This window comes from Sturnira hondurensis, unplaced genomic scaffold (genome assembly GCF_014824575.4).
Source record: "Sturnira hondurensis isolate 20B ecotype Veracruz unplaced genomic scaffold, ASM1482457v3 Scaffold0017436, whole genome shotgun sequence".
Taxonomy (NCBI): Eukaryota; Metazoa; Chordata; class Mammalia; order Chiroptera; family Phyllostomidae; genus Sturnira; species Sturnira hondurensis.
The window spans coordinates 10,218,693-10,340,153 of NW_028090067.1; the positions used below are offsets into that span (position 1 = coordinate 10,218,693).

At 41.4% G+C, this 121,461-nt stretch overlaps 2 protein-coding genes across 3 annotated transcripts; one reads left to right on the top strand and one right to left on the bottom strand.

Moving 5' to 3' along the window:
* Positions 1-11,732: 11,732 nt before the first annotated feature.
* On the top strand, positions 11,733-49,932 carry HCFC2 (host cell factor C2). The gene is made up of 15 exons (XM_037067835.1): positions 11,733-11,914; positions 13,385-13,533; positions 14,714-14,874; positions 20,512-20,720; positions 21,574-21,658; positions 23,751-23,857; positions 23,965-24,153; positions 31,476-31,643; positions 32,169-32,221; positions 37,685-37,862; positions 40,908-41,111; positions 41,709-41,782; positions 44,047-44,187; positions 45,611-45,796; positions 46,418-49,932. The coding sequence occupies exons 1-15, from the start codon at positions 11,752-11,754 to the stop codon at positions 46,730-46,732; spliced, it is 2,382 nt and encodes a 793-aa protein (XP_036923730.1). The 5' UTR covers positions 11,733-11,751; the 3' UTR covers positions 46,733-49,932.
* A 12,370-nt stretch (positions 49,933-62,302) lies between these two features.
* On the bottom strand, positions 62,303-76,278 carry NFYB (nuclear transcription factor Y subunit beta). 2 transcript variants are annotated; one of them, XM_037067981.1, is made up of 8 exons: positions 76,159-76,278; positions 73,557-73,649; positions 68,128-68,221; positions 66,582-66,712; positions 65,190-65,387; positions 63,885-63,966; positions 63,064-63,143; positions 62,303-62,508 (listed from the first exon to the last, which is right to left on the bottom strand). In XM_037067981.1, exons 2-8 carry the CDS (start codon positions 73,560-73,562, stop codon positions 62,476-62,478), a joined length of 624 nt encoding a protein of 207 aa, XP_036923876.1. In that variant the 5' UTR covers positions 73,563-73,649; positions 76,159-76,278; the 3' UTR covers positions 62,303-62,475. The 2 variants fall into 2 exon arrangements, with proteins under 2 accessions (XP_036923876.1, XP_036923877.1); XM_037067982.1 differs by lacking the exon at positions 76,159-76,278 and adding an exon at positions 73,738-75,035.
* Between the last annotated feature and the right edge of the window lie 45,183 nt (positions 76,279-121,461).

Genomic DNA, 121,461 nt, shown 5'->3' on the forward strand with positions numbered 1-121,461 from the left:
CACTAATCTCGTTTTAAGTGTGGCTAGTGGCTACTCGATGTGGCTAGTGGCTACTGTACTGAATGAACAGTAATTGTAAGGAAAAGGATTTGAGGGTTTGTTTTTTCAGACTTGACCTTGAAGAGTGGGAATATCCTGAGTCTCTTTCATCTGTACAGAACTTCGAACATGGACGAAGTGTTTCATATCCCCTGTTTTATTTTACTCTCACAACATTCCTGTTGAGTACGTTGGGCAGTTGGGGTCTGCCCTGATTTGCAGAGGAGCAAACCGAGGCCCTGAGCAAGTTAAAGTCCAAGTTTCCAAAGCAAATTAGTGATGAAGCCAGGACTGGAATGCCTACTCGGCACTTCTCAGCTGTTTCTTACTGGAGGCAAATTTCAGACAATAGGATTTCTGGCAGCAATTCGAGGGTTAAACTGCACCCACAGTTGTCATTCTTCACCTGGTCATTCTCCAGTGTCAAGTCACCATTTGTGTAGAATGACCGGCTGCCCTGGCGCTGTTCCGTTATACACTCCTATCCCCCAGTCCTCACACAGTCCTGTAAGTGTGTCTGTCATCTTTCTCTGGAACTGGCTTGACCTTGTCATTCCTATTCTTTCTTGACTCCCAGCAAGGTTTCAAACCACAGCTCCAGTGAATGTTTCAGCTAGCAGACATGGTTGTGTGGTATTTATCTCTCTCTCTGGCAAAAGCATTTTTATTCACTGATCCCTGTGGGAAGTCAGAAGGGTTAGTGGCAGCACTGAGTACTAGGCCCTGAGTAAGTACTCTCGTTCCGTCCTCAGTGCACCCACGTGAGCAAAACAGCACCAACATATCCTAGCCCAGGGCTTGCTGCTGCGCTTCCAGAATTACATGCTGTCAGGAGCAGCAGGACAGTCCCTCCCACACGTCCCAAGCCGTGGTGGTCGCAAACACTCCAAGCAAACTCCAGCCCACCCCAGCTTCCTCCAAAGGTCCTGTTTTGTGCTCCTTTGTTTCTCTTGTCCACCGAGCTGAGTGCCGGACCCAGTGTGAGAGCTGGTGAGTATGTAGGTTCAGAGAGTAGGACAACCAAGGCACTCAAGAGGGGCACTCAGAATTGAAATAATAATTACGTGGTTTTCATAGACCCTGCTTGCTATTCATAGCAACAGCTATGTGGACCCAAATCTCTCTGGTCATCGCTTTTTTGTACACTTTCTCTCTGACACCATGCTGTCTCCAATTCCACAATCTTCCTTCTTCATTTCTTCTGGACCACATCCCGAGGAAGCAAGATGCTTATTATCCATGACCTAGATCTTCACACTGTCTATAGATATTCTTCCCTGGGGAAGAAATGGGAAGAACAGAAAGAGGCACAGAATATAAGTGCAGTGGCTACCAGCACAGGCTCTGGAGACAGACAGACCTAGCTGTTAGCTCAACCCTTATGCTTACACATTACTAAAATCTCACTGCAGTTTCCTCATCTATAAAGTGGGGAAGTCTCCTAGGACCCTTGCCAGGGTTAAAGGGCATCATGGTTGTAAAACTCGATAAGGGCTCAATACATGGAGGTTATGACTATCGTTTCCTAGAGAAGCCCAAGGTATGAACTAGGAAAAGGCAGTGTAACAGTAGGGCATTTGTAACCACAACAAAAAAGGCCGTGTGAATTCTATGATGTTGGAAACACTACTGGCAGCCGACTTTATAACCTTCTCTGCTTCCTCTGTTCCAATAGAAACACTATCGTTTGGGGCAGCAAGGTGCCTGGTTAAAAATACTCACCTTCTCAGACATCCTACGGTAGAGTGTCATGTAAGCTGAGTCAGCTGTCTACGACTTCCTAGAAAGCTACATTTTCCTGGCAAAGAGCTGTCTGGTGCCATTTGCCCTTTCTTCCTGTCTGAAATCCAACTTTGATGCCCGGAGGCGGAGCAGCATTTTGCAGCTCTGAGGATAAAGGTCCATGCTGGGCTTCTGCATATGGTCACAGTGGCTGGGCAAGGAGACTACAGTGCTGAGTCAGTCAGGCTCCTGGCAGGGCACAGATGGCTTAATCCAGTAGGCTAACCGTGGAGACTTTGAAAAAAGCTATGTGAAAAGGCATAGGTCGCGTACAGAAGCATGGTTAAGAGATGGTACAGTAGCTTGGGGTTAGAAGTTCTAGGAAGCCACTACGCTGCCTCTGGCCCCAAAGGGCAAGGGCAGGAAGCAGTCAGCAGAACGGGGAGAAGGTGGCTGTATGAACAGGGCAGCCCAGCAGGAGCAGCCTGTGCTGACCCACATAAAAGGGACTAGAGGGCTCATTCCCCCAACCTTACTATCTCTTCTTGGCGAGGCCTCCCATTGAGCAAACCCAAATGGAAGTCAAAGGGCAAGAAAGCTTGAGTGATGTCATCCACTTAGGTCAACCTCTCGGGGCACTGAACAGGTTGAAGAGTGGAGGGTCGACCTGTACAAGCACATAGGAAGTATCCTTGCGCAGGGTGGCCAGGGTGCCCTGGCGCTGTGGTTGAGCAGCCTGGCACGTGCTAAGAGGGCGGAACAATTGCCCAGGGGGAGCCTCAGCCCCTGACGGCAATGGGAGTCACAGAGCAGCTCTGAACTAACAGCTTATGAGACACCTTGCTACGTGAGGAAAATAACCCCTCATGTGCTTAAGTCACTTTGGTCAGGTTTCAGTTCAAAGCCCGAGTGCACTCCTGTGTGATCTGTGTTTCACACACATTTTAAATCTGTGGTGTCATTCGTCAGCACAATCTGTATCTGAGTCATTATTATTCCATGTTAATTTCTTACCAGTTGAAAGCCAAATGTTCATCATTTCTTCTTACCCGATGGGCCTGCCTTGCTGATAGATAAAATCTTAGATCAACGTCGACTGAGGCTGATGAAGGGGACTGGAAGGAGAGGAAGAAGCATTCTGTAGTAGCAGTGAATCACTAACTGGGTCAGGCTGACAAGCCTCTACCATTGCCTCTGTCTCCCAGGGCTGGGCTCCAAGATCACCCACACCAGGCAAGAAGTACACCTACTGGAGCCTCAGTTCCTTCTCTCGCCTGGTGGCTTAGCAGCTCTGGGCTCTTCCCTGCTACCTGCTGAGCTGCAGCAATTGCTTCCGCACCCTACTCTTTGCACCCAGGTTCCTTCTCTCCTGCGTAAGATCGCGGTGTTTCGTCTTTGGCTCCTGCGCCAATTTCCTGTTCTGGTAACTGGTGGAGACCCTACCTGGCCTAGAATTGTGCCTTGCTCTTGTCAGCTGCCCTCCCCACACCTTGACCACAGCTCTAGCCAAGACCCATCAGCCAGAGCCCTGTGATCTGTGAACAGGCCTCTCAGACACCATCTGCCTCCTCCATCCCGGGAACAGCGCCTGCCCAGGCTCTCTGCTGGTTAGTTCAGTCTCCCTGCTGGCACTGCCCAAAACCCCTTCTCAGAAGTCTGCCAATAAACCCTTGGCCTGAGTCCTCAATTGAGATTAAGGTGTCCCTTGGGCACGGCAATTTACACTTTTGGCTGAAAACACAGCCCCGTCTGTGGCCTCCCCGTACCAGCCCCTCCCTCTGTGGCTGATACCTCAGTGGCCTGTAGCTCAGAGGGAGTAGAAATGGTAGTGACAAAACAAAGATGACGATGATGAAAGGAGTAAAACAGTTCACTACTCACTAAATGCCAACGACAGGCCAGGCAACGCACAAATGCAGCGCAGTGCTCACTTGGCAAATTTGGCGCCCGTGGTTGGTTTCATAACACCAGCCGTCTGACAACACGGTTCAAATCTGTCACCAGAGAAGAACCGTAATTTCACAAGCACAGATTTTGCTGCTAGCTTTTCAGTCCACAGGTGACTATGCAAGTGACAGATCTACATCACGATCAGGGACCACGCATGTTACTTCTCTGACAATGTGTCTGTTGGTGGCTGGTCACTGGTATCTGTTACCCAGTTTACATACAGGCAGGAAAGCATGTCGTTACACTTGATAAACCAAGTGATACATACAAAAATGGATAATAGAGGAACCTGGCCAACAAAAAATAAAAGTAGTCAAGAGTGAGAACAGCGGGAGTGAAGTTCAAGTCAAAGGTAAATGGAGGTAGAGAAGAAAGAGTTGTTGTAGCATGTAACTATTCAACTCTAGCTAGGCAGGCAGAAAAATTTAGCAAAAGTGAATTTATGAACATAAATGAGGAAAGTAGTCATGATAAAAATCAGATTACAGATGTTCTAGAGAAAGTAAGCGAGCAAAAATATTCACATGAGCCCTGGCTGGTATAGCTCAGTGATTAAGGGCAGGCTGTGAACCAAAGTGTCACAGGTTCAGTTCCCAGTCAGGGCACATGGCTGGGTTGCAGGCCAGGTCCCCATTTGGGGGCACACAAGAGGCAACCACACATTGATGTTTCTCTCCCTCCTTTCCTCTCTCTCTAAATAAAAATAAAAAATCTTAAAAAATATTCACATGACAGGAACTCTCAAAGATGTTTTGTGTCATTGAGAGTGCAAAGGATAAAATATGGGAAGCTGGTCCCAAATTAGAAAGGAATACAATTTCACAAACTGCCAAGGCACAGACAAGATGCTCGCTCTGTACCTTAAGTTATATAGGAAGGTAGTATTGATAAGTTTTATACAAAAACTGAAAGATTTAATTCTCAATGTTTCTAATGTTTTAAATTATAGTATGACAAATAATATTGTCTACTTATTTTTCATTTCCCTGAACATTTAAAACAAACAATAAGAGTTTAAAATATTTTGACAAAAATTTTATTTTATTTTCTTTGACAAGAATTTTAAGTTCACACAACTGTAATTTTTACCACTGAGAATTAAGACAACTCTGCAGCATTTCAACTCATGGTCATTTTTACAGAACCACACTGCCATGCAAACCAAGGTTGCCCGTATTTTACAAATATTCTCTCATTTGACCTTTAAAAAACCCTAAGTAATAGATGCTCATACCATCTCCATTTTATTAACAAAGAATCTGAGGGTCAAAGACAATAATTTGATGCAAACCACAAAACTAGTACATGGCTGTACCTATTAGATTGTAAATTCCATGATCTTAACCCCTACGCTGCTATGTTGTGAGTCCAGGGGTACGACTGGGATTTGAGATGGGGAAGCCAGTGTGAAGGAGAGAAAGTGGTGAGAGATGAAGGTACTTTCTCTAATGTAACCTTAAAAAGACTAGGATGGCATTTTTCAAAGGAGCTTTCTGATTTTTGTTACATATTTAGAGAATATAAACATTTATAGAATTTACAATCTATAATATAGAAATATAGTCTACCTTAGTATACAGGTCTGTCTGGGAAAAGTCCAGCTGTTATTAATATAATGAGAACAGTTTGCACAACATCAATGTAACCTGGCAGCCAAGGAGAGTGGACTGGAGTGCACATGCGTGAACAAGGACAACTTCACTGTACTAATCAGTGTGGGGGGTGGATATCATTCGGTAAGCATGTGTACAGTGTGACCATCACATTCAAAATGACTGAGTAAGCAACAAATCTGCATCAAATTTTGCCTTAAGCTTGAACATTCCTCTGCTGAAACTATTCGGGTGATTCAGAAGGCTGCAGCCACGGGCAACTTGTGACTGGAAGCTTCATCATGACAACATGCCTGCTCATGTATCACATCTTCTGCAGAATTTTGCGAAACATCAAATCACCCAGGTGACTCAGCCCCGCTACAGCACAGATTTGGGACTGTGTGACTTCTGGCTTTTCCCCAAACTAAAATCATCTTTGAAAGGGAAGAGAGTCCAGACCATCAATGAGATTGAGGAAAATATGACGGGGAAGCTGAAGACCATTAGGAGAACTGTGTGAAGTCCCAAGTTACCTATTTTGAAGGGGACTGAGGCATCACTGTCCTATGTATAATGTTCCTTGTATCTTCTTTAATAAATGTTTCAGTTCTTCATATTACATGGCTGGATACCTTCTGGACAGATCTCATACATGTAAATCTACATTTAATCCTTAATCTATCTTTTCTTGATCTTACAGTGTCTTGCTCCATCAAGTTTCAACTCTTCCTGAGGCAGGCCTAGTTGGTTAGCTAAACCAACTCTCATTTCTAACCTTCTTCCTTGCTTGATTCTCATTATTAAGGTTTAAAACAAACAAACCACCTTCCCAGAGTCCGTGAGCCACCCTTTTGTAAGACAATTGCTGGTGTTTGTTCCCCTCTTCTTTCTCTCTAAGAGGACCTTGAATATTACCTGGGCACATGGCCATTCTGAATAAAAACTACATTTCCCAAATTTCCTTCAACTAGATGTGGCCTTATGACTAAACACTGGCTTATGAGATATAAACAGAATGTGATCTGAAGAGAAGAATGTTCCTTTCCCTTACTCTTTCCTCCTGGCTGGAATATGGGTGCAATGGCTAGAGCTGGAGCAGCTATTTTGGACCATGAGTTGGAAGGAGGAATTCCAATCCACAAAATCTGCAAATTCTTGAGGATATGGTAAAACAGAGCTGCCACACTGTTTTGGGACTGCCACCTCCAAAATTCATGTACATGGGAGAAACATCAACTTTTAAAGCCATTATTATCTTGGTATTTTTGTCATTATAGCTAATGTAATCTTAATATACCAACAAATGCTCCAGTTCTAAAACTAGGGGTTCTGGGTGGCTTATGGGCAAGATGCTTCTCCTCCCTGTAAAAGTGGAGAGTTATATTTCCGCATCCTGGCTATCCTCCTGCTTCATGTCTTTGGGAATCGTATGAGGATACAATACCCAGATCTGCAACAGCCTTCTTATACCCAGATCTGCAACAGCCTTCTTATGACCACAAAGGAAGTGTCAAGAGAAATTCAGAGCAACTACCCAGGACCGTAACACCATTGAACTCCTGAACTAACCCTGGACCTACCTAATCCATGTTTCTTGTGCAAGATAATTACAAGCCTTATCATTCAGCCACTGTGTGGAATATTCTGCTACTTGTGACAGAAAGCAATTCCAAATGACATTTCTCTTGCTATGTTATGAATATTTATGTCTCTGTACAAGTTCCTATGTTGAAATCCTCACCCCTAATGTAATGCTGATAGGATGTGGGGCCTTTGTATTTCTGTGCATAGGTCCTGAGAATGGAGGCCTCATGGTGAGATTAGTGCCCTTATAAAAGAGACCCTTGAGACTTCCAGTCAAGATGGAAGTGTAGCTCTAGCTGATATGGCTCAGTGGATTGAGCACTGGACTGTGAACCAAAAGGTCACTGGTTTGATTCCTAGTCAGGGCACATGGCTGGGTTGCAGGCCAGGTCCCCAGTTGGGGGCAGGCAAGAGGCAACCACATATCAGTGTTTCTCTCTCTCTCTCTTTCCCTCCCTTTACCTCTCTCTGTAAATAAAATCTTTAAAAAAAAGAATAGCAAAACAAAAAAAGAACCCCCCAAAACCGAGGATACACTAAGGAGCATCTGGGACATGTTCAAACATACCAACATCCAAATTACAGAGGTGCCAGAAGGATAAGAGCAAGACACTGAAAACTGATTTGGGGACATAATGAAAGAAAAATTCCTTAATTTAGTGAAGGAAATAGACATACAAGTCTGGGAAGCACAGAGAATCCCAAACAAGATGGACCCAAAGAGGACCACAACATGACACATCATAATTAAAATGCCAAAGGTTAAAGATAAAGAGAGAAAACCAGATAGTTACCTACAAAGGAGTTCCCAGAAGACTGTTGGCTGATTTTTTCAAAAGAAACTTTGCATGCAATAAGGCACTGGCAAGAAATATTAAAAGTGATGAAAAGCAAGGACCTACATCTATCCAGGACTCCTCTATCCAGCAAAGCTATCATTTAGAATGGAAGGGCAGATAAAGCGCTAAAGGGAAGGCAAGGTAAAGCTAAAGAAGTTCATCACACTAAGTCATTATTGCATGAAATGTTAAAGGGACTTACTGAAGGAAAAGATCGAAACTATGAACATTAAAAATGGCAACAAATTCACAACTATCAACAACCGAATCTAAAAAGAAAAAACACAACTAAGCAAACAACCTGAACAGGAACAGAAGCATAGATATGGAGATCACTTGGAGGGTTATCAGTTGGAAGGGGGAAGTGGGAGAATTGGAGAAAAGATGTAGGGATTAAGAAGTACAGATTGATAGGTACAAAATAGACAGGGAGATGTTAAGAACATAATAAGAAATCGAATAGCCAAAGAACTTATTATGCATGACCTATGGACATGAACTAGGGAAGGGATTGCTGGAGGGAATGGGGGTACTGGGTGGACGGGGACAAAAGGGGAAAATTGAGAAAACTGTAATAGCATAATCAATAAAATATACTTAAAAAAATGATTTAGCCCCAGCTGGTGTGTGTCAGTGGACTGAGTGTTGGCCTGCAAACCAAACGGTCACCGGATTGATTCCCAGTCAGGGCTCATGCCTGGGTTATGGGCCAAGTCCCCAGTAGGTGGTATGTGAGAGGCAACCACACACTGATGTTTCTCTCCCTCTCTTACTCCCTCCCTTCCCCTCTCTCTAAAAATAAATAAAATAAAACCTTTTAAAAATAAATTTAAAATGATTTAAAGAAAAGAGACCCTAGAGACTTTCCTAACCCCTTCCCCCACATAAGAATACAGAGAGAAGTCAGCAGTCTGCAACCCACAAAGGGGCCTTCACCAGACCCTGACCATGCTGGTACCCTGATCTTGAACTTCCAGCCTCCATAAATATGAGAAACAAATTTCTTTTATTTATAGCCACTCAGTCTGTAGTGTCTTGTTATAGCAGCCCAAACAGAATGAAACCCATTGATGGTTCCTTTGGTCTTTGTTTTTCAACTGATCCTTCTTTGGAGCCACAATCGTTTCATTGATGCAAAATACAGCTTTCCTTGTACCCATTTCTCCCCTCCAGCCTCTGTTCTTTCTTTTCTTTCACGGGCATGTCTCTGTAAAAAGTGGACTACGTATGTGATTGGCACCTCTTCACATGTTGCTTGTTCTTCGATCTCCTCTGCTCTCCCTCCTCCCACTCCACCGAGTATTTTAATCTAGGCCACCAACAGCCTTCTAATTTTCAAATTGAATAGACACTTCATCTTTTTCCTCTTTGAGCTTTCTATGCTTTTTGGCTTTGATAACCACTTCCGCCTCTGTGAAACCCCCTTCACTGGTGGCTTCTTTGACATCAATCGGTTCCCTTTTGACCTCCCTGGCTCCTCATTCTCTATTTCCTTCCTGAGAGTCTCCTTCTGTCTGTACCTCTTCAGTGTTGGCTTCTTCAGGGTGCTCTTCTGCCTCACTTTTCCCTTTTCTTTCCACACTCTCCTCCTAGGCGCTAACTTCCTGCAGTTTCCAAGACTGAAGGCAGCTTTCTTGAGACTTGGGGACCTAGTCCAAACTCCTCACCTAAGCAGAGTTGAATCAGGGCTGCTCTGGTAAAATATCTTTCCCACCGGATGAAGCACTTAGTCCTGGATTGAAGTGTGTGCCCCCCAAAGATGTGTTAAAGTCCTAACGTCCCATACATGTGAATGTGACCTTATTTGAACATAGGGTCTTTGCAGATGTAATCTAGTTAAGATGAAGTCACTCCTATGGGCCTTAATCCAATAGGACTGGTGAATTTATAAGAAAATGAGACACAGACACATGGACAATGCCCTGTGATGACGGAGGCAGAGACCGGAGTGATGCCACCACAAACCAAAGAATGCCTAAGACTGATGGCCACCACCAGAAGCTGGAGTCAAGGAAGGATACTCTCCTACAGGTTTCAGAAGGATCATGGCCCTGCTGACCCCTTAATGATGGATTTCTAGCCTCTTAAACTGTGAGACAGCAAATTTCTGTTGTTTTAAGCCACTTGGTTGGTGGTACTTTGTTACCGCAGTCCCGGGAAACGGATATATATCTCCTCTGTTGTCTGCAGCTCCTTAGCTAACTGACTATTTATACCTTGTAATCTCTTTCGTCTTAAAATTTTGCCTTCGACCTCCTCCTAGTTTAGGCATTTTTCGGACTTTCAAATATCATAGACCAGTTCTGTCTGTTTAATTTGAGTATCTACATTGGGTTTGCAACTTTTCAATTTTGCACTTCATCCTTGAAAACATTTTTTAAATAAAAAAAAATAACCTATCATCTACTTACAGCATCATTTGTAAAAGTTAGGACATTTTAACACTGAACTCTCAGAATAAAATACAGTTCTTCGTATGTTTTGTATTATGAAAAAATCATTGTTTTATCCCAACTTCTTCAGTTTGGTTTCAGATACATAAAACTTTGTAACAGAAACGTTTAAGAGCCCATGTTAAGTAGATGACAAAGAAATATATTAATATATAAATATTCATACCTTTCTTTCTTTGTTTCCAGCCATCTTCCCCCTTCCCTTCCCAAAATTTCTTTGCCTATATTTGCAACTGGGGTAATAGTGAGAGGAAGAACTTGAGAAACAGGAGCTGAAAAGAATAGTGAGATTAAAAAATAAAAAGAAGAATGTAGAGAATCACCCATCAAGAGAAAGTTTAAGTGGATGAAAAGGTGTAGAGGCATGCTCAGGTTTGAGGGAGGTGGGGAAGGGGATTGACCTAGGCATAGGACACAAATTAAAAATGATAGAATATGAAGAAAAAGGAATTTTGGAAAATTTGAAGTATGTGTGTATTCCTCCTTCTTGTGGATGTGATGTAGGATTTAAATTGCTTTTTTTTTTCATGCTGCCTTGTATCTCTGAGTGTGACTGTGTAGGACCAGATTACAAGGCAGCTGAGCCTTTTAAGGGTTACATATAGTTATGATCAGAGGTGGCACTGTGGTTAAGGGTAGGGGCTCTGGAACCAGAAGCCCTGAGTTTGAATCCTGCTCCCAGTCATTTTCTGCTCTGTGCCCATGGGATGAGTACTTTACTTCCCTGTGCTTCACTTCAGCACCCACAAAAAGGAGATAACAGTAACTACTTCACTAGATTGCTGGGAGGATCAAATGGATTAACACAGTTAAGGTGATTAGGACAGTGGTTGGCAACAGAAGATGCTTAACTGTAATAGAACACAAATCTGTATATAACGTCACCAGCTTACACAAAGTAAACAAAAAAACCGTTCGCCGCTTGCCATTCCTAAATTTCTTGGCATGTCATCCCGAAAACCTGATCGGCCTGATTCACCTTTGCAGGCTCAGCTCCGATCTTCCCTGGGGTGTTCTTAGTGTGGCGCTCCGGGGCGCGGTATCTTGGTTCAACCTCCCTCTCGCTCTCCCACATTCCCGGGCATCCTTCAAGCCCGGGCGCTCACGTCACCTCCTCCGCAAAGACACTTTCCTCTCCCCTCCCAGCTTCCCGGCACTTCGAACTACTTGAGCTTCTCTCTCTCCTGCACTTCATAGATGCTCCAAGTGGCCGTAAAGTAAAACGCCGTATCTTCTCTCGCAAATACCAAACGAGGGGCTCTGAGAGGGAAAGGGAGACTTGGAAGGTAGGAAATGTGCTTTCACCCCAAAGCCGTTGCTAAGGTCATCCAAAAACCCGTTGCCAAGGGTACCCAGACCAGCCACGTCGCCTGAGATTGGGGCAGGGATCCCCGGCCCGGACCCTTCGGCTCCCCGAAGGCCTCCAGCCCGGTCGCGGGTGACCGCGGTCACGTGACAGCACCCCCCCACCCCCGCGCACAGCTGGAGGCGGGTCCCCGCCCTCCCCCGGGAGCAGAGGCGCCGGAGAGGGCGCGCTGCATTGTGGGCAGAGGGGCGGGGGTTGGGAAGATGGCGGCTCCCAGCCTCCTCAACTGGAGGCGGGTTTCTTCCTTCACGGGGCCGGTCCCCCGTGCCCGGCACGGACACCGGGCCGTGGCCATCCGGGAGCTGATGATCATCTTCGGTGGGGGCAACGAGGGCATCGCGGACGAGCTTCACGTCTACAACACGGGTAGGCGCGGCGGCGGCTCTTCGGCCCCGCCTGTGGGAGCCGCGGCGGGGGGAGGGGAGGCGAGGCGGCGGCCCCGGCCCTGACAGCTGTCACCGCCGGGTCAGTGCCTCCTCCCGCGGGAGGCGAGGGGCGCGGCCCGGCCAGGCGGCCCCGGTCCCGCAGTGTCCAGAGTGACAACTCCGTTTCCCGGTGCCCACGGGGCGGAACCGGACCCCGAGCGGGGCGCGCCGGCCCTCTAGCGAGCGGTCCTGAACCAATCTTCACCCCCACCCCCCGCCTCCCGCCCCGGCCCTGGCGGACGTCGGCGCACGAGAGACTCCAACCGCCTGGGCCTCTGCCCGGTGTCTCGCCCACCCCGGGCCTCCGAGATCCCTCTCCTGTCAAAAACCCAAACCAACTCCAAACCAGAGCACCTCCGGACCTTTGCCGTCTTCGCCAGCTCTCCTTCCTTAGGAGAAAGAGAATCTAAGGGCCGGGGTGCGGAGGAAAAACGAGAGGCCTCTGGTACTTTCACCCCCAGTACAGCCGGGTCTCTGGCAGGTGGCAGTTCGGATTTTTTACCCCCCTTGGTAATCCTCTTAACTGTCGGGGAAGTGGCTGGAGAGGGAGACCGGCGCCTGCCTGCACAGTGGGTTGGGTGTGTGCGCCGCAGCGCAGCCCTGCGGCGCTCGGAAAGCGGGCTGTCAGCTTGAGCGCCTCTGCCCATCCTAAGTGCCCCTGGCCGGCCAGGCCCGTCTTTGCATACCTCCGTAGATTAGAAAGGAAGCTGGAATTTGGTTTTTCCATCTTGTAAATGCGCCAGCCATCGTGGGAGAGTTGTTTCCGTGGTGTAAGGGTAATTACTGAATGTTGGGTCTGTACCGTGATAAGTTTTCTTTGACCCAACAACTTGATCATGGTGGTCATTTAAAGGTTAATACAATAGTGGAGTAGGGGGAATTTTATTTTTTCACTCGCTTCTCCTCCTGGCACCCCACCATATAAAGTTTAAAAGTTATTTGACAGTTTAGTATCGTATAAAACCCTAGCTTAGGAATAAGTTAGGTCTGGCTTGAAGTTTGCTCTGCCAGTTGTCCAGGATCAGACTTTTTTTTTGGAAGGGTCAGACTTTTCACTCGTAAAATGGAGATGGTGATATCAAGCCGAGTTTTTGTAAGCACTGAACGATATAGGCAGGGTTTTTCAACCGCAGCGCTGTTGACCCTTGGACCGGAGGATTCTTTGTTGAAGGGGGCTGCACCGTACTTAATTGTAAGCTTCATAGGGTCTCTAGCCTCTAACCACTAGTAGCCAGCAGCACTATCCCTCCTCCCTCCAGTTGTAACAAACTGAAAACTTTTAGTTTGCCCCCAGAGGGCAAAATCACCCCCAATTAAGAACCACTGATATAGATGATACATACGAAGTGCATACTCATAGTTTGTGATAACTGTTTACTACAAATGCTTTCAATTTTATTTTGGCGACTAGTTACAAATCAGTGGTTCCTACCAGCTGTTAGAGGAGACATCCCTCCAGGCTGTGCTGCCCATGGATTTGTCTGTGATGGTACCAGAATATTGGTATTTGGGGGAATGGTTGAATATGGAAGATACAGCAATGAGTTATATGAGTTACAAGTAAGTGTGTTTCAGATTTATTAATTCAGTCTAAAGCTGTAATAATGATATTGCTTATGATTCTTTAAAAGATTGGAGAATATTCCATTAATATATTTTAACTCATATGAGCTTTACCTTTTGTAGTTTAAAAGAAGTTGTTTCCACTTCACTAAAAAACTGGTTCCTAAAATAAGTCCTTTTCTAATACCCAGTGGAACATTTGTATCATTAAGGTGTCTGTTACTTAGCATCGTTATACCTGTTAAATGTTTAGGCTTTTGTATTTTAGTGCGGTTCTTCAACTTCAGCCTGCAGCAGAAGTACCTGGAGGGCTTTTGAAAAGTGATATCTCACCCTTGCCCCTGCGTCCAGAGTTTCTGAATCAATATTGTCTGTGGTGGGGCCTCACCATTTGCATTCCTAGGAAGTTCCCACCTGCTGCTGCATGTCCCCAGACAATACTTTGAAAACCTCTGTCTTCATTATAGAAATTTTTACCCTAACACTAATAATCTTTTTTTTTGCAATACATACAAAAGAGGAATAGCAGTTTTACATATCTTGTCTAATTCTGACTCTCTGTGAGATCAGTCTCAGAGCCCTGCGTGACAGCCCTGATTGACTTGTGCATATGTTCTTGGGGCCGTGATCACGAGGGCAGCAGGTGATTCGCAGTTGCAGGTGGGTTATACCTATTACAAGCAACTCATTTTAAAAATGGTTTTAGATAAAGAGAGCATCTATAGCTAGAGAATACATTTTGGAGTTTGGTTTGTTAAATGATTTTTATGCTTATAAAGGTTAAAATATACAACATTAATGGTTACCTAATTTCAGAAAGTAAGACCATATAAATTATATTTAATCTTGAAGCTAAATAATAATAAAAGTAATAAAATAATAAAGTAGTAATATTTACTTTTTCATTTGGAAAATATTTTAGGGCTGTTAGTATTTATCATTATAAGCTTAGTTTACCATTGTAGAAAGTTGTGAATATGGAGACTAGACTGAATTTCTATTGGAACACTTACTTTAATTCCAGAAGTTATCTGCTTAATTGTCATTTGTCCCCAAAGTGCCTTTTTGGAGCCTTCCGACTAGACTCAGTTGCCAATGTATTAGTATAATGTTACATTATTAGCAATATAGGAATGCTTACCTGGTTTTGTCTGAGTGTATTTATGCTCTTTTTTAGGCAAGTCGTTGGTTATGGAAAAAAGTGAAGCCCCATCCCCCTTCTTCTGGTTCACCTCCTTGTCCTCGGCTTGGACATAGCTTTTCTTTGTACGGTAACAAATGCTATTTGTTTGGTGGCCTGGCAAATGAAAGTGAAGATTCAAACAACAATGTGCCCAGGTATATTGACCCCTTTTCAGACCAAATGCTTATTTTATGATTTAGATTAAGAACATTTAATTTCTTTCATCTAAAATGGGTGAAGCTAAAATTACTAAAATGGGTGAAGCTTAGCCTCTTTTGGTTTTAAATTTTACAGAGAACAGATTTGTATGCACTTGTGTTCTCCTTAATCCCTGGAGTAAATGTTTTCAAGATTATGCTTTTTCTAATCAAATATCTTTATTAAATTGATACTACTATAACTGCTTATAGCAAAATATGTGTATCTTTTGAGACTACTAATGTATTTTAATTGTCATAACTAAAATTGAAAAGTAGTAAACGGTTATTTTAAAATTTGGTGTCTCTGGGAATTTGATGACAAAAATCTGACTATAAAATGAAGGCCCTGCTGTGACCAGTGTGGCTCAGTTGGTTGGGCATCATCCCACAAAGTGAAAGGTCACCGGTTTGGTTCCCATCTGGGCACATGCCTGGGTTGTGGGTTCAGTGCCCTTAATGAGCACATACAAGAGGCAGCCAACATGGTGTTTTTCTCTCATGTTGGTGTTTCTCTCCCTTTCTTTCTCCCTCCCTCTCCCTCTCTCTAAAAGTAAGTAAGTAAACTCTTTTTAAAAAACGAAGGCCCTCATTTCCATTTTTCCAACAGAAAGCTATTAGAGTGGTTCATACCAGCAACTACTTTTTGAACCAACTCTTTCTTCCTTTTTCCAAACAATTAATTACTACCCTTTTTTCTTTTCACGTAATGTTTTGATCACATAGTCATGGCCCTCGAGATTTTGCGATTTAGAGTTCGAAGGCTGCATTCTGATTTGCCTACCACTTACTATGTATGTCCTTCAGTGGATGTAATCTAAACCCATTTTCCTTCACTGAAATCGGAGTGATTAAATACCTACCTTTTAGTGTCATTGTAATAACCAAATAAGATTGTTGGCATGATTTTCAAAGCACTTTGAGGTTGCCACCAGTATATAGTACTGTAGTTATTATGACCACAATATGGTGTCTTTTTACTACATTAAATTAATGTTTTAGTTTTTTTTTCAAACTTTTAAAAATAGCATTTACTAAGCCCTGGCTCTTGTGGCTCAGTGGATTGAGTGCTGGCCTGAGAACCGAAGGTTTGCTGGTTCGATTCCCAGACAGGGCACGTGCCTGGGTTGGGGGCATGTAAAGGCCACCACACATTGATGTTTTTCTCCCCCTCTTTCTCTCTCTCTCCCACATCTCTAAAAATAAATAAATACAAATTTAAAAAATGGTGTAGAATAATTATAACAACTTGTTTTTAAAAATAATACTTAAACGTGGGCAATTTGGACACTGAGAAAAAAAAATTTATCCTACCACACTAATACAGCTACTAATACTAAAGACATACTAACACTTTTGCATGTCTTATTTGTTTTTCCATTAACAGATTTTTTAGATAGAGACTCATAAAAATTAGAAAGTATATAAAGTTCTTTCTCACAGCATCACTATCCCCCACATAAGCAAACACATAATTCAATTTTATGTGTATCTTTTGGGACCTTTTTCATGTAACACATTTAGTCAGCTTTTCTTAGGTTATTTTTTGTAATTGGCAAGCTTCTCAAGTTTCTACCACTTGAGGGTGCAAATAGATACATGTGCTGCTTTTTAAAGCCCCTGATCAAAGCTAGTACATTTCTGTTCACATGCCATTGGTCTAAGCAAGCCACAAAGCCAAGCCCTCAGTAATGATCAAGGGACGTATGTTTTGCTTATTGAGAGAGGAGAGTTGGGAACATTAATCTGATCCTATACAGACATATATTTTCTTTTGTTGAAGTGGGGTCTGTTTTCCTTTGGTGACTTCAGGTGTTTACTTGTTTGTTTTTGTTCTTTTTCTTTAAGGATATATCTTGGAGCTCTTTTCATGGCATTAAGTATATATTGATCTTATTTTTTTAAGGCTGAAAAATAGTCTGAATTATGAAAATTATGTAACCATTCCCCTAGTGATGGACATTTAAATATTTTTATTTGTTTTGCTATTACAGTCTTTGCACAGTATAAATATTTTTATTTATTTATTTTTAAAGATTTTCATTTATTTTTAGAGGGAAGGGACGGGGGAGAGAAAGAGAGGGAGAGAAACATCAATGTGTGGTTGCCTCTCCTGTGCCCCCCACCAGGGACCTGGCCCACAACCCATATATGTGCCTTGACTGGAAATTGAACCAGTGACCCTTTGGTTTGGGGGCTGGCACTCAATCCAGTGAGCCACACCAGTCAGTGGGCAAATGTATAAAAATTTTTATGAGATTGATACTTAATAAGTGGAATTTGGGGAGATGTCAAAGGGTATTTACATTTAAGTTTGTTAGGTACTCGTGAATCAATGTCCAAAGACAGGGAACCAATTATATTTCTAATAACAGTGTATGGGAGTGCTTATACCCTTGGCAATCCTGAATTGTATCACTCTTAGTTTTTGCCAAGCTAATAGAAGAATATATTTCATGCACTTATTTTGATATGTTTTAAAGTATATTTTACTGGTTATGTTAGTACAGTTGTCCCCTTTTTTTCTCCACTTTATCCCCCTCTGCCAGGCACCCCCCTCCCTCCAGCACTCCCCACCCTTAGTTCATGTCCATGGGTCGTACATATCAGTTCTTTGGCTTCTCCGTTTCCTATGCTATTCTTAACCTCTATCTATCTATTTTGTAGCTACCAATTATGCTTCTTATTCCCTGTACCTTTTCCCCCATTCTCCCCACTTCCCCTCTTTGCTGATAACCTCCATGTGATCTCCATTTCTGTGATTCTGTTCCTGTTCTAGTTGTTTGCTTAGTTTTTTTTGTTTAAGTTTGATTGTTGGTAGTTTTGAGTTTATTACCATTTTGCTGTTCATACTTTTGATCATCTTCTTTTTCTTAGATAAGTTCTTTTGACATTTCATATAATAAGGGCTTAGTAACGATGAACTCCTTCAACTTTACCTTCTCTGGAAAGCACTTTGTCTGCCCTTCCATTCTAAATGGTAGCTTTGCTAGATAGAGTAATCCTGGGTGTAGGTCCTTGCTTTTCATGACTTTGAGTACTTCTTTCCAGCCCCTTCTAGCTTGTAAGGTGTAAGGTTTCTTTTGAGAAATCAGCTGATAGTCTTATAGGAACTCCTTTGTGGGTAAGTCTTTCCTTTTCTCTTGCTGCATTTAAGATTCTTTCCTTATCTTTAATCTTGGGTAATTTAATTATGATGTTTCTTGATGTGTTTCTCCTTGAGTTCAACTTCTTTGGGACTCTCTGAGCTTCCTAGACTTGCATGTCTATTTCTTTCTCCAGATTGGGGAAGTTTTTCTTCATTATTGTTTCAAATAAGTTTTAATTTTCATACTCAACCTCCTCTCTTTCTGACACCACGATGATTTGGATGTTGGAACGTTTGAAGATGTCCTGGAGGTTCCTAAGCCTCTCCTCATTTTTTTGAATTCTTGTTTCTTCAGTCTTTTCTGTTTGGTTGTTTCTTTCTTCCTTCTGGTCCACTCCCTTGATTTGAGTCCCAGTTTCCTTTCCATCACTATTGGTTTCCTGTGCATTTCCCTTCATTTCACTTAGCATAGCCTTCACTTTTTTTCATCTAATTTGTGACCAAATTCAACCAATTCTGTGAGCATCCTGATCACGAGTGCTTTGAACTGAGCATCTGATAGGTTGGCTATCTCTTCACTGCTTAGTTGTATTTGCTGTGGAGCTTTGATCTGTCCTTCCTTTTGGGCCATTTTTGTTTTTTGTCATGTCGCGCCTGTTACATATGAGGGGCAGAGTTTTAGGTGTTTACCAGGGTCGGGCAACCCATGTCGCTGGGTTGTGATGCTGTATGTGGGGACGGATTCGAGAGGGAACATTGGCTCTAGCTCTGCTCTCTGTCAGATTTCAGTCCCTTCCACGCTTCCCCCAAGCAAACTGGGCCTTTCTGGTGCTGATTCCCAGGTGGGTGGGTTTGTGTATATTCTAGGCCCCTGTGGGTCTCCCCAGCGAACTCTCCTGTGAGAGTAAGTATGATTAAAGAGAGTAAGATTAAAAAATCATATAAGTATGATTTTTTGCATTTATCTTCTTTCACTTAGTGTAATGTTTCTGAGGTTTAGTCATGTTGTAGCATGTATCAAATATTCCTTCCTTTTTATTGTTGAATAGGTACTTCATTGCATGGATGTACTGTATTTGTTTATCCGTTCATCAGTTGATGGACATTTGGATTGTTTCTAGTTGTTAGCTTTTATGAATAATGCTGCTGTAAACATTTGCATACAAGTCTTTGTATGGACGTGTATTCATTTCTCTTGATTAGAAACCTAGCAGTAGAATTGCTGGGTCATATGGTAAATTTATGTTTAACTCTTTAACAACTGCCAAACTGTTTTCTAAAGTGACCGTACCATTTTGCATGCCCACCAACAATGTATGAAGCTACTAATTTCTTCGCATCCTTGCTAACACTTGTTATTGCCTTTTTAAATTATTATTTTAGAGAGGAAGAGAGCAGGGAGAGACAGAGAGAGAAACATTGATTTGTTGTTCTACTTATTTATGCGTTCATTGGTTGATTCCTGTATGTGCCCTGACCAGGGATCGAACCTGCAACTTTGTCATATCAAGATGACACTCTGACCAACTGAGCTACCTTCATACATGCCTTCATACTTGGGTAGTCATTTCATAAGAAATAAATTTCTGTAAATACCATTTTGCTGAAAAAATTGAAAACATGTCACGGATGAGAAGTTTATGCCAGTTTCCAGAGTAAAAAAAATGTAGCACATTGTTATGATAGTATAGAGTGAAATTTTAAAAAGAAAGAGAATTTGCAAAACAGCATTTGTAGTATGCCTCATCTATACATATGTAGATATTCATAGTGATTTTTCTGATTAACTTGTACCACGTAATAAACCTCCCCATAAGTTAGTGATCCAAAAAACCATTTTATTATGCTCTCAGATTCTGTGTATTAGGAATTCAGACGGGCCGAGGCAGTGATGACCAGGCCCTCGGATGGGAACGCGTGAATGGTTGCACGGTGGCGTGTGTGGTTCCTCAGCTGAGATGGCTGAGGGGTGGACTCGGTTGGGACTGTCATTTTTTGTGCCTACTGATGACTTCTCTAGATGGTGGTTTGGGGATAGTTGGACTTACATTTTCACTCAGGATTCCAGAGCGAAGCTGCATGGGCCTTCTGTGACTCAGCCTCAGAAGTCGCATAGTGTCACTTCATCATACTCTCATTAATTGAGGCAGTCTCAAGCCTGTCCAGAATCAAGGGAGAGAACATATGCCCTAATTGCTGATGGGAAGAGTGTCAGAGAATTTATGGCTATCTTTTGAAACCGTCATGGTTGCTTTTATCAAAAAGAGTGTTGGCTAAATAATGGCAGAAACTTTTTAGATCTCTTCTGTTGTACTTACTCCCAGACGAGTGCCCGACACACAGTAGTATTTGATAAATGTGTTGAATGAATGAGATACAGGGTTTCTGCTCTTACAATGCCTTTCTGCACTATATGAATTTTTCATAGTAAGCATATATTAACTTCATAGATAGAAGCAAATAAAATGTATATATTATGCTAATGTTTTGTTTCTTTCATATCTTAGGTATTTAAATGACTTCTATGAGTTGGAGCTACAGCATGGTTCTGGTGTTGTGGGTTGGAGCATTCCAGTGACTAAAGGGACTGTGCCTTCTCCAAGAGAATCCCACACAGCTGTTATATATTGCAGAAAAGATTCTGGGAGCCCTAAAATGTATGTTTTTGGTGGAATGTGTGGTGCTCGCCTAGATGACCTATGGCAACTTGACTTAGGTAAGCTTAACTTGATTCAGGCTCAGGAATTGCTTAGGATTGATAAAGGCAAATATAAAAATTTTTCTGAAAAATATTTCTTATTATAGTATTTATTGAGTTGCACTTAGATTTATAGCTAGCACTTGAAACCATCACCAGGGGCAGTTGGGGTATGATAAGAGTGGTTGCTGGTCAACCAGGTCGAACAAATGAGTGTTTATGACAGTAACTCTTCTGTACTTCCTATAAGCAGGACCACCATATGTCTTGGTTTGCTTCTGAGGGTCCTGGCTCATGCTTATTGTCCCATGTAATTATCAATGGTACCCACTGTCACTCTGTAAAGTGTCCCAATTGGGGATGGTCAAATTTATATGATTACTCTATCTGCAGGAAATACAACATTAGTAGTGTTATTACTGGTCAATGGAAAACCCTTGGGTAGCTCTTTTTTAAAGAAATCCTAGGAATGAATAATTAGAGAGTAGGTGTACCTCTTACTTTTGACTGTCTTCTGCACAGTGTACTCTTACTTAAAATGTTAAAATCCTGAATCCAAATAAGTTCCCTTATTTGTGCACTGGGCCAGAAGTAGAAGTATTGTTTAAATACTCAATTTAAAATTGGTGGCACTCAAAGTACACCTCTCTATTACAAGTACTAACATTTAAGTGTAAATAGATTTCTGTGTGAATAGATTTTTGTGACTGGCAGTTTATGTCAATAGAAATGTTTATTTTAAACTAAGATTCAAGTAACAGTTTTGAAACGTTTAGTAAGTCCTTCTTGGTTTAAATTGTTTAAATTCTGCAAGTTGAGGTGGTTTGCTGTTATTAGATCAAGTTGCTAATATACTTATTTTTACTTTTAGAAACTATGTCATGGTCAAAACCAGAAACTAAAGGCACAGTGCCACTTCCACGAAGCCTTCATACAGCCAGTGTTATAGGAAACAAGTATGGTGTTTTTTTGCTTTTACTTTGTTTTTAAACCAACTTAAAAATACAAAGAAGAGTGATGTCAGTATTTTCTTGGAAATATATTACTGAATTTAATAATGTTTGATTGTGCTTACTGAAGCTGAAAAATATTCCTACAGGAGCTAAAATACTTACTGTGCCATTGTCTTATCATGCTGCCTCACAGTTTTTTACATTCCTTACAATCCCTTGCGTGAGTAGTAGGTATTATGTAAGTGTGAAACAGAGCGTCGTCAAGCTGATCTGTCCTCCATGGACAGGTTTGACATACCTCACTGTTTCTTTTTTTTTTTATCCTCACCTGAAGACATGCTTAGTGACTTTAGAGAGAAGAGAGGGAGGGAGAGAAACATGGATAGGCTGCCCCTCATTCCCTAACGAATCCATGACATTATGGTTTACAGGACAATGCTCTAACCTGCTGACCCACACTGGCCAGGGCCTCACTGTTTCTTTTTACGTGTTCTTGGTAGTGCTTCTTTAGTACTCAGGTATGTACTCAATATACTTGAGTACTCAATGGTTACTCAATGGTTAAACTTTTGATGGAGTTACCCCTGTAACCAGATTGCCTGAATTCAGGGTTCAGCTTTGCAATTTGTCCTATATGACCTGAGGCAAGAAACCTTAACTTGTTTGTATCTCAATTTCCTCAGTTATAAAATGCCGATAATAATCAAATCTACTTCACAAAGTGGTCATGAGGATTAAATGGATTAATACATATAAAATGCTTCAGACAGCACCTGGTACACATAGAGCACTGTTTACTGGTTAGCCATTACTATCATTAACAAGTTCCCTTATTTGTGCAACACTGGGCCAGAAGTAGAAGTATTGTTAAGTAGAACTTAATTAAGTATTTATTTGTGTAGGGGCTTTACCTTGAAAGTTATGTTTTAGGAAACAACTAACTGTAATTTAGAACCTCATCAGTTCTTTTTTTATTATAAATTTTATTAAATTTATTGGAGTGATAATGGTCAATAAAATTATATAGGTTTCAATTATATAAGTACATAATTTTTGTAATGCCTTATTTGTATATTGCATTGTGTGTTCACCACCCAAAGTCAAGTCTCCTTCTGTCACCATATTTCTTAGTTCATTTTATTTTATTTTTTAAAAAAGATTTTACTTATTTATCTTTAGAGGGGAAGGAAAGGAGAGAAGGAGGGAAATATCAATGTATGGTTGCTTCTCATGGGTCCCCTGCTGGGAACTGGCCTGCAACCCAGGCATGTGCCCTGACTGGGAATCGAACCATGCGCAATCATGTGGTTCACAGGCCCACGCTCAATCCACTGAGCTACACCAGCCAGGGCTATTAGTTCATTTTAAAACAATACACAAAATATAGTGTTTTAGGAAACAACTAATTGTAATTTAGAACCTCATTAGTTCCTTTTAAAAATAGAAATAAATAAAATAGACCTTTTTTAAAACAGCAGAACTCTTTTATAAAATGCAGGTTTTCATTGGAATTCTAATGTAGGAGCATAAAAATAGAGCTTCTCTTGTTGGCTTGAGGTCACATGGGCCCTAAACTCTGCGGGACGAGCTTTTCTCCTTTAGAAGCCATTAGACATATCTCAAAAACCCCTCAGGCCCTAAGAAAAAAGTTTAGTTTTTTATTTGAGTGATATCAGAGTTATATGAAACTCAACCCTCTTTGGTTACTATGTGCATACAATTCTAAATTTGACTTTGAATGTCTTGGATCATTTGAGTATCTTTCTGAGACTGAGATACCCTTAGTATATTACACGCAATATTAGTTTTCAAAAGTATAATGATTGAAATGTCTCTCACTTTGAAGAACTTGCCAGAGAAAAATAATTTTGATCTTTATTGCTTCATGAAATTGTAAACTCTTAAAAGAAGTTTACTTCTTGAACACTTCACTTGATTCATGATCTTGTTTCCATTACCTTGACATTGACAAGTGTAGGTTGATGTCAACAAAGAAGAAATTTAAGTCTATTATTGGCATTTTAAATCTAAAAAATAAAATTAAAGCTTTAGGAAAGAGATCGATTACTTTATATTCTTTTTGTTTGTTTTTTAGAATGTACATTTTTGGTGGATGGGTTCCACATAAGGGGGAAAGTATTGAGACTTCACCTCATGATAGTGAATGGAAATGTACCAGTTCGTTTTCTTGCCTAAATCTTGGTGAGTCTTTTAAGAGTTACTTATTGAAGTAGAATTTATTAACAAAATAATTATTGTTTTGTAGTTTAAGAATAGTAGGTTAATCATGGATGTTTCTATCTTTTCAGATACAGCAGAGTGGACCACCCTAGTATCAGATTCTCAGGAAGATAAAAAAAATTCAAGACCAAGACCAAGAGCTGGGCACTGCGCTGTTGCAATTGGCACTCGGTTGTATTTTTGGAGTGGAAGAGATGGCTACAGAAAAGCACTAAATAGTCAGGTGTGCTGCAAGGATCTTTGGTATCTTGATACTGGTAGGTAAGAGTATTTAACAGATACAGTTTTTCCTTTAGGTAAATAAATATTCAATTAATGTCCATCTTTTTAGATTGTCTGTAAATGCCATTGCCTGTCTTTTCCGTAGTTAAAAGTGCTTGGAAGAAATAATATATGTAGATACTTTCCACTCCAAGAGAGTTTCTTAATTTCCCTCTCCTTGAAGGCAGACTGGATTTAGTGACTCCCTTCTTCTTCTTTTTTTTTAAAGATTTTATTTATTTATTTGTAGAGGGAGGAGGGGAGAGAGAAAGAGAAGGAGAGAAACATCAATGTGTGGTTACCTCTCATGCTCCCCTAACTGGGGCCTGTCCCGAAACCCAGGCGTGTGCTTTGTCTGGGAATAGGACTGGCAGCCTTTTGGTTCCCAGGCTGGCACTCAATTCTCTGAGCCACACCAGCCAGGGCAGTCACTTCCTCCTAAAGAAGAGAGTATGGGAAGGGGGAAAAATAGAATCTTTACAGTGGAGGGACCTGGCAAATAGCACCTGGCAAATAGCACCCTAATCAAGTAATCAGGGTTAATGTCACTAATGTTGATATCATTTACCCCTGCCTTCCATACTATGTGATAAAAACAAATTTCTCTTTTGTGATACTTTTTCCAAAAATCCATTACCCCGCCCTAACTATGAGAACATGTCAGACAAACCCAAATTGACAGACATTCTAGACATTCTACAGATTATGTGAATGCTACTGTTCAAATTTTTAAAGTGCTAAAAAACAAGGAAAGACTGAGAAATAGTCACAGATTGGAGGAGACTAAGGAGACATGATGACTGAATGCAAGCTGGTACCTTCCTGGAACAAAAAAGACATTAATTGAAAATCTGGTGAAATCCCAATAGTCTATACTTAGTTAACTTCTTAGTTTTAACAAATGTGTTAGCATTAGGGGGAAATAGAGTAAAGGGTATTTGGGAATTCTTTGCAACTTTTCTATATCTAAAATTATTTCAAAATAAAAGATTTTTTCAAAAACTTACAACACCAAGAAAAATTTTAAATATGGAACTTACATCTACTTTTTCAATAACTATTTATCAATAGACAGCTGTGTGTCAGGAATTGTCCCAAATGTTAAAAATATAGCAGTGAATGAGACTGATAATGTCCCTGCCGTCAAAGAACTCTTATTCTAAAAGACTGTGAGGGCAGGGAGATGATGGACAATAATCAAATTAACAAAGTAAGCTCAGTTTCTGGTCAGCATGTGAAGGCAGTAAGAGAGAACAATGAGATAGTATTGGAGGGTAAATGAAGGGGGTGGCTACTTCAGAATGGGTAGCTGGGAAAGGATGAGATGGCATTTGGGATGCAATCCAGATGGTGCAAAGATGCTATTTACAGAAAAAGCTGGAGGAAAACTGCAAGAGGGGCGAGTAAACAGCAAGTACAAGGGCCCTGAGGTGGGAATACTTGGCATGTTTGGGAACAGATTAGAGCTGAGGAAAAGTGGGGAGGACAGCAATGGAGCTTGGAGAGGTGACCATAGGATGGACAGATCATGCAGGGCCTCCAACATCAGAGAAAAGTGTAAATTGTTTTTAAAGTGTAAAATCAGCTATTTATCAGTTTAAAGGAGAGACATAGCATGATTTATTGGACGTTTTGAAATAGTCACTGCAGTTGCATGGAAAACGTGTTAGAGGGGTCAAAAGTGCACATGTGGGAGACAAGTTAGGAGGCTTTTGCAGTAGTCAAGACGTCTTAGACTGTAGTGACAGTGGAATGAGAAATGGAGACATTCAGAATATATTTTGGAGTTGTGATTGCCAGAACTAGCTGATGAATTGGCTGTGACAGATGACAGAATGAGGAGTGGAGGATAGAGTTGGTTTTTTTTAAATACTCACTTGAGGATATCCTTCATTGGTTTTAGAGCAGAAGGGGGAGGGAGGGACAGAGAGAGAGAAATGCGAGAGAAATTGATGTGGAAAACATCAGTCATTTGCCTCTCATACAGGCTCTGGCCAGGGATTGAACCAGCAGTGTAGGTATATGCCCTGACTGGAAATTGAACCTGGAGCCTTCTGGTGTGGGGGACATCATACCAACCAACTGAACCACTCACCCAGGGCAGGGATGAAGTTTCTAGCATGAAAAACTTAGTGGTATTTTCATTTACTGAGATGGGAAAGACCGATGAGAAAACAGGCTTGTGGGGAAAATTGAGTTCCATTTAGACCATGCTAAGACCATGAAATAATATCAAGTAGGCAAAGACCATGAAAAACAAGATCTGCTTTCTCTACTGGCCTCCAGCAGAGGCCTCCAGTAGAGGCCAGTAGAGAAGTCAGATCTGGAGGTGTAATATGTGTTGTAATATGAGAAAAGCAGATGATAAAACACACCCATGATTCCAGGAGTTTTAAATGTATAAAGTGAAAAATCTTGAAGGATGCACTTAGATTCACAATTGAAAAAAATAATAAATGGAACAAAGTTAGAGACTATGAAAGAAGCACATACTAGAAAGCGGGGTGGGGGGAATCCAAATTACTGATTCATCTTTGAAAGTGGGCATTATTAACCGAAGCCTAAGAATAAACTTCATCCTCTGAGACTGGAAGGAAAATGTGTACATATACATTTTTCTCAGTAGCAAATATGTCAGTTTAAGCAGGTTCTGTAAGGGATATGCAACTTCTAAAAAGATAAAAGTCATTAGCTCTGAATGGCCAGTTTTTTCATAAATCTTTCTGTAAAAGGCATTAGACATGAATATATACCTAGAAGTAATCATTGCCCCTATCATAAGGACCATTTTGCTTTTCCTTTTGATAAGTTAGCATCAATTTTTGTGGGTGGGGAATGAGGCCTCTTTATCTACCCTTTTTTCACTTTTAAACTTTGTGCATTTGGCAATATTTAAAAGAGTAGTATAGCTCCATATTATGAATAGTGGTCTTTTTCCCCCACTCTTTTCCCATTTTCCTTCCTTCACAAGCATATGTTTTTAACTCCATTAAACAATTTTTTGGTGTTTACTTCCAAATCTACATATAGCATAAATAAATTGTTACTTCGATTTTTTTCAGTTTAGGCATAATAGGCTCACTTTCTACTATGAAAGTTAAGGATTTATCTTTTCCCACTATTCCCTATTCTCTCAATGTAACTACATCATAATTTTGTTAGGTGGACATTCAGGATTCCCATCGTGACCGTATGAACACTGTTGACAGGTTAGCCGTAGGGAGAACATTGTGCATACCTTCTTTGTACCATTTTTGATTTGTAATGGATTAATAATTGCCTCTTTTGTTTGTTTTAGATTCATGTGTATTTACCGCTAATTCAATCCATACTTTGTCATTTGCTTGAATTTTCTCTCATTATGGGTAGATGCCCCAGATGTTCTATCAGATTCCACCATCGTGAAGAGGTCTCTTCCGCTCCAGTGTAGGGCGATTGCCCTCCACAGACTGAGCGCAGTGACCGTCTTGGCGGCTCCCTCCTCCTCTTCTTGGGGATGGTTTGCCTCTCCCTCGTGCTAGGTTCCCTGTTTCCTGCATCCCATGTGTTTTCCCCTAGTTTACTTCCTCATTTTTATGAAATACATCCCAAAAAGGGGTACATAGGTGACAAACTTATTTTGAAATCTTGCATTATTTGAAAATATTTCATTTTAGTTGGTGGTTTGCATGGAAATAGAATTCTGCATTAGAAGCCATTACCCTTAAGAATTTTGAAAACATCATTATATTGTATTCAAGCTTCTAGTGTTTTTGTTAAAAAATCCAGACCACTTGTGATTTTGGGGTTCTTTTAAATGTGACCCTTCCTCTCACTCCTGATAGCTTTTAGGATTTTTTCTTTGTCCCCTTGTTCTTAACTTTCATGATGATGGGCCTGTTGTGTATCTATTGTGTTGAGTACTCGGTGGACCTTTCCAATTTTCTTGGTTTCATTGATTTGCACCCCACTGTTTTTCCGATTCTCTCATCATATAACTTCTGCTATGTGGGTGGTATACCTCCTGTACTTGGCTTCTTATTGTCTGCTTTTGTTCAGGTGTGGGTTGCCTCACTTTGAGAAACATAAGTAAACTGGATTGCAAATAGAGTCATGGAAGAATTTACATGGGGATAGTTGAAGGAACTAGGCTTAATTATCCTCTGAAATAGGCCCATCACATTTTTTTCTATAAAGGCACAGGTAGTAAATATTTTAGGCTTTTGAGGGCCATTTGGTCTCTGTTATAACTACTCAACTCTATTGTAGCATGAAAGCAGTCATACACAATACATAGTAAGCATACCTTTGTTCCGATAAAATTTTATTTACAAAAAAAGGCACATGAGCCGTAGTTCACTGACCCCCGACTCTAAGAGATAAAGAGATAGACATTAGAATAAAAGTTGTTACAAGACTTCCAGCCAATATGGAGGCATAGGTAGACACACTGTGCCCCCTCACATAGCCAAAAGAAGGACAACAACAAATTTAAGAACAAAATAACAACTAGAACTGACAGAAAATTGAACTGTATGGAAGTCCAACAACCAAGGAGTTAAAGAAGAAACATCCATCCAGACCGGTAGGAGGGGCGGAGGTGAGCAGCCAGGTGGAGAGGGCTCACCAAGAGGCAGAGGCTGACAGACCAGAGTGGGCAAGGCTGCAGCTGGTGGGCAAGGGGGTGGCTGGTGGACCCACCAAGGTGGCAGATTGTGGGCTGGGCAGTACCACATTCATGCAAAGATAAACCCAGAGGAACGACTGGGGAGTGACACAGGCCACTCAACCCAGGGCCCCAGCATGGAGAAATAAAGCCTCAAACCACTGATTGAAAACACCTGTGGGGTTGAGGCAGCAGTGCGAGAAACTCCCAGTTTCACAGGAGAGTTTGTTGGAGAGACCCACAGGGTCCTAGAATGTACACAAGCTCACCCACCAAGGAATCGGCACCAGAAGGGCTCAGTTTGCTTGTGGGAAGTTGGGGAAGGGACTGAAAACTGGCAGAGAGTGGAGTAGACGCCATTGTTCCCTCTCTAACCCCACCCCCACATACAGCATCACAACCCAGCGACATGGGTTGCCTGGCCCTGGTGAACACCTAAGGCTCCACTCCTTACTACATAATAGGTGTGTCAAGATTTTAAAAAATGGCCCAAACAAAAGAACAGATCAAAGCTCCAGAAAAAATACAATGAAGTCAGGAAGAGGTAACCATCCTATCAGATGCACAGTTCAAAACACTGGTAATCAGGATGCTCACAGAATTGGTTGAATGTGGTAGCAAATCAGATGAAAAAATGAAGGCTATGCTAAGTGAAATAAAGGAAAATGTACAGGGAACCAACAGTGATGGGAAGGAAACCAGGTCCCAAATCAATGCTGTGGACCAGAAGGAAGAAATGAACATCAGCCAGAACAGAATGAAGAAAGAAGAATTTGAAAAAGTGAGGAGAGGCTTAGGAACCTCCAGGACATCTTTAAACGTTCCAACACCCGAATCATAGGGGTGTCAGAGGAGAAGAGGAAGAGCAAGAAATTGAAAGTTATTTGAGCAAATAATGAAGGAGAACTTCCCCAGTCTGGCAAAGGAAATAGACTTCCAGGAAGTCCAGGAAGCTCAGAGAATCCCAAAGAAGTTGGACCCAAGGAGGAACACACCAACACACATCATAATTACATTAACCAAGATTAAAGATAAGGAGAGAATCCTAAAAGCAGCAAGAGAAAAGGAGACAGTCACCTACAAAGGAGTGCCCATGAGACTGTCAGCTGATTTCTCAAAAGAAACCTTGCAGGTAAGAAGGGACAGGAAAGAAGTACTGGAAGTCATGAAAGGCAAGGACCTACATCCAAGATTACTCTATCCAGCAAAGCTTTCATTTAGAATGGAAGGGCAGAGGAAGTGCTTCTCAGATAAGGTCAAGTTCAAGGAGTTTATCATCACCAAGTCCTTATTATAGAAATGTTAAAGGGGCTTGTTTAAGAAAGAAGATAAAAATATGAACAGTAAAGTGACAACAAACTCACAGTTATTAACAGCCACACCTAAAACAAAAACAAGAACAAATCGAACAGCCAGAACAGGAACAGAACCACAGAAATGGGAGATCACATGGAGGGTTATCAGCAAAAGAGGTGGGGAAAGGTACAGAGAATAAGTGGCGTAAATGGTAGGTAGAAAATAGGGGGAGGTTAAGATTAGTATAGGAAAACAGAAGGCAGGGAACTTACATGTGTGACCCATGGACATGAACTAAAGTTGGGGTATGTGGGTGGGAGTGAGTGAGCAGGGTAGAGGGGAATAAAGGGGGGGAAATGGGACAACTGTAATAGCATAATCAATAAAATATATTTTAAAAAAGAAAAGATATTAGATGTGCTCTATAAGGATTCAATTATTATTTATAGATTTCAGTTCACTAAGTTTTCTCTTTTTTTTTTTTTTGAAAAGATTTCCTTTATTTATCTTTGGAGGGGAAGGGAAAGAGAAAGGGAGAGAAATATCAATGTATGGTTGCCTCCCATGTGTCCCCTGCTGGAAACTGGCCTGCAACCCAGGCATGTGCCCTGACTGGGAATTGAACCATGATCCTTTGGTTCAAAGGCCCACACTCAATCCACTGAGCTACACCAGCCAGGGCCAATAAGTTTTCTTATCTAGCTATGCAAAGTTGTGATGTACTCCCTCTGAAATTGTGAGTTCTGTGGTTTGGTAGGTAAACTAAAAGGAAAAGGATGTAATAGAAATAATCTCAGATCCTTTTTTCTAGTTCTAAGGATCTGTGATTCTGATTTGTTTTAGAAATGTTGGTAATGTTTTATACCAAAGTAATTTACCTGTTTCAGATAGTACAAGTTTTGATAAGAGGGTATTAGCTTCAAAGAAGTTACATTTTTCCAAAATGTCATATCCAAATCACCTGGCATTAACAGTATTTCTAACACTTATAAGTGTTGGCTAAAATGTGGTTCATAAAATTAAAATCTTAGAGAATGTAAAATTACATAGCTATAACTATATAATACTTGGTTGTCATTCCCTCCCCCCGACCTTCTAGAATTAAACATTTTTTCTGAATTTGATGGCCCTAATAGCTTAGAACTAGATTATTTATAGATTTATTTGTATAAGGAATTAAATAAATAAATAGAATCAAAACCCCAAATTATTTTCATTTGACCTACCATAGCTGTGTTCATATGAGTAAATTTTCTCTCTCTTGGTGATCAGATGAAATAATTCATTGCTGACATTTTCAGAGCTTCAAGTTCACACAAACTTTATAGGCAAACTGTTAATACATTTGAAGCTTATAATATCAATATTGTTCTTTAGAGAAGCCACAGGCGCCATCACAAGTACAACTGATCAAAGCCACTACCAACTCTTTTCATGTCAAGTGGGATGAAGTGCCCACAGTCGAGGGCTATCTTTTGCAGTTGAATACTGACTTGCCATACCAAGCTGCACCATCAGATTCCTCAGCAGCACCGAATATGCAAGGTAACATAATTTTCACACTTAAAACATGTGAGCTTATGTGTGTTTAAAAAAAATATTGCAGGAAAGCCTGTGAATAGACCTGATTTGAGAAACGTTGTATGATGTTTCCAGCCTGGTAAAGCAAATGTGTCCTGTTTCAGCTCTAAAAGTTGGCTGTGTCACGGTTGTTCTGTAGGAGAACTCAGACGTATGTACGTAGACTGTTTCTTCTGCGATTGATTTGGATGGACTTTCCTAATTTGTCAAACTACTTCAGAGATAGTTTTAATTAACTTTTTATAAAGATTTTGCTTTTTTTCAAAAATATTTTTAATGAACTGCCACTTGAAAATAAAAGCAAATTTAATTTTACATGTTCTTCTAGAAAGGATTTCAGTCAATTATTAAGCATACTATTAAGAAAACAAAAAACCTTGATAAAAATACTACCTTTTACTGTTAATATGTAACTTAAAAAATTTTTTGATTGTATATAATATATTTTATTATATCAGCATATCAGTCTGAACTCTCTCCTTCTTACAGGAGTCAAGATGGACCCTCACAGACAAGACAGTAATAGCATCGTTCCTAACAGTGTAAGTTAAAAAATATTTAGGGTGGTAAATGAATGTTTAAGGTTATAGTCCCATTTTTTATTAATATTGTTAACATATTATCTTAGGACAAAAGTTCTCAACCCTGGCTGTACATTAGAATCACCTCAGAGGTTAAAAAACAAACACACAGATTCCTAAGCCTTTCCCCAGATCTAGTAATAACAGAATTTTTAGGATGATGCCCAGCTGGTTCTGTTCTTAAAGAAAGCGCCACAGATCATTGTGACAGTAGCCTGAGTTAAAACCCCTGGTCAGGAGATTGAAGTAGCCTCATTAACATAAGAGGCCAATCCATTATTTATACTTACAGGATCTTGAAATCTGTATTTTGACATTTCTAAATATCATGCACATTTTAAATTTCTGAAGGTGTACTTTCCAGATATACATGAAATATATTCCTTTACTATATATTTCGTTTACCAAAGAATATGCGTTGCTAAGTTGAACACCTGTGTTTATGAGGTTATTTCTTGATTATGAAGTCTTCACAGTAAGCATTTGTGGAGACTAATGAAGAAGCTTATTAGGATTGACACTGGTTCTTTTGTTTGTTTTTTTTAGATTTTATTCATTTTTTTTTAGAAAGAGGGGAAGGGAAGTAGAGAGGGAGAGAAACATTGATGTGAGAGAGAAGCATTGATTGGTTGGTTGCCTCTCATAGCACCCTTTCCAGGGACTGAACCTGCAACCCAGGCATGAGTCCTGACCAGGAATCAAAGTAGTGACCATTCACTCTGTGGGACAACTCCTAACCCACTGAGCCACACTGGTCAGGGCTACACTGTTTTTATCTGGTAATCTGTGGTCTACATTCACAGCAGACTCTTTTCAAGGGAAATGATGTAGCTATAGGTTCACATGTTCTGAACATGGCAGAGGACCTGCAATGAGCAGAAGAGGCTTATTATGTCCTGAAGGGTATGTAACAAGTAAAGCACATATAGTTATTTCTGAGGAGGCCATATTAATAGACTACACACACACCCAGAGTAGTCCCTCCTTATCTGGGGGAGATGCGTGTCAAGACCCCCAGTGGATGCCTAAAACTGTGGCTGGTACTAAACTGTATATATTCTATGTTTTTTCCTGTACATACATACCTATGATGGTTTAATTTATACAGTAGGCACAATAAAAGATTAACAACAATAGTTAACTAGAACAATTGTAACCATATCCTGTAATAAAAGTTACATGAATGTGGCCACTTGTTTCAGGAGATCCCTTGCTGAAGTCTTCATGTAGGCTAAGTGCTTTCTGACAGCATGTTGCTATCAGTTGGAACACTTTTCTGATTGTGTCTTTCTGTTACAAATTTAATGTCTTTTCCATCTTAATTAAACACTTATCACACACTGTGGCTGTAACTTTTTCAGTTTTAGGTGCATCAGCAGAACTAGCACGAATTTTTTTTTCCTTCACAATTTCACAGATAGAAGATTTTTTTCTTACCATAGATCTCAGCAACCTCAGCATATGGTTTTTAAAAATTTATTTGTTGAGAACTTTCACCTTCTTTGGCATATCCAAATTGCTAACATTACAACTTTTGCACCTTGGAGCCATTGTTAAGTACAAGGAGGGTTATTTGAACACAGGCACTGTGATACCACAACAGTCCATTTGGTAACCGAGACGCTACTAAGTGATCAGTGGGTAGGTGGTGTGTACAGCATGGATACGCCGGACATAGGGTGGCTGTCGTCCAGGCAGCAAGAGATGTCATCTTGCTACTCAGAACTGCATGCAATGTAGAAGTTAGGAGTTATTTATTAGTTTGTTTATGTCTGTTTATGGAATTTTCCATTTAATGTTTTTGGCCCAAGGTTACTGAAACTATGAAAAACAAAACCATGGCTAAGGGGGCATTTATATATTGTATATGTGTGTGTGTATAAATGTATTCTTACAAATTTAGGTGGTACTAGAAGGTTTGTCATGAAGAACAATAGGCCCCTACTCTGTCCCCCTCTTCTCTTGATCATGCCTCTCTAGAAACAACTACTTTCAGCTTTTTTGGCTATCTTCTGATACCTGTCTTTGTGCTTTTAAAGAAAATCCTTATGCTACCACTTCTTGACTTTCTAGTTTTAGACGCATTGCTTTCAGTAACAGAAGTTGAAGACTTGATGATCTATCAACATATTGCCGTTTCTTCCCCTTGCCCCTTCCATATCCTTCAAATGTTTTTAGATGAATTATTATTTGATATTTACATGTCAGCTGTGAACAATGATGTACTCACAGCTGTGCCATGTAGTATGCTATAAGCATTATTCCTTTTTCACATAACTTTTTGTTTTTCCTGGCATTGTTAATGGCCTCACTTTTCCATTTGCTTAGTTTTCTTCTTGCCTATCATTAATTTATACTCAAATTCTCCAACAGAATTATAAAACTCCTCTCAAAATATCAAACATATAAGGTAGTTTTTTCTTTCCTTCTTTTTTACCCCTTGAAGTCATCCCTCCTGAGCCCTGTATCTTGATGCTGAAGTCTTGCTGGTTCTCCCTAGGCCTGCTACCCAGCGGTCGGTTGCCTTGGAACTTGATTTGTTTCCTACGAGGCATTGCTTCTCTCCTTTCCTGGGTTAGAGCCTGTGTTTCTTGATCTCATTTTCCCTCTTTCTTGGTGGTTTCCCTTGGATTGTTGTAAAACTTCCTCTAGTCGTTTTCTGAGAAAGGGTTTATGAAAGGTAAACGTTTTGAGAATTTACATGCCTGAAAATGCTTTTGTCTTTTCACATTGCTTGGTAGTTTGGCTGGGCTATAGAATTCTATAGTAGAAACTTTTTCCTCAGAATTTTCAAAGCCATTTTCCTGCTGTCTTTTCGCATCCAGTGTTGCTGTTGAGAGGTCTGGTGCTGCTTGGATTCCTGATCATGTGTATGTGACCTAGTTTTTTTCCTTTTATTCCAGTATCAGGAATTTCAACAGTGATGTGCTATTACTTTGTTCATTGTGCTGGTCCATTCAGTGGACCCCATCATTCTGGAAACTCATGGCTTTTGTTACCGATTACTTCTTCCTTCCATTTTCTCTTTCATATTTTTTAGACTCCTGTTAATTACTGAATGGTACTCTTGAACTAATCCTCTGATTTTATGATTTATTTACTATTTTCTATATTTCTGTCTACTCTGCTTTATGAAAAATTTCTTCACTTGTAAATCTATTCAATTTTTAAATCTATTCAGCCACATGATTTCTTTTTTTTTAAGATTTTACGTATTTACTTTTAGAGAGAAGTGAAGAGAGGGAGAGAAACATCAGTGTGCGAGGGAGACATCTTTCAGCTGCCCCCCACCTTCCCTCAACTAGAGACCTGGCCCCCACCAGGCATGTGCTCTGACAGTGAAACCAGCCACCTTTTGTTTTGCAGGCTGGGGCCGAATCCACTGAGCCACACCAGCCAGGGCACACATACTTCATTTCTAAAAGCTTGATTTTATTCTCTACTTCTTCTGTAGCATCTCATTCCTTATAAATATAGTATCTTCCTTTATCTCTTTCAGAATTATGCTTTTAAAAAATTGGAGCTATATTCTACTCTCAGCAATATTTGTTTTCAAGCTCTTTTTTAAAAAATTTATTTTGTCCTAGACTTTCATGTTAGAGGCTGTCATCAAATGTGGTGTTTGGCCATCCTTTCATTTCTAAAGTGAGGCATCAAAAGGAGCTTGGAAGATGTCTTCATCCATTTAGACGGCTAGAATAAAATCCCATAGACTGTGTGGCTTATTAACAACACAAATTTATTTGGTATTTTGCTGTTCAGCATGCAGACTTTCACTGAACCTTTATTTTCTGCTTGGTGCCTCCTCTCCATCATCACCTGGGAAACGCTCTACCACAGTCCAGAGCCTCACATTTCCACCTTTCCACCGATTTCCCATCTACAGTTAGAATGAGGGAGAAGAATTTGTCCGACTTTCTGTGCTGGAAGGGCAGAGCTGGGGCTGCAGCGACTTTTTATAGTCTTCCCCATAAGCGTCTTCTGGGGTTCACTCGCACCCTACACCCCGTCTTCTGGGGTTCACTCGCACCCTACACCCCAGCCTCCGCACCTGATGCCTCCAGTTCCCAAGACCTTCTGGGCTATTTGGCATGAGTGGTTTGCCTCTTTAGTGACTTTTCACCTCCAGGCTTTTCACTGTCAGTTTTCTGTGTTTTATATCTTCTTACCTTCTGTTGCCTCTTCTCCTATTCTCTTTTTTCTTATAAGTATGTACCTTTAAATATATATTTTAAAAATTTCTTTATGATTATTTGAGTTGGGTTTGTGGAAGAACCTGTGTTTAATCTACTATGTTTAACCAAAAATTTCAGGGTTTTACATAATTCTAGTTACAATGGATATCTGATTTTTTAGCAAAAAGCACATTAGAGACACTGTAACATGGAGACTTCAGAGTGAAATAAACCTGGGTTCAGATTCTAGCTCTTCTGTTACTGGTACCTGGCTGTGGGTAGATTATTTAAGCCCTCTGAGTCTCCTTTTTTTCCTGTATAACAGGGGTCGCATTATCCAACTTACAGAGTTCCTGTGAAGGTTGATGGAAATACAGACTTTATAAATACGTATTACAGTCCTGCCACACGGTATAGTGCTCCCTAATGGTTGTGGCTGTCATCGCCCTTTATTGACAGTAGCACCATCTCTGTTGGTTAGAAGAAAACTAACTACAGGGCATGTTATGGACGAGCCTCCTTAGAGCCATGAGAAATTACAGGAGCAGCTATACTGGGGCATCTGAATGAAGTCAGATTATTTTTATGTTTCATTAGGCCTATAGATACTGCAGTATAATAACTGATATTCACACTGATGACTGGAAATAGCAAAAAAAAATTCAGTGTGTTCTTTGTAGTATAAGAAGACAAAGAAAATGTACTTAAGATGATTCCTATCTAAAATTTTAATGGCCAAGCATATTGTGTCTGTGAATTAAATCTTACTGTCTATATGGAAAACTTAGTTGTATGGAATAATTCATTTGCTTGAATGTTCCATGTAACTGAGATTTTACTTTTAGGGGCCATCAGATAAGTAGTATAAATGTCTGATCTTGCTGAGAAAATTTGACTAGAATGTTAAACTCAGTAGCTATGGTGTTATCTCCTTTGTTGCATACATATTTGCTTGAATACTAACTACAACTTATAAAAATGTAGATTTTTCCCCCTCAAAATACAGCCTCCCTTTCCCATTTAGAACTTGCCTTTTGAGACTGGAGATTACATGAGAAGAAATTGCTTTCTTAAACTATTATAAAATTTAAAAATAATCCTATACAAATTAAGAATGTAATTTAAACTGTTATATATTTTGCTTAATTTATTTTCAAAATAATTGAGATGTAAATTATTTTACTTGCTTTTTAACATATATTTCTATGTAATTGAATGTTGCTTACTACAATAAACTTTTTTTTTATAGATCAATAATACAATGAACAGTACAAAAACCGAACATACAGCTACAAAAGGAACTTCAGTGGAAAACAAACCAGATCTCAAAGCATCAACTGACTCTAATGCCATTTTACATCCATCTTTGGCAACTAATGCTTCTAATCATAATAGTTGTGTGGTGGATATGCTAAGGAAAAATGAAGGTATAAAGATAGTGTTTTAAGTAAAGCTAAATGAAGCTTTCTATAATAATGACAGGGAATTTTAGAGTCTTTGAAAAAGTCAATGTTACATGGTTTTGATCCATTTTCAAAATAATAATCTACCTACCATATTGACTCCAGTTAGAGTGATGTGTGATATCAAGGTACCAAGCAAGCACTTGCCTGAACTGTAGTGAGTAGTTGCGAGCTATGGAACTCCGATGAAGAAGCCCTTGCCTGGCATTTGCATTTGGCCATTGTGTTCAGTGTCACTATTCCAGTACTGTTTTTCTTAGCATCTCTTACTGTTTGATGTTATTTATTTTGGGCAGGGATTTTTGTCTGTCTCGTTCACCTTCTGTCTTTTTCAGCAGCCAGAGTCATGCCTGGTAAATAGTAGTCACTTAGTGAATATTTGTTTACCAAGTAACTGGAAGGAAGTTACTTGCCAACAGAAAAGAAGTTACTTACGAGAACTGTTGATTAGCCAGTCGTACTCATGGGAAAGCTTGTAATTTGGTGACCTTATGTTTAAAATAAGTTCATTTGAATATTCTGAAGCCATTGAAATATATTAAGTATTGCCTCTGATTTTACTATCTAAAATTATTTCATAAATCTCATTCTGATATATCCCTGACATAGAAGCATATGACTTTATTTTTAATTTGAAAAAATCATGACAGCTGATACAAATTTAATTACTCTTCAATGATTCAAACTTAGCAAGAGGAATATTCTTTTTATTTGCATTTTTCTTTTTAAGTTGATGGTATATAAAAATATTCAAGGAAAATAATTTTTGTCATTTCATTACTTGTGGAAGAGGAGAATGTTTTTGTTTTACTGATTTTCTTATGTAAGGGAATTGTTTGGTCAGAGTTATAGAAGCTTGGTCCTAGACTTCAACTTAAATTTCTTTCTGGTAGTGACTTTCTATGTCTATCTTATTAAAAAATTTTTTACTCTTGAAAAACAAATACAAACTTTGAGATTTCAAAGTCTTAATGTACTCTATATTTTATATTACAAGGCAGTTTTGATAAAATGAATACTAGGCAAATGGGGAAAACCAGATTAGTCACACAGTAATAGTACCTGGCATGTCATAGACACTCAGATGCATGAATGAGTGGCTACCCAGTCTCAGGTTAACAGGAAGAGACTGGGCTTTTTCTCTGTAGGTTGGAGTAGCTGGTATTTTTCAAGAGTGGAAAGTGATGTGATTAGGTTTCTTCTTCAGAAATGGCACTCCAGTCTCACCATCGGGAAGAATTATGATAGGAAATGTGGGGAGTAAAATAGGTAATCAGGGACTCTTGTGGGACTCTACAAAGAGAAGCTTAGAGACTAAACCAATAGGTGGGGTGGAAAGGAGAGAAGACATCATTTCAGAGACTTTAAGAAAGTAGTATCTATTAGACTTGGAAACTGGTTTTATATGAGAAATAGAAATGAGCTGAATGTGACTCCCAGTTTTTTGGGTTGGGCATTCAGTGGTTGATGATACTATTGATCAAGGTTAGAAATTCAGGAGCAAGAATAAATTTGGGGAAGAGAGAGGCTTGACTTTGAACTTACTGTTTTTGAAGCACTTGAGAAACGTACTTGGTAAAGATTTATGAAGGGCACTTGAGTACTTATGTCTGGAGTCTGGGAAGTAGTTCTTGTCTGGAAATGTAAGTTTAGAAGTTAAGGGAATCTAAAATGTAAGCTTCACAGAGCAGGGACTCTGTCTGATGTATTCAGTGCTAGATACCCAACAATGGGCACAGTGCCCATGACGGGTGTTTGAGAGAGGTCTGATCATGAATTGTGGTTAAAGCCTAGAGAGAATATGTAAAGGAAGAAAAGAAAAGGTTTCAGAATACCTGCAGTTAAAGAATCATTTAAAGAAGAGAAGCTAGCTAAAGAGATTGAAACTGGGTTCCTAGCAGGTTAGGAAAAGGACCAGGAAGATTAGTATCATTTTTCCCCCATCTGTAGTGGGCATCAGTTTGTGGCTAGTGTATGTATGCCTCTCTCTACCACATGACTGTACGTTCATGAACTATAGTCCATGCCTGCTTTGTTCGACCGTTGTAGAAACAAGCACAAAGTCTGGTAGATAGTAAATCTTCAGTATTGTGGAACGAATGGACGTTAGACATAGAAGGAAACAGCTTCCAAAAGGAATATGTGGCCAGCATAGTGTACACTGCAAAAAGGCGAAGTAAATGAAAATGGAAACGTATGCCTTGGAAATCACTGAAGTTTGCCAGAGCCATTTTATCAAAGTCTATAGTGTTGGTATGGAACACTATACCAACTATAGGAACACCTAACACCTCTATAGTGTTCCTATAGTTAGGAACCCCAATTAAAGATGTCCAGTCTCCAAAGGAAATAGAGACTGCTCTGAAGGGAATTAACAGGAGAGAAACTGGAGCAGACTTGGGGGTCAGGGAAAATGAGAGTTTGTTTGTAGGCTCAATAATATCATAGACTGGGGGCCAAAAACTACTGAAGAAAAATAATTGTAAATTCTGAAGAGAGAGGAATGATTGATGAGAAAGTTCCAAAATACGGGGGAAGGAATGGGACCAAGAGCACAGGAGGATAGATTAAAGTTCCTTAGGAGACAGGTCAGTTCATCCTCTGAAATGGAAAGAGAAGATGGAGAGGAGGGGCACAGTCATAAGCACCTTTCGAGTATAGGGCAGGAGAAGGCACAAAATTGATCGTATTTATGCCTGATGACCTCTATTTTTCCCCTAAACTCGGAGACAAGGCCATTTGATGTATAATTTAGAGTTATTTTCAGAACAACTATGTAATGTTTAGAATGGAAGAGAGGGCTGAGAAGTTGGACATCCATTGTGAATATCATGCACTTTGCCTAAATATTTTGGAAACTAATGGTTAATTCATATAACTGACATTTGCGGTGCTCATGTTTATGATTTCGAAATTGAAAAATACCAAGAATTGTGTGACAAGAACTATAACGACAACAGTTATCTGCAGGTATTATGTTAATAATTGATCTTTTCCCTTTAATTTCAGGTCCTCACACTTCAGCAAATACAGGTGTTCTAAGTAGTTGCCTGGATTTAAGAACAATAATTCCTGAAACGTCTGTATCCAGTACTGTGTGCAGCGCACAAACTATGGTAACCCAGCAGACCATTAAAACTGAATCATCCAGTACAAATGGGGCAGTTGTTAAAGATGAAACTTCACTAACAACATTCAGTACCAAATCTGAAGGTTTGAAATGTGTTTCACATACTGTATTTTGAGCCATTTTTGTATATAAATTCATCAAATTTATTTGTTTTAAACAGGAAATGAAATGTGTTTCACATACTGTATTTTGAACCTTTATTTGTATACAAATTCGTCAAACAGTTTTAGATGAGAGTTGCATTTCACCTTAGATTGAATCATCTATAAATATATAAAGCATTTCAATGAAAATAATTATGCAATATACTTTCTGCTGTTTTGCGTAAAATATTTAAATCAGTGCACACTGAAATACAATAATGTGAATATATTCAGCAAATTCTTATTTCTTAGAAAAGATTAGTTCTAGACTATGGAATAACAGTTCCCGCAGCTTGATGGATTTCTGATTTTGTAAATTCTCATTTTGTTTCATCTTTGGTAAATGTTCTCTGAAGTTCTAGCTGGTTATCAAACTGTGGAAAAACCAACTTTATGAATGAGTTAGAGGCTACATATTTCTAATTATTGTGATTTTTATCACTCTGGCTCTTTCTGTATATTTATAAGTTACATTTTAATGTGTCTGTTTGATAAGTGACTGTAGAAAACTTATCCGATGAACTGTTTAACTTTTAGTTGATGAAACATGTGCACTGCCTGCAACTAAGATCAGCCGTGTGGAGGCACATGCTCCAGCGATGCCGTTGTCTGTAAGTATATGAGCCAGAGACAGTGTGTGTTTACAGATGGCTAACTATGCTTTAAGTGCTAAACAGCTTGGGTGCAGATTTACAAAAATATTCCTGGGTGTCCTCTAGTAATGATTTGACATAGATTGAAAAATGAAGAGTTGAGTAGGAAAAATGTTCGCAGTAGTGTTAAAGAGAAACGAGCTGGATAAAAAGCTACACACACACACAGATCCATGCGTACCGTGGTCCCAATTTTATTAAAAACTAACATGCCCTGGCTGGTGTAGCTCAGTGGATTGAGCACAGGCTGCAAACCAAAGGGTTGCCAGTTCGATTCCCAGTCAGGGCACATGTCTGGGTTGTGGGCCAGGTCCCCAGTAGGGGGCATGTGAGAAGCAACCACGCATTGATGTTTCTGTTCTTCTCTTTCTCCTTCCCTTCCTCTCTCTCTAAATGAATAAAATCTTTAAAAAATAAAAATAAATAAATAAAAATATCACCGGCCCTGGCCAGGTTGCTTAGTAGATTAGAACATCCTCCTGATAAGCTAAGGTTGCAGGTCTGAACTCTAGTCAGGGCACGTTCAAGAAGCAGCCAATGAGTGCATACCTAAGTGGAACAACAAACAGGTATCTCCCTCTCCTTTTCTGTCCCCCTTTCCCCTCTCCCCCTTCCTCTCTCTCTCTCTCTCTCAAAACAATTTTTAAAAATACAGAACATTAAAAAAAATACACCCCATCCATATATTCATGTTTCACCTGAGTCTACACACATTTACACTACAGTGCTAGATAAATTTTTCCAGGTTGTGGGGCTACAGATAATTTTTACTTTTTTTATGCTTTTAATATTTTTCCCTAATGAAATGTGTTACTTTCATAATCAGAAATGTGTCTATGCACATATATGCATATTCGTAAATTACATAATGGTTTTAATGTAATGGTTCTGTAATGGTTCTTGAATGGTTCTGTCACCAGCTATCTAAGAGGAGAACAACAGAACATTGCAGTGTCGGGTTAGGCACACCTGCAGGGTAGCCCAGCAGTCCCTGACCGCGGGTGGTTTTATGGAGGCCAGAATTGATCCGCATGGCACCAGACTTAAAATGTCAAGAATGTGCCTCACCAATGTACTGAAATTACCTTAATTAGATAAATATGAGGACAGTATGTGTTTGTGTGCATGTGTATCTGTATACTTTTTAATTTATTTTAAAATTACCAATTATTTCAACTTTATTGCTATGAGCAAGAGTTTTTATTTGACCTAATATTTACTTTTTAGAGTCTTCAAGAATTGTCTATAGCTTTAGTTTTTTTTCAATCATGATTTTATGGATTTTGGTCATATATTTATCTTCACCAGCTTTTACCTTTACAGAATGTTAAGTCCTAGTGTTCTTAAACTCTTTTCAGAGAAGAATTATTAAAATACACTTTTTTCTAAGCCTTAAAGACTTAGTTAGCTCACTTTGTCATGTGTGATAGCCTAAATAACAAATAATGTGAATTATAAGCATGTACCTCTGCTGTTATATATTTAAGACAAATAAATAACTGAAGTGCACATTTGTTTTGAGCTTCTGGAAACAGTGTCTCATTTATAAAGAAGATGGCTTAAAAAGGTTAGTTCCAGGGATAAGTATAATTCACTTATCACTAAAAGTAGCTTAAGGTAGAGGAAGTTTATTTCTTTTAAGCAAGATAAATCATGTAAAATGTTCACTCTGCTCCTCCTTAGTATCTGTACTAAAAGATATTCAAATTGCATTTTAGTTTTGAACATTTTTTCTCCTTTTAGGTTTGGAGAATGACGGGTAGTTGAAGTGCAAAGATCGCTGAATTTCTGCTAGTTGTTTTTGAATCTAGAAATAAGCCAGCTTGGAATGATTTTTTTTTTCATATTAGCTCCTTTTGGAGCAAGTTGTAACGTCACACTAAAGGGATTACATTTTCCAAGAGGGTCCCTGATATGACAGTGTTCCACAGAGGAGCTGGCATTTAACACACCACTGGTTGGAAAGCATGCTAACTCCAGCCAGGTTGGTGGTGCGGAGCTACTGACTTGCAGAATGCCTGTCACGCCCTATGTTTGAATTGGCATCCCTGTTTCACTCTCAGTTGACCTGATCTGTTAAAAGTTTATTTACTTATGAACTATTAATGTTATGGTGTTTATCCATATACGTACTTGTAGATCACTGCATGGACTTATTAAATCTTGAAATTTATTATATGCTCAATAAGAGTCTTCATAAATTTTTCTTTCTCTGAAATTAGAAAGAGACTCCTTCGAATCCAGTGGCCACAATGAAAGCAGGAGGAGAACGACAATGGTGTGATGTAGGGATTTTTAAAAATAATACAGCTTTGGTGAGCCAGTTTTATTTGCTGCCAAAAGGGAAGCAAAGCATCTCAAAGGTACTTATTGATATATTTTTCTACACTGTGAGTTATAAGCCTCAAGAATGAGATTTTTTTTTCATTATTTTGATTGGAGTTACTTGAATGCATGAAATTGGAATCTCACAATCTGTAATTGAGAATTCTATAAAAATACCTAGTTACCTTATATTCTTTTTAAAAGATCTTTTTAACAATATATCACAAGCAGGTCATTTAAAAAATCTTATATAATCACTGGGCTGCATTTTGAACCATAAACAATATAGTCTGGCCAGTAAAACAAGGATTTTTTAAAATAGCTCTAATTTTGTTATGTGATGTGTTTACAAAATTGAATATTTTTTCTTACTCTGAACTTTATTTCCAATTTCACAGTTAAAAAATGTAAAACCCCGTGTAGGCTAATGAATACAATTTGATTTTCCCTTGATTCTGTAATCTCTTACAGTAGAATATGTATATATATACATATGACATTAAATAACCTTATAAGAATTATGAAATAGATAACTGCTTCAAAGTGTATGGAACTTTTTTTTTATCTGGAATGGGGAATTTCAGAGAGAGAATTTCCAAGGAAATAGATACTCAGTTTGAATCTTCCAAAGATCTGCATAAATGGAGAATATATAATTTATTATGACATTTTAGTTCTTTTAATGTTATAGGTGTCCCTCTTTTTCATATTGAATTCTTCCAATTCTTGGGAAAAAATAGAAATCTTGGTTAATAATTTGTTAGTATTATGCCTAATGAAATTTTTGGCTGCAGTTTAATTTCATACATAAGGAAATATCCATATAGGGTCCTAGCAGCTACCTATTTTTCCCAGAAGGTAAAAAGAGCTTAATATTTAGAACCAGTAAACTTGGATTTGAATGATTAGTTCCAGCACTCAACAGGGTAACCTTGGACAAGTTACTCATTTAACCTCTCTGAGACTCAGTTTCCTCATCCATGAAATGGAGATGACATAACTGTCTTAAAATGGGATGATATATTGGTGCTACATGTTTCACAGATGTGTAGTGAGAGTTAGGGAGAATATGTAAAAAATGTTTTAAAGTTGTAAATGTTACACTCTACCTACCCAGAGTATGAAATCCAATTATTTTATGTAATCATTTATTCAGCATGGAGAAGAGATAATCATTACTTTATTTATAGTGGTTGTTAATTTTTGCTACCTCTATACTATTCATGTACAGAATACCCTTATATTTCTTATAATCACTGATTCACAACTGGGAAGCACACTTTTCCTCTGAATAAGAAGCCCCAATTTATGGCTTAGTTGCTTTTGTATTGGAGGGCTCATCCATGTGTGATAAGAGGGAAATAAATGTGAACTAGAACTTTAAAACATAATTTGTCCTTTAAAAGTTTTGTTTAATTAAAAATAATTAACTGCACTTTTTCCTTCACTATTACATTTTAGATAGGAAATGCAGACGTACCTGACTACAGTTTACTTAAGAAACAAGATCTTGTTCCAGGAACAGGATACAGATTCAGGGTTGCTGCTATCAATGGTTGTGGAATAGGCCCTTTCAGCAAAATCAGTGAATTCAAAACTTGTATTCCCGGTTTTCCTGGAGCTCCTTCTGCAGTCAGAATTTCAAAGGTGAGATGTCAGGTCAAGACTTGGTGACGTAAATCATTGAAACTGTGTACATGAAGTAAAACCGTCAGTTTAGAGATTCTTGTTCATGTCGATATAAAGAGAGATATTTAAAAGGGGGTAGATTAGAAATTTTAAAAATATTTCTTTGCTAATCACTCACAATATTTTTAAAGACCAAATTTCAAGCAGAATTACAGCATCCAAATTACAGAAACTCAGGGAAATCTGGTGTGCTTCTTATTGTTAGTTTTGTTCTTGTTGTTTATGGAACCAAAAAGTTTGTGTTGGGAGATTTTAATAGAATACATGAAATTGGATTATATTTTATTCTAAGGTCCTGCCTTCCCTTAAAGAGGAAAAGGTCCGCTTTCAAGCAAGAAAATCCCTTTTTGGGGAAAGTACAGGCAGACATTTAAGCCTAGGTATGTGTTTGAAAAGTGGGCATAAATTAAACATTGCATATCCAATTAGGGTATGTTTTTTAAACTCAACAATAAAAGTTGTAACATCTAGTGCATTTACCTTAGCAAAAGCAGCGTTTTGTGTTCTAAAGATAGAATCAACGTGATAGTAGAGAAAACTTCAGAACCTTGACCTGTTATTTTCCTTCTTCTCTTCAAGAATATTGAGGGTATCCATCTTTCCTGGGAACCTCCGACTTCGCCTTCTGGAAATATTTTGGAATATTCAGCCTACTTGGCAATCCGCACAGCACAAATCCAAGATAACCCAAGTCAACTTGTGTTCATGAGGATTTACTGTGGTCTTAAGACATCGTGTGTAGTAACTACTGGGCAACTTGCAAATGCACATATTGATTACACCTCGAGACCCGCCGTGGTGTTCAGGATATCGGCCAAGAACGAAAAGGGGTACGGACCAGCCACACAAGTTCGGTGGCTTCAAGGTAACAGTAAAAAAGCACCTTTAAATTAAATTTCTTTTTTACTAAAGCTGTTGTGATTACGATTATTTATTAGTAACTGGTTATGAAGATTTGTCATTTAAAAGAGTATTCCTTGTATTTCTAGCAGTTATGAATTTGAATTTGTAAGTTCTTAAAATGTATCTGCTCAATTCTAGATCCAAATAAAAACAGAAAAGAAGTAAAGACTCTCTGGGAATTAGTATATGGATTCTTCGTTGTAGTTATAGCTCTTTCACAAGGAACATGGTTTTATTACCCAAGTATATTTTATAAAGGCCATGTAACTCAGAGTTCTTGAGGGGATTCTAGGAACTGGCTGTTGTACAGTGTGCTGTCTCTCTAGTAAATGTTCTCTGTATTGTAAAGGCCCTGTCCTTGAGGACGCCCTCTGACTTTCTTCTGTATGAGCAGTATTCCTCTAACAGCTCTCTTCTACTGGGTAATATAATATTTGTGATATTCGTTTTAGCAGCCATTTAATTTCTTTGTTTATTCACAGTTAGCACAGAGCTTAAGAAATTTTTTTTTAAAGAGGCAAGTTCAGAAACTCTGCTTTTGAATTTTTATTATTTTCCAAGAATCATGGCAAAATATGTTTTCTTGATTCATACCAGGGTGATATATAGGAATATATTTTTGGCCAAAGCACTTAACTTTGGCCCTTAATTTCCACATTAATAGAATATTTTACCTTTAAGCTCCCTTTTAGTACCTAAGTTCTGTATTTTCATCAAAAGTGAAGGATTTCCCTGAACAATTTAACATCTGTTTTCATGGCCCTAACTTTTTTCTTTTGCTGAAATTAAAACATTCATAATTTAAAATTAAAATTAAAGTATATGTCCCCCTTCTTGCAGAAAGAAATAAGCACCTTAAAAGGACACAAATTTTGAAATAGTGTTTTAAACATTTGTAAGGTTTTTCTAAGTGCTCTAAATGTTTTATTTTTGCATTGTTTTTACCTCAAAATTGTATAAACTTTTTTACAACTGAAATATAAGCGTTAGATAGCTTACTCTCAGGTTCCATTACAACCTTAAAGATGCAGATAGGCATTCTGGGTACTCTGCTACAGGTAACCTGTTTTAAACCTTTTAGGAATTTCATGGTTTCACTGCCTATTCAAATCGGGAATCAATATACAGAGCAATAATTAAAGAAAAGACATTTCCAACTAAGAACTGCAGTAACCACAGGGGCACAGGTCCGTCTTTTTCATGCTGTGTAACCTTATGCCAGTGTAGGTTGACTGAGTGGTGATGTCCTCCAACTTCATGTATAATACTCCCAGAAAAGGTAGATTTAATAAATGTGCAGAATTGATATATATGTATGTTCGTTACTAATTTAAAGTGTATAGAATATTTTAATATATAATTTTTGTAAAGAACCGAGATTTTTATACTACAGTATTTGTAATTAATGTGTTTCACTAATGAAGTTTCTCTTGAAGAAAATATGCAAATTGTTAGATGCGTAACGAGCGATTTCCAAACTCTAAAGGTAAAACAAATGCACTACTCTGGTGTTGTTAGAATACCCTTTTTTGGTGGCTGTATGAATCCTTCATCTTTAAATGTGTACTTTACAAACAATGTTTACAAGGAGCTTCTCTGGTTTGTTATCCCAGCACCTTCCTTGGTGAGAGCTTCATTCTGCCTTTGTTTAACTCATATGCTTTGCTTTTAGCATATACTTGCTTTTTGCACTAGTAGAATTTTAACTTACCTCATTGTTATGTTTGTAATTATTTGTATAGCTTCCATAATATGTCTGATATAGGCTAAACAAATACTTAACCAAAGTTAAAATAAATGGTAAGCAATTTTGCACATACTAAAGGCTAGGGTTTGTTGTGTATGTGTGTGCGTTTAGTTATAAAAAGAGTAAGGATGGAAAGTTATAGTAATGTTTCAAAGCCCAATTATTTTAAAGATTTGTTTGTCTCATTAGAAAAAGGCCTGGCTTTTAACCCCTTATTCTTTGCATTAACAGTTTGCACTTTGAAGCTTCTCTTAATGACGAGGAATAAGCTGGCTTTAAGCAAAGAATGGAGTATTTGTTTGAGTGTGCACATTTGTACCTGTTTAGTATTTGGTTTAATTTACTTTGCTGAAATGCCTCTATGTTATAAACCACAAGGTGACTATGAACCTTTGGTTCTAACATCTGTCTTATTTTCTATTGTGAAAGGCATTCTTTCTCTACCAGGGGATTTGTTAAAGTAACTCATGTTTTAACTCTGAGAATTAGCCCAGAATCTGTTATTATTTTTTTAGCATTTGTAAATTAAGTACTAGTCACATTTATCTGTCTGATAAGTGATTGGTGACTTAAACATGCTGCTGAGAAGTCTCTGTGGCTTTTTCATTAACAGTTAATAAGAGATCTTTGACCTGTGTGTTCATGACTAGAATGGATTGGAATAAGTGATAAGAGAAGTGCATTTAGCTTCTTGTGATTGCACGTTTCTAAGTGAAGATCCCTTTGAGTAGCAGTGGGCTATATTTTGCAGATATCATAAGAGGATTTACAGTGAGTTTGAGTTAAATTAGTTTCTTTACTTCTCCCAGCTGCATAAGCAATTCAGATGTACAAGTCTTTGTGCTACAGTCCTCTTTCTGGGCTCTGCAACCTTGGTTCACATATGTAGTAAAAAGATTTTGATGTTGCATGCTCTCAGAATTATGTTTTCTAAAATATTATATTGGTTTTGATTCAGTTTAGTAAATATTGGCAGTTTGACTAGAAATAGGGTATTATAAACTCACTTTCATCTGCATTTTTATAAAATGGAAATAATCTGATTGCATGTATAAGGCCCTCTTGTCCTATACCTGAATTACATAAACATAACCTTCTATAAGAAGGTGAAACTGTTGATCCATTATTTCAAAGACTTGTAGACTAGCAAAGATTTGTTCTGATTAGGGATATGGTCTACTATAACTGAAGATATTTTTATTTTTGAAAATTGCAGCACTTATAGCATAAAAATCATTTGTAACATTGGATACTAAGAGACTATTAGTATTTAAATTATTCTAGTCATCTGGTCACAAACCAACTGGGTTGCAAAATAGACTTGGTCTTTGACCATTTAACAGGTATAACTGACAGTTATGTTTTCCAAGAAATTATTTTAGGCAGTTTTATGTATTGTGTACCAATGATATGTAAAATAAAGCACCTTTTCTACTATAACCAATTATAGGTGTTATTTATTTTGAACTATATGAAAGAAAAATTAATGATGGCAGAGTAAATCTGTACAAATGTGGATTTTTATATTAGTCACTTAAAATAATATAGTCATAATCCATAAAGATTGGATTATGTCTAAAAATCTTGTTTTTAAGTCAGTGGATTGTGTTTGGGAGTCGTTTTCTTACAGAAATATAAAGCCCGACCCTAACTGTAGCTGAGCTAGTCTGCTTGGAAGTTAAAAAGCAAATAGCTCAAACAACAGTCTAAACTTGTTGTCACCTCTGTTTGGTCTTCTATTTACTCTTCAACTTTTTAATTATACTTGGCGTATAATATTATATTAGTTCCAGGTGCACAGCATAGTGACTCATTATTTATATACTTTCTAATATGACCATGGTAAGTCTAGTATCTATCTGTCACCATGCAAACTCTGGCATAATTGACTGTTCCCTGTGCTGTGCACTGTACATCCCCGTGGCTTATTAATTTATGGCTGGAACTATGTACCTCTCACCCCTGTTCACCTTCTTACCCGCCTCCCCAGCCCGCTCTGGCAACCAGCAGTTTGTCCTCTGTTCCCTGTGAGTCTCTTTCTGGTTGGTTGTGTTTATTCATGTATTTTTTTAGACTGCAGGTATAAGTGAAGTTTATTTTATCTTAATTTTTTCCCTCACGTTTCACCCATTTTTAACTTACAGCGGCCAGGCTTCTGTCCTCTTACCACATCAAAATGGCTTTAGCAAAGGGCAGGGGTAACTGCTCATTTCCCGAGTCCAGTGAATTCTTTGATGATACTTAGCCTGGTCATTTGAAGCTTTTAATCACTCTTCTGACACTGTTGCAGGTTTTAGTTTCTGTGACACTGTGCTCCGCCTCTCTTTATGCACCTGTGTCCCCTTTTCTGGTCGCCATCCCTTTTTTTCCCCCAAGATTCCGGTCAAAGGTGGCCCACCTGGTGAAGCCTTTCCTGACATACTCCACTTCAGGTAGACTTGACCCCTTCTTCTTGTCTGCCCAGTGTCCTTTGTTGTATCTTCTGTCACGGCGGTCTGTGTACTGTCTGCCGCCTCCGCCAGATGGTGAGGTCTTTGAGGCAGACTGGCTCTGTATGTTTCTTCCATGTCACCCATTTAGCTGGTACTTAAATATTTTAACAAATTATTAAAGAAAAGTGTTACCCTTACATCTCTCCATACTCTCAGTCCTCCTTCTCCAACTAGGGTCAAGATGGGAGGGACTTTTGAAAGGAAATGAGTTTTAGCAGATTTAATAAGGCTTTGGAGGAGACAGGGACTCCAGCTTTGTTTTACCTGGTCTTGCTATCACTTAAATCCCTAAGAGAAGTTCGGTGATAAATAAGGGATGTGCCCCATTTTTACTAGGCTAAAGGGGATTCATCGTAGACCCTCCTGATCTCAAGAGGAAGTCTTTGATCTAAAAAGATCAGTGAAATCAGTGGACATTGCTGGATTATGACTTTTAACATTGGATGATCAGGAGAATGAGCCAAAAATACTTCATAGTTGACCTCTCTGATTTCCATGTAGGAAAGCCGTGGGTAATTGTCTCACATCAGAAAAAAACCACCTATTTTTAATACTTAAGAGCAGGGAACTGCTGGAGGACGCAGATCGCCAGCCTTAGAACCGTACTGGATTCTGTTGCATGTCAAGCCAGGTCACTCTTGCCACCTTTGAGCTTATGGGGCAAAGGATTCTTATACTACTGGAAAACACGGTGACATTGGCGGACCTTCTTTCTAAGTTTCCCAGGTGTAGTTGGGAATCCCTGTGCTTATTTATATCCCTATAACTCAGGAAAAGACTGTTTTATCATTCATAGAAAAACACGAACTACTACATTCTGGGAAGAAACAATAAATTCTGTAAACTTTATGAATAAAGAAAAGGCTATAAAATCCAAGGGTACTTCTTGTTCAGAATAGATTTCTTTCTCAATAGCATCCATTTGCTTCTTTTCTGACCTCAGCAGACCTAAAATCAGGAAAATGTCCATTTGTGGGACTATTAATCTCAGCAAGTGTGGCAAGGGTCTTTTGTTTTGTATATTTGGTGTCTTGGATAACTTGAATTGAGCATGAATCTGATTCTTAAAGTTCATCAAACTCAAATCTGACTACCACTCATGCCAGTACCTCAAGTTCAAAAGTCTTGAGAATACAGTTATGAAGTCTTTGGCCTTGGATAGAGTGAAGGCTAGCAAGTCGTAGGTATAAGGCCGTGGAGGGTTTCCTATTTCCTGACTTGATTTACTGGTTCTACAGAAAGTTTTGGCAGAGCATTCAGAGATACCAGGGTGTTTCCCTCGGAAGATAAAAGTGCAAAAGGTGTGAACTGGGGGCATGTCAGATATGAAAGCTGTTAACAGAGCAGGAAATGGGTAGTGGGTAGCTTCCTCCTACCCACGCACCCATTCTGGTCTCCTTGCCACCCAGAGACAAGGAGCTAAAGGAGACATCACTCATTCCTCAGCATGAGCATTGAGGAAGGTACAAAGAGAACCCTCTGTGTCTGAGCATCACAAGTTAAAAATAAAAGGTAGCAGCTGGTATTTGTTTTTGAACACAGTGTTAATTCTTTCCACTAGTAAATCATGGTCCAATAGATGTCCAGTTCTGACCAAGAGAATTATCTATGCCTCTGGGGAGATAGAGTAGAAGTTCCCTAAGAACTTGAAAAAGTTTTCTCCTCCTTTTTGTTTCTTATATGAGAGGGAAGAAAAAGCTACAGGTACGGTGATTACCATCCAGTATAACAAAGGTGTGCACGTACCACTGTGGCAGCAGCATAGCCTGTAAGAAAGTGGGCAGAGTGCTGAAGGTCCAACTGCTTGATCTGAAACCTGTTTGCTCTGAGTTGCGGCCTTGCACCCCGTGGTGGCCATTGCCCGTTCTAGCTAAAGTATGGGTAAGATTTGAGTCTTGTCTCCACCTCAGATTTTTAAAATAGCCACGGCAATGACTGGAGCTTTCTGATGAGTCGGCACCCTTGTATGAGACACAGCTGGGGAGACTGGACCTGGGGAATCTACTTTCCACTTCCCCATTTCTTGGGAGTGGCTTGCCAGGCATTTACTGCCGGGCTTGGTCTACCTCTTGCACCAGCTCCCTGACTCAAGATGGTAACTTTACCCTTCCCTTGTTGGGGACAGGGGACAGATTGAATCATTCAAGATCTTTGTGGGGGGTTTAAAGTTTTTAATTTGTGCTAAAATTGATAGCTAATACCTTGAATCAGGAGAAATTACACCTTAACTGTGTCTTATTTAATCTGCAAAGTGTCACTCCCAGTGATAACCTTAGCAAAGACATGATTGCAAAATTGTTTATGACCTTTGACCAACCTCACACCTGTGACTGATCAATTTCAAGAAACAGCCAATAGCTATCCACTGTCCACATTTTTGGATTACTTAGAACATAAATGTACTATTGAAGAATGTGCCAAAGGGAATTTGTACTTTTGAAAGTCAACAGAATTCAGTAAAGAGGCGGTGTCTTTGTCAGTTTATTTTGGAATTTGCATCCTCTATCATTTTATTCTCACTTTATATAAATAATCATACCCAGTGAGCAAAGTAACCAGTGAACTAGAATTGTGCCAGTGAGCCTGCCTGGCAGAGTAGAACCGTCACACCGCTCATAGTATAACCTCGTTGGACCCTGACCCTAGGGGAACCTAGTTAACTTCTGGGAGGAATAGCTCAGACTCACTCTGTTTTTCACGTGATCATGGACTTCTTCCCCACCACTTACGACGACTGGCTGATTCGCAGTGCATGGCAGTGTCTGAAATACTGGGGAGGTGTTCCCTTTCTTGGGTGATGAAATTATGTATTACATAACCTTATACCTTTTTTTCTTTTATAATATTTATGGTAGAATAAATGATCATGCGTATACGTAGCCATTAGCTTAAGTAGTAGAACATTTCCAGACACCTAGAATCCTCCATTTGTCTTCCCTCCACACACCATAAGAGGTAAACATGACTCTGGAGGTGTTTTTTTGGTTAACAATTCTCATATTTTTATTTATATCTACCATCTATGTATGTATCCCTTATAAGTTGTTTAGATGTACCTGTTTCTGGACTGTTATGTAAGTGGTATTATGCCTTATGTATTCTTTTGTGACTTTTTTCTAACAATTGATTTTGAGATTCCCATTCGTGTATGTATGTAACTGTATTTTGTTTGTTGTCATTGCTGTGTAGTAATCTATTACGTGACTACACTATAATTTATCTGTCCACGGAGATTTGGGTTGTTTCCAGTTTTTGGTTACTAACAACAATGCTGCTCTGTACATCTGCCAGTTACAGTGTAAGCTCCGTGCGGGCAGGGATTTTGTCTGTTTTGTCGGATTTTGTCTGTGTAGACATCCACGATGTCTAGAGCAATGCCTGGCACGCGGCAGATGCTCCACGTATACTGGAGGAATGACTGAATTCTTGTACATGGATCCTGGCGGCACATGTGCAACGGCTGCCCTAGGGCCGTTCTGTGCAAAGTGTGCTCCCGGGACCTCTAAGGGCCCCGAGACCCTGTCCGGGGGTCTGTGAGGACAAAACTCTTCTCATAAAAACACTAAGACATTGTTTGTCTTTTTCACTCTCATTCTTCATGAGCTTAAATGTTTTCTGAATGTATGATGGCCTCACACTGACAGCTAATCAAGTGTGTACTTGTGTTTTTTTGTGTTTTGAAAATGTGTCTTTTAGTTTCTAATATGGCAAATGTTAATAAATATAGCCCACATGAACAACAGCAGTTTGAGACCCTCGGTAATTTTTAATGGTGATAAGAGGTCCTAAAACCAAACATTTGAGTACCACTGCTCTGAGAAGCAGGCTTTACTTGGTCATGCTGAACTGTTTTCTAGAGAATTTGTATCAGTGCACACTCCCATGGGCTGTGGCTGCGTGTCACGTCTCGGCAAACTCTTGGCCTTGACTGTCTTTTGTACTTGTCAGTTGGATCACTACTATTATGCCTTGTGTCTTCATGTGAGTTTAATTCACATTGTCCTGATTACTAATGAAATTGAGGTTTTTCTCACATATAAAAGTTTCCTCTTCTGTGAAATACCTATGATGTCTTTTGCCCATTTTTTTTATTTGGTGTGTGTCTTTTTTTCACTGATTCATACGATTTCTTTATATATTCTGGATACCAATTCTTGTCATTTAAACATGTTGCATATATCTTCTCCCAGTTTGTGTATTATCTTTTGTAATTGTATTGAATCTGTTGACTGACTTGGAGAAAATTGATATCTTTTCAATAGAGTCTTCCTAGCCAAAAACATTGTATGTCTCTCCATTTATTTGGTCTTTTAATATCTCTCAATAAACTTTAATAATTTTTCTCCATAAAGGCCTTCATGTCTTATATTAGATTTCTCCCTAGGCATTTTATATTTTTTAATGCTATGGTAAGTTTTTTTAAATTATACTTTCTAGTTTATCTGGTTGTTGCTGATTATAGACATATTGGTGCTATGTGTTGATTTTGAATCTGACAACCTCACTAAACTTTTATTAGTTTTAATAATATATCTAGATGTTATTTTGAATTTTTTGTATATCATATCATCCATAAATAGGGAAGTTTTCTTCCTTCCTGATCCTTACACCTTTAAAAAAATTCTTTTTACGTGTCTGCACTGCCTAGGACCTGCAGTACAGTTGAAAAGAACTGATAATGAACGACCTTATCTTCTTAGTCCTGATTTAAAAGGAGTGCCTTCAACATTTCAGTTAAGTGTTTTTTTCCCCCACAAATGGCCTTTATGGAGTTAAGGGGATTCTCTTCTAATTCTAGTTTGCTAATAGTTTTATTATGAATGGATGCTGGATTTACTGCTTTATATTACCTATTTAAATGGTGCAATTTTTTTAATGTTAATGTATAAAATTATGATAGTTGACTTTTTAATACTGAACCAACCTTTAATTCGTAGGATAAACCCAACTTGGTTATTGGTGTGTGTACATGCGTGCGCTCTAATACATTTCTGGACTCCATTTGCCAGTGTTGTGTTTGATACTTGCTCCTATGTTCCTAAGTGAAATCGGCCTGTAATACTCCTTCCATGTCTGGTTGTCATATCAAAGTGAGACTAGCCTCACACAATGAGGTTTTTCAATTGTCTGGAAGAGTTTCTGATTGGGCCTTGTCTTTAAAGCCATTTGCCATTAAGAGAATTGTAACTATTGCTTCCATTTCTTTAGAGGTTATAGGACCATTAGGAATTTGTACTATTGAGTCAGTTTTGTGTATGTGTAGCCAAAGCGAGTATGTTGGTTTTGATCATTTTTTCTAGTGATTTCATTTCACTTTAGTTTAAAATTTTTTCGATATGGTTAGCTATATTGTCTTTTTAGTTTCCACATCTGTAGTTATGACCCTTTTTCATTTCTATTGGTTTATGTGTGCCCTTTTAAAAAAATTTTTCCCAGACCTTTGAATATTTAACCCATGAGTTATTTTTTAGAGTTCTTTCCAAATGCCAGGGGTGTGTTATAGGTATCTATTTGTTTTTTGGTGGAGATGCTGGGGATTGAAGTATTATAGTTTTAATCTTTATTATCTTGTCAGAATATGAGCTGTAATTAAGGTTTTGGTTTTCTCAAATTTGAGATTAGTTTTATGATTTATCATGTGATTGGTTTTCATACATATTCCACATAAAGATGAAAAGAATGGTGTATTCCCCAATTGTGGAGTATAGTATCCATTAAATCAGACTTGTTAGTTGTGCAGTGCAGACCTTCTTTACCGATTTTCCTTATACTTGATTTCTTATTTCCTGAAGCCTCAAGATCTCATTATGATCAGTTTCTCAATGTCTCTCGAAGTTGTCATTATTTGCTTTCTTTCTCTTCTGGCTTTATTATTTAGATACTTACTACTGCATTTTGCCATGTATAATGCGCGCCCACATATTGGGCTCAAACTTTCATGAAAAAAAATCTTTCATTTTAATTGTTTAATTCAATTATTTATTTATATTTAGAAACAAAACCAATTATCGTATTCCAGGGTATTATTTTGCATATGGGTGTCATTATTGCTTTCTAGAGTTACATTTTAAATGCATAAGTACAAACAAAATAATTAAAAATATTTGTGTAGGTACATAATTAGTACTACCCATATATAATGCACACCCTTATTTTTCCCTCAAAAATTTGGGCAAAAAGTACACCCTATACATGGCAAAATATGGTCATTGAGAATTCTTCTGTCTTCCTTGGTGAGTTGAACCCTTTATGATTACGCAGTGACCGTGTATGGTTGTTGCCTTTGCTTCGTTGTCGTTACTCACCACAGCAGTGTTCTGGTTGGTCTTTATCCACATTCCTTAGGTTTTTGTTTGGTCTTATAGTGATATTTTAAGTTTGTGGGAGGCACTTAAAAGGCCAGAGAACATCTGTGTTTTTAACTGGATAGTTGTGTACATTTCTATTTATTACAAATAGATTACAAATATAAGTTGGATTTATTTCTAGGTCCTCATTATAAATTATCTTTTTTTTTGTCTACACACCCCCATTGTTGCCTTGCCTCTATTTTTCATTTTCTTATTTCCCCCTCTATCTGTTGGGTTTTTATTTTCATTTTTTCCTGAGTTCCAGTTGCTTTACAAATCTTGTTCTCTTTGTAATCTTTTGCTCATTATTCACATTTCCCATGCTTCCATTCCTTTACATATGATTACTGTTGAGTCCTTGAGGGTGATTCCACTGTTTATAAACTCTTTTTTTCCACTCATGGTGCAATTTTCCCTTGAGTTTAGTGATATTTTAAACTTATTCTCCTTGGAAAATATTTTCAAGGAGAATTATTTACGGAATAATTCCATACGGAATTATTTTCCGTATGGACTTGAAATTGAAATCTTTGAGAGGATTTTCTCTGCTAGACACTGTTTGGCTACCAACATGAAAACATTTTATCATCTTGAAGGTTCTGGGATTTCAGATCACAGACCTTGAGGGCTAGCCTGTATGAATTTGAGGGTGCTGGTGATGTACCCCCTCCACCTGACACCAAAACTGAGCCAAGCACAGTGCCTAGCTGCCCACTCCGTGGTGGCCCTCTTAGGCTCCAGCGAGCCTTGGGCTTCCTGTCCGGTCCACCACTGCAGTTTCATGGTCTCGAGTACAACAGAATGCTCAGGGCAGAGCAGGCTTCAGTGCTGGCTCACCTCACAGGTTGCCTGTTTTCACTTCCTTTTGGGAGTTTTGCAGGACTTCCATTTCAACTCAGATATATTTTAAATATTGTGTATTTATTACTTTATATTATTGCTTATATTTTATCCAGCATTTGGTTTCACAAACTGGGAGTTACTGAGGGTATCTAGACTGCCTTATAAAGGGACATAAAGTCTATAATTAAAATTTGCTTTATTTTGCCCTTGATGTAAGTAGGAAACATGGGAATTTATAGTCCATACAGAATTACAGGGTGCCTAGTTCTTCCTTTTGCACTGTCCTACAAGACAGCACTTTCACGAGACTGCTACTTGCAAGCTTGGAAAGAGAAACCATGTCTTAAAACCTACAGTCTTCCTCCAAAGCAGGGTAGTCAAACTCATTTTCACCGGGGGGCCACATCAACACCATAGTTGCCTTCAAAGGGCTGAAATAATTTTAGGACTGTATAAATGTAATCACTCCTTAACTGATAAGGAGTTGATATTACATTCAGCCCTTCGAAGGCAACCACAAGGCTGATGTGACTGCCAGGGAAAATGGTTTGACACCCCTGCCCCAAAGGCACGGCTCTGCTATTTCTTTAAATGGCTGTTGGCCCAAATGTTACCCCTTTGTGTTCTCTGATTAGTCATTGCTTTGGTTTGGCTTGAAAAAAGGACTTGGATTTGGTTTCCTGTAAACCTACCATTGGGATTATATATGCATGAAGCAGCTTTCCTGGCCTACCTGTGCTGGCTGAAAGGCACTGTCTTTTGACTTAGCTTTGCCCAGCAACTTGCTTTCTATCAGTTACCCCCAGTGTTTATGGTTCAGAAATATCTTTCGTTCGCATGTACTCTGAACTCTGGGAAACAGATGCAAAAGTAAGACACAAAATTGTTACTGTTTGTTTTAGAGGACAAACAAGACCTAAATTATACCATAAAGAGGCAAAAGTTTATGGTGTAGGGTAAGAAATTTTTTAATCCTGCACATTTTTGTGGAAGATGGAGGAATTACCTATCAATTTAGAACTCCCCCCCTAAAACTAATCCACGGCCACTAGGTCACTACAGACAGAGCCAGCACACATTTACTGACGTGTTTTGGCATACCTGTGTTAACCTTGGCATAGGAGCTATTGTAGTGCATTGCCTTGCACAAATATCCGTTGAATATGCAGTGCGAAAGGAAATTGTCTCTGGAAGTAAGGTCACAGGCATGTTTTTGAAGACAGGAAAATACTGAATAGGTATTACAGTGTAGATGGAAAAAAATACAAGGAACACATCACACACCAGCATATGACATTAGGAAGGTAAAATTCTAATGAAGTAGTAAAGCATCTCTATTCTAATGAGAGATGAGGGGCTAGAAGCACTAACGTCACTTCTGTCTGTGGCTTAGTCTCTGAAGCCCATTTCTCTCTTAGAAACTCATAAAAGCACTATGTACAGAGTTATTTTTTGAAAAAAAAAATACCTTCAGGTTAATGTAGGGACTTAAATACTTACAAAGTTCTAGAGAAGAAAACATGACATTCAGTTCAATGCAACATAAGCCAAGAAAGAAGCCATCACTACCTCTTACGTGCATGAAAGGGAATTACGTGCCTATGTGTACAGAATGCTAGTATTCTTTCAGAGTATGAAAGCCATGTAACCCAAAGCTGACCTGAGTTTACCTACTTTAAAGCTTTTACTCAGGACCACTAGTGAATTACTAAATTTAGAAATTTGTTTTGGTATATATTGATATAAATGTTAAAGCCATCTAACTTTTCTTTATCTTGATTCTTAAACATAACCCAATCTTTAAACTAATTTTAGAGAAAGAATCTGATAACCAGAGACCAGTTGCTTTTTACCAGTTATATAGTGATGTGCTGCCTGATTCAAAGGGGAAATAGTTCAAAAATACACTTCTATGTAAGTATCAAAAGCCTAAAAATTTTGCATATCTGTTAACCCAGCAAGTCTAACTTTAAGAAATTATTTTAAGAAAACAGTCATGGATGAACACAAAATTCAGTGAATTATTGTTTATAACCATGAAAAGATATGTATATAGTCAAAATGTCCCACAGAGGATTAAATAAATTATGCTTCAGCCATACGATAGGATAATAGAGGAATAAAAATGGAAGACTAAAGACCTGGAAAAGATATTCACAATATATTCAGCAAAAAAGGCAGGTTATGAAACAGTATGCAAATATGAGCCTATCTTTATAAAAATATACATATTTAGCAAAGTAAAAGGAAAAACAGTATTTATCAAAACATTGGTTCTTTCAACACGTAGGGTGATGGGTGATTTTGTTTAACTTCTCCTCCCCTTTTGTTTATTTGAATTCTCTGTGATGAAGATTATTTTTTAAATGGGAGGGGTTGTAAGGGAGTTACTATTAACCTTAGATTAGCCCAAATACGCCCCCAAAAGGCGCCTTCTGGCAAAGTAAATGTGTTTCTTCATCCTACATCTGGGAAAGTGCTTCTGCCTTATAAATGTGTCCTGCCCAGATGAAGTTCACTCAAACGGTCCCACTAAAGGCAGACTATACAATAAGCAATCATTCAAATACATATATAAAAGGAACCATACTCAAGTTAATTGAAAAATACAAATCCTCACTTTAAAAAAAAGGAACCCGAGTACATACTACTAAATTATACAAAGTTACATTATCTAAGTTTAGTTTATTGCAAATAACAAGACAGCACACTGGAAGTTGGCAGCTTCTGTTTCCCACCATTCACAGCACTCACTCATTTCTTCATTTCATTCACTCACCCATGCAAAAAAAAATCGGTATACACATAATGATGTCTGATGTTTCTTGGTTTCCATAGTATAATAGGAAACATTTCAATTAAAAAGGTGAAATAAGGACATTTATCATCAGACTACAAAATTCCTCTTCTGAAAGAGGGATACTGTGACGTTCAAAGATGTGTTTTGGAAAAATCATATGCAGAGTGAAAGGGGCACCATTTCAAGAGCAGTAGGACTACATTAAATTTAAATGAATTTCAAAATTCATAATAAACAAATCTAACCTTAACAAAAGTTCCAATAAGCTAAAATTATCTTAACAGGCACAATGAACAGTGTAAACACTGTTAATGGGCACCAATTTTAATAGGGCAGACAATAATTGCTTCTGCATTCATACTTATTTTTTCAATTACGTTTTTAAAAAAATGGTGCTGCTTAAGCTATGTTTTACAAAAAATCAATTTTAATAAATATGGCAAATGCTAAAAATCTAGCTAGGTTATCATGCAAGATATTATATAACCAAGACAAACTCAAATTTATAATAAAGGCAACTTGCATTCAAAATGAACTCTACCCTTATATTTTATTAAAAGGGTAAACATCATGAATTAACCCAGCTGCTTACTTGAATTACAAAAGTAACATGATTCAATATGAAAATAAGAAACTGTCTACAAATCTGACAGTAATAAATTGCAATATACAATGCATACAGGAGTCATACAGAGCAACAAACTCTCGTACAAAACAAAAATATTTCAATACCTTTAAAATCCAAATTTTTCTTTAAAATCATTCATGAAAAAGATTCTCAAGTCAGAATTAACACCTCAATTAGTCAAGCATCAGGAAGCTACATTACAGCCATTTAATATACAAAGAGACATCCTTTCACCAGTCCTTTCCTTCCAATGTCTCTGCTTGGGAATCATACAGACTCTCTTGCTTCTGTGTACGTCCCACTCCACCATTTCTTCCGATCATGAAAACTGAATTTGTTGAACACCAGGAATCTAAAAATAGAAAATTTAAATTGACAAGAGTTAAAGAAAAAATAGTTTAAAATGACATGTATATTATGAACATTCAATGAATAAAAACAACAGAGAATTTAAAAAAAAAAACAGATGGTAAAGAATACGTCTACATCTCACCCCAAATCTCTTCTCTCCACCAAAGGGGAACTCTTTGTTAATTTTTTATGTATTTTTCTAGAAATCTTCTATGCAAATATGAACGTGTGTGTATTTTTAACCATTAGAGAATACCAGTTATATATATATATATATATATATATATTTTTTTTTTTAATTCCTGACCCAAGGATATGCTTACTGATTTTAGAGATGAGGGAGNAAAAAGATTCTCAAGTCAGAATTAACACCTCAATTAGTCAAGCATCAGGAAGCTACATTACAGCCATTTAATATACAAAGAGACATCCTTTCACCAGTCCTTTCCTTCCAATGTCTCTGCTTGGGAATCATACAGACTCTCTTGCTTCTGTGTACGTCCCACTCCACCATTTCTTCCGATCATGAAAACTGAATTTGTTGAACACCAGGAATCTAAAAATAGAAAATTTAAATTGACAAGAGTTAAAGAAAAAATAGTTTAAAATGACATGTATATTATGAACATTCAATGAATAAAAACAACAGAGAATTAAAAAAAAAAACAGATGGTAAAGAATACGTCTACATCTCACCCCAAATCTCTTCTCTCCACCAAAGGGGAACTCTTTGTTAATTTTTTATGTATCTTTCTAGAAATCTTCTATGCAAATATGAACGTGTGTGTATTTTTAACCATTAGAGAATACCAGTTATATATATATATATATATATTTTTTTTTTTTTTTTTTAATTCCTGACCCAAGGATATGCTTACTGATTTTAGAGACGAGGGAGAAAGAGAGGGAAACACCGACAGTTGCCTCCTGTACACGCCCTGACCGGGAATCAAACCCGCCTTTCACTGTAACCAACTGAGCTACCTGGCCAGAGCAATAATATATTTCATCTTTTTATGAGGTTAATAATTATGATGTGTTGCAATTAACTACTTGTGATCAAAATCAATGATCAATTCTTTAAATAATTTAAAATACAAAGGTACTCTACCTGTTGATAGGATGTTGTGTAAACCATAACATTTTGTTGCTGACCATCTGCAGTTATTAAGCCAGCTGGTAACTGGTTAGCTGAAAGACAACAGTAAAGTCAAAGTGAGAAAAAAAACTGCATCTTGTCCTGAACCATAAAATTGTGCCGTTAATAAATGTCTCGCTATAATTCTGCTGCTCATCAGTGTAACCATGGGCCCAACCATAAACCCCAAATTTTCCATTTTAAAAGAGCTCCCTAAAAAGCACATTTCTTCTGCAACATTTTTGGTTTTCTGAATCTTCATTTCTCAGAAATGTACTTTAGCTAACTGCCCATGTATACAAATCTGCAGACATGAGGTTCTGATCCACAGGTAGACCTACATCATGAGGTTTGGCTGGAGGCCACATTTTCATACCTAAGTAGCATGTATTTTACATGTGAGAAGTGTAAAATGTATACATATAAAGTTTATAGGAGAAATATAATCATACAGACCTTTCATTTCACCATATGATGATAATTAAAAAACAGTTCACATTCATTTAAATCACAAGATTTTATATCACAAACTGTAATCCTCAACATTCCTGTCTCATGTGACTCCTAAACCAAAACCTAGGGGCTGTGGAAATCTTATCAGAACCATTGGGGAAATATTATAACGTCTGCAGAATTTAAATTTTATACTTAGCTCCCACGGACTTCAAATATACGGGCATAACTAAGAAGAACTGTTCAAGACAGTGCTATGTCAAAATATTCAGTGCTTTTTTTCCTGAAGTACCACTGCAGACATTAAATTTAGTTGCATAAATGATCCCAGCACTACTTACTAAATGCCTCCTCTGTTAGCTCTTCGCTTAGTCCGTCTGCGGCTGTGACCGCCCCACCAATTCCTTTCTCTCCTTTCATTGCCTGTGGAAGGAAAACCAAGAGAGTAGCCACTGCTATTCAAAAGAAACTTTTCTAAATGAGAATGCTTGCTTATTTCCTAAAATTAGGAGCTTCTATTTTTACAAACACTACACAGAATTTATTAACATTTCTGGCTAATTACATATGAAGAGGCCCTTCAAAATGCTAACTTTTAAAAAAAAACTTTTATTTATTTATCTTTTAGAGAGGAAGGAAAGGAGAGAGGGAGAGAAATGTCAATGTATGGTTGCCTCTGGTGCATCCCCTGCTGGGAACTGGCCTGCAACCCAGGCATGTGCCCTGACTGGGAATCGAACTGTGGTTGTTTGGTTCGCAGGCCCATGCTCAATCCACTGAGCTACACCAGCCAGGGCTCAAAATGCTAACTTTTTATATAAGTAGTAATCATCACAGAACAGTCTTAACAATGATCTAAAAAATCTAAAATATTTATGGATAAAATTAATTATTCTAATTCCATACTACATCTAAAGGAAAATAGAACTCTACTCACAGATAAAATAACCTGGAAAAGACTAAAAATATTCGGCTTATGAATCTACTACAGATGATCCAAGTTATCAATTATGTATATAGTCCTCAGCTACGTGGGCAGTACTGTTAACAGCAAGTTTGGAGTTTAAAATTTTTCTTTTTTTTTTTAACACTAAAGGTACTAAGAAGATATTTTGAAAGCAAAGTGAATCTTACACTGAACTTGCAGTAAGGAAATGTAGAAGAACTCAATCAATAATAAGAAAGGAACATGGTTATAATTCCCTCTTTTTCTTACATAAAAGGCCCAAGCTTTGAGATGCATACACTAAGACTGCCGAGCACTCATGCCAGGCGCAGTGCGGTACATAGGTTGTTCCACTTAGCGCTCTCAGTAAAGCTGGGAGACAGGTGCTACGGCTGGCCTCACTTTACAGACCAGGAAACCAAGGCCTCCAGTACTTACATAACCTGCCCAGGACCACAGAGTTCACCTGTGCTGGAGCTGGGATTCGCCCTCCAGAGTCCACGTTCTTAATCATTACATAACTATACTACTGTTATTAATAGTTACAAAGGAAAAAGAAAGGACTTACAGTAATTTAAGTGATTACACACATCTGAGAAATGTTACATATTTTACTATAAAATGAATTTTAAAACATTTTAAAAGTTAGTGAACAGTATATCTTATTTTTTTAAAGCATAATGGAAGACACTTTACTTACCTCTCTGAATTTCTGAAGGTATAATTTTAGAGGTTCTACGTAACTGTCAAAGCCTAAGGTAGACATAGCAAAAAGAATATCTTCTCCATTGATTGTCTTCCGTTTCTCTTGATGGCATCTTTCACTTGCTTCAGATGTTATAAAGCTGATGAACTCACTTACACATTCTTGAACACATTCTTTGGCATCTTTTGCAATCTGAAGAGACAAATTATAGGTAAATTTGCAGGGAATATAATCATCACCTTCCCAACAACCTGCAAAATAAAAGGCTGTTTACGCAGAAGACGGCAAACCAGTTTATGACTCTGAACCTTTAATCTTTGAAATACATGCTAATAATGTTAACACATTTGTGCTATTAAAATTCCAACTCTCAAAGTGAGAATTAAAAACTTAAATACCAGTCTTCTGCCTTGATACCTATTCACAGAAAACATACAATTTAAGTATAAAAACAACCACTGGATGTCCCCACCACCCCACACTGAAAACTCATTAACCAACTGTGTCCCAAGAAAAATCAACCCGGTGATGCGTGTAGCTAGCATACTGTGGGCTACAGACTTAGGTAACATCAACGTTTAAAAAAACAAACACACTGAAGTCACATAAGGCTTACAAGGAAGTGAAATAATGGCATCTGGTGACACTTTTCCTGCTAAAAATGTGAAGTGTCAGGTTTTCGAGTTTTTTTAAAAAGCCTACTTAAAGAAGCACACACCTGCCACCTCATAAAAACAAGTCTTCTCTTAAGGGTCTAGGGTTTGAAAGCAAAGCTCTAGTGGACTGAATCGTGCATCCCAAAGCCACTTCTAACAGGAATGACACTCAAAATCCCTGCGGAAACAGTGTCTTTCATCTCCATGCCTATATTATGTCCTGGAGAAAAGTAAACAAGAGCTGGATAAATGTAGTCAAGCAAGATAATTATGTTTTATTTAACCCAGTAAGCCTAAAATATTATTTAAACACAGGATCAATTAAAAACTGAGATATTTTCATTGTTTTTATTCAAGTCTTTGAAATCTGGTTTGTTTTACATTTACAAGCACATCTCAATTCATTCACTAACTCAAGTGCTTGATAACCATATGTGGTTAGTTTTTTCCCCTAAAACATTAAGAGGATCTCTCAAACTGGAACTGCTAGGCTGAGTGATGTATTTAAATAACATTTATTTACAAGCTTTTATTACTTTCACATGTACTTTACAAGCTACAATAAAGTACATTGTATACAGTACAATATATATATATGTATTACATAAGCTACAATAGCTCTTTCTCTCCCTAACTAAGCATTAGGACTGAAAGAAGCACTTGACTTGCTGAAAGCCGGCAATCAACAGCTGACTGTAGCCATGAACTAGAAGCTTCTCCTCTGCATTACCTTCCCCGTCTGAGGGATGGCGTTTTTCATTATCCTCGCCACATTTGCAATGGGAAGATATATGTCTTGTTCTCTGAAACTTTCTTTTGAACCATTTGTGTCTTCATGGTCATTCATGCTGTCCTCAGTATCTATGAAGAAAAAATAATTTAGGTTTAAAGCTTCTTGTAATATTTACCTCGACACAGAAGAAAAGACTACCTTATCTACAACCATCCAGGATAAGAACTATTTTGGTCCATTTCCTAATCCTTTTTAGGGATTAGGGTAAGTAGTTCTTTTGACCACTTCCTCAGGACTGGAACTACATGGACTGGTTAGTTTGAAACCCACTGTGCAGAACACATTTGTTCTCAGTTCCGCCTACTCAAACCCTACCTCCCCATTCTCCAAAAAGCTCAGTAACATCTCCACAGCGTGAATGATAGTCCACAAAATATCACAAGTGTCTCTATGCATCTTTTGGACACATTTTATCATTCTTTTTATTTCTGATTCCCTCAATTCGATTTTTCTACTTGAGACCAGAGATCAGCCTTTTTGTTCTTCCTAGGACTTGGTGGCACCTTCCACAGAGGAAGTGCTCATAAATGTGTTGCATGACTCAGCTGTAAAACTTACAGACCTTGACCTATAATGATGGTTCCCTGCATACTGCTAGATGAAAAGCTAGTATGTTTATCCAAAGCCAAATTTACATAGTAAGGAAAAACTGGACTTGAATATTACTGATCCACTGGGTTATTACTAGTGTAGCAATAGTTTTAAACAAAGCTATAGCAGTAATCCAACATTCCTACAAAAACTGAATTTTCAAATTATGTAGATTTAGATAAAACCAAAGCTTTCACAGTACCAATAAGATCCCTTTATGATTAAATGTATTATCTTGTAAGTAAAACTACTATTCTTTATATGAATTGAATAAGAAAGGCACTTAAGCTGATTCAATATACATTTTTATGTGTATAAAGTGATATTATCAAAGTTAACTTGTTTATGTTTTAGGATGAAATAACTAACTTTCCTCCTGTAATTGCCTGTTACAAAAATATATCTTAATGTTTTTAATCTTGTAAGTCAGAATGCTACAAAACTAAGTTTTTTATAACAGGTCAACATAATACTGCCCATTCTAAGACCTGCATAGTTCAAACTTAATGTTGAGTAAAAACAAAAATAATTCTGTTCATAATAATTCTGTACTAGAAATAGCTAGCAACTCACCCTCTAAAGAACTATTTTACTGTACCAACTGAGTAAGAATTTTTCATACTTAATTCTCACATAGGAAATTAGTAACAATTTTTAAAGAAACTTTAAAAAGGCATACTTTTATAGAACTCCTTTCTAGGACTCATCAGTCTTTGAAGACTATTTCTCATTAAAATAGCAGGGTATGCCTTTTTAGACTTTTCACTGAACTGTGACACAAGACTGCTAATTTTCCTGTAAAGACAACAGTAACCTAGAACGTCATGTTAATAAACTTCCACTTCCGATCTGTTTCTACTTGTGAATCCATCCCCGTGCGTGGCTTTCTTACCATCGTGAGGCTGTATGACATAGTGACTGCCTCCTATGTAGTCTGCAGAGATCCCCAGCTGGGAAGCATCTGTTGTGGAACTGTCCCCATCCATCTGTGAGGGGAAAAACCTTGTTCAATGTTCTTCAATAAAACTTGCCTTAAAAAACAATAGATTCAGTGCTCATGAAATGTCATAGGATGAGTCAACTACACTGTTCACAGCTTAAGCTTACTAAAAGAAGACATATTTCTTGATTTGGAAACCTTTTGGTAATGTGCTAGCTACCCAAAAGTCCCCTATCCATCCTCCATAAGTGATAAGCGTCGTCAGATCAACACGGAAACAAGATGAGGAAATGAATCTAAAACACACACACCTCTTTCTTCTCAACTGCATAATCCTCAAACGTAGTACAGGCAACCCTGATTTAAAACCTAACTTATCCCTAGATCAAGAAGCAAAACCAAAATGAGTAGTCTCCTTGCAAAGCACCCAGGTGCATCACTTTCAGTTCTGCTAAAGCCTAAAATTCCTAGGCAAACCCTTTTGTTGCTGATGCAGACTTTCTTTGTGGTCTCAGACTTCCACAATAGACAACGTCTTGGTTCAAACTGTTGTTTGGGATAAGAAGCATATGGATTCCTTGCCTAATCTATACCGTGTTAACTATACGTGCACCCACATTTTGAATGAGCCCATCGACGTCTAATTCTTTAAAGAAAAAAGAAAAGAAGGGGGCAAGGAGACTGGATAACTACATGTAAGGATAAGAAAATTACTCTCATATAACCACAGACAAGTGAGTTGCCATTTGGAGAAAAAAAACAAAAAGGCCTGCTTAATTAATTTTGCTCAGAGCTAAAAGAATTCTAAGATGAAAAATCTGGAGGGAAAAAAAAGAGAAAACCATTAGTTTTAAACTGGCTACACTCCATTTCACCAACATGGCAAAGCCTGCAAGTCTTTCTGCTCTGCGAATAATGCTAAGAAACAGAGGGGCTGGGGAGGGATAACAACAAAGAACTGGCTAACTGTGAGTAGAAAAAGCTTTAATGCATGACCTGAATAAACAGTGTAGCAAAATGTAAGTGTAATTTATACATGCTTTGGGCCAAATCAAGAGACACTTGATCCTAAAATGTTCAAGGCCCAGGACTGGCACAAACTTGACATTGTTAACTGCAGTATGAGTCCTTGTTGTAACACACGTCTTCTTTTCCATCTCTGTTGGATTTTTATCTGAAACTAAAATACCCAGCTAGTTCCCAAGTCTTTAATAACGTGGCATTTCTTTGATGCATCTGTTGACTGTGGCATCTAATTTAATCATAGGTATAGATACACATTTCCATAATCTAGTTGTTTTAAGGGAGTAGAGAACAGAATTCACCCAGCCTTAAATAATGTGTGAAAGTACAGGGTACATATTTACTGGTACTTCTTAGTGGCCTCTAAGAAGCGATAAACACAGTGAGCTCTGCCTCTGACTTCTCCTGCTGATCCCTGAAAACAAGCATCCCTACTGGTTAAATGTCAAGTAACAATATTGCCTTCCCCATCCTAAACAGCTGATATAAATGAATGTGAACATTACCCAAATATGAAATGCTATATTGATCCTAAAATGCAAACAAGATACTAGGAAGTGTCTCTAATATATTGACAGATATGATGGTGGATTTATTAGCCGTAAAATGAGCTCAATTAGAAGAGCTGTGAACTGACTCCTGTTTACAATGCCCTAGGTGAGATCAAAGTGCGAGAGACAGGGCCAGTGATTGTTTCAAACCTACAACTAAAACCAAATCTTTTTTTAAGTAGGGGGGAGAAAAAAAAAACCAAATCATTTCCGCAATGAATGTCCACAGGATACCATGAGTCTTTTAAAATTAGCTAATAAGAACACTGTTCAAATAATTAGGGTCTGGGAGATTAATGTATAAATACAACATAAAAAGTATTATAAGGCAAAAAGTTTAAATCCCATTATCTTGTCATACACTGGAATTAGCAGCAAGATTATCATTTGGATTAAGAGAATTAGTTTCTAAACGTCAGTTTTGTGAAAAATGCTTTGGAAAGTGTTTCAGGGTTGTCAGAATTAACCAAAGAACACCTGGCTGGTGTAGCTCAGTGGATTGAGCGCGGACCTGCGAACTAGACGATGGCGGTTCGATTCCCAGTCAGGGCACATGCCTGGGTTGCAGGCCAGTTCCCTGCAGGCCAACTCCCAGCAGGGGACGCACGAAAGGCAACCATACATTGATGTTTCTCTCCCTCTCTCCTTCCCTTCCCCTCGAAAGATAAATAAATAAAATATTTAAAAAAAAAAAAAAAAGAATTAACCAAAGAACAGACACCTGTGTCTGGCGTGGAGGGCGCTCAGGAGGCGTCAGGTATCATCCTCCCTCCTTTGAAGATAAGCCACACCGCCTCTGTCTCAGGTTCTGCAAGTTTTAGCTTTCCTGTCATTTCACCGTACCTTCTGTCTGCCTCTCCACTATGGACCATAAAAATCTGTGCCCCATACTTAAACCCAATGTTCCCCCATCCTCCTGAAATCTTTTGGGCTCACTGCATTCTGTAAGCCAAAAATTAGTGTTCCCATATCTGAATCCCCAAGGACTTAGGATCTTCCATTCAACAAATTAGCCTCATCTTTGATGCTTACAATATGCTATCCATATATGAGGAACTGGGGGGGGCACTTACTACATACACCCCAAAGGTTTTTTTCTAGGTCTAAAACACCTTATAAAAATTTGCAAAACATTACAGATTGTGAGCAAGCCAGTCAACAAATAATTTACTCAGAAGACACTTAGTTTTTATCAGGTCTGTGCTATGCACTAGCGATGAAGCAGTCATCAACACAGAAAAGTCTCTGTCCTCATCTTGCAGAGAGAAGACAAATATCATTACATAAACTGGGGGCACAGGAAAGGGGTGGGAAGCACAGCCTATTAGTATTTCCAAGGGGCAGGTTCTAGAATCACATCACCTAGTTAGAATTCCCTATACTTACTGGTCATGAGACCTTGAACAAGTAGGAGGAGACTAGAACTCAACATATAAAGACACCACTGAGTAACAGCAGCACTTAGTAAATGTGATATATGGCTAATAATTAACTGTTAGTGCTAAGGAAAACAAAGATGTCTTGTTATATACTTTGGGAGTTTATTCTGAAAGGGACCTCACTAGTGTGAGGAGTCAAGGAAGGCTGTCTTAGGAAATATTTAAACTGACAATGAAAGATGAGTAGAAATTAGGCAAGGAAAGATGGGAAAATGTTCCAGACAAAGGAAATAGGGAAATACAGTCCTGGTGGATAGTAGGGACTAGGTCAAGCAGTGCCTGTGGACAAGAGCAAATCCACGAAGAGTTTTAGCAAAGAGGACAGATCAACTTCTTTTTAAAAGATCACCCTGGCGATGGTCCAGCGTACAAATGAACTGAAGGGAATGAAGAACAGGGCAGACCAGCGAGGACCATACTGCTGCAGTCAGAGCATGAGTTCAGGCAGATGATGGTCACACCCAGTTTCTGGAGATGGAGAGAACAAAGAGCTGAAGAGACTTGAGCGGCTGGTACAGTTGGCAGATGTGGTAACTGACTGAACAAAGAGCTGGAGGAAGAAATGAGGATAATGCTGGGATTCTTACAGCTCTTCTCCCCATCACTGCAGGGAATGGGGAAGGAAGCGGGTGAGTGGTGGGCAGTGCAAAGGGCCTGGCTGAAGCTGGTGACCACGAATGTAGAGTGGTACCAGTATGCCCACATGTGACACTTACAGGTATATGGTGCACGTACCTGGTACGTGAACAGGGAAGCTAAAGTACCAGAGTCCACGCAGACAACAAGGGAGAAAACCCATGTAGGAAAATGACGAGGGAACGAGTGAAATGGTGAACCATTCGTTTCAAGGGACCTGGTAAATATGGACAAAGACTATTTAAACCCCATCAATTAACTTAGTGACTATTCTATTGATTATTTAGTTCAAAAACAGTGTTCTCTAAAATATGTGAAATTAATGGTCAGCTGGCTAAGCCAACAAATGTTTATTCTCTAATTTTTCCATGTAGCATTATTTAAACTATGCTAATAATCTACTGTACAAAATGCAGTAAACAGCGCTCTCTGTAATAAGTTTAACACTTATCGAACACTTTCTAAATATTTCATGCGTGTTCACAACCCTGTGAAGGAGGTGAGAAAACTGAGGCGATAGGAGGCCGACTTGCCAAAGGGGACGAGGTACGTGGGACTGAAAACCAGGGCTTCAGATGCCAAGTACTTTGCAGTATTTGTTACTGATCGTTTTTCCTATAGTCCTTATGCCTAAATCTTTAATTCGGCCCTTTGAAACTGTAAGTCTTCCAACTGTATATCGCAAACATTTAAAGTTGCTCCTGAAACAAGGACAATATTGTGAAACAGTAAGAAATACACCTGGTTTCGGATTCTCACCAGGAGGCAGTAATGGAACACTGGCTCTTACACAGACCACCTGGGTTTGAAGCTGGGCTTCCACTTACTGGCTGTATGTCTTTACTTACCATCCTCTTTGTGCCTGGGCTTCCCCGTTTTTACATGGGGTTGCTATGAGAAGTGAAGTTATCATATAAAAAGCACTTAGCAAAGAGCATGATACATAGTAAGAACTTGACAAATGAAATGCTGTATGATTACCATCCTTGCAAATACAGTTCTCATGCTTTCCAGGCATACAAAGTGGACTCCCACTTAACCTAATTAATCTTGTTTTCAATTCCACCTTAGTGGCTGATAAAAATCTCAGTGCTAGCATGTGTCTTACTTAGGGATCACTGCGTGCAGTTCTATTTTAGCAGTGATGCTCTAGGAAGCTGTGACACGCCTGATGTCGCAGATACCGTGGCAGACCCAGAACTAAGCACCCAGACAGACCAAGTGGAATCTCCCCACTCGACTGTCCTGTGAAATCCCCACGTGGACCATGCAGATCCACTCTCCATCCCCTCAACGTAAGTTACTCATCTCCAGGCTTTCTGATTTGGCGATACCCTGCACCTGGCCAAACCCCAGTCATCCTACAAGGTTCATTCCCAAATACCCAGGCCTGCCGTACCTTTCTTCTTTTCATTCGAACCATCCTTAGAACAGCATCTTTCATTCCGCACATAACTGTTCTCCAAGTATTCAATTTGACTAAAGCCCGACCAGATAAGCAGCCTCTTAAGAGCTGGGACAAGCTTTTTATCCTGTAGCTCTGACAGCACTTAAGGGCCCACAGGAAACACCTGCTACGTGCCAAATCGCTCAGGAATGAATATAGCTGTTGTCTAGACTTAAAAGGCATTCATCCTATCAGGAATCTCCAATATAAAATCAGTTCTGATTTTGTTTCCAGCTAATTACTGTGCAAATCTAATTAACAACCAAAATGGTAAAACCTACTTACTGTCATGAAACACTGTCAGAGCCGTGTCGTCAGTAGCGTTCAACACCAGTCTGCGTTGTCCGAGGCAGCGTCTAACCTTTGCCCAATGCCAACCTGGAAGGTAAACGTGTATTGGTAGTAGAAATGTATAGCCTACAGGCTTTCTTCCTTGTAAACTTTTAAAAGGCACATATAATTTTACCTGCTATTCTCATTCAGTGGAGTGCATGGTATAAAACAGTGCGAAAAGCAGGCGCCCAATAAATGTTTGTTAGATTGGAAGATTTCGGAGAACTAAAATTTTAAAAGTTGATTCCATTGTTGGCAGGGGGGTTGCTTTTTCAACATAGCCCTGAATTTAGTCACACTCACCAAAAATACTCATCACAACACACCAAATTATGTAATGTGGATGGGAGACCAACAATTACACATCCAAACTACTTAAAATACTAACACCCAAGACACAGTATTAACTTAAATTTGGGGGGGATGGTTTCTTGTTTTAGAATGAAATTCGGGGGTCAAAAAGCTTCGAAAGGGAAGAAAAATCTATCTCAGAATATAATGCTTCTAAATTAAGTATCTGGGATTGTACTGGAAAGAAGATACATACCCGAGAACAACACAATCAATCAAGGACTCTATTTAAAATTTTAAGGCACTGCCACTTTGGACTACAATTTCATCTGAATAGCTCTTCAATAAATTGGTATCAATTACATGTTACAATCTCCATTTCTCATTGGTTCATTTTTCCAAGTGAAACAAAGGAGGGGTGTCAAAACAAAATCATCCTTTCAGTGTTCATTTTAAAGGAAAATACTCATATGCATTCCAGCATGAAATCTAATGAACAACAGAAAAAATTGTAGCCACTGAATTGAATTTTTCAAAAGCCATTAGGAGGGCAGAGGGAGCAAAGACAGGCTGACATGCCTGCTATAATCGTAAAAGCAATTTTTAATTTCTTTTCAAACATGGGCCTCTTTCTAACCCCCAAATTGCCCAGAGAATTCTTTCCTTATAGCCAGAAGTGTTATTTTTTTAAGTGTCAGAAAAAAACATTTCCTTGGAATGTAAGACATACGTGTGTGTGTATTTTGCTTGGGGGTTGGGGTGGGTCTACACCTCACTACAATCACCCAAACGGTTGAGTATTTTAGATTCGGCGTATTAAAGAAAAACGCTATCATCTCATATTCATATGGTATCTATTTTCTTAAAGGCAGATTATGATATATGTGAAAGCTCAAGTGAACCCATACATCTGTTTAATGTTTGGAAAAAATGCAAATTTGTATCCAAGAAAAGCAGCAGACCCTTCCTCCACCCTCCCTTCTTCGGCATCAACAACCCGGGTTTTGCCTCAATAGTCCTTAAATTAAGCTACAAAAGCAGTGCGGAGCAGGAATAACTGAACTGCCTTTTAAGTAATGCTGGTTAAACTTTCAATAGTTGACAAATAAAACTCCTGTTTATTAAAATGCCACTTGTATTGATTGGTTTACCTCATCACTTTCTGTTGCTCATTAGTTTGCATACTGATGCCCAAACCATCTCGGTGAGTGATTCGAGGCACGACCCACAGAACTGTTTCAGTCCAAGAGGCTTCGTGGGGTGCTGTGTTTTGTTTTTTCAAAGCTGGTATGGTGCCTAAGCTTGTTTAAATTATCTTGTTATAGTACTTTGGGGGAAATTACGACTTGTGGGTGCTCTGTAATTCTTTGTTCTCGCAGACTAATACTGCTCCTAAGGCCCAACACATCCTCTCCGCCTCCCACCCAGACTAGACCTTAGTCCAATTCGAAAGTCTTCCTTCCCACCTTGGGGGCAAATCCAGGGACCGCAAGCCGCCAGATGGCTGCATTCTGGTGCAAACCAGACTGGGGAGACCAAACCAATTCCTTCCTCCCGGGGACCTCGCTTCCTCCCGACGAAGGTGCGCGGGCTGGCTCCGGCCCCACAGCCCCGCCGATCTGTCAGTCCCGCACTGACGCCCTGGCAAGCATCCCCCGGACTCGCCCAGCCCAGGCCCCGGCCCCAGCCCGCGCCCAACGCCCGCCGCCCGCCCGCCGCGCTGTGCCCGGGGTGCCGGAGCAGACAAAGCGGCCCGGCCCCGCATGTCTCCGCGGGCGGAAGAGGGGAGCTCCCCGGGGACCCCCGCGCGGCTGCCAGGCCAAGGGGGCAGGGTCGGAGCCAGGGGTCCGAACCGCGTCCCTCCCCCGCCCCCTGGCCGGGTTCCCGCACAAAATGGAGCCGGCCTGGGCGCCGCCGAGAGGGGAGCCGGACGGGGCCTCGGCACCCTTTCCTCGGCCTCCGGCCCAGAGCTCGGCAGCCGCAAGCGGGAGGCGGCCTGGCCCGCGTCCCGCCGCTGCTCGGCCCGGCGCACAAAGAGCCGCACCGCAGCCCGGCGCCCGCTCCCCGGCCGGGCCCGCAGCGGGAGCGGCCTCGCAGGCGCCGAACCGGCCGGGCCCGAGCGGGAGGGCGGGCGTGAGGAGGCGAGTGCCCCCGGCCGCGGCGGCGTTGGCGGCGGGGACGGCGCCGGGAGGAGACGGACATTTCATTCGAGCTAAAGTGGAGTCGGTTTAGGAGCGATCATTGGCCGAAGCGAGACACAAACCTCCAATGCAGCCCTGGTTGGCTCCCGTCTCCAATCGGCTGTTTGGTTGGACAGAAAATGGCTGCGAAGGAACCAGTCCCAGCGCGGAGCTCCGCTTCCAGCACTCGGCCTCCCCTCCCTCCGCCGCGGGCCGCTTCCCTCCGCGCGGCGCCCTCCCTCCGCTCCTCCCGCTCGCCCGCCCTCCGAAGCCCCGCCCCGGCCCCACCGCGTGCGCGGAGCCACCACCCCTGCGCGAGCTTGCAAAGCTGGGTGCGGGTGGCGGGGTGCAGGTTTAGTGGGCCAGCGGTCTATTTGCGGAGCCGGGCTTCCAGGGGCCAGGATCCCGCGCGCCGCTGAGATCTAGGCGGGCTCTCTTCCCACGGTGTTTTCCTGGGCCTCTGCGAAACGAGATTTCTCAGGCCTGCCTCTCTTCTCAGCCCCCACCCTCTCCCACGTGGAGGTGTATCACCCGCCTGGGTGCAGCCGGTCTGCGCCTCAGTTTTTAAGAAGGGGAAACCAAGGGCAGAAGCTGCCGGCCAGGGCGACACCCGAGCCACCCGGTGGATTTGAACGGCAGTTACCTCCTGGACCGCCTTCAGCTCCTCGTGTTTTCCTTGTGTCCTTATTAACTTTGCCAAATGCCCAACGCCCCCTCTGACTGGGTCTCTTGAGCTTCGGTGTTCGCTTTTCCGATTTCATTTAAAGACACAATCCTCTCCAGGTTTAACAGACCCGTCAGTCTAGCCAGCCTGCACCCCAAGTTAAAATTGTTGCATTTCCTGCCCCGCCCCCCCGCCCTAGTAGTTGCAACCTGACATGTGGCTTTTCCCAACCAGATGACATTTAGGCAGCAAGAATCCGTGGCTGCTTCTTTCCTCAGTGCAGCCAAGCTCCCTCCTGTCTTTCCCCGACTGCAGTATGGGTTGGACTTCCCTGGGCTGCGACCATCACCGATGGGCAGAGAGCCAGAAACCACTCAGTGCAAAGAGCGACAGGATTTCTGCACAGGGAGCCGGGAATCGCCTTCCCTTTACTTCCACTACACAAGTGGCATGGTGCCACATTAAACTTTCCAGCTTTAATCATTTAGAAATATATGGGCATGTTTTATTTATAGAGCTCCTACTGTTTCTCTGCATATTTTAACGTTTCCGGAGCAAATAAGTAAAGACAAATGAAAGTCTCCAAATTATTCCAAGAGCAGCACGGAGCAATGAATGCCGCTGTGGAATCAGACAACCTGATTTGAATTCCAACTCCTTAAGGGCTCGTGACCCTGATAAAATTGCTTTACATCTGCGTGATAGTTTCCTTACCTCCGTAATGGGGGTAATACTAGCTATTTCTTAGGCTTGTTTGGCATTAACATACAGTAAATACACAGTAAAAGTTCTAAAAATTTTTGGTTCATTATCTCAAGATCTTTATGTGATTTGAATTTTGATCTCCATCAAACTTTTAAAAACTGTTATTTGCTTAAAAGGAATAAAATGGCCTGTGTCTCACGCCTCCTTTTCTCTATGATTACCAGGTAGGTGGAGTGAAATGAGTGCTCAAAGGCAGGAAATACAAAAAAGAAGTAGTAGAATCAGAAGTATGACTAATTCACACACTGGATTGTGAACCAAAGGATGCAAAGATGACTGTTTTCTCTGAGCTAATGTATTATTAGGTTTAGGACCCTAAATCTAATCTACATGCTTAACTCTGATTCAACAAAAAGGTTATTCAGCTCCTACTGTTTGCCAGGCACTGTGCTAGGAGCCCCAGGGCTACGAAGGTGAAAAACACTCTCCTTCCCCCGGGAGCTATACACTCTCAGAAACAGGGGACCTAGTCCGCACTCTTTCTGCAGTCGAGTCCCAGGTCATCCTGCCTTGACAACCTGTCCTTTCATACCTGTACTCAGGAAGCCCCCAATAAATGTTAACCATGTTTTGTGATCACGTGGGGAATGAGAGCGATGTGGACCACAGTCTCGTCTTGGGAAAGACATTAATGCTCATCTACACCTTGCATTGAAGTCAGAGGGCAGGTGGCTGCATGGTGTAGGGACACCACAGCTGCCCCTTAGTGTACACCACCATTGAGGAGTCATGATTCAGCAAAAAAAAAAAAAAAACCTCCGGCACAATGAAGACTTCTCTGTTGGATTTTACTTTATTACTTTAAAGAGACCTCATAGAATTTCCAAAATTATAGTATGGTCTCCATTTCCAATTGTCTGATTGGAGTCTTGCCCCTCTCTTCTCAGTCGGTTCTGTGTACTGAAGCCCTGGGGGGTTTGGTCTCTGTTTCCCTCCTCCCCTCCTCCCCACCTCCCCACCTTCTACACACACGGGTCTTGGCTCTGCTACACGCGCACACACCAGCCTCCTGCCTTAAGGTCTGGCTTCTTTTCATCTTTGAGGTCTCACCTCTTCAAAGAGGCTTTCTCTGACTCCTCCTTTGAAAGGAGCCCCACCCAATTACTCTCTATAATGCCATCCAGTCATTTCATCCTACGTAAAGGCAAATGTGTACACTCCAGTAGTTTAGCTTCATTGGATTATCTTAGGTTTGTTGTTCTTGTTATTGACATAAGTATACCCCAAGTGGGAACCTTTCTCATTAACCACACAATTACTACCATGATTCAAGCCATGTTTCCTTGCCCCTCCTCGCTGGTCTCCCTGCTCCTGCCCTGGCCCTCACAGCAGCCAGAGTGAGCCAAGTCGAACAAAGGAAAAAACTAATTGTTCTTTGGCCATACTGCAAGTAACCGCTAAATTCTATTTTAATCAATCCGTGATAGACTCCCAATCAGTGAGAGCCAATCGCCACACTCCAGTAATCCTGCTGCTGCTCCCTTAGCTGAAGGTCAACCTGTCTCTAAACAGTCCGCCTTCTGAAAGTGCTAATCTCTGAACCCCATGCTTCCCAAAACACTGTGTCCGACCACAGATTTCTTCCTTCAGAGATACTCTGCCCTATGGTGAACCTGTCTTTTGCTTAAGAAGAAATATACTCAGCATTTTTTATTTGTTCCTTTCAGAGATGAATGGCAGCGCCTCACTGGACAAAGTTGCCTGAGATCTATGATCTGTCCTCTCCACACCAGATCTAACGTAATCACCTCCTGCATTCTCCTGTGCTCCCTCCACTCCTTGTCCTTGTCTCTGGCAGGAACACTCCTGCCTCAGTGCCTTCTCATTGGCTGTTGCATCTGCCTCGTACATTCTCCCCTCAGAGGTCCGCATAGCTCCTTCCGTTTCTTAATGAGGCATCCCCCGATCCCTTATCGAGAAATGGTCATTTCAGCTCCTTACCCCTACTCTCTCCCTTAACTGCTTTATTTTATTGTTCAGTAACACTTACCACCTTCTAACAAAAGGTGGACTTACCTTATTTATTTCGTGTATAGTTTATTGTCTGTCTCTTCCCACTGGAAGTTAAATTCTATGACGACAAGGATGTTTGCCTATTTGGTTTGCTAATGCATCCCAAGCACAGAGTGGGTACTCAATAACAGTTGTTGAATGAATGGATTTTTTAATACTTCACCTCATTAAAATATAAGCTGCCTGAGTGCAAAGACCTTGTGTTCACTACTGTATACTCAGTGCCTAGAACAGTGCCTGGCTCGGAGTAGGCGCTCCATAGATATGTGGGAAGTGAGTGCATGGACAAACACTGGAAAACTATATTTTCATTGATAATGTAAATGACCTTGTAATTACCAAAGCCTTGTGTCATCCTTCTCTAGAGAAACAGAATTAATGAGCATACTTAAAATTCCTCAAGTTATTATAAAGAGTTAATCAAAATATTTAAAACATATTAATCACCATTTCACCATGGATTACATAAGTTAAAATACAAAAATGATTAAAATATCCTTGATAAACCTAGAAATGCAACAAGGTCGCTCTCTTTTCTAGGGCTGCTCAGGCCAAAGACAGGAGAAAAAATTTGCTTTTCATAGGAAAGAAAGCCAGAAAGCATCCTATTCTCATCTCATTTGCTTTTTGCTTCAACTGTTGTGTCTTCTCTGAATGGTGCCCACGTCCACAGTCTCTTTTTAACCTATTAGATATAACATAGCCAGATTAATCTTCCTGAAACACAGTTCTTATTGTGTCACTACCTTTTAAAAATCATGCAAATGGTTCCCACTTACTGTATGTTTACTGCGTATCAGGTACTCTGACAAATGCTACAGGCATTACTTTCTCATTTCAACCACACAATGGCCTTCTGAAGTCGATGTTATTATCCGCATGTAAAAGACTTGGAAAATGGCCCAGAGTTTAAGAAACTCAGAAATCCCCCCCCCCCGCTAGTAGGTAGGAGAGCCACCCGGCTAGGAGGTGGGGCAGCCAAGTCTCAATCCCAGGACCCCCTCTTAGTCCTCCCCACTGGAGGTTCATTTTGGCCCCAATCTCTCTTATAAAATCCTACACATTCACAGGATCTGAATAGACATTTCTCCAAGCCAGAGATTTTCCAACGGTGTGCTGGGGCAGGAATACTACTGTACCTCAAGAATTTGTTTTAGTCCTTACCCTAGGATGTGTTTATTGACTTTAGAGAGAGAGAAATAGACACACACACACACATACACACACACACACACACAGACAGAAACACTGATGTGAGAGAATCAGCAATTGGTTCCCTCCCATACGCACTCCGATGGGGGATCAAACCCACAACTTACGTATGTGCTCCGACCAGGGATTGAACTGCGACCTTTTGGCTCATGGAAGGACGGTCCAACCAACTGAGTCACCCAGACAGGACTGCACCACACGAAGTTTTAAAGCATGTAATACCTGACTATTTAGTCAGGGGCGATGACCTCTTTTCCCTTAGACTGTCAAGTTAAAGAATGACAACAGCCGACACAAAAATAGCCATCTGATGTGAATGAATGAAAATCACACCTAATCTTTCTTGTCAGATGGGCAAAAAAAGTATTTTGGTGTGCCGCAGAATTTTAGTTATTAGTTTATGTGTGCCATGAGATGAGAAGGTTGAAGATCACTATTCTAAGCAGATATTTAGTTGGCCAATTTGCACATGAAAAATGCTGAACATCATTAGCCACAAGGAAATCCAAATGAAAACCACAATGGGATACTAATTCCCACCCATTAGTTGGGCTGTAATAAAAATGACAGAGATAAGTGTTGAGGATGTGGAGAAATCAGAACTCTCATTACATTGATGGTGGGCATGTAAAATTTTGCAACCACTGTGGAAAAACAATCTGGAAGTTTCTCAAACCTCTGACCCCACAATTCCACTCTTGGGTATACATCTGAGAAAAATTAAAAATATGTCCACCCAAAAATATGTCCACACCGGCTTGTACATGAAGGTTCAGGGCGATGTTATCCTTAACGGCCAAAATGTGGAAATAACTCAGATGTCCACCAAGTGAGAAATGAGAAAACCAATGTAGTACATCTGCACAATGGGACATTGTCCAGCAATAAAAAGGGATGACGTTCTGTACCTACCACCACAGGAATGAGCCTTGAAAACATTATCTAAGTGAAGGCAGCCAGACACAAAAGACCACAGAGTATGTGATTCCATTTACTTTAAACGTCCACAAGAGGCCAATCAGTCAATAGAGGCAACCAGTCAGCTGGTGGTTGCTCAGGGCTGGGGGAGGGGATGGAAGAGTCGGGACGAGAGCCGTAGGACTCGGGGCTCCTTTCTGAGGTGATGGAAGTGTTCTCAAATTGACGGCGATGATAGTTGGACCAATCTGTCGCTATACTAAAAAGCAATCAACTGTATGCTTTCAACCGGTGACTAGTATGGTATGTAAATGATATCTCAATAAAACTGTTACCAAAAAAAAAATCCTACCCATTGTTAGATGAGATCAGGCGCATTCAGGGTCTTATGGCCATAGACAACCACCCATTGTTAGTATCTTTATGTGTGAAGCACATACAAGTTGATAAGAAAAACACTGGATCTCCGATAGAAAAATAAGCCAAGGACATAAAATAGAAAAATACAAATGCCTCATACACAGAAAAGATTTACCCTCAAATACAAATCAAAAGGAGAAACCTATCAAATAAGCAAAAAACTATGAAAAAGAAGGTGGGTTGACATGGGTGTTTCCATACACTGATGACGGCAAGCTTTCTAGAGAACGATCAGTCAGTCAGTGTGCATTAGCCACCTTGATGGTGTCCTTACCCTTCTTCAATAACTGTAATGTAAAGACATAATTTGTAATGCAGGTACTAAGGTAATTAGGCAATAAGTTATACAGAACGGCACTGTTAGTAGTAGAAAATAATTGGAAAAAACTAAGTGCTAGGCAGACTCTAAAATGGCCTGCAATGGTCCCCATCTTGTGGCATCCACACCTGTGTGTAACCCCTTCCTCAGGAGTGTGCGCTAGACTTACTGACTTGCTCTTCACGAATAGAGCACAGTAGTTGAAATTAGATCACAAAAAGAGCGTGAGTTCTGTCTTGGGTACCTTTGCTCAGCTGGATAGATAGATACATAAATATAGAGATATGTGTGTGTGTATATATATGTATGCGTAGATATCTATAGGTATGCATATAAACATGGAGAGAGAGAGAGAGAAAAAAAATGAACTGATGTGTCCAGCCTACAGTCACTGAGGTACCAAATTCTGCCAACAGCCAAGTAAACGTGGAAGTGGGTCTTCCCCCAGTTGAACCTCAAGATGACCGTAGCCCACCTGAGACCTGGGTTGCATCCCTGGGGGGCCCTGAGCCCGGCCACTCCCAGACTGCTGCCCCACAGAAATTGAGACAGTAAATACTTGTTGTTACAAGCTGTTGAGTTTTGGAGTGATTTGCTATACAGCAGTAGATAAATAATGCAATCCCGTTGTCAAACAAGTTGAAAATGGTTGAATAAAGTATGCCATGAAATGGAATATTATGCTGCTTTAAAATTCTTTAAAGAATTTTTAATAATGTGGGAAGGTGTTCAGAATATGTTGAGAATCCAGCAAACTACAGAAGAAAAGATATATAATAGGACCCCAGTTTTATACATCTGTATTTACATGAATACTGACAGAGAAAATCTGCAAAGAAATATGTTGAAAGGCCCACAGTTTTCTTTGAAAAACAGAATAAGTACTCGGTGCATGCTTATTGACCTCAGTTTGGAAATTAGTCAGTCCATTTTTATGGAATACTTACCGTGTGTCAGCCATGGTGGTTTCTTCTATGGCGGCAGTGCTGGAGACGGAGAGGTGGAGAGGAGTGGGTAGACTGGCAATACATTTCAGAAATAAGATATTTTGGTGCCAAAAGGGAATAGTGAATAAGCAGGGTTTACGCTTGGGTGGTTGGCTTGGGTAATTGGAGACGGGCTCCAGAGCTGGATCACTCAGTATAAAGTTCTGGTGTCATCAATGACCAGCAGAATGAGCTTGGGTCCACGGGCTACCTATTCTCTCTATACCCCAACCTCCTAATCTGCAAAGCAATGCCTTTCCTCATCCGTTTTGAAGATAACCCTAACACATAGGGTTATTAGGAGCCACAAGTTAGTATAAAGAGCTTGGAAGGGTGCCTGGCACATTGAAAAATGACCCAAGGTGTTAGCCATTGTCGTCGTCGGTGTAATTGTTGATAACGGGATGACTGAAAAAGAGGTCAAACTTAAGAATGACTGTAGGTACTTAGGAAGTGTAACAGTTATTAATCTTCTTTATTACAGTGGCATCATGCCATGTTTAAAGGGTATCCGGTTTACCCAGTTACGGGAGTAATTTATATGCAATGCGATCATTAACACCCATCATCTTTGTGGATTAGAGGTGCTTTGGGAAGGAATAAAAGGGCAGTAAATTTTAACAGGGACTCTAGGGAATGGTCTGGCGAGGGAGGTGTGATGGAGCCAAGCAAACTGAACCCTGGAGGAGAGGAAACTGCTGAGGGAGGTACCTGGAGGGGAGGAAATGGGAGCCCACAGACTTCTGTCCACCTCTGGGACCAGGACAGGCTCCTGGGGACTTTTAGTGGCTCAAAGGACCAAAAAAGGTTATGATACTCTATCTCCCGTGTGTCATTCGAAATGAAAATGATGCTTCACTCCAAAATACATGGCGGGAAGTCCTACAAACTTCTGCCTACTCCAAAACAGGCACTTTGATATGGTTTTCGATTTCAAATCCCTCCCCCCAGTTTTTTCCCCCTCATTTTCTGGTACCCATGCTTTGCTGGGCCCTGAGCACGTTCTTAGTTTGTACTAGGCAATTCCACCTGGGAAGTTGTGGCCAATGATGCCTCACCCCTTTCCATTTACCTGGTTGGCGTACATCCTTCAGAATTTAGCTTCCCCATCACTCTCTCCAGGAAAATGTCCCTGACCCTTGAAGTTCAAGCCTTAGAGTTACATCTGTCCTGTTCACTAAAGCACAACCCCCTCTAGAATGCAGGTTCTGTAACAGCCAGGTTCTATCTATCTTGTTCGTCAGCACATCCTAGGACAGTGTATTGAATGAGTGATGCACCGAACCCCGACTCCCTTGTCTCCTCTCCCCCGGCTTCACCCCCGACAAAAGCCTGGACGAAGTTATCCCGCCACCTCTGCAACCCGCCTGGTTACAGTGGAGGTCACTGTAACCTCAGAGTGGTTACACTCTGCCCCACCCCCAGAGTCAGAGACCCTCCACAGCGTCTTTAATTTGACACCGAGTCTAATGACAATCCAATCCAACCAAAGGATGCAAACTTATCAAGCACCAACTGAATGTATATGACTGGATTTTCTGAGCCTAGAGTGGTAAATAAAGTTCTTTAAAAAGCCGTTGATGACCTCACTCTGAGAAGTCAGTGAGTTTTATGAAATGTAAAGTGAAGGATGCCTTGCCAAGTGCTCCTCCCAACTTGGCAATTAACCTTCCGAAATAGGGTTTTGCCCACCTGGAAAAGCCCCTCCCACCTTTGTTTACATATTATAGCATCAAAGTCACAACTTCATTTGCAGAACTGCTGAGAAATTCTTGAGACCTTCTAGCCCAATGGCTACCAACTCCTCCCCAGCCAGTGTGGTCTTTGGAGGCAGCACACATTATTTTTACCTCACCCATGCAGGGTTTGGAGTGGGGAGGGCGGGATTTAAGTAGCGCAGGCTTGATGGCTTCTCTCCTTGGCACCACCCCCCAGCACCCCCTGGCCGGTACCAGGCTGTTTGTCACCTCTGTGTGATCTGCCCCACCTCTGAGGACGGTCCTGAGATTTGGCCACTGATGCTGAGTGTAGAGCAAGAGCAGAGCAGGCGTTCTGGACACCTCTGACGTCCAATATGGAGTCACTTTCAGCCATGACAGTGTGTCAAGTGCTCTGTCAAGGCCGAGGTAATGGGGTGTAACTGAAATACCCATAGGAGGGGCCTGAAACACCCAAAACCCTGAGCCTGGACACTGGGATAAGGACTCCATCTGGACTCTGATATGAAAGCGACCTCCACTCCTCGGGGGTGTAAGAACTCAGAGCTTTGGCCACTGGGTGCTGGAGCTTGGCAGTACCACAGGGTCCCGCTCGGAGCCCTGCTGGCCTTCCTCTCCGCGAGTCTCGTCCCACCACTGCAGTCACCTGGCTCAAGACCCACGCCTGCCTCCCCACCTGCCTCCAGGGACCTGGCCTTCACACCAGATGCCCGATCTGCTGGCTTCTGTCATAGAAGCTGCCCCTGTCTGTGTGTCACCTGCATGTGACTCTGTTGGCTGATTGGGGAGTGTCCCCTAGTAAAGCTGGCCTTGTGAAAAGACACAGATGTGTGTGAGTGACTCTCTTCGGGGACACTTCCTTGCTGCCAACACGCTGGTTCTACCTCCAGCCCATCCCAAGTAAAAACCCTGCCCAAGAATGTCGACACAAAGGACAGCAGCTCTCTCTCCACCTTCAAAGCTGGGAGGACACTGGGGGAGGAGGGGGGTGGGATGGGAGTAAAAGACAGAAAACTGTACTTGAGCAATAATTAAATAATTTTTTAAAAAAGAAGTCAGTCTAAAACAAAACAAACAACAACAACAACAAAGCCTAGATAAAAAGTTATCTAAGGAGCACCCCCCCCCCAACCCCACCGGGCCAGCAGCCCTGGGGAGAAAGCCAGCTCACGGAGAGGAAAGCAAAGAGAGAGAGGAGGGTCTCCACAGAGCTTTCGTCTCTGGTTCTCCCTTTGGTCTAAGCATTAGCTGGGGTTTGCAACTTGAAATTAAGTGCTGAGTAATGTGGCCTGTGTCTGGTACAGTCCCAGACCCCTAAGCACAAAGAGGAAGCTCATTTTGTGCACTGGGCTACGGCTTGCTATCTCTTCTGATCTGAGTTAATACATACAGGGTGGGCAAAAGTGGGCTTGCAGATGTTTGCGTAGAAAGTAATACAATAATTAACAAACGACACAAGAATGAATTCTGTGGTTTGCATATTCACACCTGCAAACCTACTTTTGTCCCGCCCTGTATACCCGCCTCGCCACTACCCCAGGTGACATGCAATGCAAAAGAAATCTTTACAAAGCTTCTGACGAGGGAGGCAGACTAGTGTGCAAGAGAGAGCCAAGAAAAGAGGGAAGGAAGTACACAGAGAACGAGAGACACAGCAAGACAGTCCAAAGAGGGAGACCCAGGGGACTGGACTGCCACTAAAAAATTTTTAGCTAAAAAAATGTTTTTTTGTGGAATTTGAATCAAACTTTTACAAGTCTGGCCTGATCACTGGGAGAACAATTAAGTGGAATCCCTACGTGACACCTTAAACTGAATTGACTCCAGATGTCCTATTCATGGCCCTCTCACTGACCACAGCCCCCACTGCCCCGACAACAGGGCAGGAGTCCATGGCCATGTTCACCCTGTCACTTACACTGTGGGTCTTAGCACTGTAATCATGGCAGGCACACGGGGGAAAAATTACGCAGATATGCTGAAGACAGCCAACATCCTTTGTGAATACCGTGTGCCCCTGGCGGCCCAGCCTGCCTTTCCACCCTCTTTAGGCAACATCACTTCTTCGGGGGCAACTGCTCTTTCCCGGCTGCAACCAGGAGGTCCTAGTGGGGACAGCCAAGCATTATTATGAGGGTAGTGGGTACAAGCTAAGCGGGGCAGAAGGCCTCACCTCCACAGCCACAGTACTTCGCTTAACTGGGCATGTGACCCAAATCAGGATAGACAGGACCCTTTCCCAGGGTTTTAAAATAGGGGAAGTTTGAGGGGAAGAAGAAGCAAAGCACGTTCCCCTTAGGGTATGCTGTGACCAAGACTTCACAGTTGGCACCTCTTCTTCAAATAAAGAAAATACTAGTCCACATAGAAAAAGACACAAGAGAGAGAGAGAAATCTGAATTCAGTTTCTGAAATTCCCGGACTTGCCTAGTTTCCCTTTCCTGAGACTGAGTTGTTATGTTTCGATTCTCAGAACTGCTCCAGCATCCCGTAAATCACCCCACCTGCCATTTGTGCGCCTGCCGTGAGCTGGAACTCGGTTTCTACTGCTGGCCATCGAACAGTCCCGATCAATATGTAAATTGTCTGGGCTCTATTTTGGATTTGTCGGAGGAGCATTTAGAGAACCCAAATGAAAAGCCTGCAGGTTGGAAACAAACTTTAAAACCAGTTGTCTTCAGGAAGGCAGTAGAAAAAAGCAAGAGAGAGAAAATTAGAAATATGAACATATTTTGTTACTCCTCGTAGCAATAGCTTTTGCTACTACTCATAGGTAGTTACTACCTATGAGGTGAGCATTATTTTAATTTTACAGGTGAGAAAAAACTGGCTTAGCAAGGCCGACCAGTGAGTAAGTAATGGGTTTTAAACTCATAGGATTTCAAAGCTTAATCTTATACATGTTCCTGGTGTGGAAAGGAAACCTTCTTTCAACCGAACACATTTTCAGGAAACTGCCGACATCAGGATGTTGGGTCTGAGAATTTCTGCCCCATGTTCTTTGTGAGATCAGCTACACACACCCTCTTTCTTAGGCATCTCTAGGAACTACAGCAGGGTCTCCCCACTCATTCATTCCTGGTACTCTGTGAGAGGTCCAGGTTGTCGATCCGTCAGAAGCTAGAACTCGGGAAAGGCCCATTTGAAGGCATACATCAAAAGTCTACCAGAAGGCAAAGACAGAAAAAAATTCTTAAGTGTCTCGGGTAGGGGTTGGTCAGCTGTAGCCTGCTGGCCCGCTCTCTGTTTTTGTACATAATGTTGTCCTGGGACACAGCCAAGTGGGTCATTTCAGTGCCGTCTGACAGCTGTGTTCCCACTGCGATGGTGGTTGAGTCGTGTGATGCCAAACTTAAAATATTTACTATCTGTCCCTTTAAGACAAAATTGGCTGACCTCTAGCCTAGAACGATGCTTGACACAACCAGTCAGGAACCAGCAGAACAGTTTTTCAGCCCCATCTACTCCATGATGAAATGGTCCCTGGAACTGCCCATCCTGGTGCTCAGAACACACAACCTTACTGTATGTGAATCCCCAGTCCCTCTGGTCCCACCCCACCTTCTCTGCTCCAGGCCTCAATTTTTTTTTCATGTTGATTTTCCTTGTCCATAGCCTACAGCATGAATCCTACCTCTGCCTCCTTCTCCTAAGTCACGTACTCGTCTCTGCTCAGCTATTTCTACCACTTTCTTCCAACCGTGAAACTCAAGCTCTTCTCATGCTCTTGGTCAATAAGGGTGGTACCAGCAAGAGACCAAGGTGAGAAGGGAGTGTGGGGTTGGGGTACTTACACCCTGGTTCCTTTCCTGCTGGAAGCAGTGAGCTTGTGGCCTCCCTCTACCAAGGGCCGCAGTGCGGTCTGGGCAGCCCTCCCCCTTCAGCTACTCTCCATAGGTTCGGAGACTATCCCCTCCCCTTGCTTCTGCAGACCCAGGTTGCTACGGGCTTCCTGCTCTTGCTAACCCTGGGGAAATGACAGGTCCCTGTTGGTTTTCCTAAAGACTGCTCACATCTTTGACCGTCTGTCTGCCTTCTTTGGAGAAATGTCTATTCAGACCCTTTGCCCATTGTATTTTTATTTATTAGTTTTTTTATTTATTGCATTTTTCACTTTTCAAAGTTTTTTAAAAATTATTAAAAAATTTAGTTGACATACAATATTAAGTTAGTTTCAGAGGTACAACACAGTGATTAGACATTTATATACCTTACAAAATGATCACTTCTGAGAAGTCTAGGGCCCACCTGGCACCCACAACACATAAACACATAGCTATTGCAATGTTATTGACTATATTCCCTATGCTGTAGTTTACATCCCCATGACTGTTTTTGTAATTGGCAATTTGTACATCTTAATCCCTTCCCCTTTATAAACTCTGTGTTTTGGATACTCACAACTGTAAACCTACTTTTGCCCCAACCTGTATTTCTTATTACAAATCATGGTATCAGAAAAAATTGGTTCTTCACCACAAATAACTTGATTTTGGCCAGGCGAACTCTCCCAACCCCCTCCCAGCTGATCTAGACTTTGGTGTGAAAAATGGCCTGAAGTGGTGTGTAGCCCAGTTTGCTAATTCTGTCACAGGGCCTTCGATGGCCTTGTAAACTGTCCGAATAGCTCTTCCTTCTTGTCTTAGCCATGCGTTCTTGGAGGGCTGGGGGATTGTTTGTTATCTCTAGTGAGCTCGGAAAACCCCTGCCTAGCCCACTCTGGACTATTTCATATCACAAGGAACATAGAAAACTCCAATTCTGTATCAACCCCTTTTTCATTGGAATGATCCAAACAGCGACGTCAATCCTCACAAACTTAAATGCACCGTGGCTCCGTCCTTCTCTGGTTTACCTTGGTTCGCAGTGATACCAGGCTGTGTCTCTGGCTCTGAGTCTCATTTGCCTTAGGTCAATTTCCTAGCCAAAATAGCTTAAACAGGCCAAGTCTTACATTCTAAAGACCTCCGAGGACACAGGGGCAGTGCAGGGACCGATAGGGGAAATTCAGCAAGCGGTACTTCATTTACTCAGCAAGGAAGGATGGGACCAGCACTAGCAGGCCTTAGCCTTTGGAGTTGGCTATACGCTTGGTTATGAGACCACAAAACCAAAATCCTCCAGGCTTGCTGCCCATAAAAATTTGTAAATGTGTTTTGGAGGAGAAATTGATTTGGAACTTCATTCTTCTGCCCCTTTATTCCAGCTCAAAATGTTTAGGGAAGGTTAAGTAATATTAAAATTAACACCAAGAACAGCCTCAAGTGGAAAATTAGACACACAACCAGCTGACGGAGGAACACGAGAGATCCCAGGGTCCTAAAGCTGCCTCCAGCGACGGAGAGGGCTGACTCCGTATTCTTTTTCCTTTTGCTCTCTGGTTAAACTATTGCCACACCCAGGTGGTCACTACACAGAAGCTACATCTGGAAACAGCATTAAATAGAACCTTTCAAGGTCCTGAGGCATAAACTAAACTGATAAAGTATCTGATGAGAAGAAAGTTTGAAGTGCAAGTTGCCCTGCCCATTTCATGGCATTTCTCTGGGCCGAATTCTGACCAAAGAGGAAGAGCCGCTGAGCTGGGGGCCCTCCTTCTCTCGGGGCGAAGAGAATTCTCTCTTTCTAACACTAGCTGGTCAGAAGAGAATGAAGAATCAGAGTGGACTGGGCCCCGCTCAGGATGCTGAGTTGTGCGTGCACTAAAGGAGACTGACTGAAACCATTAGGAGCGATATAAAAAACGGACAAAACCTGGGTGGGGGTCTGAAGGATGAGAGGATCGGGCTTAAGCTACACCAGAGAATTTACCAGTTTTTGGCCCTTAGGTCTCAGGCTGTTTCATACACCAGGCAGGAGAGGCCCTGGGCATAGGGGCTATGGAAATATTTGGGAACTTGCAAAAAAGTATTGCTCTAAAACATACAGAAAAAAAACTCAAAATGTAAGTTAATGAACGTTAAGTAAATAAGCATGAAGCATTACATTATGTCAACTTCATTAATTGTTCAAACTCAAAAAAAATTTCCTTGTATTGGAAAACAATTGTAGCTTTACATAGTGGTTAAGGGCATGAACTACATACAAATTCTTGCTCCTCCATTTATTGTGTGACTTCCAGCAAGTTATTCAGCCTCTCTGAATGTCAGTTTCCTCACCCTCTGTAGTCCCATATGTAAAATGGGAATAATTATACCACTAACCTCATGGATTCTATAAAAAGATTAAATGAGCCAACACTTAGAACGTAGGTTGGCACATTCTAAAAACTAGATGTGCACTAATTATTGTTATTATCATTACTTTCTCACTTGGAAAGAATCCCAAATTATGAACTGATTTCTAAGAGATCATAACCCTATTAAATGAGTTCCTTATAAGTAATTTCAAAAGCAAAAGTATAAAAACTCCAAAGAATTTTCTACAATATTTTATCAAGAACATATTTAAGCAGCCCTGGCTGGTGTAGCTCAGTGGATTGAGCGCGGGCCTGCGAACCAGAGGATCACGGTTTGATTCCCAGTCAGGGCACATGCCTGGGTTGCAGGCGGGTTCCCTGCAGGCCAACTCCCAGCAGGGGACGCATGAAAGGCAACCATACATTGATGTTTCTCTCCCTCTCTCCTTCCCCTCTAAAGATAAGTAAATAAATAAAATTTAAAAAAATAAAAAAAGAACATATTTAAGCAAATACAAATGTAAAGAAAATAGTATAACGAACATCGCGTACACTTCACTCACCTTTACTAATTAGCAGCTTACAGCTACACTTGTTTCATCTGTACCTCTACCCACTCCCCTGCCCCTTCTGTCCAGGATTATTTTGAAAAAAGAAAACCAAGACATCCCTTCATTTCATTTTTAAATACTTCATTTATTTCTAAAAGATAAGGACTCTTTAAAAATGTAACCACAAAAACACAACAAAAAAAATTTAATACCATCAAATATCTTGGCTGTATTCAAAATTTTTTAGCTTATTTATAGACTTGATTTATTTTGTTTTTACCATTGGTTTGAATCAGGATCCAAATAAAGTCCACTCATTGTAAATAAACCTCTCTTAAGTGACTTTTAATCTATACGTTTTTCACTGCATCCCTCTTTTTCTTTCGACTTACAATTTTTCTTTTGAATAAACTGAGTTGTTTGTCCTGTCGAAGTTTATAGTCCTCTGAGTTTTGCTCCTGTGCAGCTCACAGTGTCATGGATTATCCATTTCCTTGGGATTTCCTATGAGCTGGCAGACAGATCTGGTTATTTGATTAGATTCATATGTAGTTTAGAATGTATTTTTAATAAGAGTTAACATACAATATTATATTAGTTTCAGGGGTACAACATAATTGTTGAAAATTATGTATACTAAAATTACACAGTATACCTTACAAGCTGATCACCACAGTAAGTCTCATAACCATCTGTCTCTGTACCTGGTTATTACAATACAGGGGTGGGCAAAAGTAGGTGTACACTCGTGAAAGTTTATTCTTGTGTTATTATTCATTAACTATCATATTATCTATTTGTATCACAATGGTACACCTCTTTTTGCCCACCGCTGTATTATTCTCTATACTGTATGTTACATCTCCGTGACTTATTTTATGACTGAGAGTTTGTACTTCATCTCCTTCCCCTTTTCAACCCACCCTGCTCCCCTCTAATCTACTTGATTAGATTCAGATGCGGTTTTTTTGAGGCCTCCTTCAGAGGTTTCCTCTGTCAGGGCCACACCATGTGCAGCAATTTTTCTTTCTGAAACATTTGCTGCCACGGATGCTCATTGCCTACCTAGCTCCATTAATTCATTCTAATTTTACCTCATCAATGATTTGGTTCTCCTGAAGCATAGTTTGTATAGAAAAGGCAAGATCAAATGCTTATTTCCTTTTATTTACTGGTTTTCAAAATAGCCAGTAGATTATCTAGTTTTCTTCGACGGTGCCCAGAGACTGTTGCTATTTGGGTCTTAGTTCTTTACAGTGTGAATTGTGCTGACAACTGATACTGTTAACTGCTTTTTGTTTGTTTGTTTTTTATTTTGCTTCCAGTATTAGATATTGCTTTCTTGTCTTTTAATTTTATAATTATATAAAATTTAAATAGATGGTTCCCTCCATCTATTAAACAAGGTGTGATCAAAGAATTCTAGCTTTTATTTCTGTTCTTCCCAAACCATTTCTTCCTTTCCCCTGTAGATAGCCGTTTTTTATGGCATGTTCTTACACTGGGCTTTACTCTGCCAAATAAGCAAATATACATGTATATTCATATCTCCCTCTTCTTATATAAACTCTGGAATAGTATACTCACTTCCCCCCCCCCCGCCCGTCTTGTTCAAATAACATTTACAGCCAAAACCCAGAAAGTATATTTAATGTGTGGAGAGGTTGGGTGCTATTTTAGTGTTTGCTATAATAGGTAGGCTGGCCTACAACAGCTCAGAAAAAGCCAAGTCGGCTTTTATCTACTCGCCCAGACCAAATCTATCTCCAAGACCCGCCAGTCTGAGGTCCACAGAGCAACTGAAATCAGCGGGCTGAACGTAGGAAGCAGTCTGGCCTGGCGAGGAACTGCAGTTCCTGCCAGGAGCAGTTTTTGTGGGGGAGGAACAGGGTGCAGACTTAAATCTCCAACATCACACCTTAGACATGGGCTTAGCGTTTGAGGACCCCTCCATCTCTCGCAAGGTAAACTGGAGGGTCCCACTAGGTGAACCACATTGGTCGTTGGGCTCCAACAATAACAGCACTTTAGAGCACCACTTCCTGGTGGTCTTGTCTTGTTTTGTTTTTGTTTACAGACTCAAAACAACCTCAGGCAGAGTAAAGAGGCAAGTAGACCACCAGCACCAAAGGTTAGTGTTCCACGGAGCAAGAAGTTTGGCCAGGACAGGGCGGGCGGTGGGTGGAGCCAGAACTGGGCGGGGCCGGAGTCTGGGGGCGGGGCCTGGAGGGATACAGGGCGGGGCCAGACACCTGTCGAAAGAGGGAGACGGAAGCAGGTCAGGCTAGGGTCGGTCTGACTCCGGATCAGAACGGGTCTCACCCGGGCCGCGGAGCCCAGCCAGCGCAGCCGCCCCTCTTTCTGCCGGATGATGCTTACCGCTAAGCTAACCCACGCCCGCCTGCCTCACGGCCCCCAGAACCCGGCACACCAGGTGTCTGAGAAGGAGGCCAGGGCCCGATTAGAGGAAAAAGGAAAGGAGGGAAGGGCGAGAGGAGGTGCAAGGGACTCCAATAGCCTGGAATACTTCCCCGTTTCAAAGCGCAGTTCGGGCAGCTCCTTTGACCAAACACACCTGCCCTCTCTGGTTCCTAAAATCCGATTTATTTGCTCAGACTGCCTTTGGTGTATATTAAAAGTGGCGCCATATCTGGGATGGAAAGAAGAGCATAGAAACGTGTCTTCTGGGGAAGGCTGTGCCAGGGCCTCTCTCCTGTGGTCTGTTGAGGCAGGAGAAGGGCAGAACACAAATCACGGGTAGGAGCACGTCGACTAGGGCGCATCCTAAACAGAATGTTACGCGGCCATGAGAATGGCTGAGGGAGATCTCTATGTGTACTCGTGTGGAAGGATGCACATGATATGTTGATGACTTGAAAACAAAGCAAGTTGAAAATAATACGTATGTTTGTAAATGTTTTGGAAAAATTCACGGTAATATGTTATCAGAAGATTCTTGTGGGAAGTGGGATTGGAGAATAATGGTATCCATGACAATGCTCTCTGTTGCAAGTACAGAAAACCCCAACTCGGAGGTGCACACGATAGGAAATGTATTATCTTCTACAACAGGAAGCTCACGGAGAGAGGGACCCTGGGATTGATGAACTCGGCAGCTCAGGACCACTGGGGACCCAGGTTCTTCCCATCTTTTTGTTTTGCCATTCTTGAGGAGTGGGTTTTGTTAGGCAGCTCCTCTTAAGGGGGTAGGGGGAATCGTTTTAACACAAACACCCAAACTTAACATCCCTAGCAGAGAAGGCCAAAGGAACCTAGCTCAAGTCACCCGTCAGAAACAAATCTTAGTATTCCCACCACCCTCTGTCACCAGCTAGAAGCAGCCCCTGGGAAGCATGGCCTCAGATGCTTCGACCCTGCAACCACCACCAGTCAGTTACGCTCCCTGCAGCTGAGCAAAGAGGGGACATTCTCATGACATGCGCAGCTTTCTCTCATTCTAAGGACAAATGCACTAGCTGGCTTCCTGTGTTTGTCACTAGTGTCACATGCTCTTGTCTAAACCACTGATTGACTTAAAGATAAACCAATTAGGACCACACCTCAGGACCACACCTTCAGGCGTGGCCAGTGCCCACCTCCCCAGAAGCATGTGACCATGTGGGAGAAAAGACGCAAAACCCCCAGGTTCTGTTAGGAAGAAAACGGTGGGGAATGAATGTCAGGTAAGTAATCAGTAGAGCCTGCTACAGTGAGGGTGGGGGGAGCTGTTTAATCTGCATATTCTGTACAGTTTGGCCTTTAGGAGCATGCATGACTTGCATAGTAATTGTTATTTTATTTTTTATCTGTGCAATCTTGTATTTATTCCACCAGCATTTAATGAAAACCCACTATGTGTCAGACACCGTAAAAGGCACTGAATATACAGACTCTGAAGGAAAATTAGAGCAAATTATTGTACAACAGTCACTGCCTTCTTATGGACCACAAAAATGTTATGTCCAAAAATATTAGTGTTTAATTTCCATAAAGAAGTTTGATATTCAACTTTACCATACTAAAACCACACTAAACAATATATTAAAAATTAATCTATTTTCTTGATTTTTGCTAAGAGTTACAGAGTAAATTTCTCAGATTAAATATATTCATGACCTCTCAGAACACAATGTAGTTATTATTTCAGTTAGTCTGGTTAAGAGAATGGGACCTGGCATCAAAAAGAAAAGTATTTGATTTCATCTCTGTGATTTATAATCTGTAGCCTTGGGCGAATAACTTGACATGTTCAAGTCTTCATTATTAAAAAGTTGAAAGTGATTCTCAAATTAGAAAGAAGAGTATAGGATACATGAAAGGGATGTGAGTTTCTCTTTTGTCTCAGGGAACAAATTATTCCCTATCTGTAAAGACTTAGAAACATATGTGCTATATTACACTACTTTAGGTTTAGTTACTGTTTTCATATTTCAAAGAACTGGAAAAATGCAGTTCTTCCATAAGCACAGTGAAATCAAAAAGAAAGTCACAATGACTCCTTTTTAACAAATTGAGCAAAATGTTCTTTTATTGCCTCCGAACTAGTTTTTATTTGGAATGATGGAGACAATAATATACTTCCTAGAGGGTTGTAAGGTTTGATTATGAAGTTACGTGGCTATTTTGAAAATGATCAGTCTAGTTCTATTTACTTACACAATTGTATAGAATCTTGGTTTTTGACTACTTAAAACGGAACCGGAGCCCATTATCTTCCTATCAACTTAAGATGCATGCTAAGAAAACTGGAAGGTTGGGGAACTGTCTGGGTACTTCTGAGAAATACTGGAAGTTGCAGAGATGAAGGGGCTTTTAGAGTTTAGGATGTAATGTGAGAATTCAGATCTACCCCCATACTATGGTGAGATCTTAGAAGGGTCATTTACCACGTACCTTTGCTGCCTTTAAGTTTTCTTGTTACAATGCAAAAAAGAATTAAATCTATTGCTACATAAAAAATACTCTAAAATTTAGTGGTTTAACACAACAATCCTTTAATTTGCTCAAACTTTCTCTGAGATCATAATTTGGGCTGAGCTCAGCTAGATGGATTTTTCTGCTAGTTTTGTCCAGAGTCACTCATGTGGTGCCAGTCAGCTTGTGTAGATTAGCTAAGAGCCGATTGCTCTGGGAAGCCTAGGCTAGGTTACTCACGTCTGTTTCTTAGCCTCCAATAGACCAGCTCAGGCTTCCTCACACAGCACTCTACAGAGGAAGAGAGGGCAAGCCCCGTGTTCAAGCAGTTTTTAATTCTCTGTTTGTATCATGTCTCCTAATGTTCCATTGGTCAGAGCAAGTCACCTGGCCACAGCAAACTCCAGTGTGGGAGGGTCTACACAAGAGGTTGGGCCTAGGAAAGCCTGACTGAGTGGAGCCAGTGCTGTAACACTGGGACATACCTCAGTCAGCAAATGTGAAGATTCATACTGCAAAATTTAAAAGACCAAGTGAGTTACAGTCGTAAAGCTTTGTCGTTATTGAACGTATTTAAAACTGCAAGATACTTGGGGAAAAGAGTGATTTGTGCACTCAGAATGAAGCTCATCACACTATCAAAATTTGCATTATTTGCACATCTGCTTGGCTAGAAAGTGCCCTCCCCAGATGGGAGGTGACATAGTCCCACTCTTGTACCCAGCCTCATCTTAACCACCCATCTTGGGAGGCTTTCTGCTCCCTATCCCTGCCTTCCTTACATTGCAGCCACATGGATGACCTCCGTACACTCAACACTCCTTGCAGATTTGAACTATACGGACATGTGTTTGTTGTCCTTCCCTAGAACAGCATAGAGAAAGCTCCGTGATGACGGGACCCCCGTCTGTTTCACGTCCCACTCTCTACGCAGCATCTAGCACAGGATTTGGCACATCATAGGAGCCTGATAAATATTTGTTGACCAGTTAATGCAACGAGAAGCTACAGTTGTGCAACAAGTACCTCCTGACGTAGCTTCCCGGCACCAGGCATCCTCTGTTCTGAAAACACAGTGAACTTCCCTGTCCCTTAGTGGATGATTCATTGTGTCGATACTTTGCCAGAGGAGGGCAGTAGCTCCTTGCTTGGGGTTCTTCTCCATTCCCGTCTTCTGCTAATCAGTTCTTCCCCAAACTGGGGCTCTACCTGTGGAATCCCACCCTGCCTTCTACTACCGCCCGAGGGGTCTTTGTCACCTCTTGCTGGGACTCTTTCCTACCCGGGCCCCTTGCCAACAGTGTCGCCCAATCCCACCTCACCTTTCCCTCAGCTGTCAGAAATAACCTCATCAAAATAGTTGACAAATTAATTCCAGATCAAAGACCTCTCCTGCTTCCCAAAACGTACAGATAAGATCAAAGCCCACACTTTCTGGCATGAAATTCAAGGCATTTCACAATCTTGCCTGAGGTCTCTCTCTGCGTCTTTCTTATCACCAGCCCCCTTCCTTACACGCGGCCTCTGCCCCAACCACAGAGAATGTCCCATTGTTGAATGCAATATGCCTACCCTCCCAGAAAGCCGTAATTTGGTGGCGGCTGTCTTCTCCGCCTGGCCTATCTTCACCCGCTCCTCCTTACCTGCCAATCTCCCTCCTTCTCATCACTGAGATCTCACTTGAATTTACGTTCTCAGCAAGCTGTCTGCTCTCCTACCCTATTAAAATCCTCACTCGCTGGGTTATAAGTCTACGCTCACGGTTCCTACTGCTGTTGTTTCCAGCAAGCAAGAAGAGTTGTTAGAAGAGACGACTGAAGGAAAGAGGAGAGGAAGAAATTAGAAACGAAATGAAATGAAGAGTGTCCCACAGTTGGTGCCCCATCCCTGACTTCTTACTTCCTGCTGCCTCGCTGTTCCACTAAATTACGCAGAAAGGCCTTTTGTGGGGAATATCTGTTATGTTTGTTTGCCTGACATCCCTTTCCTCTTCTGGAAACGGCCCTCTTGTTCCCTATGGGAAAACCTGCTCTGTGTAGTTTGAGTGGGTTTGATCATAATCACCTCCAAAAGGATTCCATGCCCTTGAACATGATGAATGGTTCAGGATTGGGCACATGACCCAACTGAGACTGTTACAAATCCTTTTTGAGACTTTTCTACCAAAGAGATTGGGAAGATGCTCTCCTTCCTGAGAATGCTAACTGGTAAAATGTAAGTCTCGGCTGTTAGTCATCACCATGATCTTCATCAGAGAAGGCCTGTTTAAGTAAAAAGGAATGTGCCCTGATGACATCATTCGACCTCCTGAGTCAAGCTGTGCCTGAAGCCAGAATATTCCACATGAGTCAATAAATTGTCTTTTCATTTATTCTAGTTATTTGGGGGCTTTTGCCAATTATATGTGAAAGGGTCCCTAACAAATATACTTGAAAAACAAATGCTTTGTTATTATCCAAACTTTACTCAGAAAAAGCTGTGGCTAAACATGACAAGTAAGGCCCTGCTCTCCCAGCATGGGGTACAAATGAAGTGAAATCTTTTGGGGGGAGAAAGTATGAGTCTCCAGCCCTTCTTGAATCCATTTCTCAGACTAGAAAGCAGCCTTATTCTTATCTACAAATGTGGCAACAAAGCTACCAGAAATCAGGCAAACCCATTTCCAAATGCAAATAAATACCAACACTCACATTCCTTTGCCCAAGATAATGTGTTTTTGGTTTAGTTCTTTAGATTATTACTAGAGATGCTATCTGCATAGCCTGTTTGAAGGGCTGAATTAAGAAACCTGGTGCTCATTTTCCAAGTACTGAAGCCAGGGGAAATTCTCCTTTTTTTTTTTTTACTCTCAAAGATTTCAGTGAACCATCAAGTTCATATTTATTAATGCTCAGAAAAACCTAAAATGGACACTTACTCATAGACCCTTCTGTTAAGGGCCCATCTCCAGCACAAAAAAAGTTTTTCTTGTCTACTGAATAGAAATAACGCGCAACCCGAGAAAGGCCTCACACGTTTTGGGGTACTAATGGTGTTTAAGGAAGACAGAAAGAAGTTTAAGAAATGATGGCATTTGAAGATTTCTCTAGATCCAGGACTTCAAAGGGGAGAGAATTCCTCTATTTAAAGGTTTCTAGAGAAAAGCACATTTATGGGCCATTTTTGGAAAGAGAAACTGTAACCGAGGTGGGGTTGACAAGAACCAACTAGTACCAAAAAAATCTGTTTTTAAACTATTCTTGGCAGTTCAAAACAAGGCCAGTGAACTCTTGGGGCAACGTTGAAAAAGGAGCCTGGCTGGAATGTCTGCAAGAATAAAATCAATTAAACCCTCTCATTCCAGGACAACTTATCTGACCGGGTCCACGCGAGATGGTCGTTAGAAAGGTGTGCCCAGGAGGCCTGGAGAAGGAACGAGCTTTATGGTGCCCGCTTATGGACCTTTCTTTCTTTTACTCTGTGGCACCTTAAGATCATTACCAGGTCCAAGTAAATCGAAGATTTATTGTTCCTTTCCTTTGTTTACTCATTTGAGATGTGTTTACTGAGCAGCTACTATGGGCCAAGCAGTGATTGGCTGTCTGTATGACTCGGGAGGGGAACAGAGGAGCTGGACTATAGGACTCCGCCTCCACTCCTCACTCCTCGCCCTCTCTGGCCTTGGACCATTCAAAAAATATTTACAATAAAGGCTTCTTTTGTGCCAGATACTGGACTACCAGAAAGCCAGTCTCTCCCCCTGACACTTAATGGTGGCAGTTAGACAGGCTTTGATTCCTAAAGAAATTTAATAGGACCCAAAATGACAATGTTGCCGAGTAAGCTAAAATATAGCGAGGGCATTAAAGTCAAGTCATACATAGCAGCCCACCAAAGTCTGCAGCACGGCAATGGTCTGGAGGGGCCAGCTGTGGCCCCCGGTTGTCCCCTCTCTGCAGAGCTGAACCACCATCGTGCACGCTGAACACCTTGGATTCACAGTGCTCGAAATGAAGCATCGGCCAGGCTTCTAACACCCGAGGCCACACAGGATATTCTTGCTATGTGACTACCCAAAGGCAGAGCCCCCAGGGGGGTCTCATTGAGACAAGGTGCCAATCATCAATCTTATCAGCAAACAGTGTTGACATAGAAACTGCCCTGAAACTCACCTTGGATCCCCGATTACAAAACCACACTATTAGTGGGAACATTTCATACGTTGACTGATGTCCAGGGCTGAGCAGGTCCATCTCACCAGCCACTCATCTCTGGCCAATTCCAGGCCCACAGGAGTTAACCCTGAGCCTCCCCCAACCCCACACCATTCACCCCATGGCAGCCGGTGAGTTTTTTAAAAAGTAAAACAACATTTAGCATGAAAAGAAACATAAAATAGGAAGTGTTGGTGAGCATGTGAAGAAATCCTTGTGCGCCGTTGATGAGAAGGTAAGACAGTGCACCTTCGATGAAAAGCAGTATGAAAGTTCCTTGAAAAATTAAAAATAGAACTGCCTTACAATCCCACTTCCAGTGTACATCTGAAAGAACGGAAAGCAGAGTCTTGAAGAGATAGTTGCACACGCATGTCCACGGCACCATTATTCACAGTAGCCAAGAGGTGGGAGCAACCCAAATGTCCATTGACAAATGAATGGATAAACAAATAGGTTATACTCACAAAATGGAATATCACTCAGCTTTCAAAAGGAAGGAAACAGAGCAATAAAGAACTAATACACAGACCTACCCCCAGATTTTTCTGTGAGCCTATACAGTCCTTTTTAACTTAACCCAGTTTGAGTTTTGTTCGCTTTGTATCCAAAAGATTCCTAAGCCAGAACCGTAAGTGCATTGCAACCCTGTGAGGTCATCTTTTCCTGTATTATTTTTAATTGAGGTAAAATTTATACACAGTGAAATGTACAAATCAATACAATTGTCCAATTCAATAGGCCTATGAGGTAATGTTTTACTTGGGACATTTTGAGTTGCAAATAACAGTCATCTATTTGAAGTGGCTCAAGGGAGGAAAGGAGTGGAGGAAGTCATTGTAACAACACAGACATATCCCACAGACTTGAGGTCTCTGCTGCTCTGTAACAAACCACCACAAGGTCAGCAGCTTGTAACAACACCCACTGCTCAGCTCCCACCTCAAGCCTAAAATCCAGGTATCGGCCAGGCTGAGTTCCTATCCGGAGAATCCAAGGAAACATCTCCTTCCCAACTTATTCGTGTCGTTGGCAGAGCCACACCCTTCCTCTTGTAGGTCTGAGGTCCCCAAGTCCTGTGTGTGACTTCTGGACGTCCCCTACAGCGTCGTGCCATGTGGCCCCATAGGCAATTCACCGCAGTCGTTCTCAGTGGGAAGGGGAGTGATTTTACCTGCCGGGGAACATATGGCAATGTTTCTAGAGTGATTTGGGACTGTTACCATTGAGGACCAGGGGTGCTGTTGACATCTTCTGGGTGGCAGGGGGCGGGGTGGAGGGCAGGGCTGCTGCTAAACACCCTGCAATGCGCTGGACCGCCCCCACGGCAAAGAATTCCCCGGGCTCCAATGTCAGGACGGCCCATAGACGGCCCACAAACCTTGATTTGCACTAATGAGGGGGATGCTTAAGGAAAACGCGCATTTGCCGGAAGAAGGGGCGCCTACACGTTGGCAAAAACCGCAGATTCCACAGTGCCTGACTTAGACTGTTTTCTGTACTTTTTAGCTTCTTTTCTGTTGATGTTATTTCCTTGACTTATTTCACCTCTCTACTTCTAACTCGAACATTTTCACACACACCTTCTTAGAAATAAGCCTTCCTCCGCCCGCCCCACGAAGAGGAGTTACGAGAACCTTTCCCATAACCCAAAGCCCTCTCAGGATTCCACGCTTCCCACGGTGCCTTAAATACTGAGGCGTGGCTTTCTCTCCCTGGCTCCCAGCCCTACTCACCTGCCGTTCCGAACACATCACAAATGTAAGAAGGCGTGTGATGGGAAATGGATGCTGCGTTTGTTGAATTTAAACCCTCAGCCCTGCACACCTAGATGACCCCATATATTCCGTTTGGGCCCAACTTTCTCCCCTAAATATCAAGGAAAATACCAAAGTCATGCCACTGCTGCTTTTCTTTTCTTTCTCCTGTTTCTGTCTCCTCTCACGGTGACTTTACCCCGGCTCTAACTCTTTGTTGGTTCCTTCCTCTTTTTTAAATACGGGATGCATCCATATGGCTCAAAATTCAACAGGTACCAGAGAACATATGCAGTGAAGTGACTGCCATCTCTGCCTCTAGCTCCCTGATCCCCCTCCAGAGGCAACTACCGTCATTGATTTCTTTGAAAACCCTTTCGGAGATACTATTTACAAGCAAGCACATACATAGATTCTTCTTTTTTCTCCCTTTTAAAAAAACGGTAGAATTTAATGCACGGGGCTTCGCACCTTACTCTGGCTTGCTGTACTTAAAAATTATTGGCAGATAGGGGTTTCAGGAGGTAATGGAAATTAAATGAGGTCATAAAGGTAGGGTCCTGGTATGATAGGATGGGTGGATGCATACGAAGAGGAAGTGAAAGCTCCGTTTGTTTCTCCCTGCACACGCATGGAGGAAAGGCCACGTGAGGACACCACAGGAAGGTAGCCGTCTGCAAGCCAGGAAGAAGGGTCCCACCGGAACCAACCGGGGGGACACCCTGAACTTGGACTCCCAGCCTCCAGAACTGGGAGAAGATAAAGTTCTGTGGTTGGAGCGACTCAGTCTGTGGTATTTTTTTTTGTGGCGGCAGCCTTAGCAGACTAGTAAAGCTGGCTATATCCTTTCTAAGAGTTTTACATGGAGTCACTTGTTTAGTCCTCATAAACAGCCTAGGAAGTCAGTGCTCCTGTTATTACCCCTGTTCTTCAGATGAGGAAAATCAAAGCACAGGGATATTAAGAAGCTCACCTAAAAACACGGTCAATCCGTGCTGGCTCAGGATCTGAATCAGGGCTGGCACCCGTCCCTGCTTACCACTCACTGGGCGCTTACTGTATGCACTTACAAGCATTATTTTACTGGGTTTCTAAAACTCTATGGTTTGGGTACAATAATTATTCCCACTTTCCAGTTGAGGAAACTGAGATTCAGAGACATTAAGAAACTGGCCAAACCGACCTATTAGAAAGGGTGAAGCTGACTTCAGCCAATTTAACACCAGAGCCACTCTCTTAGAGACAAAGTAAATGCCCGGGTGGGGGTGGGGTGGGGTGGATGTTTTGCATTCTGTCTCCTCTCTGTCGCCATCACAGAGAAATGGATACGATCCTAAGAAATTTCCTTGCTACATTTAGCTTTAGAACAATGCACTCAGCTGTTAACCCATAAACTGTTTTACAACGTCATTTATAGCCCTAGTGTTTCTACAGCCATTTTTTATTGGAAAAAACAATGCCAGGTGGGATCAGATCATTTCAAATGACCGGCAGAATGGTAAAGTAACATCACAGAAGAAAGAGTTGACGCACCCTCGGTTTCACACTGTTGAAGGCTTGCTCGCCCTCCCGCACCTTCCCGGGGAGGCCCGCCCTACGTCCACGTAAAGCCACACCCCTTTACCACCCTCACGTCCTCTCAGTCCCGCTCAAACCTCCTGAATCCTGCCCAGCGCTGTTCTTGGATGGCTCTTCCACTTTCTAACTTGTTGTACATTTTACCTGTTTGTGGTTTGGGGTTGTTCTCTATCTTCCTTGCTAGAATTTGTTTCTTGTGGGCGGGGACTTTCTTTAAAAAAAAAACTTTTCGTCCTCTGCTGTGTCCTTTAGCCCCAGGAAGCCTGGCCCCAAGCAGGTGCTCAGGAGGTAGTTCTTGAACGTTTTTCTCTCCAAGGACTCATTTGCTTTAATGTAAGTTCAAATTTTCATCCCAAAACAAAGTTTGGAGGAAATAGAGGCAAAAATTATTTCTTTTTCTTTGTTTTTTTTTTTAGTAATATATTCGTATGTTTCAAAATTCGGAAGCTATATAAGGTTGGACCACGAAAAACTGACTCTCCACTCTCCTTCTTCGACCATCTTATTGTTCCCTCCTTGGAGATAACCAATGTTATCAGTGTCCTTTGTAAATAAATATATATATATCCCATCCCTTTTTACATAAATATTGAAGTATTTTCATATACACACACTGTAATACATATGGGGTTTTTCTCTTTTACTCAACAACACAGGACAATTAAGCAGGAATTGAACGCTTTCAGAAATGTTATTCAGAAACTTCATTACATGTGAACAATTGATTCGCACATGAGAACACATCAGGAACCTCGTGCTCAGGTGGTTTCTTCCCTACAGCTCTGAGCGGGCGGAGGGGCGTGTTGGGCTGCCGTTTCAGCCGCCCGTGTCCGTGGTAATGCGCCACAGAGGGGCTGGGATGGACTAGCCCACGGGACTCCTGTGACACGTGGAGGTGGCACACCGAGCATTTCCAAGATTGGGGCACTTCCAGGTTGTTTTTGAATGCATATATGTCATGTTTACAGATAATATAATATTTTGAATGTTTATATATAATGTTTTATTAGTCAGGGTTCCCCAGAGAAACAGAACCAGTAGGATGTGCATGTTCATACAGGGTGGGGCAAAAGTCGGTTTATAGTTGTTGGGAAGTCACATAATAATGAATAAATCACAATACAAGAACAAACTGTGTTTCACATATTCACAACTGTGAGTATGTGAAACCTATGAATATAGACAACCTATGAATATATTCATAGGGTTTGCCCACCCTATGAATATAGACAGAGATTTAAGGAATTCATAAAGAATTGGCTCCAGTGCTTATGGAGGTTGGCAAGTCCAAAGTCAGCAGTGTGGGCCAACGGGCTGGAGAGCCAGGGGTGCAGCTGAAGTCAGAGGGTTTTGCAAAGTGAAAAAAGTTCTGGGGTCAATGGCTGCACAAGAAGGTGAATGTACGCAATGCCCTTGAACCTAAACATGATTAAGATGGTAAATTTTATGTGTATTTTACTACAATTAGAAATCAACAAATTAAAAAAAAATTTTAAACCAACAACCTTTTATTATCTGTACTTCTGTGGGTCAGAAATGTAGGAGCAGCCTAGCGGGTGGTTCTGGCTCTAGGTGTCCCAAGGTCACAGTCAGACAGTGGCTGGGGCCTTGGCCATCTGAGGCCAAAGTCCATGTAAAGGCCTCACTGGGGCCGAAGGGTCGGCTTCCAAGGTGGCTGGTTACATGGCTGGCTGCTCACGTGGCTGCGGGCTGGAGGCCTTAATTTCTTACCACGTGGACCTCAGCACTGGGCTGCTTGTGTGTTCTCACAACACAGCAACCGACATCCTCCAGCAAACTGAGTCATTTGAAAGACAAGCCACATGTCATTTAGGGACTAGCCACGGATGACACATAGGTCCTCACTTATGCAACAACCTCTTTGTTAGAAGTGGGTCCCTGAAGTCAGCTCACAGTCATGGACAGGGATACTTGGAAGGGACAAGTGTTAAACAATTTTTAGACACATCGTAAAACCACTCTAGCATTTGAACTGACATAGGAACAAACTCTAATAAAAATGACTTAATTTTTTTCTAACCTTCTGTTTACTCAAATGACACGACCCTGGGGATGGGGTACCTGACTGGCCTGGTCAGCGTTCCTCCACTGGACAGAAGGGCTCTGTGTCCAGAAGGAAGAGGCCGGGGATGCGGGACAGGCAGATGCCTCTGGTGTCCAGGGCACGCGTCGTTGTCACTTCAGCCGGTGTCACCGTGAGCACACCGCAACAGCGTCAGATCTCCCCTCTCACCCTCCATCCTATCTGAGTTGATATTAGAGGAGTCGCAGTGCTTTTCTCTTTAATTCTTAAAGGTTGTGGTAAAATACACCTAACGTAAACTTACCGTTTTAAGCTTACAGTTCTGCAGCGCTAAGTACCTTCCCCTTATTGGGCGGCCTTTGCCGCCCTCTGGACGCCAGAGCTCTTCACCTTCTCAAACTGCAGGTGCCTTTTGATCAGTAACTACCGGGCAATATCGTTACTGAACAATAACCGTAGTTCTGCCTACCGAACATTGTTCACCCTCCCTGCTGCCCGTGGTAACCACCATTCTACTCTGTGTCTATAAATGTTTCTCCTTCAGATACTTCATGTAAATGGAATCACACTGTTTGCCCTTCCGAGATGGGCTTATTTCACTTGACACAATGTCTTCAAGGTTCATCCAAGTTGGAGCACATATCAGAATTTCCTTCCTTTTTAAGGCTGAATAATCATCTATTGCATGTGTGCCACATTTTATTTATCCATTCACCCATGGACACACACTCGGGTCACCTCTACCTACCACTCAGCTGTTGCGGGTAATGCTGCTCGGAGCGTGGTTAGAGCTTCTGCACGGTGTCAGCGGTTCCCTGGCAGCGAGTGGAGCCTTCCCCAGAGGATTCAGACCTTGGGCTGTAGGAGTCACAGTCATGTCAGGGGGGAAGGTGCATTGGATGTGCAGGCAGAAGGTGCAGGCCGTGGTCCTCACTCCGCCACGATGTGCTACATGACCTTGAGTGAGTCTCTGGATCTCTCTGGATCTCATCAGGGTCTGGGAGACTGAAATGCAATAATAATAACAACAGAGGGGCTGGAAAGACAAATAAAGAGGAAAGCTCTTGGTAGGAGGGAAGCCTGGAAAAGTGCTCAGTAAATATCTGTGAAATAAATAAATTCGAGAACCCCTTGATTCATTGTTTAAGTCTTCTTTGTGAGAACATCACTAACTTGTGACAATTACGAGGTTTCATCTTTCTCCTTTTATTACTCTGTGTGTAAAGATTCCTCAGGAGAGTATTTTCAGATAGCACACAGTATTTTTCTAAATATAGAGTTTAGTTTCAGGAGCATCTTTCCACAGGGCCTCTGGGTCCGGAAGCTCAGAGCTGAAAGCTCTGTTCCCAGACTGGTTGGTCTTGGTTGGTCCTTAATCCTCAGTGTCCTCTCAGGCTAATCTGATCCCTCCGAAGCAGACTGATCTGTAGCATCATCGACACTATTTCCTCATTTGCCTGATGTAGGAAAAAGATTCAATTCCCCCCCTTATTGCTGTGCCCTCATTATAAATGCAAAGTTTCTTTCTGGAAGGATCCACCACCCCCTAACAGTAGTTGCCTCTAGGCAGGGAGATTTGGGACTTGGAGGTGGGAGAGAGCCTTATTTTTTAGTGTGAACTCTCTTGTATTTTAGGGGGAAAACAATTTTATGTTGTGCATATTTTACTCTAAAAATAAAGGCACTATTCTCGAAGCAAGAATAAGTACTAAGCCTGTGCTCAGCCAACTATGAGTCACTGGGGAAAATAAAGATTAAAATGGCTGAGGAAGCAGTTCCTGAATCAGAAGACCAGGCCAGCCCCAAGAAAATTACGAACCAGATGAGACTGCCTCGGAGACAATAGTGTGTAGGGTCTGTCTCTGGCGTGGGAGCCGGATAAAACTGGGAGCAAATTCTGGTTTGGCCACTTTTTGCAGAGGAAATTATTTGCCTTTCATTCACCTTTATTTCTCAGTTTTTAAATTTGCAACAGGGGATAATAATGGCCATCTATTACCACTAATGGAAGAGTATTTGGAGTTTTTCTCAGATGATCTTGAAGAACACAGCTCCTGAGGGAAGGCAGAAGCCATCCCTTCATTGAGTGTGTCCTGTGTGCCAATTATGTGACATGTTTAATCTTCATTGCTATTGTGCCATGTAGATATGAAATGCTTCTCATTTTATAGAGAAAGTGGAGGCTCAGAGAAGTTCAGCAACTTCCTCAAAATCACACAGCAGCCCTGGCTGGTGTGGCTCAGTGGATTGAGCGCTGGCCTGCCAACCAGAGGGTTGCCGGTTCAATTCCCCATCAGGATACATGCTTGGGTTGCGGGCCAGGTCCCCAGTAGGGGGTGCATGAGAGGCAATCACACATTGATGTTTCTCTCCTCTTTCTCCCTCCCTTCCCTTCTATCTAAAAATAAATTAAACACACACACACACACACACACAGAGCCAATGTGTGCCAGAATCAGGATTCGAATTCAGCTCTGTCAATGACAAAGCTTGGTTCTCTGCTCTACTCACCTGAGATTTCAGTCACCAGGGCCAGCACTGTGGGAACTTTCTGAGGCAGGAGGCAATGCCGATGGTAAGGCATCAGGAGGAACAGCCCTAATGCAGGCAGTTTTGATGTCTATCTTTCCATCTATAGCAAAACCAGCATTCATTTTATTTTTCTCTTGCCTGACGTGCTTAGTTCATTGTGTTGGATAAATAGACCACAGATAGTCCTACGAATAGGTAACCCAGTGTTATAATCACCTTTAAACTGGAACATGTGGTGCAGAGAATAAGTAGCATAGGCAATAGGTAGAAAATAGATAGGGGGAGGGCAAGAATAGTAGGGGAAATATCAAATCTAAAGAACTTGAGACACGTGAACATAAACTAAAGGGGGGGGAGAATGGTGGGGGAGGGGATGTGCAGGGTGGAGGGGAATGAAGGGGGGAAATAGGACAACTGTAATGGCATAATCAATAAAGTATATTTTTAAAAATGGAACATGTGGTTTGTATGTGACTGAAGCAAAAACGTTCTAATAATAGAGAAATTAGAATTAGGGAAATTGCTTTAAAATCTAACCCCTAGTCAACTCAAATAATCAGAACGTTTCTCAGCATATAATTGGCGATTGACGGTTATGTGATAGGTTGTTCACATTCATTCTTTTAGGCACTGAGCCAGATGCTGGGGGCACACAGGGGAACCAGACACACACCTGCCTGTATAAGCAGGGAAAACGTTGTTGGTGTCAAAGGGTGTCTGGGGGGTTTTCCCTCTCTGCTCTCCCCCCCCTCCCAGCCACCTCCAGCCTTTAAGATGAACAGTTCGAATTTTCTCAAGCTCGTGGTTCACCCTGAGCAAGCCAGCCCCACCCTACATCGTCTCTGACCCCTGAAGCCCTGTAAGAGACCTCTGGAGCTGCCCCAAGGGGTGCCGATGGTGCAGCCTGAGCCTTTGGTCCTGCGAGCTCAGCCCTGAAAGATGAGTAGAGGTAAGTCAGCCAGAGAAGGGTGGTGGCAGGGAGCGGCGCCAGCTTTCTAGTCTCAGGGCCCCAAGGTGACCTGGCCTCGCGGAGCCGTTGGCTCTGGGGAGAGCAGTGAGAGACGTAGATTGCTGGAGGGCCTCCTCCTTCAGGGTGCTGAGGAATCTGTCTCCTCTCTTCCAAATCCCTATAAATGTCAGTGGTGGCAGGAAGTTCTGTTTTATTCTCCTCTGAAGCCCTAGCTCCCGTCACAATGACCTGTTGACTTGTGGCGGGTGACAAATGTGTGTGCTGTGTATACAGGCAGGGTTTTGGGAGCCACGAGAGGCAGAAATGTCACAGACCTCACCGGCTGCCACACAGAGGCCGGATGTGAAGGGAACAAGATTGAAGGTGGCCTTGACCAGTGTGGCTCAGTCGATGGGGTGTCACCCTGCAAAGTGAAAGGTCACCAGTTCGATTCCTGGGCAGGGCACACACCTCGGTTGTGGGTTTGCTCCCCGGCTGGGGCGTGTATGAGAGGCAACCAATGGCTGTTTCTGTCCCTCTCTTTCTCCCTCCCTTTCCCTCTCTCTAAATATAAATACCTAAAATCTTTTTTAAAAAGGAAAAAAAAAGACTGAAGGTGAAGAAAAGACTAGAGCCTAGTGCCATAATTGGGGTGGTGGTGGTGGTACTTAAGTATCAGGCTATGTGATCCTTGGCAATTAACCCAGTGAGGGTCAGGATTTTTATTTGTAAAATAGGAATGATAATAATAGCGATCCCTACCATGCGGGGTTCTTGCACAGATAACAGGAAGCCATGTGCGTAACGTGCTCAGCAGGATGCCCGGCTCACGTGAAGTGCCTCCAAAATGGTTGGCATATGATGGATGGGTGTCTCAGGTTAGCTCATGACTCTCAGCTACTTTTGCCTACATATTTAAAAAAAATGGAAAAGGCCTCATTTCAGTTAAATGTGTGCTTTGAATAGAGAAAAAGAAAAGACACCCCCAGTTGAAATTTCACTGACAAAATGGTCATGTTAGCATAAGTTGAACAGCATGTTTTAAAAAAAAAGTTTTCTGAAACAATCATTCCAACTGAACAAAGAAAATGTGGACCTGGCTCACAGAGCAAGGGAACTTCGCTTGGCCTTCAAAAGGTCCTGGCTTAGGGATGTTAGTTACTGTAACAGACAGCAAACACCTGGATGAAGGTCATTGGTAAGGTTCACTTTGGCTTTGCAGTGTCTGTTTTTAAAAGGCTTGGGTTCAGTTTTTGTTTGTTTTCTGTATTTAAGCAAATAACCACCCAGTATTTTTCAAGAGCATTTGGACTCTGGTTTTGCTTCCAAGAAAAGCAGGAAATAAGCTTGCTCACAAACCCAGATAAAAACAAAGGGCCTGCGCCCCTAGCACACATCTGGTGACCAGACAAGTCCACTAAACCTCAGCTGGGCCGGGAATTCCTCAAAAGTGGGGGGGAACTTGTGTGAGATACCCTGTAACCCTAGAACAAAGCCGGATCTGGGCTGGATGCTTAACATATGTTAATTCATTGAAAGAAAAAACCCCCAAAGCACTGCATTGGTGAAGAACAGTGCCCCACCCCCAACGCCCCGTCCCCGCCTGCCACACACACACACACACACACACACACTCACACTCACACTATGATACGGTTTTGGAGTTAAAAAATCACTCTCAGGTAGTATGGAACTTCCATTCATTACCACCAAGAGTACAGACGGGGCCCGCCATTCTGGAAAAGCCATTTGGCAATGTGCAAGGAGAGCTTTAAAGCGCTAAACAAAACGATGTTCACTGCAACATTGTTCACAATATTCTAAAATCAGAAACAAACCGAATGAATGTCCAACAAGGAGGACTAGGTAAGTGTACTACAGTAGCTCTACCGGAAGGACTGTTATATTGATTGCTTTAAAAATTAACGTCCCTCCCCCCAACCCCTTCTTCCTTTCTTTCCTTCAAAATTGAACGCCTGCGATGTCCGCGGCACTGCTCTAGGCGTTTGGGATGCGTCAAAGGGGGACAAAAGGCAAAGGGACTATTCTGGCGAGGTTCCCATTCTGGGAGGAGAGACCTGGGAGCAGGAGACAGAGAATACAGGGCAACTTCGAAGGCTGTCGGTGCTATATAACACCAAAGAGTAAGGCGAGAGGTGGGAGTCTAGGTGAGGGTGGGGTGAGCAGGCTTCTGTTTAGAATAGGATGGTCTGTGTTAAGTCTCATTCATTAGCAAAGCCTGAGGTGAGGGTGGAAGCCCGGCAGTTATCTGGGTGAAAGATGCCAGTAGACCGCTCCCTTCCCCCATCCAAAACTGGAGCGTTCCTATGAAAACTTTTGTAAGCAATTACCATTAATTGATACGGAAAAAAAAATATCGAGCATTCCTACACACCCCCACATAACCTAAAACCACCCTAACATAGTAGTAAAATCAGGAATGCACACAATAAATGGAGGTAAAGCACAGATGCTTACAAACGGCTCCAAGTTGTGGCGGGTCGAGGCAAGGAGCCCGGCGAGGCTGCTCCGGGACGCTCGGGGTGCGCTTTGCCCCTGCAGGAAACCAAATGCCCAACGCTATTTTTCCGCACAAGTGAAAATCCTCTTTGAATTTGTTTCAGTTAGTGAAAACATACACTAAGGTAAGTCTTTGGTAAAAGCGAAGTGGCTTAACAGCAACCATCGAAAAAAGGGAGATACCTGGGTGTAAAAACTGGGTGTAAGCTATGCATTGAAGGGGAAAAACTGGAAAAGATAGACACAGCGACGGTAGTTTGCAGAATAAGATTTTGAATGATGCTTTTAATTTTTCTTCCACTATACATTTTCTTACTTATCTTTAGTGGACCTGTTTTAATACTTAAAAAAAAATCATCGAGCTTAAGAGAAAAGAGAGCAGGGTCCCTGGAGTCCCAACGCCCGCCCCGTCCCGCTGCCCCTACCCCGTCCCGCTGAACCCCTCCCCCCCCCGCCCCCCGGCTTCGCCACCCCCTCCGCCACCCCCTCCCACCNCCCCCCGTCCCGCTGGCCCCCCTCCCCCCCCGCCCCCCGGCTTCGCCATCCCCTCCGCCACCCCCTCCCACCTCTTCACCTCGCGCCCCGCCCACCGCCGCCCGCCCCGCCCACAGCAGCAGCCAGCAGGGGGCGCGCGGCGTCCGCTCTGAGTCCCCACAGCCCTCGAGGCCTCGCTGGGAGTCGCAGCACATGGGTCCGGCCAAGAGTAAGGAGGTGCGGCCGGCCACACAGCCTGAGTTGGAGGCCAGAGGCCGCAGGGATCGGGGGCGGGGTCCATCAGGTACGACCTAGCAGGAAGGCCCGGCGCTGTAGCGAGCCTTGGGTGCCCTCCAGGCGGCCGGCGCTGACTCGCCACGGTGGGTACAGAGCCCTGGGGCCCTAGGCCTTGCTGCCCTCGGCCGTCGTCGCGGGGCCCGAGGTGTGCCCACCCCTCCCTCCTGCCCCGGAGAGTCCAGAAACGGACCCGGTCTGCTCTGGGTCCCGGGGATACCCCGCCGGCGGAGAGAAGCGACCCCCCTCAGTTTACCCAAAGAGGTGGAGGCTGGCGCAGGCTGAGGGGCTGTCCAGGTAGCTCGTGGACGGGTAGGAGGTGGATGGAGGGATGTGCCGGGCTGCCTCTCCCCAAAGATGGTGCAGAAACCCCGGGAAAGTCTGGGGTTTGCCCAGGGGCTGGTGAGGGCTACCGTGCTTCACAAATTATTACAGAGGAAGGGACCACACACTTGACTACGTGCCGGGAATTCAACCTTTACCTCTCAAAAAGCCAGGAATCTGAGCTAAGGGTGATAACCCCCAAATCAAAGGGGTTAAGCGCCAAGGGAACTTGAGGCCTGTTGAACTGAAGATGCTCACTGGGTGGGAAAGGGGGGGACCCGTGTATCCCCTTGTCCACACCACCCTCCTACGCCGTCAAGAAAGTTAGACAAGTCCTTTTCCCCACCCCTTTGAATCTTAGGCACATTTCCTATACCACGGTCCCACTTTATCCTTCCAATTAATCGTTGAAATGAGAAAAGTGCTTATATATACTTTTCCAACAATGGTAGTAACGGCCAACGGTTACTAACCTCTGTTTTAAGCACTTTACGTGGATAACCATTCCTCTCACCAACGACACTAGGAGAGGTTTATCGTAACCCCCATTTTATAGATGGAGAAACTGAGGCACAGAGAGGTTATGAAACGTGTCCAAAGTCCCACAGCTCTTAAGTGGCAGAGCTGGGACACAAGCAGAGGCAGTTTGATTCCAAAGCCCAGATCGTAACGATTATATTGCCCTCCTCACCCCTTGGTTTTTTATGGCGGTGAGAAGAAACTGAGAAAAGGAACTTGCCCGATTGATGGAATTGTTAAATGCTGCAGGATGTTTCTTCCAGAGGCTTACAGTGCAGAGCAGAGTAACGTGAGGGGCTAGGAGGAAAGGTAGAAACAGCCAAGTGGGAAGGGCATCTCCCTTGGAAGAGCCAGGTTTGGCAGGGGTGCCTGAAGAAGAGGCAAACACCCCTTGCGGGGGAAGCAGCCCATGAAACCATCCTGGAGACAGTGAAGGTTTATATCCTGCTGGAGTGGAGGACTTGAGTGGGGTGAAGGGGAGAACGGGAGAGATGTTGAAAGGGGGCAGTTCCTGCTCTGGATCAAGCAGCTAATTTGTGGCCATCACCAAGTTTCTGTTGTGAAACAGAAAACCTCACGCCCCCCAACGGCATCCGTCTCCCCGCAAGCTCATGATATGGATGGTGGCGAAATGGCACCAGGTGTTGGACTGGTGGAGTCTGACTGGACCCCGACTCGGCAACCTCAGTACTTGAGTTCTGGCTAAGAGAGAACTCAGAGCCAAGACTTAACCTATAAGAGAAAGTTTATCTAGAAAGTCACGGAGGTAGAAGAAGTGAGTCGTAAAAGAAGTAGGCTCAGCAAACAAGCTACAGAGGGAAAGGCCCGGGGCCGTTGGAGTTCAGGAGAAAGGGAGAGACAAGGAAAACACTCCTGGGGAAAGTGGGTGGAGAGAAGCACACTGGGTCCTCTGGTTGAGGTTTTTTATCTGGAAGGCTCAGGGGCCGATCCCAATAGAACATTATTCATCAGCTCTCCAGGTGTGTCCTTACAATGAGGTGGTCTCCAGTGATTGGTTGGCACCGGGGCAGGGGGGCATTCATTATTAATACAGCTGGTCCCGATGCCAGCCATGGCATCGCTTACCTGTTTTTGCTGCCTTTTCTGGGCCTGGAGCTGAAACACAGCTGAGGCCTAGAAGTATCTCACCTGCATAACAACCTCAGCGTTCTGGGGGCCTAATGCCTAAGGGCTATTCCCCAGGCCCCTTGTTTGTTTCTCCTCTGAGGGGGTCTAACCTGCAAGACTAGCAACAGCCAGGGGAGAAAAGGTCAGGGGAGGGTCCCAACTGCGTGACTATCAATATGAAAGGTCAGGGAGTCAAAACTGAATGACCTGGAGGAAAGGTTACCCTGGGGCAAACTCCTTGTTTTCCTGTTTTACCTGTTGCTAGGCACCCACCGCTTTCCCCCCTCGACCTTCCATACCTGGCCTATCGTCCTTGAGCTCCTCACGCCAGTTCTCACTGCCGACCACAGAAACAAACCTCATTAGTACCTGATCTATTGCAGTTTCAAACTCTTCTAGAAACATAGTGAGCCAGTCTGGAATTTTCTAGTCAAGCACCAGTAGGGTAATCTGTCACATGGGCCCTCACTTCCACCCCCAACCCGTGGAGAGAGGCAGACTGCATGATTGAAAACATTTCTTATTAATCCCCCCTCTCCCCTAAAGAAAAGATATCGTGGCTTAAAAACGTTTTTTTCCTTCTCTTTCCATAATAGTTGCCTCACCCCCACCCTCCTTCCTCTAAAATCTTCCTGGTAAGACTCTCTGCCTTTCCCTAAGGGAAGGTGTCCTCCCTGCCATAGCCCACTTTTGTAACTTCATAGTCCCACCCTTTTTCTGCCTATAAAAAACCTTCCATTTTGTACAACTCCTTGGGGTGCCCTTCTAGTTGCTAGGTGGGTTGCTGCTCCATTCACGAGTCGCTTAATTAAAGCCAATTAGATCTTCAAGTATACCCACTGGAATTTTGTTTTCTAACCCTTCTCATCTTTACAAAGGGAGTTTGGGTGGGTGTGTCCCAAATTTGCCTTTCATGGACTGTCTTCAGGATTATTTTTTACTATCCAGGTACTATCGTTTATGTACTATTTATCTTTATATCCACCTTTTAAAACACTTTTCATTTAAAATAATTTTACATTACAGTTTACATTCAATATGATTTTGTATCACTTTCAGGTGCACAGCATAATCGTTAGCCAATCACATACTTTACAGGGTGCTGCCCCTGATATTTCCAGTGCCCAACTGCCACCTATACTGGATGTACAGAAACATGCAATTGTCGTAATACAGCTTGCTACATTTTTATAAACTGAGCATCCCTATGCAGCCAGCACCCAGCTAAAGAAAGTGACCTTTCCAGTACCCTGGAAGCTCCCCTCACACCTCTTCCTCCCTCCCTACTCCCATACCAAGGGCTACCGCTACTCTGGTTTTCTAACAGCATAAAAGTTTCACCTATTCCTCATTTTGTTTTTGAAATTTTAGCATTAATCTATGAAAGCACTATTTTGTTTTAGACATTTTTCTTGCACATACATATGTGGATCCTATTGAAATTTAAAATGATCTTTCATGTATCAACTACAAACATTTTCGAACCTGTCTTCCTTGGGTACCCGCAATGATCCATGCATCAAATTTGGTGTAATTTGTTGGACTGCACAAGCTCTCAGTCCCCTCCTAACATAAAACTACATGGCTAGGTTTCCAGAAACTGATTTCTTAAATGAGCAGCCTGTCTAATCTAATGTGAGCGGTCTCAACATCCAGCCTTGGGGAAGATCTGGATTGAATAGCTCTTCAGCCAAGCATTTATTATTTATTAAGTGGTGGAGGTTCAGCAGCAAGTAAGGCATGGGCACAGTCTAGTGGAAAGACATGGGACATGCAGCATCGTGGTGTGTGGTCATAAAGGTGGATGGGTACAAGGTAAGAACAGCAGAAGGAGTTGACTTTGGGTGCTTATGGTTTGATTTGTATTTCTGCTATGAGACACATTGCATTCTATTTAATTCGCTCAAAAACATTTATTTTCCTTGCTGGATTTTTGAGGATTGAGAATGTGTCTTGTTCATTGCTGTATCTCCCACAGTCCTTGGCACACTGCCTTAGAGATAGTTTGGATTCAGTAAATGTATCCGTATGGTTCATGCGGCAAAGGGCAGTCTCTCATATGTGAGGAATTTTCCAAAACTGATGTTATTAGTGATGACTTTCTTGCCCAGTGAGGTGAGGAGATGGTGTTTCTCAAAGTGTGGACCTAAGATCGCCCACAAGAAAATCAGTTACATAAAGGGTGGTAATGTACAGGTTAAAAGTCCATTCTCCTGGTCTCCACTCCTGGAATACTGAATCAGTCTGAGGATATCGGGCCAGGAATCACCACTTTTGGTGCCTTAGGTTATTCTATTGCAACCAAGGACTGAGAATTCGGCAGTTAGGTGTCTGGGTCAGAGCCCTTTTCCTGGGCAGAGACGCCTGTCTTTAGCTGTTGGGGTTAGAGCTTGGGTGGAGGTAGCTGTTAAGGTGAGTCAGATGTCATAAAAATAAATCAAAAGCTATGATGTACAACCAAAGATCATTTGGACTGACATGCTAAGAATTTGCAATCAGAAGTTACTATTACATGATTTACTAGGTGGTTCAAGAGAAAACTTGCCTTCAGCTCCTATGAGCCAGGTAATTGAAATAAAAGTCTTTATCCATTTGGATCCTCACACTTGAGTGTTCACTTTTTTGTATTAATGTGTACTGTATATTTAAAGCTTTTAAGTTATTTAGTCTTGTTTTTAAAGTGTGTTTTGGATTTACAGTTGGATTAAGTCTGTGAAAGAAGGGCTTAATCTGTATGCCTTTTTTCAAAACCTTCACAGTATATCATTATTTCATAAATACTCAGTATCCTGGTTTTTAGCTCTGAGCTTTACTTGCTGGTAGAAACTAGTCTACACCTGTGCAGCTGTAAATCACTATCACAAATCACGATTTGATGATAAAGACAACCTATGTGTTACCCATTAGACTACATCAGTGATTTTTAACACTTTTCATCTCATAGCACACATAAACTAATTTCTAAAATTGTGTGGCACACCCACAAATACATTTTTTGCCAAGTTGACCCCCCAAAATTATGATTTTGATTCACTCACACTAGACGGCTATTGTGTTGGCCGTTGTGCTCATTTCTTCCTTTTTGTCGTTGCTCAGCGAGTTCTCTGAGCATCCCAACCACCCATGTTTTGATCTCTGCATCTAGTAGGTTGGTTATCTGTTTAGTTCATTTTGTTTAGTTCTGTTTCTGGGATTTTGTTCTGTTCTTTCATTTGGGCCTTCTTTCTTTGTCTCCTCAATTTGGCAGCCTCTTTGTGTTTGTTTCATTGTATTAGGTAGAGCTGCTTTGACTCCCTGTCTTAGTAGCGTGGCCTAATATAGAAAAGGCACCTGTACATTGTTTGGGGTAGAGCCTTAGGTAGGTGCCAGGGCGGGACAACCTGCTTCACCACTTTGTGGCTCTGTGTGCGGGGAGGGTTTGGAGAGGGGTCAGTGTCACTGCCTTGCTTCTGGAGATTTGCCTGGCACTCGCTCCGTTTCCAGTTACTTCACCCACTCCCTGTATGTGAGTAGTGCCCTTCCAGCTATTGCCCTGGTGGTGAATCCCAGATTGGGTGAGTCTGCATGTGTTCTAAGTCTGTGTGGGCCCTTTAAACCAAGTCTCCTGAAAGTCCGGCAGTTTCTTCTGCTGCCCCAAACCCCACTGGTTTTTACAACCAGAAGTTATGGGAATTTATTTTACTGCTGCTGGAATCCCTGCAGCTGGGATTGCTCACTCCGTAAATAGGTTCCCCTCGCTATTTTTATCTGCCATTTGTGAATGTGGGGTCATCCACTCTGCCGCTGCCTCTCTGCACCGTGCCGTGTCTCCATACCTTTCTGCCTGTCTCCGTGTCTCTGCCCGTCCTGCCCATCTGGATGAATGTGGCTTATTTAAATCCTCGGTTGTTGGACTTCAATACAGCTTGATTTTTCTGAGGGTTCTGAGTGGTATTTTGAGATCTAGTTGTAATTCTTTCTATGGTTGTGCAAGGAAGCGAAGTGTGTCTACCTATGCCTCCATCTTGACCAGAAGTCCCTATTTATTGATTGTTTTTAGAGAGAGGAAGTGAGAGAGAGAGAAACATTGATTGGTTGCTTCCTATATGTGTCTCAATTGGGGACTGAACCCACAAGCTAGGTGTGTGCTCTGACAGAATCAACCTCACAACCCTTTGGAGCATGGGACAGTGTTCCGCCCAACTTAGCCACCCCACCAGGCCAAGACTGCGCCTTTTGAATGTAGGGAAGCAGTGGCCAGTCCAGGGCAGAAGACTGTTTTTTTCAGGTATCAGCACGATGGCACGATGCAGGGGACCCAAGTGACTGAGCGAGCAGTGTAATGACTGTTGTCACAAGTATGGTTTCCTAAAAAGTTGAAAACATGGGTTTTGTACAAAGATAACATAAACATGTGTAAAAATTTATTAAACTCATCAATGAATAAAGGAATGATTAAGGAGGTGAAGCTGATTTAAAAGAGAATTCAAAAAACAGAGACGTAATCAGTCAAAGAAATGCTGAATTGAATTTGCTAATAGCTACAAAGCTGGTTAATGTCATATAGGGCAATCAAATTGTAATGTTTGATATTATTGGACATAAAGTTAACATGAAACTTCAGTTTCTGGGCTGTAATCAGATAGCATGTAGCAAAGTCAAGCACAGGTACATTCTCTTAGAGAATTTATTGACCCTTGAGTGGGCTTGTTAAGCAGTACCCCACAATGGCATTGAAAGGGTCCTCTTTACTTCCATGTTTTGATTACCTTTTCTTTTTTTTTAAAGATTTTATTTATTTATCTTTAGAGAGGAAGGGAAGGAGAGAAGGAGAGAAATATCAATGTATGGTTGCCTCCTGTGAGTCCCCTCCTGGGAACTGGCCTGCAACCCAGGCATGTGCCCTGACTGGGAATCGAACAGCGATCATGTGGCTCACAGGCCTGCGCTCAATCCACTGAGCTACACCAGCCAGGGCATGATTACCTTTTCTTAACCATAGCCATGATTACCTTTTCTTAACCATAGTCATGATTACCTTGGAATTATTGCTCTCTTCTTTCATGGATTTTAAGCTGATTATTCCCCTAAAATGTGCCATTCAAATTCAACTACTTTTTCAAGTATGCATAGCAGCTTGCAAAAGGCTTAAAGCCACTGTGAGCATATTGAAGGCTTTCTACCTTCTAGATCCAGTTCATGATTGTTTCATTGAGTGCTTTATCACAAAGATTTATTCTGAAGTGGGCACGGTGCTCTTGGTCATCACGTTTGTTTCGGGGTTGCAGAAGTAATCTTACCTATTGGAGCAAGAGCTAGATTTTTTTTTTCTTTTCTGTATGCAGTGAGATCAAGGAAGAAGGGTGAGTAGAAGAAACTACAGCTCAGTAAGCAGATCCCCACCTTCAAGTCAAATTTGTCAGAAATATAATATTGTGCCCTGGCTGGTGTAGCTCAGTGGACTGAGCCTATGAACCAAAGGGCCACCAGTTCGATTCCTAGTCAGGGTACACGCCTGGGTTGCAGGCCAGGTCTTCAGTGTGGGGTGCATGAGAGGCAACCACACATTGATGTTTCTCTCCCTGTCTTTCTCCTTCCCTTCCCTTCTCTCTAAAATAAATACATAAATAAAATCTTTAAAACAAGAACTATAATATTGCGCTAAACAATCCTTGTGCTGGGAGAGCAGGACGCATGGGGGTTTTTTTGTACCCATTTGCAAACATGGTGTCTTTCTGGATGTGATCCGCTGCCTGGTAATACAGTCCTGAGGATTTGGTCAGGCTGATCTGGCTGGGCAAGCAGGGTTCCCAGGCCTAAGCAGAATGGAGGGAAAGCTGGACTGGGGTTTGGCCCTCAGTCAGGCACTGGGAGCAAGCAGTAAGAGCTGTCTGGTATGACCAAGAGCCAGCGAGAGGGGGGACTGGCAAGGAGAGGGAGGGAAGCATGAGCCAGTGTGTGTCTGGCAGCTGATTCTGGCAGCCGACCAGGCTTGCTAAGGAGTGTTAAGGCTTGCTAAGTGTTGTATCGATTTAAACAACAACAACAACAAAACAAAGCCAAATCAACTTCTCTGGCTCTGGGTATGGGCAGAGTAGTGTGGTGGTGGTGGTAGACTTAAAGGGAATTGTCTATGAGGTGGGTTTTTCTATTTTTGTATAGGCATGGATTAATAATCACTCATACTAATTAGATTAATGTGGTAACTCCTGGTGAACTTTCTTTCAAGAACAAAGGAACTTTGACAGGTTTAGGCCTCTTTTAAAGCTGTTCTTTCTTGTATTTGGTGCAGTTCTTTTTCCTGTCCCCTGACCTTGCCGAGCATCCTCATTCATTTGTTCTTGAATGTTTAGTCTCTTTGGCCTGGAATCTTCTTCCTTCTCCTCTTTGCTGGGCAAGATCTCCTTATCTATCAAGAACTTGTGATTCTCCAAGTA

Excerpts from the sequence above, each read along its gene's own strand:
- HCFC2 (XM_037067835.1), top strand. The coding sequence starts at position 11,752 with ATGGCGGCTCCCAGCCTCCTCAACTGGAGGCGGGTTTCTTCCTTCACG. Across the intron at positions 23,858-23,964 it reads GTTTTCTTGCCTAAATCTTG|ATACAGCAGAGTGGACCACC; the intron begins GTGAGTCTTTTA and ends CTATCTTTTCAG. Across the intron at positions 41,783-44,046 it reads CTCCAGCGATGCCGTTGTCT|AAAGAGACTCCTTCGAATCC; the intron begins GTAAGTATATGA and ends CTCTGAAATTAG.
- NFYB (XM_037067981.1), bottom strand. Across the intron at positions 66,713-68,127 it reads TGTCATACAGCCTCACGATG|ATACTGAGGACAGCATGAAT; the intron begins GTAAGAAAGCCA and ends TTTTCTTCATAG. Across the intron at positions 65,388-66,581 it reads CCATCCCTCAGACGGGGAAG|ATTGCAAAAGATGCCAAAGA; the intron begins GTAATGCAGAGG and ends TTGTCTCTTCAG.